General features: G+C 40.7%; 3 protein-coding genes and 1 long non-coding RNA gene across 5 annotated transcripts in view; 2 read left to right on the top strand and 2 right to left on the bottom strand.

Annotated features, from left to right (window-relative positions):
- Positions 1-14766, bottom strand: part of PKD1L2 (polycystin 1 like 2) — an 87349-nt gene extending 72583 nt beyond the window's left edge. The window contains exons 1-5 of the mRNA XM_006909849.2: positions 13152-14766; positions 10865-11029; positions 6700-6885; positions 4916-5026; positions 2296-2443 (exon numbers count right to left, since the gene is read on the bottom strand). Of these exons, the coding sequence (XP_006909911.1) occupies positions 2296-2443; positions 4916-5026; positions 6700-6885; positions 10865-11029; positions 13152-13452 (911 nt within the window). The 5' untranslated portion in view covers positions 13453-14766. The remainder of the gene's footprint in view (positions 1-2295; positions 2444-4915; positions 5027-6699; positions 6886-10864; positions 11030-13151) is intronic.
- Positions 14767-28932: 14166 nt separating this feature from the next.
- BCO1 (beta-carotene oxygenase 1) lies at positions 28933-60816 on the top strand. The gene is made up of 12 exons (XM_006909848.1): positions 28933-28996; positions 31821-31949; positions 37577-37706; positions 39181-39328; positions 40900-41047; positions 42218-42244; positions 44541-44737; positions 47520-47777; positions 54403-54508; positions 57348-57442; positions 58471-58582; positions 60578-60816. The coding sequence occupies exons 1-12, from the start codon at positions 28933-28935 to the stop codon at positions 60814-60816; spliced, it is 1653 nt and encodes a 550-aa protein (XP_006909910.1).
- A 41-nt stretch (positions 60817-60857) lies between these two features.
- LOC112478158 lies at positions 60858-80700 on the bottom strand. Of its 2 annotated transcripts, none has more exons than XR_003045724.1 (3): positions 79807-80700; positions 63030-63308; positions 60858-60930 (listed from the first exon to the last, which is right to left on the bottom strand). It is a non-coding gene; the product is annotated as an uncharacterized LOC112478158 (long non-coding RNA). The 2 variants fall into 2 exon arrangements; XR_003045723.1 differs by lacking the exon at positions 60858-60930 and adding an exon at positions 62074-62488.
- Positions 80701-80898: 198 nt separating this feature from the next.
- Positions 80899-137700, top strand: GAN (gigaxonin). The gene is made up of 11 exons (XM_015587768.2): positions 80899-81213; positions 105563-105677; positions 108036-108386; positions 110014-110231; positions 110440-110561; positions 113644-113756; positions 114701-114850; positions 115757-115893; positions 116145-116273; positions 124723-124832; positions 124920-137700. The coding sequence occupies exons 1-11, from the start codon at positions 81047-81049 to the stop codon at positions 125099-125101; spliced, it is 1794 nt and encodes a 597-aa protein (XP_015443254.1). The 5' UTR covers positions 80899-81046; the 3' UTR covers positions 125102-137700.
- Positions 137701-144179: the final 6479 nt, after the last annotated feature.

Below are 144179 nucleotides of genomic sequence, written 5' to 3'. Positions count from 1 at the left end.
TAGGTGGGTAGTTTAAAGGTCTAACAAGTCTTTAAAGGGGAGGAAATTGAATTATTCGAGTGGGGTGATTGTGGAGGGTGTCACCACCTCTTTTGAAAGAGAAAAAAGTGCCAGTTGCTTTCATTTAGAGCTAATGCCCAAGGGATTGAAAATGTAATGCATTGCTTATTGTTGTTTCTCTCGGATTATGAAAAAAATTAATCACAAAGAATTTCAGAGAGTAATAGGACAAACACCCTTGGACTCACCATCCAGAGTTGACAAGTAATTTGCATTTTGTCCTATTTGCTCCAGTTTTTAACTACAGTTTGTTTATTACTGGAAAGTCTTTGTGTAACTGAAAGTCTTAGCAGGGCTACATACAATTTTGACTTATGCCAAATTAAAGCTCTATAAAATTTGAGGGTTAAATATTGTGTAATTTAGCATTTGTTGTTTTATTGATGAAATGGTCGCAAATGAGAAGAAACCTGCAGAACAATGCCATAGGTATTTGTATTACTTAAACATTTTTGCCAAAAGCATCTTCACATGTCATTTTTCATTTTACTCCAATCAAGGTAGCCATCAATGTAAATGTGACAAGGAAGGAAACAGAAACTCAAGACCAGGGTTTGTCTCAGAGTCCCATGTCATGTTCGCAGCAGCTGGGATTAACACCCCAGCCTCTGGATATCATTCTGTTTGGCACAAAGCCCAAAACCTCAGAGGACTGCTTAATTTCAGAACTGCACTCACTAGGGCAGATTTGGGCTGTGGACAGGGCTGGTCCCTGTTTGCCTCACCACATCCAGGGTTTTTGGGAATGCTGGGCACCCACGGGGCTAGATTCAGAACCTCTAACTCCTACAGGGTAAAACCAGAGATGTTTTGGAGTTAGGAGAGGGGCTTATGGGCCTCTGTGATTTCCCTGGGGATCCATATTGAACAGGAACCCCTGAACCTAAAGGATTATCTGAAACAGTCTGGGCACCCCTGCTGCTGGGGCACCCAGCAGGGCAGAATGCAGCTTACCCAAGGCCCAGGTAGGACTTTGAAATGTTATGGATTGGATTCAGCTGCTATCAGGTTGGGACGGTAACTGTTCCCTCAGGCCCTGATGCTGTGTGCTATATAATCCACTAGGGGCCTAACACCCTGAGCTTTGTTCAATGCCAGACAGTCCTGGCTTGCATCACTGCGCTGCCACTCACTAGCTATGTGGCTTGGGCAACACTACCTGTACTTTTGTAAAAACAAGATAATTATCTAGCCCAGCACCATCCAATAGAAAAAGTATGTGCCACATGTATAATTTTAAATTTTCTAATAGCCCCATTGAAAAAATAAACATGAAATTAATTTTAATAATTTATTTAACCCAATATATCCAAAATACTATTATTTCAATGTGAAATATAAGAAAATATTAGTAAGGTATTTTACATTCTTTTTTGGGGGGTGGGGGACTAAGTCTTCAAAATGTATTTTACATGTACAGCATATCTCAGTCGAGCACAGCCACATTTCAAGTGGTCAGTAGCTCATGTGATGAGAGGCTATTAGACAGCACAGCTCTGGCTCATAGGGTCGTTGTGAGGATTAAGTGAGATATGTGAAAGCTGCTTGGCTGGACTATTATTAATATTGCTACTATTATTTTTATTATTCTTACCAACAAAAAAATTGTTCCCACACCCAGTCGAGCAGCTTCTTCACTCCATTTTCGACTCCTCGGACAATGACCCAGAAGAAATTCTACACAGAGCCAAGTTGAAAGGACCCAGGTCTCCATGACTGTTCATGTGGCCTCCATAATGGGAAATCCGTGAGTACCAACTCCTCCCATTCCTGTATTTTGCCTCTTTGTACTGTGGCTCTGCCATTCCTTCTATCAATAGGTAGAGTCTATTTCTCCACCTGTTGAATATAGGCTAGGGCCATGAAACTTGCTTTGTCCAAATTAGAAATTGTGACATAAATACAGATTTGAAGTATGCTTGCATGTTGGGCCTTGCTCTCACTCCCTGCTAGCAACCCTTCTGCCACCACACAAGTAAGTTGAGATTAGCCTGTTGGGTGATGAGCAGCACGTGCTCCTAGCTAACATTCTGCTGACCACAGGACATGTGAGTAAGGCTTTCCTAGACCATCCAGCCCTAACTGAGCCAGCCAGGATATGAAAAGCCACCTAGCTGATCCAAAGAACCATAGAAATAATAAATATTATTGTAAGCCACAAAGTTTTGAGATGCTTTGTTATTCAACAAAAATTTACTGATACAGCCTGACTCAAGACTCAGAGATTCCTCTTACCTCAGAGGGTAGTAGGGATCGAAAGTGTGGCCATCTCCCGTACTAATTATACAGGACAGGTTTCCAATATAGGGAGAGAGGAGCCACGTCAGGGAGATGGTGACATTGTCAAAGGTGAAACTCTCATTGGAGACTGTCAGCTGCAGGCCTGCAGATGAAAACACAAAAGGCTGTGTGCCACTGCAAAGCAAAATTGAATGTTTCTGTTTAAAAACGACTACTGTGCACCTGTCCTTCATCTTTAGATGGGGCTTTTAAAGTTTTTTTTAAATTAAATTTTTACTTTTTAAAGGTTTTTTGAATTTTATTTTATTTTTTGTTCATACATAATACATAACCAGGATACAGAATTTGAAGTCTTGAAAAGGGTATACAGTGAAAAGAAAGCTCCCCTCACCACTGCCACACCTCAGCTCCCTAGAGGCAACCACTGTTATTGGTATCCCGGGTCAATTTCCCGAGATATCTACACATTCACAAGCACATACGTACTTTGTTATTTATACAAGTAGTGCATACTATATTCATTATTTGGTACCTTCCGCTTTTTTCACTCAGTGTATCTTGGAGATTGTTCTATACAAATTTACTTAGAGCTGCCTTGCTCTTTTTAATAGCTGCACAGTGTACCATAATTTATATAACCAAGATTCTATTGATTGTCCAAATGTATTTTATATTTAAAAAGACAAAAGGCACCTTTAAGAAAATATACTTGGCTAAGGTGGCCGATGAACCATTGTAAGTCATTTAGTGCACATTAAATTTTATAAAACCTTGAGCTTCAAAAGTTGACATGGGGCGAGGGGTAGAATTTGCTGGGCCTTCACAAAGCCCTGGGGTAATTTCTGCAGCATAATCTTTCAGTTTCTGAGCACAAATGAGAAGAGAAAAGGTATAAGAAGCTGAATGAAAACGAAAAGGACTTTCTCCAGCTAGTCAGAAAGCCATTGAGGTCCTGATTCACAGCTATCTAAGAAGAGTCAGGATGAAGCTATGCACTTCTGGGTACAGTGGTGGGGGGTAGGGGAAGGCTGCTAGATAAAGTCCCTCCTTTCACGAATCAGAAACTGGTTGTGATCAGTACACGGTGATTCACAAGGGGACAGGATATTTGAAATCAAAGAAATATTTGGTCTATGTGATTGCCAGACCCAACTTACCTCCTGCCCTAAGCTACACATTTGTACAGTGACAGCAATACTGGGACTGGCAGATCTCCAAAGGGCACTGTTTGTCCATTAGCAAAATCAGCAAATGAGAACCGCTGCCAAAACATGTGGCCTCTTCCCAGAAAATAGAATTGAGACACCTTACTCACTCTTTTTACACCCAAACATGTCCAGCAAACTAATGTCACTGGTAAAACTTGTCTTCTCTGCCACCCTCCCCTTCTGTACTCTTTCTTCTGTGTGGTCCTCCCTTCTCCTACACCCACAGACCCTGCTCTGCTGGACGGCCCCTGGGCACCCCAACATTCCCTGACTCATCTTTTCCCTTCAGAACTTCTTGCACCATTTTGCACGCTCTCAGTAGAAGTTGCTGTTCTGACCGATTAATTTGTTAGACAACGGCATAATGTAGTTTCACAGTCGTTGGGGAAATTGGTGCTCTCATACACTGTTAGTAGCAATATAAATCAAAACAGCAACTTATGGAGGGTAATTTGGCAATATCTATTAATATTTAAAATGCACATACCCTGTGATCCAGCATTTCCACTACTAAGGATCTCTTTTCTAAAAAGGATCCCAGGCACATGTCGAGAAACAGATATGAGAATGCACAACAGAGCATAGCAGAGTGATATGTAACAACAAAAAATGGGAAGCAACCTAAATGTCCATCAGTAGAGGAACTGGCAATACATTTTGGTATTACTTATGATATGATATGTGTAATCATTAAAAGAATAAGATAGTGACTTGGAGAGACATTCGGAATATATTATCAAGTGAAAAAAAATTAGTTGTAGGCCAATGTATTTTACAGGATGATTTTTTTATAAAAATATACATATATAAATTCATACACAGCTATGTTTATGAAAACATTTTTAAAAGCAGGGAAGAATTTATTCTAAATGGTTGATAGCGGTTTTCTGTAGGACTCTAATTGTAGAATTGAAGGGGGAGATTTTTCCTTCTTGATTTATAAAACTTTTATAAATTGTGGTAATATGGGTTATTTTTATGGCTTTCAAGATTTGTATTTTTAAAAAGTCCCTGTGTGTTCTAAAATGGCACCCTATGTGAAGCATGGTGGGTGAGTGGGTAAAGGCATGTGGGAGAGATCTTTTGACTCCTTTCAATCAAGTAACCTTGGTTTTGTCTATTGCGTTTATTGAGTCACCCCACAAAATTTAGTTTGAAAGGTCTTGGAAGTAAAAAGAAATTTTTTTTTAACTCTGGCTTGACAGCTTGTTTCTACAACAAGACCCTCAAACACTTTACTTCCAGGCTAAGCCAGGTGGGGAAGTCACGCCACAGGACAGCAGTTTTGGGTAGGGAATTCGCACATAGCGGATCAGCCTCCATGGTGGCTGCTTCCTCTGCTCCAGGTAAGGCTGGACCTGGCGTGGAAACAAAAAGGGAATTCCCACACTTGGGTGGAGACTCACCTTCCCGACACTGGTACTGCACCCACAGGTAGCTGCCCTGGGTAGGGCACAGGTCTCCAAAGAAGGTTGCATTTGCTGCCACCTGGCATGCCTGCAGCCCCTGACACTGGCCTGGGAAGCACCCGCATCCCAGCAGAAAGCAAGAATGGTGCAAAGGACATAAAGAGAAGTTAGACAGAGATGAATGATTTTGCATTCATTCATTCACCCACCATACCCCCAAACAATATCTGTTGGTGTCTACTGAAGACCAGGCACTGTGCTACGTACAGCGAGAGAAGATTTCTGCCCTCAAGTAGCTCGGGGTTCAGCACAGAGGTTCTCAAATTTTAGAATACACCAGAATTTTCTGAAGGGTTTGTGAAGACACATATTTCCAGACCTCATTCACTGAGATTCTGATTCAGTGAATGTGGAGGGAAGTTTTAGAATTTGCTTTTCTAATAAGCTCCCAATGATGTCGATGCTGCTGGTCCAGGGACTTCATTCTGAGAACCACTGGCCCAGTGGCATCTATTTAAATGGCCTAAAGTTGAAACCTACACCCTACGAACTGGCAAAGAGAGGACAAGATTAGGAAGCTTGTAGCTACAGGGATACCAGGTGCCCACAGGACAGAGAGGCCAGGCAAGAAACTTCAGGGTCACCCCAATACCTCTCTCTCCTGCTTATGTATGTGAATTAAATGCCTACAGAGAAGCCTAGGAGAAGGATAGGCAGGAGGATAGGCTTGTAGCAGACCACCTGCTTTCACGGGGCCCTGCAGGCCCAATAGCAGTCATGGCAGCAGAGAGGAGAGGGCTCCCTGTGTCCTGGACAACAGAGGTTTCTGAGGCTTTTGTGCCCTCAAGAGGGTTCAGAGAGCCCCTGTAATCCCTTAAATTGAATCATTGCCATGGAGCAAATGGAACTCAGAGGCAGATTTAATCTGATTTAGAAAAACAAGGTCCTAGAGTAACTCTCCCATGGGAACGACAGATGCCACCAGGAATGTTTATCCAGCATTACTCACAGTAGCAAGGATTAAGACACAACTCATACAGCTCTCAACAGAGGAAGAGACATATTGTAGCATAGTCATACAATAGATGAAACAGATAAACTAGCACATGTATCAAGATGGATAGTATGCCTCAGAAACATAATGTTGAGGGGGAGAAAAAAAGATGAAGGAAAAGAGAAAAAAATGTACATTGTGGAATGACATATACAAGATGATATATGCAATGCAATACTATGTAATGCTTGGGTTGCACACATAGTAGGCAGGCGCCAATAAGAAGCCACACATGTGATTAATAAACACTGAATTCACAACAGGAGCAGACCAGGAAGGGCTTGACAGGAATGTTGGCTGTGTATCTAGTATTGTATTTGTCTCTTTAATGAGGGAATCTTAAGCAAATATGGCATAGTGTTAAGATTTAACAAAGTTGAGTAGTGGGTCTATGAGAGTTCACTGAAATATTTTTTATTCTTGTCTACATGTTTCAAGTATTTCAAAATTTTTTAAAAATTAAAAAAAGAGAAAGTGATGTTTCTTGTACCCAGGTTGTGTGAAGAGCAAAATGCCCACCGTCAGGGTTGATCTACTGAAGGGGTGAGCTACAGCTCCCTCGCTTCCCTGCTTGGTGCTGTGGGCAGGGACCGGCCAGTTTTCCCATTGTTGGAGGTTCAAGGTCAGATATGAATATTGTTCGAACCTTTCAGACCCCTTTGCTGGGCACAGGACATCAGGTACTGCCTGAGCTCACAGCAAGAGCTGTGGAGCCCTTGAGTCCTACCTGCCACTTCATCCTTGACGCTGACCCAGCTGCATTCCTCTTCCAGGTCTGAGGGGTGCCCAGCATCCTGGATGCAATAATGGGGAGTCTGGCGCCCATAGAAGGCATCCTGGATCTGGATGACCTCCCCAGAGCCACAGTGCATGATGGCATTGAGGCCCTCGCAGGCCAAACTCTGGCCGACACCTGTGCAAAGGTAAGGTAACAATTTAGGAGGGCTGACGATCATAGATAGGCAAGTGCTTGGTTGATGGGAAGTAGGAAAGGTCTCAGGGGCCAGGACTATGAGATACAAGGACACATTGGGAGCTGACTCAGCAGGGGTGAAAGTATTGCTCTGGAGCCAGACTGCCTGGGGTCAGATCCGGCCTAGCTACATGCTGGTTGTGTGACCCTCTGCAAATTACTTAGCTTCTCTGTGCCTCCTCTGTATAGGAGGAATTTAATACCACACCCCATAGGGTCACTAGGAAGATTAAATGAGTTGGTACATGCAGAATAAGGGCTATGTAAGTGGCAACTATTATTCCACCGATTTTGAGTCCCTTCCTTGAGCCTTATCTGAAAACAATGCCTGACATACAACAGATGTTAAACTAGCATTTGTTGAATGAATGAGTGATTTTGATGAGTCTTCATATTAGTCCTATGAGTTGAGCAGTTCTCCCCATTAGGAACATCAGGCTCGGCGGATCACCGTGCTGAGACCCCACTGTAGCCTGGTTCCTAGCATGTGGTCCACACTCAGTAAACATTTGTTGAAAAAGAATGACCTGGTTAAGGTGTGCACAGCCAGAAAGTGCTGATTTCAAACTGCATGGTGGGAATGATGCAAAGTAGGGGTTGGGACCAAAATCTGTGTTCATTTCCTATGGCTGCTATAACAAATTACTACAAACTTAGTGGCTTAAAACAGTACAAATTTATCATATTGTAGTTATGAAGGTTAGAAGTCCAAAAATGGGTCTTACTGAGCTAATATCAAGGTGTGGGTAGGGCTAGCTCTTTCTGGAGCCTCTGGTGGAGAATCTGTCCCCTAGCCTTTTCCAGCTTCTAGAGGCTGCCCACATCCCTTGGATTGTGGCCCCTTCTTCCAACTTCAAAGCCAACAGCATAGCATCTTCTAGTCTCTCTCTTTCTGACCATAGGCAGACTAGGTCCAAGTCCCATCTCTGTCACTTCCCAGCTGTGTGGCCTTGGGCAAGGAACTTACCCTTTCTGAGCCTTACTTTTCTTGATAGTGGGCCTACAATAGAATAGTAGAGTGACTTTTATTATGTTGAATAAATGTACTTGGAGTGCCAAGCTCAGTGCTGGAATTCCTGCTTGATACGTTAGCTGTTCATAGTGTGACCCTGGTGTGGCTCTAAGACCCAGGGGGCTGACAGAGTCTGAGAGACAGACTTGAAGTTGGGATGCAGGAAGGAGCAGAGACTTAAGGGGGCTGTGACAAAAAGAGAGAGATGTTACATAACACACAGATCCCCACAGCTTCCATGTTTTCAGAAACAGCCACATAGGGGAAGTTAAGCCTATGTGCGCCTATTTAAAGCTGAGTAGTGGGTGGATAGAGCAGGGGCCCCTCTAAGTGTCCAAACCCAGAATGGGGCCTGGGAGCCAGGAGCTTAGAGCCAGGAAGGGGGCTGGGCCCAGGAAGCCCAGAAGCTTCTGTCAAGCCTGGCTTGAGGGTCAAGGGACCATGGGGAGGCCCAGATCTAAGATTAGGCCCCAGTGCCAGTCCCCACATGGCAGGCAGGACCTGGTGTGGGACCATGGACCACTCCTGCAGGGACTTTTACACAATCCCTAGGGAGTGGTGCCCAGGGCCTACACAGGAGGTCAGGCATGGGCAGCAGCTGGAAAGGGCACAAGAGCAAAGCGGTGAGATTTGGAGGTGGAGTGTAGGGGTGGGGTGCTCAGATCCAGGCTGGCTGGGGAACAGAAGTCAAAGGTGAGGGAGAGCAGCCTGCTGGGACAGCATCTCCCTTCATGGGAGGGCTGGAAGAGGAGTATAAATAGGGCTGAGCATTTCCCCGTAGATCCAGGTATGTGAGGAGGAAAGACCAAGAGAGACCAGCAAAACTAGTAAGTGAACAGGGAGAGCAAGGATGTGTGCTGGAGAGACAGAGTGAGACACAGAGAGACATAGTGTCACATAGACAGAGACGGGTGAGCATTTAGAGAGAAAGAGAGAGACAGATATAGAGATAGAGACAGAAACACAGAGAGACAGAAAGAGAAACAGAGCATCACTCAGAGACAGATAGGCATTTAGAGGGACAGAGAGACACACACAGAGAGAAACAGAGAGACACTGAAATAGAAGCAAAGAGACACAGGGATAGACAGAGAGACATGGAGACAAAGAAACAAGGACAGAGAGACAGAGAGAAAGAGACAGGTCAAAGGAAGTAGACCCCACAACAGAGGCCGAGGCCCCACTGTAGCCTGGTTCCTAGCATGTGGTCCACACTCAGTAAACATTTGTTGAAAAAGAATGACCTGGTTAAGGTGTGCACAGCCAGAAAGTGCTGATTTCAAACTGCATGGTGGGAATGATGCAAAGTAGGGGTTGGGACCAAAATCTGTGTTCATTTCCTATGGCTGCTATAACAAATTACTACAAACTTAGTGGCTTAAAACAGTACAAATTTATCATATTGTAGTTATGAAGGTTAGAAGTCCAAAAATGGGTCTTACTGAGCTAATATCAAGGTGTGGGTAGGGCTAGCTCTTTCTGGAGCCTCTGGTGGAGAATCTGTCCCCTAGCCTTTTCCAGCTTCTAGAGGCTACCCACATCCCTTGGATTGTGGCCCCTTCTTCCAACTTCAAAGCCAACAGCATAGCATCTTCTAGTCTCTCTCTTTCTGACCATAGGCAGATTAGGTCCAAGTCCCATCTCTGTCACTTCCCAGCTGTGTGGCCTTGGGCAAGGAACTTACCCTTTCTGAGCCTTACTTTTCTTGATAGTGGGCCTACAATAGAATAGTAGAGTGACTTTTATTATGTTGAATAAATGTACTTGGAGTGCCAAGCTCAGTGCTGGAATTCCTGCTTGATACGTTAGCTGTTCATAGTGTGACCCTGGTGTGGCTCTAAGACCCAGGGGGCTGACAGAGTCTGAGAGACAGACTTGAAGTTGGGATGGAGGAAGGAGCAGGGACTTAAGGGGGCTGTGACAAAAAGAGAGAGATGTTACATAACACACAGATTCCCCACAGCTTCCATGTTTTCAGAAACAGCCACATAGGGGAAGTTAAGCCTATGTGCGCCTATTTAAAGCTGAGTAGGGGGTGGATAGAGCAGGGGCCCCTCTAAGTGTCCAAACCCAGAATGGGGCCTGGGAGCCAGGAGCTTAGAGCCAGGAAGGGGGCTGGGCCCAGGAAGCCCAGAAGCTTCTGTCAAGCCTGGCTTGAGGGTCAAGGGACCAGGGGGAGGCCCAGATCTAAGATTAGGCCCCAGTGCCAGTCCCCACATGGCAGGCAGGACCTGGTGTGGGACCACGGACCACTCCTGCAGGGACTTTTACACAATCCCTAGGGAGTGGTGCCCAGGGCCTACGCAGGAGGTCAGGCATGGGCAGCAGCTGGAAAGGGCACAAGAGCAAAGCGGTGAGATTTGGAGGTGGAGTGTAGGGGTGGGGTGCTCAGATCCAGGCTGGCTGGGGAACAGAAGTCAAAGGTGAGGGAGAGCAGCCTGCTGGGACAGCATCTCCCTTCATGTGAGGGCTGGAAGAGGAGTATAAATAGGGCTGAGCATTTCCCCGTAGATCCAGGTATGTGAGGAGGAAAGACCAAGAGAGACCAGCAAAACTAGTAAGTGGACAGGGAGAGCAAGGATGTGTGCTGGAGAGACAGAGTGAGACACAGAGAGACATAGCATCACATAGACAGAGACGGGTGAGCATTTAGAGAGAAAGAGACAGATATAGAGATAGAGACAGAAACACAGAGAGACAGAAAGAGAAACAGAGCATCACTCAGAGACAGATAGGCATTTAGAGGGACAGAGAGACACACACAGAGAGAAACAGAGAGACACTGAAATAGAAGCAAAGAGACACAGGGATAGACAGAGAGACATGGAGACAAAGAAACAAGGACAGAGAGACAGAGAGAAAGAGACAGGTCAAAGGAAGTAGACCCCACAACAGAGGCCAGCTCACCAAACTCGCAGATGAAGGCAAATGGCTGCGTGCAGTTGTCCGAGGCAGCCCACCTGGAGGAAGGGTCCCTTCCAATGTAACCGCAGGTGTTGGGAGCAGGAGCGGCCTGCCCTCCATGCCAGTGACTGTAGTTCACATTCGAGGTGTCCAGCCAGATCCCCAGCCCTGGGATGGGAACACAGCCACCAGGACTTGGAAATATTCTTTTGATCCCTTTTTACATACAGGGCTTGCCTAGCTCAGCTCCTTGTGTGAAGTAAACACTCAATCAATGCTGACAGACTGAATGCCTCAATTTCCCACGCCAGCAACGGGCATTTCCTGGCTGTTATCTTCTAACACTTAAACAGGAGAATTCAGCCCAAACACCAGATGCCGAATTGAAGAGCCCACAAGGTGGTTGGATTAAATAAATGACACTTCAGCTCTATCTAACTATGATCTAAAAAACAGCACAAAAGTGTGCCACGGGTTGTTAAAAGGCATTCCACACGTAGGAGGGCCCTTGTCAAGTATATCTGGGCAGTTCTGAGTTAAATGGAAGCAGTTTTTGTTATTTCAGGACCCTTCAGAGCTTTCAATACACTGATGTGACTCTTGAAGAAGTGTTATGTGTGTGTGGGTATGTGTACACTACAGAGCATTTCAAGGACACTGGCGATCTAGAAAACACTAGATATAAAATATTTATTGTGAAGACTCAAAAATGTGTTCATTAAAAAACACCTATAGAAAAGAATCCATACAAATGGTTAAAAAAATTCAGAGTAAAAAAGGTATAAAATGAAAACATCTTCCCTCTCCCAACCAACCTATGGACTACTCCCACTATTGTTGTTTCTTGTGAGTTATTCCGGGCTGAGTTTTATTCATCTATCAGCATCCGCGAGTGCCTGAAGTATATTTACACAAATGCTATTGTATTGCACACAGCATTCTATCTTTTGCTTCCTAAATAACATTACATATTGGAGGTTGTTACACATAAGGCTACTTAAATCGTTTTCTGTAACATTCATGCAGTATCCCTTGAAGATTTTATTTTTTATTTTTTAATTTATTCTATTTTTCAATTACAGTTGACATTCAATGAAGATTTTAAATAGATACAACTCCTTTAACTACACATGAATGAACAGTCAATATACAAATACCCACCGCAATTGCTGCATCTAGAAAGCAAGAAACCATTCAAGAGTTATTGCCTGAAGATGTATAGTAGAATTTACATCCCTTGGCTGTGAGTTTCCCAAAATGAGCTCCCCTGACTGCTTCTTTATTTAGGCATTTCCATCCACTCTGGTATATTTCTCTAGATACTTAGCTCAAACCACGTTACTCGTTTCTAAAACTCAGTAGTTTCTACAGGGCAATATGACTTGGCAGGACACTGGCTTGAGACCTCACTGCCCTTCACTAGCAGTGTCATCATGAGCAGAGTGTTTCCTCTTTCTAGACTTCATTTTCTTCACCCGTAAAATAAGAGTAGCAATGCCTACCTCATGGGGCCGGTGTCAGGATTAAATACCAATGTTTATTTGTCCAGTTTTTGATATGTATGGGCACTGAGACAACAAAAATGGCCAGAATATGATTCCTTTCCTTGAAGAGCTCATTGTCTAGGGGTGGGGGAAGATATCTAAATTACTAAAGCCATGTCAAATGGGCACTTGGAGAGGTGAGGACAAGGTCCTACACGTGTACAGAGAAGGACTCGCCCGGCTGTGCCAGGGGTAGGGGAAGGAGTCCTCACAGAGTAAAGGTTAAGTGAGAGTTTCCAGGAGGACCATTAAAATCAGATGATATGATGTGGATGGAGTCACAATATAAGCACTTATCTGCTTCAGTTTCATAACAAGGTGGTGGGGGGAAGACATGTGAAATTGCTTTGAAAATAACTTAGTAATTATTCCTTGAAACTCAGTTCTCTCACCTGTAAAATAGGGACAATAATAATTAACTCATTAGTTATCATAGGATTCAATGTGATAATGGACATGAAGCACTCAGGATAGTGCTGGGCACTATTCTACCATGAACCAAAGATGTCATAGCTAGTATTATTATTAGGCCCATGCAAAGAAATGCACATTTCTAGAGCATCAGTTATGTTCCGGATTTTGTGCAAAGTACTGCACATAAATTATTTTATTTGATGCACAAAGAGGAGAGTATCTTACCACGAGTATTGGGATATATTAATATGTTCTCTGGAGCTCTGGGTAAGAAGCAATGGTCAGAATTGCAGCCACAAACTCCTGTAAAACATAGTTATCACAGCACCTACCTTCTGTGGTTCCATTCTGAGCAGAGTTCCCTGTGAGTCCAATCCACCATTCCCTGTCCTGGGAGATGTGTTTCTGTAGAAACCACTGGGTGCCTTCATCATGAATAAAGACCAAATGGCCACCTCGCCTCTCACACCAGTTCTGGGCACCATAGAAGGAGCGGCCAAGAGGCACAAATTCATAGCAAGAGTCTCTGAAAGCCACTTGGCTCTTAGAGCAAAAGCTGCCCTCCTCTGGCCTAGCAGTAGTGGCCATAAACCTCAGAGAGAGTCCCAGGAGTACCAAGCTTGCTGCATTCATCCTTGAACTACTAGTGGAGAGTCTGGATGGAGCTAGCTCTCACTCCTTAATATTGCCTTGACAACCAGCTGCCATCCATCTTTCCTTCTCTCTTTGCATCAAATAATAGTGACTACCTCTTGTTTAAGAAACAAAGGCTCAGGATGAATGTGTCTGCAGTTTTGCTTCCCCCAGCTCTTTGTTTAATGCCAGTTCCAAATCCAATTAATTTGCAAAATGGTCTTCTAGAGAAAGATAAAGCTGCTATATCATCTGTCTGCTTGTCATTAGGTCAACTGTTAGCTTCCGATAAAAATACCTTGCTGTTGGTTTTGTCATTACCCTTGAAGGCCAAATGCTTCATTAGAAGCTATCAGCATGTGGGAAGTATGTGATAAAAGAAAAATGGCAGGGAAGTTAGAGTTATGGGATTGTAAAAAACAAGGTTGCACTCATATCCAATCTTATTGTCTAGAATGGCCACTGTGCCCAAATGATAATCACATTCTCCCCAGCATGGCTTAAATCTTAATGGAGATTTTTTTCCCTTCTCTGATTCATCACATTACCACTCATGCTTGTTAGAGAATAAAGGTTTCCTGTAAAATTTATTTGATGTCATCATGAAAATAAGCTCTTAGAACTTTAAACCTTCCCATCCTCGTCTGATGTCTAAACCCTCCAACGGCTGTCCATGGTCTATGGATCAAGTTTAAACTTCTTAGCTTTATAAACAAGGCTGTATATGAACTGATCCCTGACAATTATTTCCAAACACACCTCCCAAAATGTGGGAAACCAGGCTTTCTCACCCATTGCCAATGGAAGTGTAAATTTGTACAACCTCTATTGTGGGCAATGTGACAATATTAAAATTTTAAAAGCACAAGTGCTGTAATGTAGCAATTCCATTTCTAGGAATTTCACCTATGGATAAATTCATACATATGTGAAATGTCATAGTAATGTCATATTCGTTGTAGAATTTCTTAAGAAGGAAAAATTGGAAACAACCTAAATGTCCATTGATGGGAAACTGGTTAACAAAATGTAGTACATCCGATATACACACTAAAAAACGAACCAATTCTTTGTATTTAGAAGGATCTCTAAGAGTTTTGCTAATATGAAAAGAAAATTATGAGACATTGTTGATAGTCTAATGCCATTTACATAAATACATATGACTCTTTATTTGTATGTATATAATATATCTCATAAAGGACATACAAGAGACTTGCAATAGTGATTGCCTGGGTGGAGGGACTAGGTGAGTGGGAGACTGAAGAGGGAGCAGACTTTTGTTTCATTGACCACTTTTTTTTAACTTTCTATTTTGTGCCATGTGAATGTATTATCTGTTCAAAAAATAAATAAATTCTTTTAAAAAAACCTTATGGGCCCGTCATCTCTCCCACAAGCTCTAAGTCACAGCTCTTCCTAACTATCATAATTAATTGCTGGTGACTTTTCTTCACAGCTCTGTGTGCTCCTGTGTTGTCCCTTCTTCCAGGAACTGCTTTCTCCCTAGTCCTTCCCTGACCACCTTCAAGATTCAGCTCAAATCTCATTTCCTTTGTGAACTTTGTAGAACTTGCCTCATATATACTTCTCTTCTCTGAATTTTATTTCATTTTTAAATAAATCTTTACTAAGATATAATTCACATGCCATACAATTCACTCATTTAAAATATACAAATTAATGTATTACAAGTATCTTCACAGTATTGTACGACCATTATGACAATCAATTTTAGAACATTTTCATCATTAGCATTCACATCTCATTTTCTCCTCCCCCCAGCTCCTGACAACCACTAATCTGCTTTCTGTCTCTATAGATTTGTCTATTCTGGATATTTCATGTAAATAGAATCATGCATATGATGATGGCTTTATTGTGACTGGCTTCTTTCACTTTAGCATAGTGTCTTCAAGATTAATCCATCTTGTAGCATGTATCAGTGATTCATTCCTTTTCATTTGAGGGGGCGCTCAATGCAAGTTTATAGAGTAAAAGTCGAATAAATGGTTTTCCAGAACTAATGAATCTCTACCTTTGTTTGCCTTTCTGAATAATGTTTGTTGTTCATGGTTATTTCCAAAATTAATTAAATTTGCCAAAATTACTATGTTATTTTAGTGATGGAAAAAATTGTTTTAACTATGAGTACCAAAGTTCTTCTTGGAAACCTTTTCTTTAGGAAAATACCTGCATAGGCCATTCAGATTGGGACAGAGGAGACACCATGGGCATGGTTTATACTATTACAACAAAAACAGTGCTTGATAAAATGGTCTGCGTAAGAAGTTAGTAATTCAAGGTTGAAGAAGGGAGCCATGCAATGTGATGGGACCCAGGAGTCTTCAAAAGAGGTGTCAGGTAAACAGTTTCTCCTGGCAGGGTGGCCACAGAGCTTAGAGAACACAGTTATCTAATATTTGATTTTAAGTTGTTACCTTGCTCTGACATGTCTTTTTTTTGTTCCCTGCCCCTTTCACCTTCTAGCCTCTGGCAAACACTACCCTTTATCTCTATGGATTTACCTGTTCCAGACATTTCATATAAATGGAATCATACAATATGTGATCTTTGTACCTAGCTTCTTTCACTCAGCATAATATTTTCAAGATTCATCCATGTTGGAACGTATATCAGTCCTTCATTCCTTTTTATGGCTGGATACTATCCCATTATACAGCTAGACCACATTTTGTTCATGCATTCATCCACTGATGGACATTTGGGTTGTTTTATTCTGTGAATTTCTTGCAAGGAAGGAATAATGTCTCTTAAAATCTCTGTTTATCCCATGGCTGGCACTTGATAGGACTCAATGAACATTTGCCAGCCTGACCCCATTGCCTAGGTCCCTGGGGCTGATCGTTATACCCTCTCCCTTTCCCAGAAGTCCTTCCAAGTCCTTGGGAGTAGCCCTGCCAGACAGAGCCCAGGGCAGGATTCGATGTCATCACTGAGTCACAGGCTGGGCAGAACTGGTCTCTTATCTCTGGGAGCCAAGCTTCTAATTACTTCCATTAGAAAACTATGTGGAAGGCCTCACACAGAGATAATGTATCTCCTGGGTAAAGGCTCAATTTATGTCACTGATGGAACATGCTGGGAGACATTTGATAAGTAATGCAAGTCTGCAGGCTAAATTCCATTTTCACATTCTTTACATTCTGATAAACTGCAGACTCCTGGGCATGGAAGCAGTCTTGATGATGTCAGCTCCTAGTGTGCCTTAACCTCTGTGTACATGAAGAAAGGAAGCAGGATATGGCTGAATGCATGTGAGCGTGTTTCCAATGATCTGATGCAGCTGTCTGAGCCACCTAATCCTGATTTTTAGGATGAGCAAATGAAAACAGAAAGAGAGGAAAAGAACCGAGGAAAGAACCATAAGAACAAAATCCTGTGGCCTAAACATCCCAGTCCTGGGAATGGACCCATTTTAGTTTGGGTTCCCCCAGAAGCCAGCTGAGACAAGAATTCAAGTGCCAGCAGTTTATTTGTGAGGGGAATGCAGGAAACAGTGGCAAGGGAGGGGGTAGTCCATTGCTCTATACAAACTGGTGTTTTAATTGGTCATAAGGAATCTCTGTCTTCCATTCGCTCAAAAACACAACATAGCAAAAGAATTTCCATGATCCCATTACTCTAAAATATTTTCATTTCTTTGTGGTTCTTTGGAGTGCTTCTTGCCTTGAAGATGGATGTTTATCCAGAAAAACCATAGTGTACATATAATTAATTTGTATTGCATCTTGCATTTCCCACTTATCATTTGATGATAAGCCCTTTTCATGTTACTCAAGGGCTTTGAAATTGGCATGATGGTGGCTGTGCCTTCTTTCTCTGAATAGACATTACTAAACAATTCTCATGTCACTAGATATTTTGTGTGGTGTTAGTCATCTGTTTGTCATATGTTCAGTCTTGCTATTCTAGTCAACACTGCTGTGAACATCTTGTACTTACCTGTTAGCCTGGGCTGAATTAGCTCCTGAAGGTTGTAGCAGATACTGTCAATATCCCACCTTAACCGATCACACTTACCATGTAAGGCTTCTAAATGTAAGCACCTGTGGCTCTTTGCCTCCCTTTGCATGGGAGGGGCAGGATAGAAGCACCTGGAAGTTAGCACCTCTTAGGAGAAGCTCTCACTTTGATTGACCACAGTTGGTGGACCAATCCCCCAGCTCCCTCAAAGTAACTCTGAGACATGTTCACACCATCTCTGGAGTCAGAGTGAGTTTTGGTTGCCTGCAGTGGTAATGGCCTTGATAATTCACCTAATGTTTCCTTCCCTGTTTCACTTCCCCACTCTGCTGGCTGGCCTTTCCTGAGTTCACCCCCATATAAACCACTTGTGCTTAAATCTTTGTCTTAGGGTCTGCTTCTGCAAGAGCCCAAATTTAGACAGGTCTGTTTCCAAGACTGTGATGCTGGCCCACAGGGTATGAGCATCTTTATGATTCTTTGCAATGGACTCGATGCCTATTTAAACTAAGTTAATTATCTTTCTGTTGTTCATGTTGCCGATCCCACATGAAAACTCAGACTGCCAGATCAAATCCTGGGAAACATGTTCACACAGCTAAGCTGTGTCCCCTATACTTTCTTGATGGTTTCAGTTCTATACTTGGGTACTGTCTCTGAGCAACTGATAACCTCAGTCATTGGATGGTGAGCAGTATTCTCTAGCTCTTTTAGACATGTATGTAGGTGAGCCCTTCGTGTTTGCTCACTTATGCTAAGATGTTTGCTTCTTTAGGGTGTCTGGTAACCTGGATCTTGAAGGACTAGCCAGGAAGAAAAGGGTGGGGTGGGGGTAGGGTAGGGAAGAGCTGGTAGAAAGGGCGTCTCAGAGAGAGGCCCAGAATGCCAAATCCTTATTTCTTGTTAGTGTCCCAGAATCAACATAAACTACAACACCCTACATTATCCTACATTATCTTCCGTGGGTGGTCTGCTATGGCCCATCACACCTCCATGCTTTTGCACATGATATCTCTCTACTGAGAATGTCTTCTCTTATATGCTTGCTTGTATACTTATTCCTTTTTCAAACATAGTTTAAGTATAAACCTCTTCTCAAACCTTCCCAGGCTCTACAGGAGTTAATTACTACATCTTTCATGTTCTCAGAGCAGCTTAACCTACTTCTATCTTAGCGCTGTTTAAAAGTTTTTAGCCTTAAAAATGAGAGCAGAGAGAAACTATGAGAACTCAGCTGAAAAAAAAAACAAATCCTCTTACAGCCTTTTTAATTTCTACTTTTAAATACTTCTTTTGCTTAATAACTATTGTAGGTTCAATTGTATCCTACAAAAAGATACGTTGAAGACCTAACCCTTTGTACCTGTGAATATGACCTTATCTGGAAATAGGGCCTTTGCAGATGTGATTAAGATGAGGTCATGTTGGATTTTGGTGGGCCCTAATTCAATGACTGGTATCCTTATAAGAAAAGAGAAACCTGGACACAGAGGCACACAGACAAAAAGGGAAGAACAGCCATGTGATGACAGAAGCAGAAGTTGAAGTGATGTAGCTGCACGTCAGGAAACATCAAGAATTTCTAAGCAACCACCAGAAGTTGGAAGAGGCAAGGAGGGCTTCTTCTCTGGAGACTTCAGAAGGATCATAGTTCTGCCAACACCTTGATTTTGGACTTCTGGCCTCCAGAACTGTGAGAGAATAAAGTTCTATTTTTTTAGCCATTGAGTTTGTGGTACTTTATTGTGGTAGCCCTAACAGACTAATGCAATGACAATGTAGCACAATGAGGCCATGTGACATTCATCCGTTCAATAAATAAATATTTGTTGTATACCTACTGTTTACCAGGCACTATGCTAAACTCTGGATTTTAAATAGGAGGGTGACATGATCAGGTTTGAATATTAGCTGGAACACCCGGTAGCATTAGGGAAGACAGATTGGAGGGGGTGGCACTGGAGGCAAGGAGACCACATGAGGAGGCTGCTCCCAAGAGGTCAACGATAGTGAGGACAGTGACTAGGAGGCTGGAGGAGAGAATAATCTGAAAAATTATTTAGGAGGTAGAAATGTCAGGACTACAGTTTAGGCTATATAGTTATTATTTAAAATGAATTTTTGTCCAGCCTCACTGATTGGGCCCTGCGTACATGGTGGAAAATTGAAGTGTTCCAGCTCATTCACTAGAAAGCATTTCCTTTTCTACCAGTAATGCCCATAGTATTTCGATCTCATCAATTCTACTTCCCAAGTGTTGCATATTATTATTATTAATAGTAATTATTATTGTTGTTATTATTATTTGCATTCCTTTCTTTCTCGTTAGTCTCTGAGCTCACTGAGGTTAGGAGCTATAATTTCTCATTTTTCTATCTCTAATACCCAATATGACATTAGTTTCTGCTGTCCAGTAGGATTTTGCGGAATTAATGAAAGCTCTTAAATGTTAATTGCCCGTGTGGTCTTTCCTTTAGTGATGAAATGTTCACTCCAGCCATCCTAGGGCGGCTCTCGCACCACTCCCTGCACCCTGCTCCCCACACAGGCCTGTGGAGAGTGCAGGTTCTCACCACTACGCTTCTCCCTCAGGGGAGGCAGCTGCCACTTTTGCTGGGACTTTGCCTGTCACCTTGAACCCTGCAACTTCGAGATTTCCACATTATCTACTCAGCTTATCACCCTGGATAATTAAAGGTACTGTTTAGAAGGTAACTTAATTGGAAAATTGTAAAGTAATTTAGATATGACAACATTATCTCCAAAAGGGAAATATTAACTCATTTGAGGCAATAACTTTGTAATAGAAGATACAGAATTGTAAAATAAGGCTTTTTTTTTTATAGCACAAAAATTTTTTTTTTTAATTCAGTTTTTACTTCCTTACCTCATGACTATTTTATGGGTGCAGCATATTTTGTGGAATAAGTGGCCTCAAGGAAGGGTAGCCTCCTCTTCTTGAATCCTTTCCCAAAATTACAAAGTAAGAGGATCCCACAGTTCAAATCTTCCACCTCTGCCACATGTCGTGTGATCTCTGGCCCAGCGGCACAAACTCCATTTGCTTCCTCGATAAAAAAGAGATGATAATAGTGCCTGCCAGGTCTGTGCCAGGATTAGAAGACATGATATGCACAGATCCAGAGTAGGGGCCACCCATCTGTGAATGCCTTTTCTTCTCCTTCCCAAAGGGAGAAAGCAAAGCCTTCCTGCTTGCTCTGAGAGCATCTCGGACCTCTGAAGGGCAGACCAGAACTCTGTGTAAGATGAGGTACTCCCTTTCACGTTCTCATTGCCTTGTTCTCTTATGCACTGGCCAGTTTTCATCCCATTTTAAGGCACTGAATGCATTATAGAAGTTGTTTGTGGAACATCATTTTTGTTTGCATATCTCCCCTGTTTCCAACAAACCCCGTGACATAGATATTGCCATCCTGTTTTGCAGAGTAAAGTGAAGTTCAGAGGGATCATGTGACAATGGTCACAGAGTTTTTAAATTGCAGGGCTGAGATCCCAACCCTGGTCTTCTGATCTCTAAGACTTGAATTCTTTTGTCTGCACCAGAACTGCTTTCCTTGGTGGTGTGATTTTTTTTCCTGACCCCTCAGCGTATGCCAGACATTCTCATTTAATACTTACAAGAACGCTGCTTTCACAACCTAGAAATAAATAACCCTGACACGGATACACATGTTTAGACTAGATAGCAGAATAAATTGGCAAGCTATTATAAGACTTAATGGAAAATGTAGGTCAAAGGGAAGAGCCTTCTGAGAGAATGGGGAAGAAAGGGAAGTAACAATGATTGATAACTGTTTGGGACTAGAGGCTAGACACTTGATCTACAATAACCTTGAGATTTTGATATCATTATGCCCCTATTTTACAGTTAAGGAAATGGAGGCTCAGAGAGGGTAAGTAATATAGCCCAGATACACAGAAAAAGGAGGAATGCGAATCTAGTATCAATACAAATGTGTAGTATGTTCCACTGGACCCGGGCTTCTCAGTGTCTGCTACACATAAGAATGAGGGCTGGGTTCCATCCTCAAGGACTCGGAATTAGTGGGTCTGCAGTGTGGCCCAACCAGATGACTGGAATGTACAGCCAAGGTGGAAGCACAGCCAGACCAGGATGCTCTCAGCCTGCGCCCTAGAAGACTGTCTCGGCCCAGACCTGACAATCATTACACTAAGCTGCAGCTCCTCCCCGTTTCCTTACTCTACCTAGAGAGGAATGGCTGGTACTTTCTTTAAGCAGCTTGAGTTAAGATGAGTTTATGAACTCATCACCCAATATTCATAACAACTTGAATATGGATATTACATTGAGGTGCACAAATACAGGGAAACCCTAAAATCAAATTCATGCATTGTTTCTCCCTCTTGATAGACCAGGAAGTTGAGCCGAAGTTTGTTTTTAGTATTTCTTATAGTGCTTTCTTTTTTTAAATAGTCTACTAATTATTTTTTTTATTAATTATTGGGGTGACATTGCTTAATAAAATCACATAGATTTCAAGTGTACAATTCAATAATATGTCATATATATATTACGTTGTGTGTTCATTATCCCAAGTTAAATTATCTTCTATCACCATATATTTGACCCTCTCTACCTCTGTGTACCTCTCCCCATCTCTGGTAACCACCAAACTATTGTCCATGTCCATGAATCTCTGCTTGTTTGTCATGTTCATTTGTTGCTTTCAGTTTTATATCCCACATATTAGTGAAATCGTATGGTTATCAAGTTTTTCTGTCTGATTTATTTCGCTTAGCATGATAATCTCAGGATCCATCCATGTTTTGCAAATGGAAATATTTTATCCTTTCTTATGACTGAGTAATATTCCATTGTATATATGTACCACATCTTTATCCAATCATCTAGTGAAAGACACTCGGTTGTTTCCATGTCTTGGCCACTGTGAATAATGCTATGAACATCAGGGTGCATATGTCTTTACGAATAAATGTTTTCAAATTTAGGGGGTAAATAGCCCCAAAGAGGGATTGCTGAGTCATACAGTAATTCTATTTTTAATTTTTGAGGAAATTCCATACTGTTTTCCGTAGCAGCTATACCAATTTACATTCCCACTAGCAGTGTATGAGGGTTCCTTTTCCCTCCCACAACCTCTCCAGTATTTATTATTATTTGTCTTGTTGATGATAGCCATTCTAATAAGTATGAGGTGGTAATTTCTTTGTGGTTTTGATTTGTGTTTCTCTAATGGCTAGTGAGGTTGAGCATCTTTTCATATGTCTGTTGGCCATTTGTATGTCTCCTTGGGAGAAATGGCTGTTCGGGTCTTCTACCCACTTTTTAATTGAGTTATTTGTCTTTTTTAATGTTGAGTTGTATGAATTCTTTGTATATTTTGGATATTAGGCCCTTATCAGAAGTGTTGTTTACAAATATTTTCTCCCATTCAGATGGTTGTCTCTTTGTCTTGTTGATTGTTTCTTTTGCTATACAGAAGCATTTTAGTTTGATATAGGCCCATTCATTTATTTTTGCTTTTACTTCCCTTGCTTTTGAGGTCAAATTCGTAAAATCCTCTCTAAATCCAAGGTCCATGAGTTTGGTACCTATGTTTTCTTCTATGCTATTTATTGTTTCAGGTCTTTTATTCAGGTCTTTGATACATTTTGAGTTAATTTTGGTATATGGTGACAGACAGCAGTCTAGTTTCTTTCTTTCGCTTGTGGCTTTCCAATTTTCCCAAAACCATTTATTAAAGAGGTTTTCCTTTCTCCACTGTGTGTTTTTGGCTCCTTTATTGAAAATTTTTTGCCTATATATACAAGGGTTTATTTCTGGACTCTCAATTTCAATTCATTGGTCTTTGTGTTTATTTTTCTGCTGATACCATGCTGTTCTGATTATTGTTGCTTTGTAGTATAATTTGAAGTCAGGCAGAGTGATACCTCCAGCTTGTTCTTTTTTCTCAGGATTCCTTTGGCTACTTAGGGTCTTTTGCGCTTCCATACAAATCTGTTGATTTTTTTGTTCTACTTCTATAAAAAATGCCGCTGGGATTTTGATGGAATTGCATTAAATCTGTATATTGCTTTGGTTAATAAAGTCATTTTAACTATATTGATTCTCCCAATCCATGAACATGAGATATCTTTTCATTTCTTTGTGTCTTCTTCAGTTTCTTTTAATAAGGTCTTGTAGTTTTCAATGTATAAGTTCTTCACATGCTTAGTTAGGTTTACTCCTAGGTATTTTATTCTTTCTGTTGCAATTGCAAAATGAATTGGTTTTTTTATTTCTTTTTCTGAGAATTCATTGTTAGTGTATAGGAACACTATGGATTTTTGTATATTGATTTTTGTATCCTGAAACTTTACTGTATTTGTTTATTGTTTCTAATAGTTTTTTGGTGGAGTCTTTAGGGTTCTCTCTATAGGAAATCATGTCATCTGCAAAAAGTGACAATTTGACTTCTTCATTCCCAGTTTGGATGCCTTTTATTTTTTCTCTTGCCTGGTTGCTCTAGCTAGGACTTCCAACACTATATTGAATAAGAGTGGTGATAGGAGACAGCCTTGTCTTATTCCTGATCTTAGAGGGAAGGTTTTAGTTTTCACCATTAAGTATGGCGTTAGCTGAGAGTTTGTCATATATGGCCTTTATTATGTTGAAGTATTTTCCTTTTATACTCATTTTATTAAGTGTTTTAATCATAAATTGATGCTATATCTTGTCAAGTGCTTTTTCTGCATCCATTGATATGATCATATGGTTTTTATCCTTTATTTATGTGGTGTATCACATCAATTGATTTGCTTATGTTAAACCATCCCTGTGCCCCTGGAATGAAACCCACTTGATCATAATGTATTATCTTTTTAATGTATTGTCATATTCGATTTGCTAGTATTTTGTTTAGGATTTTTACATTTATATTTATCAGAGATATTGGTCTGTAGTTTTCCTTTTTTGTGTTATCTTTGCCATGTTTTGGTAGCAGGGTAATGTTGGCCTTATAAAATGAGTTAGGAAGTATTGCTTCTTCAATTTTTTTTGGAGAAGTTTGAGAAAAACAGGTATTAAATCATCTTTGAATATTTGATAGAATTTACTAGTGAAGCCATCTGGTCCTGGACTTTTACTTTTTGCGAGGTTTTTGATGGTTCTTTCAATTTCTTTTTTTATTTTACAGCAGAAAAGAAAAGTTTTATTAGAAGGGAAAGTACACTTCTAGACATGGAAGCAGGCCCGAGCAAGAGAAGCATGGCTCAAAGGGCTCAAGGGCTCAAAAGGCCCTTTCGATTTCTTTACTGTTGATTGGTCTATTTAAAATTTTCAGTTCTTCGTGATTCAGTCTATAAAAGTTGTATATTTCTAAGAATTTGTCCATTTCTTCTAGGTTATTGAATTTGGTGGCATATAATTTTTCATAGCATTCTTTTAAGATGCTTCGTGTTTTGGTGGTATCTGTCATAACTCTTCCTCTTTCTTTTCTGATTTATTTGTGTCCTTTCTCTTTTTTCCTTAGTGAGTCTAACCAAGGGTTTGTCAACTTTATTAATCTTTTCAAAGAACTAGCTCTTTGTTGCATTAATGTTTTCTATTGTCTTTTTGTTCTCAATTTCATTTAATTCTGCTCTAATTTTTATTATTTCCTTCCTTCTGCTGACTTTGACCTTCATTTGTTCTTCCTCTAGTTTTTTAAGATATAATATTAGGTTATTTGGGATTTTTCTTATTTCTTGAGATAGGCCTGTAATGGTATGAACTTTCCTCTTATTCCGGCTTCCTCTGTATCCCCAAAATTTTGATATGTTGTATTTTCATTCTCGTTTGTTTCTATGTATCTCTTGATCTCGCCTTTTATTTCTTCTATGACCCAGTCATTCTTTAGTAGCATGTTTTTTAATCTCCATGTATTTCTGGTGCATCCCACTTTCTTTTGCAGTTGATCTCCAATTTCAAAGTGTTATGGTCAGAGAAAACGCTTGGTATGATTTCAGTCTTCAATCTTTCAATCTTTGTTGAGGCTAGTTTAGTGTCCCAACATGTGGTCTATCCTTGAGAATGTTCCATGTGTACTAGAGAAGAATGTGTAATCTAGTGTTTGGGGATGAAAGGCCCTGTGAATATCAATTATGCCCAATTGGTTTAATGTGTCATTTAAGGTTGATTTTTTTTAAATTGATTTTCTGTTGGGATGATCTATACATAGCTGACAGTGAGGTATTTAGGTATCCTATTATAATTGTGTTTTTATCAGTTTCGCCCTTTAGTTCTGTTAGTAGTAGCTTTATATATTTTGGTGCTCCCTGGTTGGGAGCATATCTTTGGTAAGGATTATGTCTTCTTGATATATTGTCCCCTTTATCATTATGAAGTGTCCATTTTTGTCTCCTGTTACCTTTATCTTGAAGTCTGATTCATTAGATATAAGTACAGCTACACCTATTTTTCTCTGGATGCCATTTGTTTAGAGTATTGTTTTCTACCCTTTCACTTTGAGTCTATATTTTGTCTTTGCAATTAAGATGAGTATCTTTAAGGTAGTGTATGGTTGGGTTTTGTTTTTTGATCCAATCTGCTACTCTGTACCATTTTATTGATGGGTTCAGTCCATTTACATTTAGGGCGATTATTGAAATATGAGGTTTTCCTATAGCCATTTTATCTTTTGTTTTCTTGTAGCGCGATGTCTCCATTGTTTCTTTGTCCTTGTGATTCTGTCTGTTATTCTGTCTGTTATTATGGTGGTGTTGTATGGTTTTTCCTTCTCTTCCCTCTTGTTTTGCTTTATGCTATGTGTCTCAGTTCTGGATTTTTTTTTTTTTTTTGGTGTGGTTACTATTAAGTTTATGTAAAGGATATTTTCATGTATACAGTAGTTCTTTTTCTTCTGCTTTCATCATCTCCAATCCCCTTGGCAGATTTACACCTTTACTTCTTCCCCTTTTCTGTTTTTGTTGCCTCAAATTATCCCTATTTATGCTGTGAGTTCATTTCTAGGTTGCAGTAATTAATGTCCTCTTCTCTTTTTGAAGTGTTTTTTGACCTTTAACCATTGTGTATATTTAAGTATATAATACCTTGTTCTTAATAAGAGTTGCAGTTTCCCGTTTCTATCTGCTAATCATCCTACTCATTGTTTTGTGTTTCTTTTTTTTTTTTGTCTTTTTGTTTCAGGTAGAATGACCTTTAGTGTTTCTTATGCAGGCTTTATGGTGGAAAATTCTCTCAGCTTCTATATGTCTGAAAAAGTCTTTATTTCTCCTTCATATCTCAAGGGGAACCTTGCTGGATATATTATTCTTGGCTGGTAATTTTTCTCTTTCAATAGTTTGAATATTTTGTTCTATTTCTTCCTAGCTTGTAAAGTCTCTGCTGAAAAGTCTGATGATAATCTAATGGGTTTTCCTTTATAGGTTATTGTCTCCTTTTTCCTGGCTGCCTTGAGAATTCTTTCTTTGTCATTAATTTTTGACAGTTTTAGTATAATGTGTCTTGGAAAAGGCCTTTTTGGATTGAGATGATTAGGTGTTATGTTTGCTTCTTGGATTCGAGAATTCAGTTCTTTCCGTAGGTTTGGGAAATTCTCATCAACAACTTGTTTGAAAATGCTTTCTGTTCCCTTCTCCCTCTCTTCTCCTTCTGGTATATGCATTACTCTTATATTGCCTTTTCTGGTGGTGTCAGATGGTTCTTGTAGAGTTCTTTCTTTTTTTTTTTTTTTTTTCACTCTTAAGTCTCTCTTCTTTCATCTGTGTCATTTCCAGATTTGTCTTCAATATCACTAATTCTTTCCTCCATCTGATCAGCTCTATTTCCTAAGCTTGCTGTTTCATTCTTCAGCTCTTTTATTGAGTTCTCCATCTCCATATGGCTTATTTGGTTCTTTTCTTCCTAAATTCATTCAACTGTTGATCAGAATTTTCTTGCATTATCATTGAGCTTTTTCAGAAGTGCAATGTTGAATTCTCTGTCATCTAAATCACATATTTATATAACTTTAAGCTTATTTTCTGGAGATTTTTCATTTTCTTCCTAAGCTTCCTTATCACCTTGGTTGTTCATGATGTTTGATGGACTATTTCTTCACCTAGGTGTTAATGGGAATATGTCCTGCTTATTTTTTCTTTTTTTTCTTAAAGAAACTTGATTATATAGCGATCTCTCTTTAGCAGGTAGGTAAGAGTTTTCTTTCGTTGTTGTTGTTGTTTTATTTCCAGTAGGTGGCACCCAAGTCTGGCGGAGGGGGGAAGGGGCGGCCTCCAAGATGGTTAGAGAGGTGGCCAGGCTCTGTGACTGAGCCTTCTGCTTGGCAATGGCAGTTGCTAAGACACAGCTGTCATCCCTCCGTTTTCAGTGTCTGCCCTGCTCTCTTCCCTAATCACCGGGCTCTGCAACAAGGAATATGCTGATCACTCAGGCAAGAGTGTTCCAGTCTTCAAAGAATGAGAATCGCCACCTAACCCCCACTGCCTGCTTCTTGCCAGGAGCTCGGGGCTGCATATGCAGCACTGGTCTCTCCCACAGTCCCTGCTTCTCTCCCTTTCCTCCTCTCTTTATCACCAGATTCGCCCACCTTCAGATGCTCTGATGTGTAGATCTCTCATATGTGTCTATGTACAAGGCTGAGTGTTATCTGTTGTCTGTTGGATTGAGGTTGTTCAGCTTGCTGTAATTTCAAGGGGAGAGATCAGGGGAGATCCCTCATGCCACCATGCTTCTGATGTCACTGGAATTATCACCTATTCCTCATAGTTATTAAATAGATTTTTTTGGTTTCCTATGTTTATTGTTTAAATGGGTACATGAAGTATTTTATGTTTACTTCTCCAAAAGAGAAATATAATGAATTGAATTGCTCTTTATATATGATTTTGGGGTTGGGGGTAGGAGGCTCAGGGACCTTTAATAAAACAAAACAAAACAAAACAAAACAAAAAAAACCTTTCCCATCTCTACAGAAGTTTCCATACTGTGCAGCAGGAACTCATTTGATTGATGACACTCTAGGCTCCGCTAATTCCAGGAATCTTTGATGGTCCTGACAGTTTCTCTGATTATAAACCACCCCTACCTCCTAGGTTGCATTATTTCTGACAGCATACCAAAGCAGAATGTACGGCTAAATTATCCTGCCAATCTAAACTCAGCAAGAAACTAGCTTTTCTTGATTATACCAAAAGTGGAACTGGAAAGAAAGATTTGGGAACACAATAAGAGGATTAAAGATTAACTAGGACACATGGCTGGGGAATTGATCTTTGATCAAACATAAATAACCGTGCAGCTTCCCCACTGGCATACAAAGAAATAGCAGGCCCTTGGAGAGAGAAAGGCAAAGGGAGAAACAAGTGGCACCAGGAGGGAGGGAGATATTTGTAAAGGAAGGAAGCTGCAGGAGAGCATGAAGGAAAGGAAAGGAGGAGCCAAGGAGCAGTTGCCTTGAACACGGAGGAGCGTCTGTTCACTGTCAATATCACTCTTGCTCGGCGCCCTGTGCGATGGATGTACTATTTAGCAGAGATAAGAAAGAACAACCGGAGCCTGTAAAGGCCAGAGTGACAGGTGAGCTTTTTGTATAAATGATTGGCTCTTCTTTTATATTTAGAGGTATGCGTTTTCTGCTTATAAAAGTAATACTTGTAAATTCATTGTGGAAAATCTGGAAAACAGCATATGGGAGAAAATGACCCATCATCCAGACACGTTCTCTGTGAAAATCGAGGTGCGCTTTTATACATTGTAACTCAGTTTCCAAGTAGAGAGAGTTGTTCTATTTCCAGGAGAAAAGTCCTGGAAATGCTGCACTTGGCAGATATACAGTGGGATTATTCTGCGAAATGTGGCCCGTTCCAACTGTGTGCTATATGTGTGCAAATGTGTGCGTCTTGAATTAATTTCAAGATGGAGAAGTAGGGATAAGCTCTCACTCCTGCACGTGATTTCCTCTCAGGTACCACGGGGGCGATTTTGGCATGGAGTACTGCAGAGCCAGTAAAAGAGACGACAGGGAACCACCGCAGAAACATTCCTTCAGCGGGCTTTGTGTCTCGTTCATTTATTTCTCTGGCTTTCTCCTTCTCTTCTGCAGTGTCACTTTCCTGGTGCCATCTTGTTTAGACTCTACAGGCAGTGACTGGGTCTGAACTCTTGGGTCCCCAGCGCGCAGCTTGCTCAGTATTCTAAGAACAAGTGGGTCAGCTCAGGCTCACGGGCAGGTTCATCTTCGGAAAGACGGACTGGACATTTTTCACAAGGAGAAGGCAACAGTGAGCGTTCTTTGTGAGGAAAGTCAGATTGGAGTTTTGCAACTGAAAAATCGCCTTGGAAATTGCAGAGTGCTCAATAAATGTTCTTTTTCTTATATCTATGGCATTAACTTATGCTCCAATTCACCTCTCCCCGCTCTGCCAACCTACTCCTCCTGCATCTTGGGTCTCTGTAAATAGGTTTCCCATTTATTACGTTTCCCAAGGTAAAAGACTTGGCTGGCATTTTTTTTAAGCATTCCCTTCCCCTTTACCCCATATTTAGTCAAACTCTAAGTCCTATCAGTTCTATGTCGTCAAAGTCTCTTTGATCCACAGTTTTTCTCTGTCCCCACTGCTGCCACCCTGGTCTTCTTTCTCGTCTTCCTGCCTCCCCTTGGCTCCTCCTCCTGTCCGCACTTCACACTCCATCTAGCCAGAGACAAATTTTGAAACCTCCAAATCTGAGCATATTTCATTGATACAAGATGTCCAGAAGAGGCAAGCTTTCGAGAAGAAAGTAGATTAGTGGTTGCTAGGGACTGGGGCTGGGGAAATGGAGAGTGACTGTTAATGGGTCGGTACAGAGCTTCTTTTGGGGGTGATGCAAATGTTCTGGAATTAGATAGTGGTGGTAGTTGTACAACATTGTATATACCAAAAAACCCTGAACCGTATACTTTAAAAAGGTGGATTTTATGTTATGTGAGTTTTCTCAATAAAAAAAATTTTTCAGGAAAAGATATCTGATTCTATTTTCCCTGTTATAACTGGCAAAGGTGTCCCATTTTTCTGAGCATCAAATCAAAATCCTTGAGATGTGCTCTTGTTAATCTTCGTCGCTTGGCCTCTGCTTAACTCTCCAGCCTCAATGCTTATGATGTCCTAGCTCGAAATTACAGTAGAGTCTTACTAAACAGCTAATACAACTCCTGGTCTTTGAACTGATCTTTGCTCTCTTGGTTTGGGTTCCTCCAGAGATAAGAATGCAGGTATAAGTAGTTTATTTGGGACTTGATCCCAAGAAACACTGGGAGGGAAGCTATTAAAAGGGTTATTGTCCAGACACTGACCACTGGGAGCCATCAGAGCTGAATCCTCTGGGAATAGTGTAAAAATTGCCCCACATTGTCCCAGCTCAGGGAAAGGAAGTGGTGGCATTTGACCTCCCCCCCGCCCCAATTCCCTACCCAACAATGTGTGAGAGCTAATTCCAGGGGCATTAATTTTCCAACACAGGCAAAGCCCTCATGCAGAGAGCTGCAGGTATTTGCAGAAAGCAGCCTTCAGGGAGAGGTGAATGGCAAGAGGAGGTGAGCAGGGCACCAACAGCGTCAGCTACAGCACCCTATCTTTAGAGTAGTGCTGTCCAATAGAAATATAATGTCTGCCGCATGTGTAATTTTAAATTTTCTAGTAGCCACATTCAAAAAAATAAGAATAAAAAGATGAAATTAATTTTAATAGTATATTTTATTTAGCACACCAAACATATCCAAAACATTATCAGTTTAACATGTAATCAATATTTTTAAAATTGCTAATGAAATATTTTACATTTTTTTTTCCACACTTAGTCTTTGAAATCTGGTGTGTATTTTACACTTACTTATAGCACATCTCAGTTTGGACTGGCCACATTTTAAGTGTTCAGTCACCATATGGGGCTGGTGACTACCATACCACAGAGCCAGCATAGCTCTAGAAAGTTCTTTCCTCATGCCTTTGTGAGGCAAATACCTACTTTCCCTCAAGACTCATCCAGGTCACATCCTCCAGGAAGCAGTCCTCACCCTCCTGTTCTTCCTCCATCCAACCTCAGGGTGAGGTCCTGTCCATGCGGCCTTTGGCTGAGTCTATTGCATTGGCTTTTCCACAGTGTATTTTGAGTGTCTGTTGATTCCTCTCTCTGTCTCTCATGGATGGTGAGCAATCTGAGGGCAGGGATGATGCCTATTCATCTTGGTATCCTCAGTGCTAGCACAACACCAGGTGTATTATACGCTTTCTGGAAATGACTGCTGAGTAAATGAATGGATGTGGTGAGTGATATTGGGGCTATGGCCTCAATTACTCTCCATGGCCATTTCTTCTAGCTTTTTGGTTTAGACATGAAAACTAATCATTCTTTCTCTTAACAGGCAAGATTCCAACATGGCTGCAGGGAATCCTTCTTCGCAATGGGCCTGGGATGCACACGGTGGGGAAGACTAGATACAACCATTGGTTTGATGGCCTAGCCTTGCTCCACAGCTTCACAATTAGAGATGGTAAGAGTGCTATATTAGTTTGCTGTTGCTGCTGTAATAATCACAAATTTAGTAACTTAAAACAGCACAAATTTATTCTTTTACAGGTCTGGAAGTTGGGAATCTGAAATGGGTTTCCCTGGGCCAAAATCGAGGTGTTGGCAGGGCTGCATTCCTTCTGGAGGTTCTAGGAGATAATCCATTTTCTGCCTTATCTAGTTTCTGGAAGCTGCCTGCATACCTTGGCTTGTGGCCCCATCTCCATCTTCAAAGCCAGCAATCAATCAATCGATCACTCTCTCTCTTTCTCTGTTTCCCTCTGTCTCTCTCTCTCTGCTTCTATCATGTATCTCTGATTCTAACCTTCCTGTTTCCCTCTTATAAGGACCTTTGTGATGACATTAGGCCCACCCAGATAATCCAAGATCATCTCCCTTCTCAAAATCCTTCATTTAATCCCATCTATAAAGTCTCTTCTGCCTTGTCAGGTACTATATTCACAGATTCCAGGGATTAAGACTTGGACATCTTGGGAAGGTGGTTATTCAGCCCACAATAAGCACAAACTTCCCTGGAAAGGTGACCAGGGTTCAACTTGCACAATAATATGCATTCTCAATAAGGCAAGCAAGGGCAGGTGAAAGACTGAAGGCTTTAGAATCAATCACACATTGAATCAAAATAGAGTACAGAGCTGAAAAGAACAAGGGCAAAGGAGAGCCATACTCAATCAGTATGTTCAGTGGCTCTCCTGAATGGACACCAATATAGAGAGAAAATAGAAGGTGCCACAAATAAGGTAAAATTTGGAGTTTAGGTGACTGGCTCAAGAATTGGATTATAAACTCTTTGCTGTTGGCCTTTGAGCTGGTTTACGTCACAACGGCTGAGCCGAGTTCTCAAAGAGGTCCAGGATGGATTGCATAAGGCTTTAGCAGGCTCAGGGTCACACGGTGGGCAAATTTGTGTCCAAGAACTTCAGCTTGGTGAAATTTTTCTTTAACCCCTGTGTTTTAGCATGAGCAAACTGTGGTCACGTCACCTCACTTGGTCTCAGTTTTCTCATCAGTAAAAAGAGCTTAATCATCCTTCCTGAAGGGCAGTCGTGATGATTAGAAGTATAGATATATAGCAAGGGCCTGACACCTGGTAAGTGCTCAGTAGATTAAAAAATACCATCATCATCACTGGGTTTGAATCCCAGCTCCACCATCCTAGTTAACATGTATCTAAGCTTTGTGACCTCGGCCAAGTTACTGACCCTTTCTGTGTCTCCGTCTCCCATCTGTAAAATGGAGATATCAGTAGCATATCTCATAGAATTGCTGTGGAATTTAAAGGAATTAATGTCTGTAAAGCTTTCTGTGTCTGAAAAATAATATGTGCTCAATAAACATTAGCTATTATTTTTACATAACTATTATTTCTTTCAGACTGGTCAGCAATTATTTTTTGAGTGTAGATTCTATGCCAGCAACTTGCTCAAACATTTAAGAATGGAGATACCATATGTGAAAACCATGAGCTCTGAGTTTGCAAAAACTTACAGATTTTACTGAGACTCAGCTACAGAGTGGGTAGTTTCATATTTCCTGACAGCCATAAGCCTTAACAATCCTCTCCTTTTCTAAATGGAAGTCACCAATGATTCCGTGGAAAATAAATGTTGTTCTGGATGAGGTGTATAAAAGGGGGCTTCCTTTCCATGAGGCTCTGCTTCACTTGAGTTGCCAGGTCCTTCATGGTCCATTTCTGGTGCTCGCATTAATGCTATATGGGAGGTATTCTTGTCCCCTCTTAGCAGATGCATAAATGGAAACATTAGTGATAATGAGTAACTTATCCAAGGTCACTGAGGTAGGGTTGGGATCTCAACTCATGTTGTCTGAACAGTGTGCAGCAGTCACCCTCTATCTTCACCACAACACACACACACACACACACACACACACACACACACACACACACACATTCACTCACTCACCAACTACCTGAGAAATGGTAGGTTGCTAAAGTGACCCCTCATGACTTAGCAAGCAGTGGCTCTGGCACCCTTCCATAGAGACCTCCAAGGACAAGGGAACCAGCAAGGGGATGACTGAGCCGTGGCTATCTTGCAGAAGTATGGCCACCAACCACCCAAATCCTTGAATGGGATAAATAGGCAAATGACCAAAGTTATCCTATGTTTTTTAGATTTTCTAAAGGCTTCTAGTAGGTTTTTGAACTAAAAATTCATTGTCAAAGGTAAATAGCTATTTTGTATCCTTTTATGAGATGGTCAGGTGGGTGTGACCACAAGAGGAGACACAGAGAGGCTCAGGAAAACAATGGCTATTATATTTACAGGTCCTAGGGACAGGAGGCACAGCACATCATGCAAGGCCACATGGGAGAACACCAAGGTGGTCAGGAGGCAAAAGACAGGAGCAGGGGAAGCACTTAGGCCACAGCCTTTATTGGGGTTTCGAGGGAAAGGCAAGACAGGGCAGGGTAAACGCCTTAGAACTGGCTCGTGTAAATAATTTCAGTGGGCTTTGAGCTATAGTGGTGGTCTCTAGTTGCCTGGCACCTAGCCCTCCGATGATTATGGCAGAGGATATTGCCTCCTGAGGTGTATGGACCAGAGAGAGAAGATCTGACTCTGGATTGGTTAGTTTGCATGTCAAAGACATGCTGAGTCCTTTGTTACTTCTAAGAATTGGCTAGTCCAGGGAGCAACAGTCTTTCCCCAGCTAGAAAGGTTTTTTACGATGTCAAAACATCATAATACACAGAAAAAACACACACACACACAGTACAGTAGCATGAAAGACTCAATTCTATTCATAATCTGAAGGTGGCTGGAAAATGGGAAGTATGGAGGCTACACCCAATTACTCACTCTTCCCCTGTCCTGCTCTTGAACCTGGGCATGTGTTGAGGGTGCATGCCTTACTCTGCTTTGCAATGATCAATTTGCCATTCTTCAGCATAGGGTGGGAGACCCCAGAGTGCAGGGTCTCTTTTCAAATTGTTGTATCTATCACCTAGTATGGGGCATTACCCAGAGGGGCACTTTGAAACTCTTTATGGAGCCAAAATGACACAAATGAGGTAAAGATTGTTTTGGTAGAAGGAAATGACACTTTCCCAACCCATCTCTTTAATACTCTCTACTGGAAGTACTTGCTGGCTACTGGCCTAAGTGCTTCATACCCATCCACACCTCAGCCCTCACTATAACTCCTGAGGTAGGTACTACTGTTACTATTTCAATTTTGCAGATGAGAATCTAAGGCCCAGAGAGGCCAAGGAACTTGTCCAAATGCACACAGTTAAGAAGTGGTGGTCAGATATAAACCCAACACTCTCTAAACCCAGAATCTCAAGTCCTAACCATTATGGAATTCTTCCCCCATTACCCCATCTTGCCAGCTACTGACTTTTTCTCGCCTCTCCAGCCCTATCCTCTCGAGGCTGCCAGATTGTTGGTGTTGGTGTAGCATATCCTGGCTTCATCTCTCTTCTCTTCTAGAACTCTCAAAGGCTGCCCATTGTCTAACAGTGGAGATATAAATTAAAAATGCTGAGTACTGCTATACATGATTCAAGAGGGCAAGCAGTGTTCTTGGATTTGAAGAGAACACAAAGCCCATATTTCTGAAAAGTTGATTTGTGGACCTCTTACACCAGATTCCGCAGGGATACATATTAAAGCTGCAAGTCCTGACACACACACACTTCAGCTTCTCATCCCCCAGGGCTTGAGTGAATCAAAATCCTGAAGATTAAGAACAGAGCATCTGTGTTTCTCACACATTTCCTAGATGACCCTGAGCATACCAAGGTTTGAAAAAAACCTCCACTGTGGACCTCCAGCCTGGCTGCCCAGTCCCACCCAAGACCAAACTCATCACGGTGCCGTGGGGGTGGGACTCAGGCTTCTGTAATTTTTTTAAAGCACCAGATGATTGTAGTGTACAGATAGCATGGAGAACCCAAGTTAGTGCCACACGAATAATACTTTGGAACAAGAAAGCAAAAAGACAGAAAAATGGCTTGTGACCTTCAGCAGAGGCCAGAGAAGTTAATGCTTTAAAAAACTAACACAGATTTGAATACAAGAGGCAGAGTGGAGAAGGGGAAGCTGGGCGAAGGGTGTACAGGAGTGCTCTATTCTATAAATTTAAAATGATTTTAAAATGAAATGTTTTTATAAAGCAGGCACAGAGATGTGTGAACCTAAGTTTCCCTTAGCAGTTTATTCGATGATTTTCTAATAAGAGGCAAAGTTGTTGTCCCATGAGGATTTGAACATGTAAATTCCAAGAGACAGATACAAAAGAGCTCTTGAGAATTTAGCCTTTCCAAAGCTGACTTTTTTAACTGTTAGAGCTCCAAAGTAGCCTTTTGGTCCACCCTTTATGATTGATGGTATTGTCACCACGGGACAGCTAATCTACACGTAATGAATATATATGTATACACACATATATACACACACATATACATATATGTATATATACATATGAAGGCATATATATTTGTTTACTTATATATAACATGTAATTTTTTACATACATATATACATAAGTATATGTGTGTATGTGTATCCCGCTTTCCGCTCACCCCCAACCAGACCCAATTCTAGAAGATTTAAAGCAGGAGTATGTTTACTTGTGTCCCTTTAGAAGGAATGTGGCTAATGGAACTCTCCCACAAGCAGAGCGGTAGGGAATGCATGGTGGCTTCTTCTTTAATCTCAACCTCAAAGTTGAGTGTCAGCCTTGAGTAATTCCAGAGACACATTTTCCTCTGGCCCCCAAGTGCTCCGGTGCTTTGGGGCTGGTCGTTTATAGGAAATGGCCGCCTGTCAACAACCAGCCTGGGCTGAGAGTTTACATTTCAAGTAAACAGAATTCATCATTTTAGGTAAAGCACTACAGGGCCCAAAGCACCTTAGCCAATGCCTGTGGGTGGTGATCCTCAGAGAGAGTGACCAGAAAAAGACAGGCCAGCTCAAGAGGAGGCCAGGGTAGCCCCAAAGCAGGTTATGTGTAGCATGTGGCTGAAGACCAGTGTGTGTGGCCTCACCAACTCCCAGGTGAGTATTCCTGCCTCTAAAATTTTATTGGACAATCCAGAATTTCAGCAGCCATCACTTATCAATGTATGGCAGTGGCCTAAACTCCTTGTATCTTCCTATTTCATTTAAAACTGCCAACCCTAGCTGAGGAAGACTGTATGATCCCCAACTTCCAGCTGAGGAAACTGAGGTTCAATGAGATGAAGAGACAGTCATAATCACAGGGCGTAGATTGGGACTAACCCCAGATCCAAAGCCCTGCCCTCTCTGCCCACTGTATCTCAATAGCGTATGCAGCTTTTATTGAGCACCTACCACATGCTAAGTACTTAACAGGCCTTAAACGATCCTCACATCACAGCAGAGGGAACTGAGGCTGCCTCTGACACAAGGTCAAGTGCATGGCCGGTAGACGATGGAGCAGGGATTATGTGGAGCTCTTGCAGAGATAGAGCTCTTGCCTGTCCCAGTCACCATTATATCCCCACTTCTATATTACCTTTCCCTAGTAAAACCTGAAATAGATATTAAAGCCCTGTAAAGGTGTCAGCCTGGGATGATTCTGCTTCTTCTCTTTCAGGTGAAGTCTATTACAGGAGCAAATACCTGAGAAGTGACACCTACAACGCCAATATCGAAGCAAACAGGATTGTGGTGTCAGAGTTTGGAACAATGGCCTATCCAGACCCTTGCAAAAACATATTTTCCAAGTAACTGTCCATTTTTAATCTGGTCATGCTTTTTGATATCCTTGATGGTCAAAACAACCAGTGTTTGCTCCTCTGTCAGTTGTCTTTATGGTAGATGAAAACTTCTCATGACTGGCCTTTGCCCATATAGGCTATGCAATTCTTGATCACTGAAAGCAAGCGAGGCAAAGAGTACCTGAGGGATTATTAGGTCTTCTCCCACATGGCTGGTGGGAGAGCAATTTTGAGTTATCTATCAGAATTACAAATGCACATTCCCTTCAGTCTAGAGATATACTTGTTTGTGTCCAAAATGACAAACATACAAGGTTATTTGTGGCTGCATTATTTGTTAGAATGAGGAACTGAAAATATCTCAAATGTTCAACAGAGGAGTGGGTAAATAAATAACAGTAAAACTATACAAGAAAATACCAGGCAAAAGTAAAAAGGAAAGGGAAAGCTTTCTATGTACTGAATGGAAAGATTTCCAAGATATATTGAGTGAAAAAAAGCAAAGTATATAAGAGCAAATAATATGCTATATTTTACATACAAAAGCAGAAAGAAATCTAGATTTATTTTTGCTTCTTTGTGCATGAAGAAACTCTCAAAGGATGCATAAGGAAGTGGGAAACCAACAAATGGGGGAAAGAATAGGGGAAGATTTTTAGCTGTATACATTTTAAATCATCTAGGCTATGATGCATGTGAATGTATTAAATATTTGGTAATCAAATTGTTGGCCACAGAATCAGGCCTGCTGTCAGTATCTCCTTCCTGATATTTTTTAGAAGTAGAAGAGTTATGAAATGTGTTAAGGGTAGACTGGCCCAGAGATGGAAGATTGCTTTTGCTTTTCCAGAACTGTTCTGAACTCACATTTGCAGATGGAGGAAGAGCCGGTGAGGAAATGTGGAGGGGGAGGGAATTAATTTAAAACCACTTGTGTGGCATCCTTGCTGTTACATTATTTGCCAGTAGGTGGAGCACTGACCAATACGTGGATCCAGGATTTTTCTTCCAGCTTTGTTTGCCTTCTGATCAAATTAGTTATGAGTTCTTAACTCAAAATTAGTTTGCTTTCCTTTTTTAAAAATCTCAGTTCCTGGGAAAATTTGAGGTAACCAGTGTGATCTCACATTCTTACCCAAAGCAGGGAAGAGCTTCTTAAAATATTTTAGAACAACCCACCAGCACTTTCTGCTCTGGTGTGGGAGACCTTTGGATTTTTGAGAGCCCAGGAGGGATCAGTTGGTGGCTGCGTTGTCCCAGCTGACTCATTCCTTAGCTGATTCAACATGGTGGTATCTTTGGGCAACTTGATATCTGAGTCCTCAAGATTCTTCAAGTGACCTATTGGGACCCAGTATTTTTTCTTCCTCAGTTGCAGGAGAACATTTAAAGTAGTTAGGAAAACTAAAACCATCTCAAGCAGAACTTTCTAGCTAGGTGGACATAGCCATTGACCCCGCTGATTTGCTTTCCTCTCCAGAGCTTTCTCCTACCTGTCCCACACCATCCCCGAATTCACAGACAACTGTCTGATTAACATCATGAAGTGCGGAGAAGACTTCTATGCAACCACAGAGACCAATTACTTCAGGAAAATCAACCCACAGACTCTGGAAACTCTGGAAAAGGTATCAGCAAACCTACAACCAGCATCACTTCCTGACTCAAGGCAGGGACCCCCTGGCCTGCAAGAACTCATGAGTGGAACCCCCTCCCCTAATGCCACTGGCTCTGGGGTTTCTCCAGCACAGCACTTACACTAGAGTCCAAGCTCCCTTAGGGCTGGGACTGTATTTTACATTTTGTGTCTGTATTCATTCCTAGGACTACCATAACAAATACTACAAACTAGGTGGCTTAAAACAATAAAAATTTACTCTCTCATGGTTCTGGGGGCTGGAAATCTGAAATCACAGTGTCAGTAAGGCCATGCTCCCTCTGAAGGCTCCAGGGAAGGATCATCTCTTGCCTCCTCCAGCTTTTCGTAGTTGCCAGCAATTCTTGGTGTTCCTTGGCCGGTAGATGTATGCATCACTCCAATCTCTTCTATGGATATAAATCACTGGATTAAGCCCCACCCTAATCCAGCATGACCTTATTTTAACTTGATACATCTGCAAAGTACTTGCTTCCAAATACACATACAAGGAGTTAGGATTTCAGCATATCTTTCTGGAAGACACAATTCAACCCATAACAGAGTCCATAGTCCTGCACTGAATGGGAGCTCAGTGGGAGTCTGAATGGATGACTGGAACACCCAGAACTCCCAGTAGCCCTACCTTGTATTGACCTGAAGAGGGAGGCATTAGGCAGAGAGCAAGGGTACAAAATAAATGCCCAAGCAGATACCTTTCTGGGCAGAATCAAGTCAACACTTTTGTAAAAATCAATAGACCCACTTTCAATTTTCTCCAGCTGGTTATTCAAAGCCTCAGTGTCTTTGTAATACATTTTAATGATCTGTTAAAAGGAGTGCTTTTCTTAGCTGTGAAATTATGTCCAGCTCCTTTTAAGCTAAGCGACATAGGTCCAACTGATGTATGCGTTCCACAAAGCTGCAAAGAGGAAATACTAGAAGAGAATTAAGCACTGCCTGACTTTTTGGCTGGAGGCTGAGCTATTCTGGGGGAGGAAGGGTGGACAGCTGGTTCCCCTGCCACAATTGTTCTAAGGTTGTGGCCTGTTCAGAGCAGGATCATTATTAACCTTGCTAGTTGAATTTTGCTTTGACCAAATGTTTTCCTAACCTCTTTGTTCCCAGAATAATCCTATGAAATAGGCCTGGAGACTTCTGCCTCTGTGGAATGCAAAAGGTGAGGGTTTAAATGACTTAAGCAGAATGGCCACAATTAACACTAAAGCTGCCTCTCTGCACAAGTCATTGCTCAGAGCTCTTTGCAGTGAGGCATCCTGTCTCCACTCTGAGGACCCCAGCAGGGCCAGGCAATAGGATCCAGAAAAACTGCCACAGAAACCACACAGCTCACTAAGCCCCCTGTAACAGATTTGCTGTAGGAGGCCCCCCAGGAAGTTATATCAGGGTGCAAGAGTAAACATCCTCTTTAAAGGTGAAGTCTGCCTTTAAAAGGAGATATGCAAAAGTAGCCATTATCTCTGAGAACCTGGAATCTGTCAGCTTTTCACAGGATTTTATCCTCTCCCCTTTTCAAAACCAATTGCCTATCATATTTTGCAGGTTGATTATCGCAAATATGTGGCTGTGAATCTGGCAACAGCACACCCCCATTATGATGCGGCTGGAAATGTTCTCAACATTGGCACAGCCATTGTGGACAAGGGAAAGACAAAATACGTGCTCTTTAAGATCCCTGCTACAGTACCAGGTAGGTCATTCTGGGGATATAATGAAGCACAGATTCCAAGGGTGGCTTCTTTGAAGAGTGCTGACTTTTGTTGATGATACAAGACTCAATCTGATGCTTTCCTTCCTACATGATTCAAATGATATGAACTCGCTTTTCTTCTTTAGGAGAAAAGAGGTATTACTTGCTTCCTTTTGGAAGAAGTGAATCCCCTTGCTATTCTAACCTCCCTTTCTTTAGCTTCCAGTTCATTAATTCATTAATTTATCCATCTATCATCCATCTATCCATCCATCATCCATCCATCCATCCATCATCCACCCATGTATTTTCCCCTCTTTCCATCTTTCCTTCCTTCCAGTTATTTTTTTCAGTCTTCTGACAAACCTTTGTATGTCAGGGCTCTGCCACCCACTTTCTTCCCAGCCCCCTGAAGCCAGGTTCTCAAGGTTGTTCAGGGAGCTCAGCACTGCTGGGATCTACTCCAGATCCCCACCCTGTTCTCTGGGCCTTCTGGACCTTCTACGCTTAGCACTGGGATTCTGGAGGGAAGCCCAGGCCAATTGTGATTGTATGTTCCTGACGGGGAGGAAGACAGGGCTCCTAGCCTTTACTTGTCCAGGACCTTCCTGGGAACCACACCAAGACCAGGCCTCCGTTTGTGGCTAGAGACAGGGTGAACTATTCAGGTGCCTGTCCTGACCATCTGGTTTAGGAAAACTGGTTTCTGTCCGTGATCCCTGCTGTTCCCTCTCCCCGCAGTCCTGTAGAACCTCCTAAGCAAGTTACCAGGCTCTGTTGGCAGATGCGAGTGAGTCCCTGAGGTCGGAAGGTACAATGAGTATTCTTGTTAAATGGAACTCCTATTAATTAAGCCAATAAAAGGATTTAAGGTCTAGCTTGGAAACCTAGAATGTCAGACCTGGGGATGGTCTAGGCATTTAGATTTGCCACCTCATATTACAGAGGAGGACTGTGAGGCCCAGGGGATCAGGTCACATACCCATGGTCACATAGCTTACAGGAGCCACCAACATCATGCTTCCCTGGGATCACACCCATCTCCTGCCTGCCAGGCCAGGGTGCTTTTCATTACAGTTTGCTTTGTGCTTCATTTGTTTTGTTGGGAAAAGAACTAACCCAAAACCCACAGTCTCCCTCCCACCAGCCAGCTGTTCACAGTGTGCACAGGTGGCCACAAGGAAGGTAGGGACGCTTACAGATAACTCATTAGAAAGCAGCCCCAGGCCTGGGTGGGGAGGCCTTTGGCCAGTGGGTGACTCATCCTTGCAGAGAAATGAGAAAATCAAACGTGTACTGAGCACCTTCTGTGTTTGGGCACAGGGTGAGGCCCTACTCCATGATTTCATTCTGTTCACTGCCTTCATGCTGTGAGTGTTATGACCCCTAACATAACAGGAAGTAGCTAAGGGGCTGTGCCTTCTTGGCTTAACCCTGTAACTTTGGCTATAATGATAGATCATTCCACTAAACCTCAGTTTCCCATCTATAAAATGGGAATCATACAGTCAGCCTTCCTGGTTATAATATATGGAAAAGCCCTTCATCACAACAGGTACTTAGTCTCATTCTCAGGTGTTTCAGAATGGGCAATGCCAAGAGAAATTCATGGAAACCCTGTGAAATACATGTCTGTCTTAGAAAAACTCCAGTGTTCCCTTCTCTGCTTCTCTCCCATGTGTCTCCTTCACTTTCACGCTACTACCAGACTCACGACACTTCTCACACTAGCTGGGGAGTGGTGTGGGGATTCCCCACACCGAGCAATTCTCTGCAACACCAGCTGGTGTCCTATAAATTAACTCAATACTAGGGCTATCTACTTGATAGTGTCAGACCCTGCAAGTTAAGGGCTCAGTCCCACAAGACTGACCCCACTTCAGGCGCTAATTGCAAGTAGTAGGCCCCCAGGTTACCACAACTTCTATCTGACTTGGCTACAAATTGGGGGTTCCCACAAGTTCTACCTTGGATTCGATTAATTCACTAGAGTGGCTCACAGAACTCAGAGAAACACTTAGTTGTATTTACCAGTTTATTAAAGGATATGATTAAGGACACAGATGAACAGCCAGATGAAAAGCTATATAGGGCGAGGTCTGTCCCATGGAGTTGGGGTGCATCACCCTCCCAGTGTGGTGGATGTGTTTGCCCACCTGTAAGCTCTCTGGACCTCATTCTATTGGGAATTTATGGAGGCTTTCTCACGTAGGCATGATCAATTATTAACTTCATTTCCAGTCCCTCTCCCTACTCTGGAGGATGGGGGGTATGGCTGAAAATTCCAATCTTGCAATCATGGCTTGGTCTTTCTGGTGATCAGCCCCCATCCAAGAACCCATCCAGAGTCACCTCATTAGAACGAAAGATGTTCCTAGTGCTCTTATCACTTAGGAATTTACAAAGGTCTTAGGAGCCCCATGTCAGGGACAAGGTCAAAGATCAAATATTAGAACCAGAGATGCTTCTAGTTGAATAGTTGCAACAGAAACCACATATCTGCAAAGCCTCAAATATTTACTCTTGGACCCTTTACTAAAAAACTTTGTCAGCTCCTGCTCTGGAGCAATGCTTCTCAAACTAACATGCATACGATCATCTGGGGATCTTGATGAAATGTGGCATTTGACTCAGTGTGTGGGCTGGGGTCTGAGGTTCTGCATTTCTAGCAAGTGCCCGGTTGATGGGCCACTTCGTAATTTCTTAAGTGATAAGAGCAAAAGTACAAGGGTTTGGGGAGCTCTGTTCCAGGAACTAGGGGCAGAGGCCAATGTATATTTTTTCTATTAACAATGTCAAATGATGGTCCTTAGCAAAACATCAAAGCATAACCCTGGGAAGCTGGCCCATCACCTGGGCTCTTGATAGAAATGCAGAACCTCAGGCCCCAGCCCCACAGACTGAGTCAAATTTCACATTTTATCATCATCCCCAGATGATCCGTATGCACATTTAAGTTCGAGGAGCATTACTCCAGAAGGGTCAATAAACTTTTTCTGTAAAGGGTCCAAACATAAATATTTGAGGCTTTGCAGACATGTGGACTTTGTCGCAACTTTTCAACAGTGCTGATGTAGCTTGAAAGAAAAACAGCTATGGACTCTGCATAAAGAAGGGATCATGGTTATATTCCAAATAAACCTTTAAGCAAAAGCTGGTGAAGGCTGGGTTAGCCTCTGGGCTGTGGTTGCGGACCCCTGACCCAGAGACCTGACTCTGTGATTCCGTGTTTTCAGATTATAGAACCAGGTCTCACAAAGAGGGTGGACCTGAGCAGAAGGACTCAGCTTCTGCCCCTGTGTCAGCCAGACAGCAGCCCCTTCATCTGGTTTACTTGTCTGCTCTTATTCAAAGTTTCTTATTAGTGACCGGATCAGTTTAAGAGGCTCAGCTGCAGGCAATGGTGGCATGGTCTGGGGGAGCCATGGTCTGGGGGAGGCCCTGCGCTGTGCCTGAGCCTTGCTTTTCTCAGGTCTATTTGGCTAATGATTAATGGAACTCACGGAGGTGCTCTGCTCCATTGCCTCCCGCTCTCTCCTCTCCCCAAGCTATTACCACAGCTTTGGGATCACCGAGAGCTACATCGTTTTTCTCGAGCAGCCTTTCAATATGGATATTCTCAAGATGGCGACTGCATATATCCGGGGAACGAGCTGGGCTTCCTGCCTGGCCTTCCACAAGGAGGAAAAGGTAAGACCTGGCTGGGACCACCAGCCCTACTGGGCCTGCAGAACCCCAGCATGAGGACAGCCAGAGCAAGGTGTCCCCAGAAGCAGAGATGGAGGTTAGCACGGAGGAGGTTTCTTAGGGAAGGGGGAAGTGAGCTACCATGCAGTCTCCCAGAGGCATCAGCCAACCTTCAGAGAGTTCTGAAGCTGGGATGGTCCTTCAGAGTGGTCCCAAGTTAAGGCAAGGGAGCCCTGGCCTTTATGCCCCACATCAATAAGTCATTAGAGTAGACCATTCCCAAAGGAAGTATGACCTTGGACAAGGTGCCCTCATCAGCCAAGGCAGTCTCCACTCACCCAGCAGCAAAGGGGCTGCTCCTCATCCTAAACAAAATTTGGACTCCTTCAGCCTCCACCATCCACTGACAAGGCCCTTTCAGCATCCCTGTAGCTACTGTGTAATGCCAGGGAGGGGATGCGATAGATTATTCAGACATCATAATGACAAGTGTTCCACCAGATGGTATAACAGAAACGTTTTCAAGGTAGGTACACCTGGGTGCTCAAAGTATGTATGTATGTGTGTGTGTCCCCATGTATATATAATGTCTATATGTATGTATATTCATGTGTGTATATGTATCAATATGTGTATGAATGTAAGTATGCAATGTATATGTGCATGTATGTATTTATTTGCTGTTTTACTTGTGAAAAATATCGAATAATTCTCTGTGTCATCTATTCAAATAATACACAAGTATAGAAAGCAACATATCAAGTCCCCTTCCCACCTCCCTGTCCCCTCTCTTACCCCTCCTATCCCACTGCCTGCTCCAGAGGGAACAATCACTATCCATTCGATACCCTTTTATTCCTCTTTTTATGCACCATATATATTTTTATGTACCTATACAAATATATGTCCCATTGGTGGCCACTCTTTAAGGCCTATCTTCTCAGGGAGGAAAGTGAGGTGTTTGAGGGAACAAAGGGGTTAGGTAAGGTCCCTCCTCTGCTCAGACCTTCTATTTATTTCCCTTCTTCCTTGGAATAAGATCCTCACTCATGGCCTGTAAATCCTCACATGCCCTCATCACAACCACCGGCTTCCTGCTCACTCCACCTCCTCCTATATCTCCTGTATCTCCAATCAGCCAAACATGTTCCTGCCTCAGGGCCTCTGCATTTTCTGTCCCCTAGAATGTTCTCCCCCCAGATGGCTTCCTCCTTTAATTAATCTAGGTATCAGCTAAGGTGCCCTGATCCCGAGGCCTTCAGACCCTGGCCCCAGGCTTTCTGCATCCCCTGCCCTGCTTCATTTTTCTCAGTAGCACTGATCAACCTTCACACATTACATATTTGATTATTGGCTGTTGGCCTCACACATTACATATTTGATTATTGACTGTTGGCGTCACACATTACATATTTGATTATTGGCTGTTGGCCTCACCCCCATTGGAATATAATCTCCAGGAGAGCAGGGGCTTGATTTTATTTGTCTCTCCAGTTCCTGAGAAAGTGTCTGATGTGTCATAGGCCCTCTATAAATATTTGTGGAATGAATGAGTGGGGCACAGGTGCAGCAGGGAAGCCAGCTGAAGTTAGGTTTGCTCCACAGCCAAGTCCCTGAACACACTGAAGGGCATCCCACTGGCAAGAGCTACAGAGACCACAAGGCCTCCAATCTGAGGCCCCTGGGGACTCTCTGGCCTTGGAGAGTCCCATGGGGAGAAGACAGAGCCCCCGATGGCAGGGCAGAGAGTCCTGGGAAGGGCTTCGGAATGCATTTCAAGAACGTTCTGAAAATTCCTGTGGCTGACCCAGGGATTGAGATCCTGGGGAAGAAAAGGGCCTAAAGTAATCACCCTGGTACTCAACTCCCTACACTGACCCCCACCACCACACTATCGAAGTCTTCCTCCTCTGTGCCCCTTTAACATTCAAAGCTTGATTTCAGGGGAAGGTAAGAAAGAAGCAAACAAGCAGGAAAGAGGTGATGAAAGAACAGCCTGGAGTAGTTTGTCCCGCCCTACCTTTCAGATGGAGGGTGGTTGGGCCAAAGCTGCCAAAAGATAGAAACACCCCCCTCCATTTGTATTAGGCAATTGGGGCTGCAGATATGGCTAATTACCACCCAGAGTGATACTGCCTGTGACGCCCAGAGTGTGTGCAGAGGCCTAATGAGCTGATACCCACGTGGGCTCCTTAACTGGAACCAGGTCACTCAGCCCTCCAGGGCAGGGGCGTTGCTGTGACAACTGTATCCGGGTAGTAGGCTCTGAAGTGGAGGTTGGAGAAGGGACCCAAAAGGATAAGTGTGGTTTTAGTGTTTTAGGGGATGGAGCCCAGGGAGGCCTGGCAGTCTGGCTGTGGATGGAGCCCAGGGAGGCCTGCAGTCTGGTACCTGGTCAGTTCTCCCCAGCTTGGCTATTTCCAGGAAACTGGTATGTTGCCACCCACCTGGAATCATAATCAAGTGAAGGAGGGAAACAAGTGCGCCCTCTGGAGCCTCTCCTAAACACTGTCCTCTTGGTGATGTAGAGCCCCTGGCCCCTCAATTTCCTTCCTCTCCATCAGAAAGAGGTGATCACGAAATGTAACAACTGACAGTCCCCATTTACTCAATGCCTCTGCATGGCTGGCACTCTGGAGGTGGAACACAGAGGGCTGGAAAGGGGAAGGGACACTCCAGGGTCATGAGCTAGTGCATGGCAGTGCTGGTACTTGTCCCATACCCGATGCCACAGTGCTGAGCCAGTGGAGGGAGAGCTGACCCCTGGATGTGCATCTTCTTTCAGACTTACATTCATATTATCGACCGAAGGACTGGAAAGCCCGTGCCCACCAAGTTTTACACAGACCCAATGGTGGTCTTTCATCATGTCAATGCCTACGAAGAGGACAGCTGCCTTCTGTTTGATGTCATTGCCTACGAGGACAGCAGCCTCTACGAGAGTTTCTACTTGGCCAACCTGAACCAAAACATTAAAGAGAACTTCAAGTTCACCTCCATCCCTACCCTCAGGAGGTTCGCTGTGCCCCTCTGCACAGATAAGGTAAAGGGTTAAAGGAAGGCCCATTTTATTCTTTGGGAGATGTGAGCCCAGGTAGGAAGTTACTTTGGCCCTGATTTGATTAATATTGAAATCCAAAATGAGCTGTTCTTAAAGAAAGAAAATGTTTTCATTATTTCCCCAGAAGTGGTGGATAGTCATAGTAGAAACTTTAGAAAGTATAGATTAAATAAAAGGGGAAAAAATCCCCCATAAACCCCATTGTGGATATATCCCCCCAGGTATCTCTCTCTCTATTAGATAGATAGGTAGAAAGATAGATAGATAGATAGATAGAAAGATATACATACATGTTGATATATATGTACATATATAAATGACACATGTATACAGTACATGTAGATAGTTTGGCATATATATATATATATATATATATAGTCATTTAAGTCTGACTTCTTTCACTCAGCATAAGGTTTTCAAGGTTCATCTGTGCTGTAGCATGACTTAGTACTTCATCCCTTTTCATGGCTGAATGTGTACATACTCTTTTGTGTACTGCTTTTTTCACCTATTTGTATATCTAAACGTCTCTCCATAACATTAAATGTTTGTCTACAACATCATTTTGATATTTCCTGACAGTGCCCATGGCAGGGATTCAACACCATTAGTTTACCCAGTGCCCTGCTGTTGAATAGTCCTGTTCTTGCATTAGAAATGACCACTGGGTCAGACATTATCTTCAATTAGGGTGATGCTGCCAGGGCACTGGGCTTGGTTTTGGAGGCTACAGAGACTTCTGGCTCCAAAACTCACTGACTTCATGACCTAATTAATTTAAATGAAACCAAATTCAATTCAATTCAATTTTGATGGCTCATATTTACTAAATGCACTCTACATGCCAGATACTTTGCTAAGCTTTTTATTTTCCTTACCTCACTTCATGATCCAAACAACCTATGGGAGAGGTCTTCATATTAGCCTCATTTTACAAATGAAGAAACCGAGCCTCAGAGAGGTTAAAGAATGTTCCCAATGTCACAAAGCCCAGAATGGCAGAATCAAGAGTGGCATCTGCACCAGCCTGTCTCTAAACCCATCCTTGTAGCTGGTAAGAGGTATAACTCTGCTGATCTCCCAGCAGGCCTAACTCCTAGAAGGAACCCCAGATGAGTCACACTGACCCTTCTTAGGGCTCTGCAGGCCTGGGGAATAGAGGACACCCCCACAGTGCCCAGGAGACCTTCTCCAATTCTCACAGCTGGGCTTCTCAATGCCGGGGTTCAGGCATCTCCCAACCAGTGACTGGGGCCCGCATTTAAACACCAGGTTTGTTTGTTCCTGTCTCTCCAGCACGTCCCCATCTTCATCTGTGTGTCTCTGTCATAATCTTTACTATATTTCCTATCATTTACAAAGTCACATTTTTGTTTAAATCAACTCACTCATGAAAGGAAACATATCACTATACAATAGAAAGCCAGCCTTGCTTGCTGCAAGTAGAAGGCAAGCATAAGAATAAAAAATGCAAATAAAGCAAAGGTCTTAAGCTCTAGCCAGATACTCCTGCTTGCCAAGACTTAATCTCTTTGTTAATAAGAAAATTATAAAAGTATTAGTTGTTAAAGACACATTGGCACCGAACTGAGACTCTCTCCTTGACCCAGTCAGAAAGATTGGAAGAGAAAAAGAAATTAACTTTCTCTCCAGGTGATTCAGGGCTATTGAATAAGTGGCTATGCCCCACATGAGCATCACATGAGCCACCAGCCTTTGCAGCCCTTGCTTCGGGCAGTACCTTAGTGCAGGGCCTTTGACCTCATGTTCTGGTTTCAGGAAGCAGTGGGGGTCACAAAACACACAGGTGGCAAATCCTTAGGCTCAGTCCCCGCCTCATGCCGACCTCAGCCAGGGGATGATACACAGAAAGGAAACGTGCCCTCCCGCTGCCCACACATTATAGGATTTTACAACCTTTTAACATGCTCAGAAATGGTTTGCTTCCTTGGAACCAAGCTAAGAAGTTTAGCATGTACATTTTAAAAAGGCTCTGTATGAGCCATCTGAGGCTTTGAAAATAGCAAAGAAGAGTGAGCCCTGGGAAAGGTAGCTCTGGCCACGCTTTTTAATTGCTATTTATTGTCCCTTAAAATTGTCTTCTTGCTTCACTTTCAAGTCGCCCCGCCTGCATATTGAAGTCAGAAAATCAAGCAGGCGGACATGGCCTATATGCCCAGATCCGGCAGCTCTAATTTCATCCTATCCAAAGGCTTATAAGGGAAGAACTGCTGGAGATGCCACCCTTTCTAAAATCATTTTTAGCCTGGGGCCTTTGCACATCCCAGTCCCTTGGCCTGCAACCTTGTTCTCTTCCCATCAGACCTCTACTTCAGTCCTGGCTGCAGGAAGATTTACCTGGGGGCTCTGAGACCATGTCAGTGCTTGCCGGGCCTCATCCCAGACCAGTGAAGGCAGAACCTTGGGGTGAGACCCAGTGTGGACATGGTCTCAGAGCCCCCAGCAAATTCTAATTCACATCCAGGGAGCAAATTTCTGCTCATCCTTCAGGTCTCAACATTACTACTCCCCTCAGATGAGTTCGTATACTCTAATGGCACCTGCAGCTCTTTGCCCATCATTTATCTCAAGTATAAGGAACTTCTTCAGTCACCTCTTCCTATTGAAGCTCTGAGAGGGAGGGCCAGAACTCTTTGTCTTGTCAGCATTTTATCCCCTGCACTCATCATAGTGTCTGGTACTCAGAGACTCCTCATTAAGCTCTTAAATACTTTCAGCGAATGAATGAATGATGAATAAATGAAAACATGAAACAGTCTCCAAAAAGATACAAGGTCTTCCTTTAGCATTGGAATATTTCCTCAATGGAAAGTGTTTTCCATGTAGAATGAGCAAAAATGAAATATATTCAAAAGTCTGGGACCTCGCAGCTGCCCCAGATTCTCTTGTGTTCTGGCCAGCTGGGGTCAAAGGAAGGAGGGGCCTCTTGGCACCCTCAGCCTGTTTATGTAGGGTGGCGCGGGGGTTGTCAAAGGTAGGGCTGGGCTGGGCTGGGAGGGATGTGGGCGTGTGCAGACAGTCCTGCCAGTGCCCTGCCCTTGTCCTGCAAGTGGGTTCATAAGCACTGCCTCCCCTCATGACAGCCATTTACACATAGGAGGCCATCATGGGAGGGGAGTGTGAGGCGATATGCACGTTGGACCTAGAAAGGGTAGCTTCAACTCCCAGCTCAGTAGATTTGGTTTTTATCTTGTCTCCAAATGCAAAAATGTCCCAGTATGATAAAAGCAGCCACCATGAGAGTTCATATGTGTCAGGCCCTGTGTTATCTGACCTTTTCTGCTCTTAGACCCTGGCAGTATGGGCCCTTGCTCTGGTCTTGGCACTTTGGGGACCCTGATCTGGCCTTTCTCCAACAGTGTACCTTCTCCACAGAGTGAGGAGTCCCTTCTTCACAGGGTGATGGGGTCATGCCCACCCAGAGGGGCACCCTCCCCAACCCCAGCCATGAACCAGCTACCTGGGATGACTGAATTCCCTGCCCAAATAGCCCCAAGCCTGCTTGCAGTGCCTGCCCCTGTCCTCTTCAGGGCCCATGAGGTAGCCAGGGCTGGCTGTTGGCTTGGTTGTGTTGACTGAGGTATGGTATCCATGTAGTGGGAAGAAAAGGGGCAGGGACAGGGAGCCCAGACCCAGAGGCTGGCCCTTGTTCTGCCCCGCTATTCCAGCCAAGGGGTCCTAGAATTCTAAATTCACACTCTTCCTTCCAGACCAGCAATGTGCAAGAGAACCTGCTGCGATGATGAAACATCCTCTCTCTGTCTGTCCAGCATAGAAGCCACTAGCCACAAGTGCTATTGCAATATGGCTAGTGAGACTGAGGACCTGAATTTTAAATTTTACTTAATTTAAATTTAAATTTAAATTTGTATCAGACAGTGTAGTTCCACAGCTTTATGAAGGTCTGTACGTCAGGGTAGAGGAGAGGAAGGTATTTTACTTAACAGTTTACTATATTTAGACCTAGGTTTGGTGGGTCTCCACTCTTATCCAGGGTCCTGCAAATTTTTAGGAACAGTTAAATACTTCACATGCTTCTCACCTAGTCCACATGACGGCCCTCTGAGTGATTTATTATTTCTGTGACTACAGATGAGAAAGTCACTTGCCCAATATTGTAGAATTATCAGGATTTGAATGCATGTCTACCTGGCTCCAACTTACTAATTACAATGGGTCTGGCCCTAAACCGGGTGTTTTCATAACCATTAATAAGTTTAATCCTAACCATAATCCTCAGATGCAGGTTGAAGCAACCTCACTTATACTCACCATCCATCCAAAAGTTATGAACTGCCTCCGTTTTACAAACAAGGAACTAGGCTCAGGGAGGCCGAACAAGTTCACAGAGAAAGCTATAGAGTCAGATTTCACGCCCAGGGCTGCTAACTCCAAAACCAGGTTTTAGGGGGATTACTAAGATTATTGCTTCTCATGAAAGTTCCCTCGAGTTTAGGGATTTCAAAGCAAGCCTGCAAGACTTTGTTAAATTCTGGCTGGAAAGCAATTTCTTCCCAAAGCCAGCGAGCATGGTGGCCACTGAAAGCAGCCGAGTCATGTTCATAACTGCTGTGTCTATGGAAAAATTCAGTTTATCCTTCAACCAGTCTGACCAGTTTCAGGCTGGAGTTATAAGACATCTCTGCAGATCTACTCCCTAAGAATCAAGCCCGGGACATGCACAAGAAGCCTGTTGCCATCACGTGACTAGCAAGGCACCAGGAGGGGCCTCACACCAATCTGTGGTGCTGGGCACGTGGAGGCAGTCAGAGTTTCTGGTTATAAGACACCGCAGAGATGCCAGGCACTGGGTGACTTTTCCATGCACCTCGTCTCCTTTAATTCATACAACCACCCCGCAGAACATGTTTTGCTCCTTAACAGTTAAAAGCTTGCTGAGTCATGCATTCGCTCATTTATTCAGCAATTACTTTGTGGGAGCTATGTGCCATGCACTGAACAAAAAACTGGACCCTGTCCTTATAGGGGAAGACAAGCATAAAAGAAGGAAGCCTTCCATTACAGGAGATAATTACAGCTTGGGACAAATACCTTGGAGACCCTGCAGACTGAGTTGTTAAGGAAGGAGATGTTTGAGTTGAGACCTGCAGGATAGGAATGGGCCACCTCAGGGCCTTTGTACCTGCTTTGTCCTCCACTTGCAATGCTCTTGCTTCCGAGCAGGAAAATCGCCACGTGAGGGTCTGGGCCCAGGCCCCGCTTCTCTCTGTGTGACCTTGGACAAGCCACTCTCCTTCTTTGTGCATCAGTTTCCACTTCTGTAAACTGAGGGTTTGAACTAAAATCTCGAAGGGCCTCTACAGTTCAACAGCTAAAATGCAGTAAATTTTCTCCCCTTCCCAGCAAAAAGCAGCTATTGTTCAAATAGTCTTGTTTTAATTATTAAAGCCCATTTTGGAAAATTTGGAAAGTAGACAAAAGTTTAAATGAGAAGTCAGCCATAACAATAATTCTCCCCCATAAACTCCATGAAGGCGGAGACTTGTGGTCTTGTTTCTCATTCTCTGATCAGTGCCTAATTTCAACTCATCCCCAGAAGTAGTGGCAGTAATGTTGTAGTAGTAGTAGTAGTAGCAGCAGCAGCAGTAATACAACAATGATATATCATCAACAGCAAGTAACATTTGTCTAGCACTTCCTTTTTTGTAAGTCATTTGCATGGATTATTTTATTTAATCTGCACAATAATTCAGAGACATACAATACATATAATATACCTCATTATACAGGTAAGGACACTGAACCTCAGAGATGCTAAGTAACTTGCTCAAGGTCTTATAGATAGTATGTGAGGAAACAGGGAGTAATAGTAGATGCTCAGGAAATATTTAATAAATTGTGTGAAATCCCTCTCCTAGGTTATAATGATGGCAGTAAGATACTGAACAGAGCAAAGTCTGATTGTAATTTGAGACCAAGGAATGTTCTTGATAGATATCTTTCTCCCAAGTATATTTTATTGAATATTTGTTTTCTTTTTAGCAGTGATGCATTTTCTTAGGAAAATACTGAAGATACAGATAAGCATGGAAAAAGAAATTAAAGTCCCCATAATGCTCCCACCCACTATACTGTTAGTATTTGGTATATTTCTTCCAGGTTCTTTTTAATGTAAATTTTTTAACTTGGTTCAGCTCTGACTGCATATGCAATTTACTCTACTGCTTTTTTCTCTCGGTATTCTAACATGAGCATTCATGTTATTATGAACTCTTTATAAACATCCTTTTAATGACTGATGCAACTTTTTACAGGTGAATCATCCAGTATTTAAAAAGTGAGAACTTATAAGTATGTTAATTTCACCTGTGAGAGATAAGGCAGCCCAGAGTAGGAAAAAAGAGCCATGGTTTTAGGGGCCCCAATCCTACCATCTCCCAGCTATGCAACCTTGGGGATGTCACTTCAAATCGCCAATCCTCACTTTTAACCTGGAAGCCCAATAGTATAATAGCTGCTTTCTGTGAGTAATGTGAGGCCAGAGCATTTTTTTTAATGTACACAGTAAAACAGATGTTTGTTCTGCATAACAAGTTTTCTTTTTTTGGAAAACTGATTCTTTCAGAATGCAGAAGTGGGTTCAAATTTAATCAAACTAGCATCTACAACAGCAAGAGCCCTGAAGGAAAATGATGACCAAGTCTACTGCCAGCCAGAGATGCTTTATGAAGGTAAATGCATCCTCTCACCCTGTGTTTAGGGAAGGGCAGGATTTCATGAAGATCCCCGGGCCTCTATGTAATACCTCCTTCCAATGCAGAGGAGCTACACTTGGATAAGATACAAAGAGGAAGGCTCTTGGGACACCCCAATGAAAAGCATTTGGGGACAGTTGTCTTTCACATACTTCAAACAGCTCAAAGGAAGGCACTGGTGGTCATTGGGCCTGATGACTTTCACGGCTGTCCTCTACAAATGCTGCAATGTATTGAACGCTGACTTACTGAACAAGCACAGCATGTTCATATTTGTACCTCTATACACTCACAATATCCTGCAGAATAGGTGCTATCAGTCCATTTTACAGAGGAGAAAACCAGGCCTCCAAAAGATTCAGTTACACATACGGTGTAAACTCCCTCGAATAGAAGTCACATCCACTGGAGCAAAGCTTCTCAACGTGCCACTGCTGATACCTAGGCCGCTCATTCTTTGGGGTGGGGCCATCCTGTGCGTTGCAGGATGTTGAGCAGCATCCCTGGCCTTGACCTACCTACCAGATGCCAGTAGCACCCCCACCCTGAATTGGAACAGCTAAAAACGCATCCAGACATTGCCATGGGGGGCACCATCTCCCTGATTGAGAACCACTGCTCTGGAATATAATAAGCCCAAGGGGCGGGGACCATGTTTCTGTGCTCAGTTTGTTTCAGTCTGGCTTAGCCAGGTCTGAGCTCAACACTTAAGTGTGAAATGAACAGGCTTGCCCAGGACACTCAAAGAGAGGCAGGGCGTGGCTCTGAAACTCAGAGTTTTGCTCTTCACGTTGGTTGCCCCACGTTAGGTTTAGGCATCTGGAACGGTATAGTCCTGGGGACTCTCCTAGGATGGCCTCAGATTTGCCCACTAAGAACCATTTCTGTAAACAGCATCCTATGGTTTCTGTAACAAGTTCTGTGTGGCATCACAGCCTCTTGGAATCTTTAGAAGTGAAAATATAGATCTTGTTCCTGATTAAGGCATCAACTTCCATTTCCTCTCACTCGCCACATGTGGGCAGAGGGAGGCTTAAAACATTATAGTCTTTTTGTTTCTGAGAATACCTGTTTATTGTAGCAGTCTTGGGCAATATTGAAGAGTATGACCATAGACAAATCCCTCCACCCATAACAACCCTTGGAAATACTCATCCAGTCTTTTCTATTGTGTAGGGATTGCTTAGCATATGCCAGGCCCTCTTCTAGGGGCCGCTCAGACACGCTCTCCTTCCACCCTGGCAGTGTCATCCTGTTATCATTCACATTAGATGAGTTCATATACATAAAGGGCTTAGCTTAGGGCCTGGCCCGTAGTGAGAGTCCAGCAAAATTTAGCCGTTATTAGAACAACTCTAACAGACAGGTACTGGCACGTATTATTCTTGTTTTAGAACCGAGGACAGCAAAGCTGAGAATTCAGTAACTTGCCCAAAGATAGGCAGCAAAGCCAGAATCTGAATCCAGGTGTCTCTAACTTGAAAACCTTCAACCTCTGCATTTATACTTTTACCAAATGTGTACCATACCATCTATAATGTTCTGAAATGGCCTTTTCCACTTAATGAATATAGCATGAGAATTTTCCCACATCCTGAAGATTCTTCAAGAATGTGGCTTTAATAGCCATGCTGGCATGAATCTTACTTTACATAACCAAACGCCTATGGATGGCCATTTGCAGGATAAGAGAAAGGGTTGGGGGTCTCAGAACAGGTTTGAGAGGCCCAGGAACGTCATGGAAAGTCTCAGGTCTACTTTGGGACCAACTGTGGGTATTCATTTCAGATTTAAGTATGTGGGTGGGCCCTCCTCATGTTCATCTTGATCTGTCTCTTGGAAGTTTCATGATTACTCACCTGTTAAATTAGATATCTTCCCATCTCAATAATCTATTCCCTTTCACTCCTCACTGAGCCTGATTATCATTTATGCCTTGGGTTCTTCTCATGAGGCCTTTATGTGGCAGGTGTGTCCATCCCTGCTTCCTCTTTTCTTGGACATTATATTTTCATCGGCAGTTGGCTCCAACTACCTGGCATATTTCATAGGAGGGGGACTTTCAATTTGGTATTTAGACTTAGAAATTTAATTTGACACAACAGGCATATATAAATATATATGCATTTACATGAACAAAATTTTAAGGTTTTTGGATTATAAAAGGAATAAATATAATGAAAATTTCACACAATGAGAAACTTAGAATGTACAATATAAACTATAAACTATAAGGAAGTTACCACCCTAGAATGCTTCTAAACTTTTTCATTTTTAACATAGTGGAGGTAATTTTATAATCAGCCTTTTACATTTAATCTTATGATATGGACACTTTTCCATGTTATTAAAATTCTTTGTAAATATTTTTACATAATGCTATTATATGAATTCACAGATTTAACTATTTCCTATTGACACTCCTTTCCATGGATTCAGAAGTTTCTTTTCACACCCACACACTCATGTGTGTACACATGAGTACTTTTCTTTAAGAGCTTTAAAAAATTGCAGTAGCCTCTGATTTTAATCATGCAATTATATTTGATTTCTATCTTGGATAATTAAAGATGTTTATATACTTAAAAACCAGGTCTGTCTTACCTTGCTCCTGAATCTTCTAATGGAGCTGGGGTAATTATCAGAGATTCCCTCCCCTTGCCCTATGACCACCCTGATCTAATCCAGGGCCTAAATCAAGTTCAGGGATCCTGACCTGGAAGCTGTTTTTGTGGACAGGATGCCCAGCCTGGCATGAAGGGCAGATGCTTGAGCCCTCAGTGATGGGGACTTCATCAGCTGTCATTCTTTCTAGGCGTAGAGCTGCCTCGGATCAATTATGCTCACAACGGGAAGCGATATCGATATGTCTTTGCTGCTAAAGTTGAATGGAGTCCCATCCCAACCAAGGTATTGATCCCTGTGGGATCACAGCCTACAATAATCGTGTCTGTCTGCAAAGCTGAATTCTCAGATTCCCAGAGTGGGTGACAAGAGGGAGGGCAGGAAGGAGTTCCCCTGGGGCACAGGAGATAGGTCAGAGAGTGAGGTCAGTTTGGGACAAAATACATCTGAAACAATGATGAGCCATGCAAAAGAGGGAGCCGTACCCAGTGGACTGAAGCTCAAGAAGAGAAATCATGGCTGGAGTTTATCCATTGATTTATTTCATACATGGTTATTGAGCACCAACTATGTGCTGCATAGTTGGATAAGGATAAGGAAGTGAAAAGGGGGATCCTATTCCCTGCCCTTAAGGAACTCGCCCTTTCAAGCCACGAACATACAGCCGAAACTTGGGGGATTCATTTTTTTAAAACTATTACCTGTGGAATGCTTGCTGTATCCCACGGACTATGCTAAGCTATACAGACATCACTTTTCCTTAAAAGCTTCATTTTTTTAACAATAAAATGGAAAATCTTTTTTGAAATGTAAACTACAGAAATGCACAAAGTAAGAAAATTAAGTTTCTAACACACACATTCACACACCCCAAGTCACTCCCCACTAATCTCACACCCTAAGGGGAAACAGGATCCTTGGAGATTCAGAAAAGTCCAGGGACCTGTACTTTTAAAGCAACAAAGGAATTGTATTGTACTTTAAATGTTTGCATTGAATACATTAGTTTATTTAATACACATAAAAATTGCAGTGTAATGCCAAATACCACATAGATTCAGGATTTTTATTTTGAAAAGAATTCAATATGTGGTATCAGCTATATGGTGTCAGGAGGACCTTCGCTTAAAGTTGGAAGAGGAAGCTCACTGCTTTCTTTTCTGTTGTTATGCTGACCAGAGGTAGATGTTATTTTGGAGTCTACATTGGAGGGGCTTAATCTCCTCTCTCTGTGGGCCTCGATGCCTTCGTATTCACAGAGAATAAGCGTGCTTTTCAAGTCATCCCCATATTTCTCCTCTTTGGATGTACAGATACTAAAATATGACATTCTCACAAAATCGTCCTTACAATGGGAAGAAGATGACTGCTGGCTGGCAGAACCCCTGTTTGTGCCCACGCCAGGTGCTGAAGACGAGGATGATGGTAAGACTCTGGGAAGGGGAGCCTGCCCACTGCACTCTGTGATTACCCCTCAAACAGAGATCATTGGGAGCAGTGACCCTGCCCACATTACACAGCTGGTGGAGCCATGCTTTGAAACCTAGGTCTGTCTGAGTCCAAAGCTGCAGAGTTAGGGAGTTCTCAAGACTACTCTTACTTCTGACATCAACTGCAAGTTCAGTGGTCCCCAAGACCACCCTCGGTTTCGATAGGACTCACAGAACACACTGAAAACTGTTATACTCCTGGTTGCAGTTTATCACAGTGAAAGGATGCAGATTGAAAGATGTGCATGAGACAACATCCAGGAGAGTTCCATGAGTGAGCTGCCAGTTATCCTCATCCAGGGGAGTCGTGGACCACACCACCTTCTCCCAAACCAACCAGGGAAACTACCCAAGTTGCTGACACCTGAGCCCTGATGTCAGAGCCTGTTTGGGGGCTTAGTCATGTAGCCATGGTTGACCTTTAGTCTTCAACCTCTCTAGAGGTCAAGCTGACTCACTATGATCCAGAGACCCCATCTGAATCACTTTGTGAGGGGACAGGTTATCTAGCTGGCCCCAGGTAAACAAAGACACTCTTATCAGGCATTCCCAGGGCTTAGGGGTCACTTGCTAGCAGCAAAGGACAGATCTCCCTTCAAGGAGATTAAGTTGTTTACTACACAGAAGCCTACTTCCTTCCAACTGATAACACCCCTCTCTACCAGAGTATATCTTAGTTTTAAAATTCATTTTCATGGCTGGGTCAGAGTTCTCCACTATCTAAGCGTGTAACTTATTTGTGTAGCACCTGGAAATGTGTACTTGTGGCTCACCTCTCTTTTCTGGGTTTCCACATGACCAAATGGTCCTTTTCCTTCTTGATTCTGCCTTTGACCCAGAAATGCCCTGCCCATATCCTTGGGGGTGCTAAGGAGGGTAACAAGAACCATGGGTGGGGCTCCCCCGCCCCCCACAAGCCTGCCAGCTGTTTCCCTCAGGTGAGAAGGAAATGGCTTTTTACCTACTGATCATGCATGGCACAGCACCAGGTGGGGAACCCAGTGACATTGTCATCTCCAAAGTGGGGGATTGTTGGTGCTACCTCCTTCTGAGGTCCGCCTTCCACTGGACTGCACGTGTATCTCGTACATTCCCCTGGGCAGTGAGTAGCGTTTTCAACATTTCATCAAAGGAGAGCCTCAGAGAATGAAGTAACTTGCCCAGGGTCACACGCCCACTGCCTAGAGAGGTAGGATTTGAATCCAAGCCGATCTGACTTCAATTATGCTCAGCCACTCTGATACCTGGGAGGCCTTGGGAAAAAGCACAGATGTTTGCTGGAAATTTATGTGCATTATTTCATTTAACCTTCTATTTCTTGAGAGTGAGTGTGAAGAACGTTTCCATTTTACAGAGGACAAAGCTGAGGCTGCTGCGTGCTGCACATGCATAAGGTGAACTGGGCTCATTCAGATGCCATTTGAGTCTTTGGCCATACCACCCTAACGTGCCCAATCTCGTCTGCAAATGCCATTTGAGCACAACTAGTCTGACTTTAGCTGAGTGACATATATTAGCTTAATTGCAGCATCGAAACTGATTATATAATTAGAGTCTCCAAATAGAAGGAAAATAGCCATTCTTCAGTGCTTGCAATAATTTACAAAGTACTTTTATAACTCGCCATGCAAGATATTGGCCCAGCAACCCTATGAAGGTAGGGAACATTATCTCCACTCTACAGATGAAGAGACTGAGGTTCACAGAGGTAAAGGGACTGGCCCAGCCAGGGCTGGAAGCAGGTCTGCTGATTTCTAGTTCCCTGGCCTTTCCCTTCTGCTCACAGAGAATATCAAATTCACTTCCCTTCTGTTTGATTAGGTACTTACGTTCAAAGAGGACAGAGAGACAGCTGAGGAACTTATCCTTCCAGCTGGAGTAGGTTCAAAGCTGAACTTTTACAAAGTGTCTCTTTTTTGTTTCCCCAAAGGAATTATCTTATCAGTCGTTATCTCTTCGGATCCCCAAAAGCCACCGTTTCTGCTTATTCTGGATGCCAAAAGTTTTACAGAACAGGCTCGCGCATATGTTGATGTGGAGGTACACCTGGATCTCCATGGGATGTTCATCCCAGATACAGACTTCGACTCAGGGAAGCAGGCCCCTTCCCAGGAAGTCCAGGACAGTGCTTCAGACTGCCATGTGGTCTCAGAGACAAGACGGGCTTGAGGCCCTGGGAAGAACAGCCCCACTGGCAGGCTCCCACAGGACCCAAGGTTCGATCCCTCCCTGGGTGGAGGGGAGGTTCTTTATTTCTTTTTGTGCTTATTCTTTCAGTGTTTGCTTTGAGACAAAGATATGGAGAGAGTTTATCAGTATCTTTTCTTTCATTTGATTTTGGCTATAAAAACCTTATTTGAAAGTCAATCAAGTACTTATTGATCAGCTCTAGCACTTCTAAGAAAGCCCCTTTCCTATAAAGACCATATCCATGAATCAGAAATTGTTCTTAGAATGAGCAACCATTGACATATTAAAGAGACAGATAAATATTTATCATTGCTCCTTCCTCCCACCCCTCCTCTCCCTTCCCTCTCTTCCTTCTTTCCAGTGGACTAGATTGTATGTCTTGGAATTCTAGCTTTCTCAACCATGCCCTATTAATAAATTATGTGGCCAGGAAGGCATGTCGCTTTGTGGTCATTACATGCAAAGCATGGCATAATACAAAATAATAAAAACTTTAAAGTCTGTTCAGACTTTATTTTTACATGGCTTCTTTCCTCTGAAGTTCTTCTAAGGCAATAAAATAGAGTGGCCCAGCTAGATGGTTGGTAGCTAGCTAGATGGCTCATTGGACAACTAAAGGTTCAATAGATTGGTGCAGGAATCTTCCTTTGCAGGAGCAGTTAAGGGACTGGACACTGACTTGACTGGCCATAGTTGTGGGGCTAGAATCCAGGATTGAGTCCCAGGCCAGGGCTGGCAAGAGGAGTTCTTGCCTTATGCTGAGAACCAGGACAGCAAGCCACATCTGTGTCTGTACAGGAAAGAAAGTTCTCCATGATGATTGTGCTGCCAAGATAGACCAGGCATTTGGGGCAGAGGTGGAAGGAGCTTGGTGGTGGGGATGGAAGACGCTGGAAGCAAGCTAAGTAGGGTCCCATGTGAGTATTCAGAGCCCCGTGAACATCTGAGTGTTGCCTTTATATCTAGTGGGCACCTGGTGCCTGGACAATTTAGGCAGGCTGGACAATTCCCAGGTATCCATGTTATGGGGTTGGGAGGAGGGGCTGGGATTCTACCTTTATTGGACCTGCCTCCTCTGGAGTCTAGAGTCTAGATTTTATTCAGTCACTAGTGGTGATTCAATGTCATGCTTCGGGGACAGGAAGAAATCTCTAGTGACAGCACATGAAATACTCCAGAAGGAGCAGATGGTCTTGGCTTTTGCCCTGCAGCCACCCTGAAGCCATTCCATTAAAATGTAAGTTCCATCAGGTCAGGAGGTTTTTTCTTTTTTAATTTAAAATTTTGGTAAAATTGTAGATTCAAGTGCAGTTCTAAGAAGTAATACAAGAGATCCTACATGGACTTTACACAGTTTCCCCCAATGGTAATATTTTAGTACAATATCATAAACAGGATGTTGACATTGATTCAATCCACAAACTATTTAGATTTCCCTGGCTCTTTTCATATAGCAGAATTCCTTGAAGATTCATCCAAGTTGTTCCATGTTCGGTATGTTTTATTCATTACTTTATCCTGAGCACCTAAAATACTGCCTGGTGGGTGCAGGCTTTCAATAAATATTTGTTGAATGAATGAATTCCCTCAACAAAGAGATTCAACTGGATAATGTACCAACAAGAAATGGATATTTTCTACTGAAGATCTCCTGGAAAGATGAGGAAGACAGTTCACATAGAACCCAATGACAGCACACAGAATTTCCACAAAGGTTCCTCTCTCCTGTCATCCCTGGTCTCTCCTCTCTCTCTTCTCCTGTTGGTCCCTCGAAACCTCTACCATCTAGCAATAGCATTTCCATTTCACCTTGGCTTATAGATCCCCTTGAACAAAACTTGAACCTGGAGATGGCAGAATGAAGCCTATCTACTCTTTCTCAGAATCTCCTTCAGGGATCCCAGCACCTCCAGCCTTGACAAGAGGCATCAGGAAGAAATCTCAACTATGGTGGTCTAAGAAAAGTGTGATTGAGGTCAGCATTCAGGTGGCCAGAATGGAAAAGAGTTGTGACAAATGTGACAGTCACTCGCTCATTATTCTACTTTAAATATTTGAGAAGAGCTATGGAATTAAAAAATGCTTCCCCACCTCCATTCTACTCAATTCCAATTGCCAAATAGTACCTAGACCTAATCATGAAAAAGGGTGCAGTTCTGCATGGAAGAAAAATAGGTCTGTGGTTTGTTTACCTTATTTAAAATGAGAGGTGAAATACCAGACTGATGAGGAAACTTGGCACACCAAATCTTTTTTTCTCAGTTTCAGAAACAGCAAAGGTCGATGCCAGGATATCCGATTTATCTTGGTCCTTAATTCCATCACATTTCACACACAGCCCAGGGTAATGAGCTCAAAATGCCACGGGAGCTAAGACGCGAGCGCCTCTTAAGGCATCACAAGGCAATCCATCTTATCCTCAAGCCTTCCTTGTTATGCTTCATGTGGGTGGAATACATGACCAGGAAGTTCTGCAGGAAAAATCAGTCCAGATTTGTTTATTGCTTTGATAAAGCCACAACATTTCACAAGTATTCTAAGATGCAAGCATCAGGTACACGGTAAGCCCTCAAATGTTCGCTGATACACTAACTTTTTCCTTCAAGGGTTATTCTAAGTCGATTATAATTCTGAAATAGGCTGGATATATATACATGGACAAATCAACTCACACAAAAAAGTCTAAATGCATTTGAACTACATTAGCATTGTAATGGCTCATGCTCACTTCCTCCCAACCAAAGTTACTGCTGTCTGGCTGACTCCATTAAGAAGGTTGCTGGTCCAGGTTAAATACAAACACCTTTGATCATCTCCTAAGTTGTTTTAAGACTGTTTGGGTGGTTTTTAAATGAGAAGTCTTTCCCATGCAAATCAGGACATGCAGACAGACAAAAGTCATCACCACCTTCTTTGTCATCCAACAGTGGTGAGAGACCTGAGGCCTCAACACCAACTTCCTTCTAGGAGTCGAGACTCAGCAGCCAGGTGAACACAGGCCTGACTGTACCAGTTGCTGGGCTGCATCAGGAAACAGTCCCTTTAGGTCAAGCACCAGCCAAGAAGCTGGGGATTTTCTTGGACAACGCAAGCAAAGAGAGAAGTGGGAGCACTGTGGGGATGAGCCAGCCTTTTCCAGCCTTTTCTGGTGATCTGGAAAGGCTTTCTGGAGGGGTGCACCTCCAGGGGCTGCCTTGTGGCCAGAAGGAGCACCTGGCAAGGTACTGGTCCTTGTAAGCTGAGGGCACAACTCAGGATGAGGATTGGAAGTGGATGTGGGTTGACTGGACAAAGCAGGTGTACAATGAATTCCCTGAGAGCAGTGGAAAGGGAATTGGGGGATTTTTTTCCTCTCTAGTTATAAAAGTCATATATGTATATGTATGTGTGTGTGTGTGTGTGTGTGTGTGTGTGTGTGTGTGTGTGTATATATATATATTCATTGTAGAACACCTGGATACATTAAAAAAAATGAGAAAGACACTTATAATCTCACCACAAAAAGTAATTCTGGTGCATTTTTTTCTGGGCACAGTTTACATATTAGCCATCACTTTAAAACCTACTCACCAGTTTATAACCTGCTTTTTTCACTTAACATATGAAACACACATATTCTCAGGTCACTAAATTCTTCTAATGGGTGCATTTTAGTTCATCTTTGGGACAAGGCATGATGTGTACTACTCTACTGTTGAACATTTGTTTGAAGTTTTTGACTATCACAAATAATGCCAGATCAGTAACTGTACATGCATTTCTAGAGCTCACTCTGTATTCAGGTACCTGCATTTGTTAGTTTCTTTGGCTAGATTCCCAACTTGGGATTTCTGAGCCAAAGAGTAGAAAAGCAAGGTTTTGGGTGTTCTTTGAAAGGCCAAATGTTTTGGTTTGATTCACAGGAAACTAAGAAGTCATTCGAGAATCGGAGGCTCAAATGGTCAACATGGCTGTAGGGCTGAGAAATCCATATTTCTCGGGAAATGGAAAAAAATGGGTACATGGTAAATAACTTTAGTCCGAATCTTCCTCTTTTTTTCGCTATCCTTTCTATCCTCCATATCTTTCCACTCCATATATATATACTTGTTATTTCTCAGGCATATATTCATTCATTCATTCATTCAATGATAACCAAGACTATGTTGGCATGTAATGGTGAACAAAACCAGTATCTCAGGGAGCGAACAGCATAGTGCAGTATACAGCACCAAAGAAACAAACCAACACAATTCAATAGAATGGCGGTAAGAAAACGCTGTCTTGGGAGCCAGGGATGGCCAACATGTGAAGGATGGTAGCAGGAAACTAGGTGATCTCAATAAAGAAAAGGGCAGTGCTTGGGCCTGGAATCAGAAGACAACTTGGTAAACTTGGAAAAACTGAACTGTGCGGTAAAAGGTGGGCCACAGAAAAGACTAGTTTCAACCAGACCCCCAATTTATCTGTACTCAGGTAAGAAATGAAATTGGCATTAACTAAAGAGAAGTCTCCAATGGCTTCTTCAAGGACTAACAGTCATTTTTTCCAAAATAATGCATTTTTTGAGATCTAATTCACATACCATAAAATCCTCTCATTTAAAGTATACAATTCGATGGTTTTTAGTATATTCAAAACTGTATACCTATTACCACTATCTAATTTTGGAACATTTTCATCATCCCCCAAAAGGAACCCCATAACCCTTAGCAGCCATCCCTTACTCTGTATCCCTTCCCCCAATTCTAGCCAACCACAAATCTACTTTCTATCTCTATGGATTTACCTCTTCTGGACATTTCATATAAATTGAATCACACAATATATGGTTTTTCTGTGACTGGCTTCTTTCAGTTAGCATAATGTTTTCAAGTTTCATCTATGTCATTGCATGAATCAGCACATCATTCCTTTTGTGGCTAAGTAACATTCCATTGTATTAATAAACCATATTTGTTTAACCATTCATCAGTGAATTGACACTTGGGCTGTTTCCTCTATGGGGCTATCATGAATGATGCCGCTGTGAACATTCATGTGCAAATTTTTATGTGGATATAAGTTTTCATTTCTCTTGAGTATATTCCTAGGAGTAAATTTGCTGTCACATGATTAACTCTATATTTAACATTTTGAGAAACTCCCAAACTGTTTTTCAAAGTGGCTGCACTATTTTACAATTCCACCAGCAATGTATGAGAGTTTCAATATGTCCACATCCTCCCTAATTTGTTATTGTCTGTCCTTTTTATTTTAGTCATCCTGGATACAATGAAATGTCTTGGATACAATCTCATTGTGGTTTTGATTTTCATTTCCCTAATAATAATGTTGAACATCTTTCTCATGTGCTTATCGGCCATTTGTATATCTTCTTTAGGGAAATACCTACTCAAATCCTTTGCCATTTTTAAACTGGAGTATTTGTCTTTTTACTGTTGAGTTGTAAAATTTCTTTATCCATTGTGGATTTAAGCCCCTTATCAAATATGTGATTTGCAATATTTCAACTTATTCTGTGTGTAGTCTTGACTTTTTTTTTTTTTAATTAATTTATTTTTTTGGTACTTTGTATATTTTGGATATTAGGCCCTTATCGGAGGTGTTGCTTGCAAATATATTTTCCCATTTGGATGGTTGTCTCTTTATGTTGTTGATGGTTTCTTCTGCTGTGCAGAAGCTTTTTAGTTTGATGTACTCTCATTCACTTATTTTTGCCTTTGAGGTCAAATTCATAAAATCCTCTTTAAGTCCAAGGTCTATGAGTTTAGTTCCTATGTTTCCTTCTCTGCACTTTATTGTTTCAGGTCTTATATTCAAATCCTTGATCCATTTTGAGTTAATTTTGGTGTGTGATGAAAGACAACAATCTAGTTTCATTCTTTTGCAGGTGGCTTTCCAGTTTTCCCAGCACCATTTATTGAAGAGGCTTTCCTTTATCCACTGTATGTTTTTGGCTTTTTTGTCAAAAATTATTTGCCCATATAAACATGGGTTTACTCCAGGCAACTCGATTCTGTAGTATAATTTGAATATTTCTCCAGCCTCATTCTTTTTTCTCAGTATGGCTTTGGCAGTTCGGGGTCTTTTGTGCTTCCATACAAATCTGATGCTTTTTGTTCTATTTCTCTAAAAAATGCTGATGAGATTTTGATGGGGATTGCATGAAATCTGTATAATGCTTTAGGTAATAAGGTCATTTTAACTATGTTGATTCTTCCAATCCAAGAACATGGAATATCTTTCCATTTCTTTGTATCTTCTTCCATTTAATAGGGTCTTATAGTTTTCATTATATAGGTCCTTCACATGTTTTGTTAGATTTATTCCTAGGTATTTTTAGTCTTGACTTTCTTGATGGTACTCTCTGAAACACAAACATTTTTAAATTTTGATGAAGTCTAATTTATCTATCTTTTCTTTTATCTCTTCCACTTTTGATGTCAAATCTAAGAAACCACTGCTTAACCTACAGTCTCAAAGATTTACTCCTATGTTTTCTTCTATGAATTTTATAGTTTTAGCACTTACATTTAGGTTTATGATCCATTTTGAGTTAATTTTTGCATACAGTATGAGGTAGGGGTCCTACTTCTTTCTTTTGCATATGGATATCTAGTTGTCCCAGCATAAAAGTTACCTTTTAAGATGAATAAATCTTCCAGCCAGAAAAAAAATAGCTGTTTTCTCCATAATTCCTTAGAAGATATTTCCTTCAACTAGCAAGAAGAAACTGTGAGGCAGCTCTCTATGGATCCCAGAAGGCCTTGGTTCAGAGGCCAGAAAACCAAGATGGAGTCCTCAGTTATTGGTGGCTCCCATGGCTCCTTCTGCAATGAAGATTTCAAAATCTTCCTCCATCACTGGGACCTGGTGAATTCCAGGTAAGTCGCACACGCGAGTGCTCAATTCAGACTCATATACCCTGGTAGGACTTTCCAATATATATATATTTTTCGGTATTTTCTTTCTTTAAGTACATCTACTGTATTCCAGGAGAGCTAAGAGTGACTGATGTTCCTGGATATCCTACCCTATTCCAGAAGATAGGTGAGCTGGTGGGTGTTTTGGGGACAGGTGAAAGGCATGGATGGGTTCCTTGATTTTCCCTTCAGCTTGCCATTTGGGTTGGGCAAACAAGAAGCCTTACCCTAGTTCAGGGTTCTTTAAATTACCACTGGAATTAATGCCTACATCATTTGTGCATTCTTCTCTATTTAAGTCCAGGGACTGAGCTTTCTTATTATAACAATAACAGAAAAATGGCTGACAAGTATTAACTCATGCTATGTCAGACACTGTGCCTAAGCACTTCACATGCTCGTTCTCATGTAATCCTTACAGCAACCCTGAGGTGCGTCCTGGTATTGTTTCCATTAACTGAATATCAGACAGTTAATAACTCTTCCAAGATCACAGAGATGGTTCCTGAGACCCTAAAGTCCAATTTCTGAACTACTACTTTTATCGCCTTAATCTTACTCACTTCCTCATCCTAGGGGCTTAGTACAGTGCCTGTGACAAAGTGGGTACTTAATAAAAGGACAGCACAATAGGTGATCTCAGGGACTCTACGCTCACTGCCTGGTTTTTGATCCTCTTTGTACCCCAGTTTCATAATCCATAAAAGAGATAGTACTTGTTCCTCATTCAGAGCGTTGTTATGAAGCTTAACTGAAGACTGCCTGACACAAAGGAGTTGCTCAGCAAATTTTAATAATTTATTAATGAGCCTTAAAAGCAGTTAAAAGTTTGTATCTTGGTTCCCAACTCTTACTAGTCATATGACCTTTGAAAAGTTATTTCGCCTCCCTGTGCTTGTTTTCCTCATCTGTGAAATGAGGATAATACTAGAACCCATCTCATAGGACTACGATGAGGATCCAATAAATTAATGTTTTTAAAACCCTTAGAAGTGCCTGCCACTTAGTCACATCACCATATCCAAGTTAGCTAAGAATGTGTGGGCAGTTCATACAGAGGATGCTACTCATATACCCTTGAATGTGGGAGGGTCCTCCTCTCTTTGGAAGAGCCTTACTCCTGGTGTGAGGAGAGAGGAAGGGGTCAGCTTCCCAAGCACCCAGTGTAGTCCACTCCACCCATATGACCAATGGCATCAGAGATAACATAAGCAGATTACTAGCACACCCAAAATAGTCCTTGCACAACAAACCCAGTCTAATTGGGCATGACCAGAAGCCCCTCAGGTGGTTAAAGAACGGAGTCTCTGAGTTTCATGGTCTCAGGTAACCACCACCTCCTAGGACTTATGTGACAAAGGCATATCAAGGGTTCAGGCCAATGCCTGGCACAGAACGAATGGTCAAGGATAGGATATCCACATGGCAAGGATTTTTATCACTTTTGTTCATTACTATATCGTCATCTACAATAGCGCTGGATTCGTTACCTATTGCTGCTATAACAAACTACAACAAACTTGGAGGTGTAAAACAGCACAGATTTATCCTTACAGTTCTGGAGGTCAGAAGTCAAAATTGAGTCTCATGGGAATGAAATCAAGGTGTCAGAAGGGTAGCTTCCTTCTGGAGGCTCTAGGGGAAAGTCTTGTTTCCTTGCCTTTTCCAGCTTCCTCATTCCTTGGCGCGTGGCCCGGCGCCACATCATCCTTTCTCCCTCTGCTTCCATCGTCACATCGCTTCCTTCTCTTCTATAGTTAAACCTCCCTCTGCCTCACTCTTAAAAGGACCCTTATGGTTACATTTAGGGGCCGCTGAATAATCCAAGATAATCTTCCTATCTTAAAATCCTTAACTTTATGATATCTGCAAAGTCCCTTTTGCCATACAGGTGACATGCACAGCTTCCAGGCATGAGGACCTGGGGGTATCTTTGGGGGTCATTTTTCAGCCTACCACAAGCACCTAGCTCTTAAAGCACTCAATAAATACTCGTTAGGTGAATGCATGAATGTTAGCCATTTAGTATTGTGATTGGCATCACCTTGGCTCGTCCCTTTCAGAAATTACCACAGCAACATGTGTGGTCTCCTCACCTTCAATCTTGCTCAGATCTCACCCAACTCTTACCTTCAATTCCGATTTCCTGACCCTATTTTAACATTGCACCTTGCTTCCTCCATCACACACACTCTTAATCCTCTTATCCTGCTTAACTTCCTTTCTCTCCCCCTCACACCTCTCCAGGACCTTTTTGTCTTTTGGAATACAAAATTTACTTATTATATTCACTCATATTTGTCCATCTTCCTCACTACAATGTAAGCTCAAGGATTACATTTGGGACAGGGATTTTTTTTTCAGTCTCAGTTGTATCCTAGGGGTCTAGAATACTTCTGGTACATAGCTGCCCAATGCACAGGTATTGAAATGAATGTATAAGTGCCCTTATCAAGTTTCCTTTCAGCTGTGAGTCTGGTTCTTTAACTTTCATGTCCAATTTTGCTTTTATGACAACAAAGTCATTGCCTGTGGTGAAGCCAGTTGATTCTAGGTAACCTATGTATTATCCTGTTCACAAGTCTCCACCCCATTCCATTAACACTGGTAATTTTGATCTCTAAAACACAGATGACCTCAATTCTCATCTCCACCAAAACTTGCGAAAGATTAGGAGGGAAATAGATGGCTTGGCTTTGCATATTTATTGAAAGATAAACTTTTCAGAATTCGGATGACTGCGGAGTTGGGAGGGTAAGCTGTCCCTGGCTGAAGTTGCTGGGGTTTGTTATGCTGGGTTGGACTGTTTCTACTAGTCTGGCTGGAGGTAATGAGTTTTTGGTTTCTGCAGTTGGTCAGGCTCAGGGTGTTCACTGTAAAGGGGTCTTGAGCACCTCAGCGGGCATGGTGGAGGGGCTTCAGGGTGCCCACAGGCTTCCTGAAACTGCAGGTCAATTTTTGTGTATGCAAATTCTTAAAGAGAGCAGAGTCCATAGCTTATATCAGCTTCTCAATAGGGAAAGTGAAGAACTTCTACCTGGACTTAGCTGTGTGGGTTCTGTGATTCTGTAACTCAGGATGTATAACTCAAATTTACAAGCTGTACACAGCTCAAAACGGAAAGGCAATAATTTGAAAGGCATGTCCCCTTTTCCCCATCCCTACCCCGTAACAAGTCTCCAAGTTATTGTGTTAAAGATGCTGAACCAGGTGCTGTTTCAAATCTCAAGTTGACCCAATCTCAGTTTTTGCATTCTGGGCGTTACTTGAGGCCTCAATTTTTCTCATAAGTAGAACTGGGATGGCTCTACTTTCTTTGATTTTTGTGAGAATATGAAAGTGCTTCAAGGGTACAAAATGCTATGGAATTGCAAAGTATTAATGGCAAAGGGAATATGTGCCTTTTTTGCTATGTGGCAACACACTGGCTTGTTCCCTATTCCTTCCTTCCATCCATCCATCCATGTATCCATCCTCCCATGAACATTCATGTCCTCACAACACGCATATAAGCTAACATGTCTATGACAAAAGCTGTATGTAAAACAACAATCCTCATAAAAATCATGAATAAACTGAGGTTCAGAGAGCTCAGGCCACTTGATCAGCCACACAGCTGGAAAGGGATGGAGCAGAGCCTGATTAAAATCCTAATTCTGTCTGATGCCAATAGAAGTGCTCATCATCATCGCCCACCAAACACTCCTAAAGACAGCGGGGCTAACTAGCCTAGGAAGAAGGCGGGGGAGAGGCTATCAAATATAGCACCTTAGAATCTGTTTTACCTTAAAATGCATGCATATGTTACACTGTACTCCATGTTATGCCCATGCTTGTTTTAATATCAAAGAATTTCCCAGCAATCTTTAAGTACAAGTGATGCTTTGGGAAGGTGTACTCCAGTGCAGCTTTCTGCTACAATCTCCACTACACATTCGGTTTCCCATATTAGATGTTTGTTGTTCATGTTTGAGTCTTGTCTCCTGGGTTGGACCAGAAGCTCCTGGAAGGGAAGATCTGAATCTGATTCCTCCTTTCTCCCTCCCAAAGCCTAGCCCAGTACCCAGCATGAAACAAGTATAAAGATAATGAATTTGGCAAATACTTATTGAATTCCTGCCTAACCAAGTCAGGTGCCATGGGAGAGACAGATGGATACGATGTGGTCCCAGCTCTCAAGACATTTATAATAGAGCTGGAGAGTTCAAGCTTCCAGAATCTGCTTGAAAACGATCTTCTTAAGACCCTTGGCACAGCATTTTAAAAGCCTGAAACTGTAATGTAGCAATAGAGGCAATGGTAGGTAATTGGAAAACAAAAAAAGCTTCATTAAATAGGGCAAATTTTGTGAAAAGTGATAACCTGTTCCTCTGGAAAGGTAGCATGGTATCAATTAAAGAGCACACCTTAAAGTCGCAAAGTATAAATTATCGATGTTGAAACTGTCCTTTCACAAGAGGGAAACATTGAAAGCACCCGCTGTAGATGCTATCTGTTTTGCCAGAAGGGTCTTGGTCTCTGATTGCTTGGCCTTTGAGAGTCACATTCAGAACTTAAGCAGCGCAGGTAAACCCATGTTCCTTTCTACCCAACTTGTACAGGTTCTGTGTTTATTAGAGTCAAATTTATTCATCAAATATTTATCGAGCTTACTGTATAGGTACCAGGTAAGGATATGTGATCAATGGCTGACAAACTTTGCAATAAAGCGGGAAGTCAAAATCCTGGCTTCTCCATGAATCAGCTGAGGGACATGGGATAGGATTTCATCTCTCTGAGCCTTGTTTTTTTTAAACCATAGCATGGAGATCCTAATGTTTGTAGGTTGCTGTAAAGCTTCATTGGGTAATGGACATAAAACTCCCTGCACAAGGAATTGCACTGAGTTAAGAACTCCACAAATAGGTACTAGTAGCAGTAGCAATTGCAGAAAAATTAGGGAAGTGATCTCTGATTTCAAGAAACACCCAGTCTAGTGAAAAGACTGAGAGGTTAACAGATAAATGTCATTAGAATGATGCTTATGACTATTTAACTATTTTTAAGTGAACAATTACTGAGCCCTTACTATGTGGCAGACACTGTGCTAAACAATTGTACCTGGATACTCTCACTTATTCTGCACAAAACCACAGATAGCAGGAACCACAGTTATTCCCAGTGAGGAACTTGAGACAGGCAGTTTAAGTAACATGCTCAGGGTCACAGAGCTGGAAAATGACAGAAGTGGGGTTTGAACCCAGCAGTCTAGCTCCAGAGATAGATTTTTAAGGCTCAAACAATGAGATAGAAAGAAAGAAAGCAAGGCTTCACCGAGGTAATGCTGGAGCAGCGAGCAGATTTTCAACCATCAAAGTCATGGGAGAAGGTGTCTAGGTAGAGGGAAAAACAGATACAAAGAGCCGGCAGGATGAATAGCTCTTTTTGTTCAGGAATTCAAGTGGCTCCATGCAGAGGGTGTGAGATCCAAGATGGTGGGGGTCTAGGAGATGAGGGTGGGGAGGAAGGAAGAGGCCAGCTGGTGGGACACCCCACAAGCCAGGCACAAGGACTTGGACTTTTACCTGGAGGAAATGGGGGAACAATGAAGGATGAGAAAGACAGGATCACTGGCGTGCAAGGAATGTAATCTATCTGCCTATGTTCAAAGAGGAAATGACTCTGGACCATATATTTGAATAATTAGGCCATATCATATTTTCCAACTAAATTACTACTTTCTATATATTGTTTATGTGCAAGTCTCACCCTTTCCCCTACTAGCCTATAAATTCCTTAAATGTTGACTCTAATTTCTTTTGTTCTCCTACAAGTGCCTGACATATAATAGGTATTTAAAAACTCTGTTAAATGAATGAGTGATTAAAAGCATGAGTGAATGAATGAGTCTTAGAAGAACTGAATTTTTTTGAGCTGGATTTTTTTTAAAGTATGTGAAAGAGAAACAAACAAGCTTCTAGAAGAAAGCATAGGAGAGTATCATCATGATTGCAAATATTTCCAAACAGAATATGTAAAGCATTAGCCATAAAAGAGAAGATTGATAAATTGAACTTTATTAAAATTAAGAACATCTGTTCACCAAAGACACCATGTAAAGAGTGAAAAGGTAAGCCACGGACTGGAAGAAATTTGTGTTTCCATGAATATAATAAAGAACTCTTAAAAATCAATTTGAAATCCAATTTTTAAAAATGATGCAAAACTTGAACAAGCACTTAAAAAAAAAAGCTATTCGAGTGGTCAAAAAGCATATAAAAAAGGTGCTCAATATCAATATTCATTAAGGAAATTAAAATTAAAACAAGATACCACTACACACCCACCAGAATGGGTAATTAAAAAACTGACACCACCAATTACTGGAGGAGGAGGAAGAGCAACTGGAACTCTCATACCTGACTGATGGGAGTATAATTTGGTATAACCACTTTGGAAAACTGTTTGGCAGTATTTGCTAAAGCTGAACATATGATCACCCTAAGACCCAGCAACTGATCATGGGCACATCCACAAGAGAAAAAAGTGCATATATCCATCCAATGACTTATTTAAGAATGTTTATACCAGCTTTATTATAATAGACCCAACTGGAAACAAAGCAAATATCCATCAACAGAAAAATGCATAATATTCACACAATGGTATGATCACAGTAATAAAGAACCAGCTATTGGTACAAGCAACGAAATGGAAGGATTTCAAAGACATCATATTGAGTGAAAAAGCTAAACACAAAAGTTCAAGAACAGGAAAATCCAATCAATAGCAATAGAAGTCAGAACGATGGTTTCCTTTGGGAGGTATTGACTGGAAATGGGTCTGAGGGAACCTTCTCAGTTACTGGAAATGTTCTTTATTTTGATCTGTGAATCACCTGGTGATTTCACAGGTGTATCCATATGGAACAATTCATTGAGCTGCATACTTTACTGTATGTTATACTTCAATAAAGATGTTTTTAAAAAGATGATAAATATATGAAAGTGTTAATTAGTTTCAAAACTTGCTGTCTAAAGAGGTTTAACATATTTTAGAAAATATCAGATGAATTTAAATGTTAAAAAATAAAATTAAAGGCGGGAACATGAAAGAAAAGGAATAGAATGGGATGTTTAAAGAGCTGGAGTAGGAAATTAAAATGTCAGATGGAGTTAGAAAGTAGATTAAGTTCACCTAAAGCCCAGCATTATTGTCAGAGAGAAACGAGAAGTGAGGTAATCAACCAGACCTGGAGAGGATATAGCTGGTGGGTCCCTGATTGATTGTAGACATGAAGAGACTAGATTTTTGACTTGAAAGTCAGCTAGAAGCTAATAATTCCTAACTGGGCAAGGGATACCATTGAAAACCAGGATGATGATGGTGGTGATGATAGCAGTAATAAACATTAACAGTTACCATTTATTGAGCACCTACTATATGCCAGACCCTCTTGTTAGTGCTTCACTAGTACCATCTTATTTAATCCTCACAACCACTCTCTAAAAGTGACTATGATTATCCCAGTTTTGCGGAGGGAGAAACTCAAGAAGTGGAGTATCTTAACCAGTCTCTGAGGATAGAGGAAAGAGAGCCAGGAGGCACTGAGGCAACCCAGTGAATTAAAGAAATTCGCATGACTCCACAATCATTTAAACAGGTCTAAGGAGCAGGCAAATTACTTGCACAATATAATTTCTGCAGAATAAACCAGCTCACCGTACACCCATCAGTGTACTGGCTAGAATTCTAGGGGGAGGACGAAAATTCAGTATCTTATGTGCTTTCAGGTATATAAACGACATACAATACTCAAACTAAATTTACAGGCTACAAGTGCAAAGTGGTGTACCGCGAAAAGAAGGAAAATAAAGGTTCTTGCACTGGACTTGGTTTGAAAGAAGTTGTTAGGGCAACCTATGCCCAGGGTTGTTATTCTAAGGTGGTTGTTCTAAGGTTTGGAAGTTTCATTTCAGGTATTTGAATCACTCTTGATAATGCATCTTCCTCCAAGTTGACAATGTCAAGTTAGACAGCAAGGAATGAAAAGATCCAGGAAGATTTGTTTTTTCTTTTTCTTCCCCTTCCTTCTTTCCTTCCTCCTTCCCTCCTTTCCTTTCTTCTTTCCTTTTGGTAAGTATACATTTATTGAGCTCATAATATATTCCATTAATTGTTTTAGAAGCTGGGGATACAGTGATAAATAAAACAGAAAGTTCCTGCCAGACCTCCTGAAACCTGTATTACAGTCAGAGGAGACACACGATACACAAATAAACACGTATAATTTTAGGTAGTGATTAAATGCAGTGAAGAAAAATGAAGCAAGTTAAAAGGCCATATTAATACAGGAGGATAAAGGCCTTACTGAGGAGTTGACATTTGAGCTCTGGTCTAAGTAGAAGGAAAAGAGCAAGCTATGAGAATATAAGGAAAGAGATTTCCAGGCTGAGAAATCAGCCAGTGCAAAGGCCCTGAGGTGGGCAAATGGGAGGCCTGTTCAAAGAAGAGCAAAAAAGCCGGTTTGGTTAGTGTACACTGGAGGAGAGGAGTGTGCTAGGAAATGAGGTCACAGAAGTATAAGCCTCGATCACACAGGACTTTGGATTTTCTTTTCCCTAAGTTTGATGGGAAGCCATTGGAGGGTTTTGCACTGGGAAGCGACTTGAACTGATTAACTTACGGGGAGAAAGAACTCAGAGGCAAGAGGAAAAGCAGAGAGAGCAACTAGGAGGCTATTACAGGAGTCCAGGTGGAGTTAATTGGTGGCTGGACTAGGGGGGTACTGAGGAAGGTTATGAGATGAGGCTGGATTCAGGAGACAGTCTGCAGGAAAAGCTGCAGCGTTTGCTGGTGAATTGGATGAAGGGTGTGAAACAGAGGTCAAGAAAGTCTCTTCTGTCCTTCGGTAAATGAAGATGTTGCCATTTATTTGGGGATTTATTAGGCTTAAGGGGTAAACAGAAGTTTATTTCTGATATGTTAAGTTGTAGGTACCTATTAGATATTCAACTGAAGATGTCAAGTAGACTGTTGGCTATACCAGCTCAGAGTTCACTGGGGAATTATGAAAACTAACACCTGAAGTGATCCCTTGTAGACGGAAAAATCTCAGTTCTCTCTATCCATTAAGGTTTATTCATTCAGGAAATACCTATTGTGAACCTACTGTGTCAGGCACTGGATGCTAGGGAGTACAGCATGGATTTGGACAGAAACAGTCACTACCTTCATTACAATTTAGTTTACTGGTTTGAGATACTTCTCTGAATTTTGTATAAAAATATAGAAGCAACTCTCAAGAGTTATAAATACTGAGATGTTCTCTGACTCAGCAATTTGGAAGAGCTTAGATTTTCAGAAAGGAGCTATATATAGATTTGGACAAATGACAGATTTACCCAATAAAATCTTTGAAGACTGCCTTAAAATGAATCAGAAGAGACTGTCTCCACCAAATTAATGTTTATGAAGAGTCAACTTGGTGTAATGGAAAAGCTCACAGGGCTGGAAGGCAGAAATTCTAGGCCTGTCTGTTCTGCTTGACGAGGTCACATGTATGACCTTGATCAAGCCATTTGGCCATCTTCGGTTTTCTCTTCAACAAATTAACCCATTGGATTCCATGATTTCTAAAGAGCTTTCAAACTATTAATTTTTTTCTTTGTATTAGTTCTTTTACTGGACTCTCATTCCACCTTCTGACATTTACTAAAAAATAAAACCCCAAACCTCAAGGTGATTCTGTTTTAAGCGATCATTTTTTCAGAGCAAAGTAAAGCTGTTTTTTTTCCTTTTTGCAAGTAGATTGCTTTTTTCCTGACTGATGAATGTATTACTGTTAATATATGTTCTTGTGAACATCCTTTTTAGTCTTCAGACCAAAAAAACCCAAACAAACAAAAAACACATTAAACAAAGCAAAACAAAAAAAACCAATTCCTCGCTCTGGGGATTGTTTAGCCTCTAAACTAGAAGGGGACAGTTACAGTCACCAAAGACTGAAATTGCTGGGACAATATCGGATCTCTTAATTATATGTTTCACAACAGCTGATGTCTTACATCTATGGAATGCAGGGAGACAATAACACCAAATACACCGTTCTGATGGCCATAAACAACATCAAAGGTGGCTCTGTTTGAGCAATATCAAGAAAGGCTGCAAAACAGTCCATAGCCCAACCAGGAGTGGTTACCATAGAAGATGGAAGGGTATGTCCTTCCCCCTACACTTGGACCTTCTTCCTTCTGTCTGGCACCAGGATGAGTTTTCTTGGGGCACCTGCGTTCAATTCAACAATTTTTATTGAGAGCCCAGCATCCTTTTGGTTCGTAACTGTCTCAGTAAACCAAGATGGGTTTCTGATTACATCTGGAAATGGATTAAAGTCAGATCCTATCCACAGACATATGCAGCATCTTTATTTCCCGAATTGAATTAGTGGCTAATGTTGAAAAACTAGGACATTAAACATATGAATTTTCAGATCTCTTGAAAATTCATTGGATTTGGCACCAATGGGTTCTTATCGTATGAAGCAATCAGTGAGCCATCGAGGAGTAGCCTCCCACTTGAGAAAGGGTGCGTGTCTTTCAGCACTTTGTAATCCCACCCAACTCTATTGTGTTACATCCTGCCTCCTCTGCTCAATTACCCAACTTGCCACCTCTAACTAATTATGTGAAAGCATCAGGGGGCACCTACTAAGTACCCTCACAAATCAACTTATAAACCAGTTAATTACAGTGCAGCACGGAAAATAAGGTCATGGCATAGCACGGGGACTCTGCCCTGAGAAACTGGTTAGAGGTTCCCAAAAGGTCATGTTTAAGCTGGGTTTTGAAGGCTGAATACGAGTTACTCAGGCAGTTGGGTTGGTGGGGAATACTGCAAACAGTGAGATGGTATTGAAAGCATATAAAGGTCTTCTGCTGCTGATTAGCTGCCTGTTGCATATGTGAACTACCTTTCCCATGAGGGATGCAGGTCTGTCTACAACCCTCTGCTCAGGTCCTCCCATTCCTCCCTTCTGTCAAAACACCAAGGAAGTTTCACCTCTACCAGGAAGAGCCTGCCTGACTAATCCCCACTTACCTCCTGTTACTTCAACTAAGGCAACACTCCAATTTTGAGATAACTAGTTACCTGAGGGTGATTCTGTTATATAAGTTCTTTGTTTTGTTTTGGAACCTCTGACATTTGAAGAACAGACCAGCATTCCAAGCAACTACTGAGTATCAAATACCTACATTGTGTAGAGAACTCTGTCATATATATCATACTTGACCCTAACGACAACCCAGCTGAGAAAGAAGACAAATACAAATAAACTGAAAACAGAGAATACAATCAGAAACATTTATTAAGTGCCTGGTGTTCACAATTTTTTAAATCTCTCTATCCATCCAACACTCACTGAGCACTAAACTAGGGCCAGGCACTGTGCTTGGCACTTGGAAACAGAGACACACTAAAATATATAGGCTAGCAGGTGACATGGATAAATAAACCCATTACAATAAGTTTCCTACCACAGCAATGTTCAAAGTACAGCAACAACTTAGAGAAAGGAGTGTCGACTGCTCCCAGGGATACTGGGCAGGTATGGAGAGAAGCTCGAGCTGCTTATCTTGTTTTTTACTTCTTACAACATTTTACAACAGACACAAAAATAGAGAGATTAGTACAACAAATCACCATGTACCCATAATCTGGCTTTAACAATTAGTAACTCAGAGTCACTTTTGATTCATTTATACCCCCACCTGCTTCCCTCCATCCCGTTGTTTTGTTTTGAAGCCAATCTTAGACATCTTTATCATTTCACCCATAAATACTGAGCTGCATTTGAAGAAGGAACTGGAAATGTCTGAACCTTCCACTAGTAACATCCTTCTCCCCATCTATTCTTCTGCCAGCGACTCTACCAGAGTTAAATGCTGATTCCTGCCAGTGACTCCAAAGCGTTAGGTGGTTCAGGACAAAGACCCAAGACTTTATTGGAGTCTTTGAGTTGGCTAAAGTAAAAGACTGAGCTAACCCAATGAAAAACCCATCCTGTCTTATCCGGAATGCTTACCACATTCTTCTGGTCCTTGGTCATTAAACTGCTGATTCATTAGAAGCTTATTGAGCACGTGTACAAAATGGTGGCTACATTCTACATTCTCATGTGCCCTCAGCAACCTCTGGGAAAACTTCATACAGGCCATCTGATCCAGAGGTGCTTCCTGGCAAAACTGTACGTCTGGCGCTATAGCTTCCACCCATTCAGCGTTTCCTATCACTCTCTGAAAGGTACCAACATTCACGCAGTTACTCAATAGAGAACATTATCCCCCTCCCTCAGAATTGTTCTTTTAAAGCCATCCACTATTGTCCACCTCCAACATCACCCTTCCAACCAGACCACCATTCCCTTCCCTCGAGTACGACAATATTTAAGCATCATTCTACCTTTAGCAACAACCCTCCCTCTCCCCTCGCCCCCAAATTCTCCACGCAGCAGCTGAGTGATCCTTATAAAACCCCCTGCTCAAAGCCCTTTCATGGTTCTTAACACCTACAGGAATCAAGACCAACCTCCCCACGAGGCCCTGCAAAATTTAAGACCTGCAGTTTACTTCAGCTTTATCTGCTACATGTCTCCGCTCGGCCACAACCAAAATGCTCTTTCAGTGCCTGTTTTCTAGGGTCTCTGTGCTCTTACCTGGGAAGCGGTTTTTCTCTCATAAATAATGAAAGCTATACCTACTGCGCCCTTGCTTACATGCGTTATCTCATGAGTCCACAACACTAAGAAGTCATCATCTTCAGTTTGCAGATGGAGAAATTGAGGATGGGGACCTTACCCATGGTAACACAGCTAGCGAGCAGAAAAGCCAAGAATCGGGGCTCCAGAAGCCACCGGCTTAAACACAGAGCCCTTGCCTACCCGCACAACCCTCCATCGTTGTAGCACTCTCTTAGGGATGGACAGACCCTGGCTACGTAGGGGCGGGGATGGGGGGGCGGTCGACGAAGCAACGAGGCTTCTGATTGGCCGCCTCTGGGTACGGCAGTAGAGAGGGCGCGGGAGCGTCGCGGAGAGATGACGCAATGACGCGGCTCCTTAAAGATACCGACCCCTCGCGCTCCGGATGGCGCAGGCGCGTTTTAGGAGCTCGCGCTTGTTCACAGAACGCTCCGAGCCGGGCCGAGCGGGCGCGCGCGCGCGCGCGGACTGTGCAGACGGGGCGCGCGCCGGACGTGGACCGCTCCAAGGGTCCCGCGGGGCAGCGTCTGGAGCCGGTTGAACTAGCTGACTAGCCAGCACCACGATGGCCGAGGGCAGTGCCGTGTCCGACCCTCAGCATGCCGCGCGCCTGCTGCGAGCGCTCAGCTCTTTCCGCGAGGAGTCCCGCTTCTGCGACGCACATCTGGTCCTCGACGGGGAGGAGATCCCGGTGCAGAAGAACATCCTGGCAGCGGCCAGTCCGTACATCAGGTGAGGAGGGGGCCGGGCGGGGCCGCGTTGCCCGAAGCCTGGGGGCGGGGCGGGCCGGGCGGGGCACTGGAGTCCCTGTCCCCACCCCTCAGCCGCCGGGGTCCCCCTGGTCACCGTTCAGCGCGGAGTCCCTCCCGTCAGACATTCCTGCGGGCCCCCATGACAGCTCCTGTGGCTTCGCCCACCTCCAGACCAGGCCCCCCACAGGTCCCCCACTCCTCGTGGAGTTGACCCCGGACCCGGGCCGCAGTCCTCCACCCTCTCTCCGATTCTCACAGCCCGGCGCTCGCCGCGGCCTCCGAGCCCCGGAGGCCCCCAGATTCCCCCAGGCGCAGTCCTGGGCGGGCCGGGGGGACCTGCACCCGCGAGCAGGGCGGGGCCGCAGCTGGGAAGAGCCGCCCCCTCGGCTGGGCCCAGTCCGCGGATTCCGGCTGAAGTTTGCCTGCTGTTCGCCTCCAAACCGACGCATAGTCGCCCCGACTAGGGGCAGGAAGCGCCCCTCCTGCGGAGAAGCCAAACAAACAACCTGCACCCGAGTGTAGGCAGAGGGAAAACCTTATTGGATCTGCATCTTAGAATAGGCGATCTGACCCCCCAAGGCCAAAGTTCTTGTCTTACGAGTCTTTTCCACTCCCTGTGGGAACTCCTTTTGAAAGGACTGTGCGTTATAGACACACGTTGAAGTAAGCTGTAGTGAATTTTAAAAGACAGTGTAATTCTCAGGATGCGGTTACAACTAAAGAACCAGGAGGTTTTAGCGACTCAGGGCATTTTAAAACTTCAGTAAAACATAGCTTAACCTGATTTTCCATATCAACTAATCAGGTTAATTAAAGGTTGATAAGATAGTGCTTAACCAAGTGTATCAGATCTTGCAGAGGGCGGTTAACTTATAGCAACTTTCTTGCAAACTGGGTTGCTCTTTTAATAAAAGAAAAAAATGCTAAAAGCTGGAAAAACAGCACAGTAAGCTGGTTAAGTATAGACTAATAGTAGAGAATGTCACTAAAATTGACAGGTTAGAAAGAGCAAAATGATGTGTACTGCATCCTTAGTGTTCTGTCCTAGCAGAACTCAGCACACAAACTACGTTTTAATCTTTGCATTGGGAGACATTTGTGCTAACTCAAGCAGTTCAAGTGCTCTTGTAACTTCTCCTGGCTCTCTCTTTCGTAAATCCATTTGCACTTTGTGGATTTAAAGGTGTTGTGGGGGCCTGGGGGTGGGGGAGTCTTCCTTACTAGGGGATTTGATTGCCAATATGACAGCTCATAGCTGGCAGTTCAGAGGTTTGAGCAATCAGTCTCAAATTGGAATCAGCAGGCCACAGACTTCCCGGTATCCAGTGTTCTCTGTTTGGGGAAATGCTTAGGAAAACTACTCAAATGCATTATTGTTGTAATTCTTTAAGTGGCATCCAGCCGACTTAAAAGAAAATTTTAAATCCCAAACACATGCTCTCTATCCCCTTTTCATGCTTTATTTTTCTCCACAGCATTTACCAGTATAATGCACCCTATATTTTACTTATTTACTTTGTTGATCTTCCCCAACCACAATGTAAGCTCAGTGAGACCAGGGATTTTTCTTTTGTTCATTATTGTGTCCCTGGCAGCCAGAAAAAATAGAGCCTGGTGGTTTAGCAAATGTGTTGAATGAGTGACTGCCTGTCTTTCTACCACCACAGATTGGGCATTAGAGGATTGGCTCTGTTACATTTCCATTTCAGATACTCAGTTATCCCTAATTGAGAAGAGCATGGGACCTGCTTTTTCCTTCAATCTTTTATACTTACAGCTGTGAGTTCTGGTAGGTGACTTGATCTTGGCTTCAACACACTATAAATGAGAGATAAAATGTATCTTCTTCTCATTTAATCTTTGACCCACCCTGTGAAGGAATATTTAATAGTGCTTTGAACATTTCACAGGTCTGCACATAGATCTGTAAAGGTGGTAGTATTCACTGCTATATCTGCTGAATTAAGAAAGGTGGGGTATCCACTTGTGACATGGTGGCACATAATGCGAATATTTAGTAATGTGAAATATTACTTATTTATAACAGTAATTTAGGTGTGAAATATTGCTAATCAAAATAAGAGAGCCAAAGGGACTTATGATCTCCTCTAGTCCAATTCTATTACTTTCCAAATAAGATAATGGGCTCAGTGGACATTAGTGACTTACCATGAGGTTACTTATACTTAATGGTTGAACTAAGATTAGATGCCACAGTAATGAAACTTGTCTCCTACTCATTTACCATACAAAGTTATAGCATTACTCGTATACAAAGTTACAGCATTACTCGTATTTAACTATTCTTTGTGTAAACTTTACTAGTTACTTACAAGGTTATGATACTAATTTTTTAAAGTACTTTGACATACTGTCTCATTTTGATTTAAATTTTCAACCATCTTGTGCAGTAGGTAGGGCAGATATTTTTGACATTTTACGAATCAGTCAATTTGTGTTTCTTTTTTCAGTAACTAATTGCTTTAAGATTTTTTTGGCTATTGAATTGGTAGAACGTTCTTGGGTAGTCTTTTAAAATTATCGATCTCAAGGCCACTTACAAGTAATTTGACTAATCCATATTACTAGTGAGAAACAATCTAGTAATTTTTGATACTAATGATAACTGGACTTTTTTATAATATATGATTTGTTTGAACAGAACTTTAATTATATTGAAACAGTGAATTTGTATGTTCTGTAATTTGATGTTTCTTACTTTCCTTTTTGAAGCTTAAGCATTGAGGTCTGTGATATCGTTAATATATGAATTGGATGTTCAAAAGTTTGATAGTCTGAAGTTTTATAAAAATCTATTTAATGTCTTTAGTTAGCCCAGTTTTATTAACTGTCATAAGCCTCTTAAGTGTGATTTGGAAACAATGTTATATATTGCTCAACAAAGGGAACCAATCCAACTTTGTCAAACAGAATTAAAGCAACTCATTTGGCATAATTTCTACTTAATATAGAAAAGTTTTTTATCTTATTGATTTAATCTTTTCCTGTGCTTTATCTTTGATTTAGCATTTGTTTTTCCTTCTGATTGTCTTAGCTATCATACCACACCAAAGGTATAGTATAAAAGGAAAAAGCCAGAAAACTCAACTTAAGTAACAAATCTCTAATGATAACCTGAAGAAAGGTTGTGTAGAGTATGTGTCATGCAGCCTTAGGATACAGATGTTACAGAAAGGCAGGCAGGCAGGCGGCACCTTCCGTAGTCCATCATTCAATTCAGTACGCCCTCTTCCGGATTTTTCCTCATTTTGATCCCTGAATGACACTTTTTCCTTTGTTTTGTTGGTAAAACTAAATCTTAATGCAGCTGACAACCTTTAAGAATGCTGAAATTGAATTCATGGCTGTAAGGACCCACAGAATCTTTCCTTTCTCAGCAACCCTGGACCTTCTGGGAAAGGTTCCCTGAGGCTTACAGGAAATTTCCCTTTCTTCTGAATATTGCAAAGTTTGCTTTGCTTCATGTCTGAGGCTCTTCTGATTCTGGCACAATCCCAATAGTCTGATGTGGAGTTCAGACTCCTTTCTCTCATGAGCTATGGATCTTGTGGAGTAATGTATGTGAAAAGGATTTGAAAATGAATTGCTGTGTGATTTTGCAGTAACATTATAGTGGCTCTGTACATGTCCTCGTTCTGTATTCATTTTTGAGAATTTTAGTTTTTTGGGGGGATCTGTTGGAATATTAGTTTGGAGAGAAAGAGTCCCAAGATTTTTGGATTCTTTGATGAACCAGTCAACAATAAGAATGGCAGTTTTCCCCTCCTCGTTTTTTGAGAAAAAGCTTCTTTAGTGAGGGTTGAGTGAAGACATTGGGCCTAGAATCCAGCCTAGGTCACATTGGACACCTTTTCTGGGACTTAGTTTCCTCATATGTAAAGAAAGGTTGATTGGGCTACATGAACAGCAAAGCCCCTGTAAGTCTAAATTATGTCGCTCTATGCTATTTTTGTTTTGCTTTGTGTGTGTATGTTGTGAGGAGGGGTCTGTTTCTGTTCTTAACAGCTTTATTGTATTATTTAAGTTTTGTTTTACATTGACATTAAAGCAATCCTTTGCCTTGTTATACAGGACTTGGTTGGGTACTCTCCTATGTAAACTCATCCTTATAGAGTTGTTTTGTAACAAGTACATATTTTATGCTGTTAATCCAGATGTATTCCAAGGCCTAATTATTGATGAGCCTGGTTTTCCATTTAAATATAAAATTTGACTCGTGGATGATGCTGATGAAACTACTTAAGGAGACTAATATGATCTCTGTAGGAGTCCAGTTTTCATAGTAACATAGAAACTATCATCCTCTCTTTGGGTACCTGAAATTCGCCCTATAGTTTATGGGCACCAAAATCCATTAGTATTGTCTGCTGTGTGAAGGGCATGCTCTTAGTCTCCAAGTCCCTTTTCTTCCTCTTGTGCTGTGAGTTTATAGTCATCTGTGTATATAGCAGCTCCTGAATGATTATTATAAAGATTTTGAATGGCAATTTTAGCCTGTGACGTTTTTTAGTGCTCAAAGGTTCAAGTTCAGGTAGAAGCTCCAGGTTCTGAGACTCTTCCTGAAAACCTGAGCATTTTTAAAATCAAATTGACTACACATGTCTCCTGCTGTGCTCTTATAGTGATGGGAAGGAAATAAGTTGAGCCTGGGAAGGAAATAAGTTAGGCATGAATGTTTTTTAATGGTTCTAGGCCTTGTTTGTTTTTATCCATCTGCTGTAAGGCATCCTAACAACTGCTTAAAAGATGAAATAGATCCTGAAGGGCTTGTAGTCACATGGTTGAAAATGATTTTTTCTCTTCCTTCCTCTCTTCCCCCTCTATGTTTTCCTTCTCTTCCTTTTCAGTATTTCCAATCATGTTTGATTAAACCCTGTTCTTATGTGAGTTTTTCAAAAGTGATATTAAAATATGTTCAGTTTCAGAAGATCAAAGAAGTATTTTCTCTAGGCTTCTAAGGAAACTAAGCACTTATAAGTTGGAGCTCTAAATTTAACAGATGACTCATGTCAGCTTAAATTTATTTGTTTATTTACACAAGACAGCAATTGCCACTGTTAGTAGCAGTGAATGCTCTAATTCTGGAGTTTTTTGGAAGGTTTCAAATGATGAAACAAATCAATAAAATTCTTGTTAGACTAGTGAATGTAACAAAGTAAAGTATTGAATGTTTGGATTTATTGTAGAATTTTACAGAGGATTATTTTGTGTAATAGTAATGTGATAGAAATAAAACCTACTTTAACGAATACTAATTGATAAATCCGCACTCTTCTATCTTTGCCCTTAGATTTCTGCCTCTTTTTACAATTTGTATTTTCCCTTATAAGTCCTCTTCAATGTTCTTAGAGTAATTTTTATTATATAATTTAGAGAGTCAAACAAAGCGCTTTTCCTCATAGAAACACTGTTCTTTGGATTTAGATTTGAATAATATAGACTAAACATCTAGATTACAAAACCACCTTAATCTGTTGTTTAAAACTGTTTATTAATTTGTCTCATGATATCAAAGTGAGGCTTAAAATCTATTTATAATCCATAAAGAAAACATAATTAGGACAAATAAGGAGTCATTTGCCTTATGAGTAAGGGGAGCTCTTTTGGGGTGCTGTATCATCCTTCTGAAGGATACAGGTCTGTCATTTAGTGTACTGAAACTGTTATAGAAGTGAATGATTTGTGAGTTAGAATTCTAGGTTAAGGGTGGAGAAGCAGGGGTGTGGGTGCGATAAGTGGCAGGGTATGGTTGCAACTTTGCATTTGAGTGCTTCCCATGAGTTCTTTGCCTCCTAAGACATGATGAGTCCAAAATGGGAGGGAAATCAAAGACTCATGTAAAGGTGACAGCTGTAGCTCTATGGAGGGTCCAGGTCGTTTGTCCATCTAAATGCCCTCCAATGCTCAGCCAGGGCCCTTGACCCCTGTGCTCAGAAGAGCAGAGTGAAGTCCTCGTCCTAAGTATTGCCAAAGAGCAACTTAGCCATAAAATGATGATCTAACGCTTGCTGCTTCTATTTCTCTGTGGGAATAAATTATATTTTTCCTCTTCAGAAATATTAGAAAAATAGAGTACTTAGGGAAAATAAGATCTTGGTGAAATATTTTGTTAGATAAAAGAGAGGTTGCCTTCAAGCAATAAAGCTTTGAGAAGCAGTGTATATCATAAATGGAAGATGGAAGGACTGGTTTTTAAAAATAGACTGTTGAATAATGGAATATAGAGCAGTAAAGTGTCCTATGTTTTCCTTTTTAGAGTTAATATGCTATTGGCTATAGAACCTTAAATGTATATTTTTGCTTATAGGTATTTTGTGATTCTCTCGGCTACTGAGTAGTTCTGTATCTTTTTAGGAACAATTCTAAAGACCATTTGATGCTCGTGATTTTTATGTTAATGTGGTAAATGAGTAGAAATATTGTAAAACATAGTTTTATATCAATCTGTCCCTGAACTGGAGGAAACCTCACCTTTAGGATGTGAAGTTGGTATAAGTCCCTTCTAACTTGTAGAGCACAGTCATTCACTGGAAAGTAGGATTGTAAAGAGCAGTAAGAATCCTTAGAAAGAAAGGTCATTGATAATTGTTTCCTGTTCTCTCCCTGCCATAGCCCACCTCTACTTCAGGGATGGAATTGGAGGCCAGCTGAACCCCTCATCTTATAACCTCCCATTTGGTTAGTAAAAGGAAGAACTTTTCACAGACATTCAGCTTGTCTCTCTACACTAAAGCTAGCATGAGAAGTGTAGACTTACCCTAGCAGACTAGAGGCTTCTCTTTGGGTGTGATTTGTTTGCTTGCTCGCTCGCTTGTTTATTTATTTTCTTGCCTGGCTTCTTAACAGTACTGACTTGTGTGAGTAGAGCTCTGCCTGAAAATGATAATCCCCAGTGTTGGCAAGGAGGGAGTGAAATTCTCATTGTCATCACCTCCTGCAGCGGGGCAGGGACAGAGTAGTTGCTATCCTTCTTTTGTTTACCATCTTCTTTCCTATTGATAGAAAAAGGGTTTATGAAAATATTCCCCACAATCACAGCTGTTGCCACATTCTTTAGGAATGTCATCACTGCCTTAACCCATGTGCTGGTGGGATTGTGCTTACCATTAATAAATTACAGTTCAGAAATTAGCATCATCTAAAAGTATTGAAATATACTGTGTATTAATTCATCATAGATGCAGTTCCCAATAAAGGGACCTTATGTAATTAGCATTAACTATTTAGGGGCTTGATTACAGGTTTTCATTCACTCAGCAAATACACAGTACATAACTCAGTATCAGCAGCAGGAGCTGCTGGGGAGACAGTGGTGACGAGAGATAGACAAGGAGCTTACATTTCAGTAGTTTACAGAACACTATGCCTTCCAAGGCTCTGCTTTCTTTCTTGTGTGCTGGCTGCCATTGGAGTGTGTATTCAGTCATCTTCCACAAACAGTGTCAAAACTGAAACTGAGTATGTGGAGACCTAAGTCACTCAACTTGTCTTTTCTATCTCTATGAGGCTAGTAAAGGAAATAAACATAAAACTAACAATTTTTAAATTATTTTTGATGTTCACTTAATTTTTCAATACTGTATATCCTAGTATTGTGTGGTGGTATCTGAATTTTAAGAATGGGGAAAGAATAGATTTGCTTTGTTTTTGGAGTAGACACTTCTGAAAGTCTGCTCTAAAATATATTTCAATGACTCATCTGATCATTCACTACTATATTAGTAACCCCAATTAACATTTACAGAAACAACTTTTTAGAAGTAGAGAACATAGATTCTTGGTCAAGGTTTCTTAATATGCTTGTTCATTCACTAAACTTTTTTGAGCATTTATGTGCTGCACTGCCGTGCACTGGCCAGACAGGGCTCCAGCATCCATAGAGTCCAGCTGGGGAGGCAGACAGTGGAGAAGTCTGATTACAGAGATGTAAGGGGTAGACACGGTTGCTGCTGTAGATGAGTGAAGGGAACACACTGTGAGGAAGTGTCATTTAAACTGAGATCTGGAGGAGGGGGAGGATTCAAGGAGAGCAGAGCTGGGGTGGGGGAGCCACAGGGAACAGAAGTGCTATGGTCTGGAGACAGGAACAGATTGGCACACTTGGGAGCAGAAGAGCACCAGCATGATGAGACGATGACCAGTGGGTAGAGTGGCATGACAGAGGATTAGAGGGGTGAATTTAGGTTGGCACTGAGTTTGGGTTGGCACTTAAACTGCTCCCCAATGAGATTAAACTTTCCCTGTAACATTTCTCTGAGTTGCTGAATGTGTATTGGGAGTTGGCTGGGGACGTGGCAGGGTATGGGAAAGAGACCCATAAAAATCTTACAACTTAACGTTTGTCTGGAGAGAGTTTAGGTTTTATTTTAAGGGTTATGGATAGACATTGCTAGGATGTAAGAAAGAAAAGGTGTAGAAAGAAAAGGATGCCTTGAACAAGGGTTTGTCTGTGGAGTCGGAGTGAAGTGGCTGGATTAGAGATGTTAGCAATAGGACTTGCCCGTGAGAAAGAGGAAAGACCAAGGAGAGAGCAGTTTCACTTCCTCGTTATTTCCAGCAAACACTGCTTAGCATCACTTACTGGGAATATTAAATTCAGGACAGTTTGAAAGGTTCTGTAAAGTACAGATTTTTATTCACTTACTAAAGAATAGTACTAATAACATGAATGGAACTCTACTTTAAGGTAACTTAGTTGTATGTTTAAGGACTGGAAGGGGACGAGACTGGAACTGCTGACTGATTCAGATTAGCACAGCATGATGATGTCCACTGGCTGATTTCAAGGATTAGGGAGGAAAGCAACTGGCTGCTCTTTGAATATGAGAACTAAGGATGAAGAAGAAGGAATAGATAATTGGTTTTGAACCTGGCTGCTTAAGCAAAATAGGGAAGATAATCTGTCTTTGATGTATTGAATTTGAGGTAATGTTGCTGTATAAACACCTTAATTATACTCTTCTATTTCTTGAACATTCTAAGGAGTACTTGATGTGTCTATGAATATGTGTGTTTCTTGTCTTTGCCTTTCTTGACCTCCTGCTCTTTTCTCACAGATTAATTCATAGTCATCCTTCAGGACTAGGCTCCAATATCCCTTTGTAACATTTTTCCCATTCTGCCAAGCAATTACTCCCTCCCACAGGCTTCTTTAGTGTATTGCGTGTACCTTCAGTGTGGCCCATACCAGTCTTCTGTTCAGTAGGGAGAAATAGAACAGACAGGCTGGTGCTTTTAAAGCCCTCATCTTTTATCTCTAGGGCCAGAGGCACTACATCCATTAGTGGAAAATCTGTACGGAAGGGAGTTGAGTTGACTGCAATCTGCAAGTACCAATGAAGAACTAGATCAGAATTCAGGATACTGTATACATACTGCTTCCAAATAGGATTAATGTTTTTGCTATAACATTTTACTGTGTAGCTGAATATGTATTGGGAGCTGGGGGAGAGGGACAAAATACAACCACCTTACAACAGAGTTTAACCAACAAGAGAGTCTGCACTTTGTACTGTTTCAGATGGCACAGTCAGCTCCAACGAGTCTATTTCTGGTGCCAAGAAACCTGGGGGAAGAAAGGACCAAATTCTTTATTCAGAAGTAGCAGCTCCAGTGAGGGAGCTTTTGTTACAACATGACTAAAGAATTCATTGAGAAGTATTCATTCCCTTGACAACATTTTAGAAGGCATTTTTCAGCTTCAAGTTGTTTGGAGAAGTTTATAATAGTAGATTGATTATAAATTAAGAAGGTGCCAGAAGTAAAAAGGTGGTTTTAAGATTGAGTTTAAAGATGCTCAAATGAAGCTTACGCAGGAGCTGCCTCTCATTTATTAAAAGGAACTGAAAGGGGGTGTGTTTCAGCTGTAGCTGTTATTTTGTATGTTCTTTTGTTTTTCCCTACTCTCACTATCTGCTTTTCTAAAAAAAAAAAAAAGAAACAGTTTCTTAACCTTCACTTAAAACCTTGATTTGAATTGCTTTGAAAGTGCCCCCAAATCAAAGGGGCTTTCTCTTCACATGACCATTTGTATGGGGTCTTATGGTTATAGAAGGAGCCTCTTTTAAATAGCATGCGAAAAATCGCACCTTAGCAGAAAATCTGGAACTGTTTGACAGGTTGAGGCATGAATGTCTTTCTTTTATGTATATTTCCAAAAGGTCAGGGTGTGACCAGAACAAGGAATCATACTTGTTTCATTCTAGAAGAATTTTTTGCTTCACAAGTTGCTGCATCATGATTTTGTGTTTGAACTCATTTTAAAAGTTTTTAACATGTGTTTTCAAACCTTGTCTTTTAAGACAGAAATTTTATTGACTGCTTTACTTTCAAAATTACAAGAACTAGATTTAAGTTTTAAGAATCTATTTTTTACACACAAAAATATGGAAAATCACAGGAGAGTTTAATTATTTATGTCACCCTAAATTAATTTCTGGTTCTGAACAGCATACTTACTATATCATTATAGTTGTAATCTATATGCGCGTAGTATTTATGGTTCATCTTTTCACTTGAAGTCATTTCATATCTCTTTTATATCTCAATATAATGCTGATAATTATTTTTAGTGGTTGTTTGTTATTACATCATATCTGTTCCATATAATTTGCTTCATCATTCCCATATTTGACATTTTAATTTCCAGTTTTTTTTTCTTCTAAAATGAATTGGAAAAAAACTTTGGTTTTTTTTTTTCCTTTATATTTTTTTGTGGGTGCCAGTAAACCCACTTTAGGGACTGTGTCCAGGTTTATCTGTTTCTGAAGATAGGAACAGATTTGTGCTATTATGTAAAACCAGATTATTGTCCAGGAAGATGCATTATCATCTCAAGGTTATAGAATAATAAATAGCATCTGAAAAATCATACCTGAATAGAAAAATATGGAACTGACAGTTTGTATCTGATGTTTTTTCTCAGATTTATCACCATTACCCTGACACTTTTGCAAGTGCTTTCTCAAAGTTATTATTTTGCCTCTCCATTGGACTGGATTTTAAAAAGTTGTATGTTGGCTATTGTAAAAACATTTAGAGCAGGATTTAGCAAACTTGTTCGGTAAAGGGTCAGACATATTTTAGACTCTCCGGGCCACATGTGGTCTCTGTTACACATTCTTCTTTGTTTTTATTTTAACAACCTTTTACAAATATAAAAACCATTTTTAGCTCAAAAGTCATACAGAAACAGGCTGTGGTTGTTTGCTGACTGTTGATCTAGAGTATTACATTTTTTTAAAATTTGGACATAAAAATTTTGACGATCATCTTTAATGCTGTTTAAATGTCATGTAATGATGATTTGCACACCATTCTTTTATAGAGCAGGAATTGGTAGTCGAGGCTAATTCTCCCTGGCCCTCCCTCCCCAGCTGTCCCACCCATATTCTCCTTTTTCTTAGTCTAGGATGTTGCTCTGTTGTATACCTTTGTCCTTCTCCTGTACTTTTATTTTTTCCCTTCTCTTCTGGCTCCTTTCCCGTAGCATAAAAGTATGCTTTTCTGGTGCCTGGCATGTAGGAAATGTGCAACCGTTGGGTGAATGCATCTGTTAAAAGCAAACAAACTCTCTCTTCTTCTAACAAGTGCATGATTAATTTCCTTTACTTTGCAAGCAGAATTCCTGAAAGAAGCGTGTTTATCTTGTCCACGGTCTCACCTCCTGCCTTTTTCTTCACTCTGCACTTAGACTTCTATCTTATCGCTCCGTTAAAACTGTTCTGTAAAATTTTGCTAAATATAATCACCAAATCAAGTGAAAACTTTTAAGCGTTTACCTTACTTGACCTGTCTGCTGTATTTATCACCCTTGGTCACTTTCTTGACACTCAATTTCTCCAGGCTTCCCTGACACCTTTTGTCCCTGTCTGCTCTTCAGACTCTCCTGTCTCTCTGTCCCTATTCACAATGTGGCACAAGATTCTGTCCTCCCCCTCTACTTTCTTCACAACAATCTCATCTAATGCAAAGATGCCTCTGCCTCATCCTCCTTCCACAGCCCCAGGACTATGTATATGACAACCTACTACATGGCCGCCCTACACCCAGGCAGAACCAGGTAGGTTGTCTTTCATTTCCTGTGCTGGGTATTATGCTGCCAGACTCCCCAGGAAAACCTGGGAGTCCTCAGGGGTGCCATCTCCTCCTACACTCCTCAGTATTCAGTTGATGCCAAGAACTGTCATTTCGACCTCTCAACTCTCTGGAATCTGTCTCCTCTTCACCTTGCTGATGATATTCATGTTCTAGCTTTTATTAGTTCTGAACTGTGACAGGATCTCCTATTGGTCTGTCTGCCTCGATGCTCTGTTCCCATCAGTCTTCCACACTGCTGCTGCCACAGTGATGTTTCAGGACTGTAATCAGATCATGTTAAAAACTAATGTCTTTGCAGACATGGTTGACTCAGGCTCTGGGGCAGGAAAAATACACCATGAGCCTTTTGTGCCTGAAAGTAAGAAGGTGCTCAAAAGAAGATAGAGGCTTTTTGAAAGAACATTGGAACCAACCTGAAAGAACTCCCAATGACCAAAGCTGCAATAATTTGAGCAAGAAAATGAATAACAATAACATCACACTATAATCCATAGAATAAAGTAAATATCCGTATGTCTAACAATGACTAAATGAATAGATGAGTAAAGAAATAAATGGGGTGGAAGAGATAGCTCTTTCTTACAGAAGAATTTCAGTTAATAAAAGTAGAAGGCATATGAGAATAGAAAATCATCATTTGAACAGCATAGTAATAATTGTTGCAGGCAATATCCATCAATGGATAATTAGTGGGCTAAAGTCTGAGGCAAAAGATATTTGTATAATCTCAAATTATCTACTCCAGTATATTTATAACAAAGGGAAAATAGTTATTTTAATAACTTTGTCATGGAGGAACCCAGTAGACATCACCGTAGCCAGGTGGCCAAGATTAACATCACCAGCAATGATACATACCCACATCACATTCTCCCTGATACAGTGCAGAGAATTGCATGTAATCTCTCCTGTAGTGTTCCTGCCAGCGATGCGTAACTTCAGTCTGATCATAAGAAATTAAACAAACCCTCCTCGTTAACACCATATCAGGGTGTTATTTTGTCCAAACACTGGTAATGTTAGTTTGACCACATGGTTAAAGATGGTGTCCACCAGGTTAATCCACTCTTCGTAATTAAATAAATTATGGGGTGGGGCGATACTTTGAGATTATGTAAATATAGGCATACCTCAGAGATATTGAGGGTTCGCTTCCAGATCACCACAATAGACTGAATAAAGCGAGTCACATGGATTATCTGGTTTTCCAGTGCATATAAAAGTTATGTTTGCACTACACTTTATTAAGTGTGCAATAACATTATGTCTAAAAGTACATACCTTAATTAAAAAATACTTTACTGCTAAAAAATGCTAACCATCATGAGTCTTCAGCAAGTCGTAATCTTTTTGCTGTGGAAGGTCTTACCTTCAATTTGTAAGAGAGTAAAGCATGCCTGTATTCCATTCTTCGTCAACTTTCACTCATTAGGTTTAGCGTCCACTTACACTTTGTAACTCCTTCTGTCATTTGTTAACATTCATTCCTTCTGTTATTTGTTAATTGGACTCCTAAATTTTAGGCTTAAGCACCTGGGTAGAAAATAGTGCCATTTTCTAAGATAGGCACTACTGGGGGGAGGAGCAGGCTTTCAGGAGGCCAGAAAGAAAGGAGTTATTGTGGAACATAACGGACACGAGAGAGCAGAAATAATGCTAGAGGCTTCAGATGAATGGGTTGAAACCCAAACTCCTAGAAATGACTGCAGCATTTCATTTGACTGACGTGAAGCCAATGGCTAGAAGTAATGGTTTGTCAGTTCCTCAGAGGTGGGGTCTACCAGCTAGTTGAGATCTAATTTCTGAGTTCATCCCTAGTACTCAATACTGTGTGTGGAACAGTGAAAGGGACTAGCTGCACAGAACAGAGTCATTTTTCCAACACTATGGTTTTTGTTGATTTGGTCACACTTCATATTTTTCCCTCCAGGGATTACTGTGTTTCTGTCAGGTATAATTAATGTCACTTGTAGTTGTACATATCTATAGTTTCTGTGATATTCTGTGTGTCCTGCCTCCCCTCCCTCCCTGCTCTCCAAACACACACACATACCCAGCAGAAGTTTTCTTGAGCTGTTCCCTTTCTTAAGATGTAATTCGTACTTTCCATGTTCTCTTTTCAGAAAACGTTGTCTTCCCTCTGATAAATTTTCCCTTTGTTCAAATCACATGACTCTTGAAGGCATATGCTTTCTGTTCTTATATTCCAGATATTGATGTATTTGGGCATGGTTACTCAGAGCAGATCAAAATATGAAGTACTATATTTTATCTTCAGAGTGGATGATGTGATATCAAGGGGTAAATGGAAGACTTTTTGTGAATCCTCTTGCGTTGCATGCTCAGAGGGCAGAGAGTTTGTCAAGGAAGGCTAGGGCTGTGGCATCTTTGGAGTTGTTTCTGTATCATCTGCTTCAGCTTCATTACCACTGTTGGTTGGTGGGATGACACCTGAAAGGTAAACCCTTGATTTTCCAGAAACCTTAACTAATCTTTGTATTTTTCTACCACTTTATCACTCCTAATTTTCCCATGCATTGCACTGCTAAGGTGAGTGGAAGGCAGTGAAAGAGAATGAAATGGTGCACTGGATAATTGGGCTCATTCACAGACTACAAACCTCCTTACCAGCCAGCCGTAGAGTCCAGTTTACAGTTGGCCTTAGCACAAAGGTGGATCAGTGCATCATGGATTAGGTAACTTTGCAGTGTAGACCATTTGACAGTCAGTTCTTGAATTGCTGACTGTACAGCACACTCTGGATTGGGGGCCAGGGTGACATATCACCTCAGTGTGGACAAACCAGTAGGATGCAGTGCAAGAAAGCTCACAACTGTTCCTCTGGTTAATAATGCCATTTCTAAACAGTTGTGCTCATTTTATTTCTGGGCCACTTTGTTCAGAAACTGACACTGCAGCATTAAAACCCCCTGGCCATGTGCTGTCATCAAGTTCATACATATTTATCAAGTGCCTGTTCAGTAAACAGAACAAAAGTCCCTGTTTTCATGGATGTTGACATTAAACAAATGCAGTTTATTAGATGGTGATAAATTCTAGGAAGAAAAATAAAGCAAGGAAGGGATGAGGGTGTTATTTTAGATAGTGTGGTACCTGGGCCGATCTTTAGAGGGGTTATTGGAGCAGAGACCTGAAGTCAGCAAAGGGTTAAGCCAGGTGATTACGGGAGTGGGAGACAGAACATTCCAGGAGGGAATGTATTAGAATCAACTGGGGAACTTTTTAAATATTCGCAGTCTTGGACCTAACCTAGTGGGTCTGGTATGGGACCCAGGGATCCGCTTTTCTATAAAAGCTCTCCAGAGGATTCGGGGAAGCCAGGTTGGGGAGCCACTGTTAAAACCCATTCAACTTATGAGTCATTCCAGGATCTAAGTGAGGAAAAAGTTTTGACAGTAAGTGAAAATTATAATCTCTCTAGATAAAAAGAATTGGAAGCAGAGAGAAATGAAGAGGGAAATCAAAGGAAATAATGATGGAAAAGAAATAGTATTGAACCTCTATTAGAATGCCACTCTTGAAATAAAGATCAACTCTTAGAATCGTAATAGGAAGAATGTGATCCCAGTTCTACTTTTTCTTTACCACCTCCTGCTCTAAGTGTACCAGTATTAGGCCGGCGACCGTCCCAGATGAGTCATGCAGCATCAGACTGTTCTTTTTGTGGTGTCTTCTCACTACCCCCCAACTTTGCTTGTCCCTAGAGAAGAAGCACCTCAGTGATTAGTTAGCCTATGTAGGTCCTGGGGCATGGGAGGGGAGCTTACCTAGAGTCTGTGGCTCCTGGTTCGCATTCCACCGTGTGCCTAGGGGTTTCCTCGGGCCTCCCTATGGGGGCCCCTGGTCATGTCCCAGACATCTGTGTAAATGCTCTTCCATGAAGCTGGGATTCTCGGGTAGCAGGAACAGTGAGATAGGCAGGTTCTTGATTTCCTACTCACAAAAAAGTGGGCCATAAAATGCCTTGTCATGAGAGAATACCATCTGTTGAGGGAAATATTACCTGCAAATTTATACTTCCATTAAGTTAAAGGGGACTTGAAAAATACATTTTTAAAAGTAGACTTTATATTTTAAAGCAGTTTAAGGTTCACAGCAAAATTGAAAGGAAGGCACAGAGATTTCCCCTGTACTCCCTGCCCCCACACATGCATAACCTCCACATTACCAGTGGACCCCACCAGAGGGCACCTTTGTTACAGCCGATGGGTCTACACTGACACATCGCTGTCACTCAAAGCTCATAGTTTACATTAGCATTCACTCTTGGTGGCTTTGGATAAATGTATAATGACATGTATCCACCATTTTGGTATCATGGTAACAGTAGTTTCACTGTCCTAAAAACCTTCTGCCCTAAAAATTCATTTTTGATAAGGTTTTTAGGAGATCATGAAGACAAGTGGGGCCAGCATCTGTAATACAGACTTTCCACAAGAACTTAAATTATTAGTTTGGCCTGAGAGGGCAAATGGAGTTGTGAGCCTAAGCCCCTCTGCACTTCGCTACCGCTCTGGTAGCTACATGGTTTGAGGTGATAGGAATCATTTGAAACCATACAAGTAATGCCATGAATCACTCCAGAATTTCTGTAAATCATGACTTCTTGAACATTTCATTCTCTTGCTTTATATTTGGGTATGTTTTCTTGCTTTTCTTGGAGACTAGCTTTTGCATTAGAGGGGAAGAAAAGTCACCTAGACTTATTCTGTCACTGTTAAATCAAAACCTATTCAGTAATGTCTGTTATGATTCTTGTAAGAGGAGGACCTGATTATCTGAGTTGTTTGTTATAGCATTTAGACACATCGAACTTTTTCAGCAACTGGAAGCCAGTAAGAAGAGGACTGTGTATATAACCAACATAGTACTTTGGCTCTGTCATACTTATTTAAAAGTTGTAGACTTCTTTCTTTCGTGGATATAAAACTGAATAAAGTTCTTTATTAGCTAGCAGCCAACAACTTTTTTCTTCTAAAATCTCTTTCTAGTGTTGTCAGGGAAAAGAAAAATTGATTTTGTTTCACTTGTGTTCAAAGTTAATAGAACAGAAAATAAATGCTTGCCCAGAAGATAAGTGATTGGAGGAAAAATAAACTTACACTGCATGGCCCACAGAAGGCATATTATAAATCCTAGATAACTGGTTGAGTTAGCTGGATTCATCTTTTAGGACTCAACAGGATGTGTTTCCAAAGCCATCTCTGCAGTAAGCCTGTTTTAGCAGGTTAGTCCAGAAATGTTCAGGGATGGGAGAGTTCTCAAATCACCTCATTTAACCTCGACTTTTTACAAATGAGAAAACGGGCAGAGAGGGTGAAAGTCTTGCCCTAGAAACAGAAATTGGGGAAGAATGTGACAGGCATGGATATTTATATCTGAATACTTGAGGCCCAATTTTATCGTACTCCCAATTATTTCTAGTTTTTTCAAAGAGTGTTAGGAAATTCTCAAAGTGACATTTTAAGACTGCTGTATTTTTTAGGAGAGAGTTTGTAAATCGACATCACGTAATGAAAAATAAAGATACTGTGACTTCCAATAAATTTACATATAATCTTGTTGCTTCCTGGAACAGAACTGGAAAACATAGAAAAGAATACTTGATTTACTTCCTGTTACATATGGACTAATTTTAGAAACAAAACCATTAGTTATTGACCCTTTTGCTTAGCTTATATAAATTTATTAATTCATTCAGTTCAGTTCATTGAATTCTCAGTAATATGTGGTAGAGGAGATAGGAATGATGTGCAAGGTGAGAAAATTCTAAATAAAAAAGGGAAAGTTGTGGATAAAATGCGTTGGACTAGAGGAGTAATAAATGTTAATTGGTAGATATTGGAAAAATTATGGTATAAATGTTAGGGTATTTACTGAAGGAAAGCAATGTAAAGCAGAATGGAACAAAAACTAAAGGGATACAGAGATTTAGTTGGGGAGCTGGGGAAAAAATGAAGAAAAAAGGCAGGACAAAACAAGTTTATGAGGTTATTAAATGAGAAAGGGATGGTGACTAAGAAATGAAAGAAGGAAGTAACAATGGCAATAGGTATGAAACAAGATTGTTTCACAATAGATTTGAGTGACTCTTACTATCTAAGATTGGAAAGGACTAGAGAAGGATCAACTTTCACTATTTTCTTGACAGATAGATGGTCATCCAGCCTACTGAGATGTCCTCTGTAGACTGGTCATGGTCTGTGAATTGTTACCTGTCCACAATAATATATCAAGAATAAGAGTTTAGAAACTCTTGTAGCAATTTGACAGTAATTTTATGTTCATTGACTCTAATGACAAAATAATCGGAGCCTGTATTTCATATGTCTTTTTAATTTAATTTTTCTAAAAATTCATTTTTTATTGCGGTATTATTGACATATAACATTATATTAGTTTTACGTGTACACCATAATGATTCAATATTTATATATATTGCAAAATGATCACCACAATAAGTCTAGTTAACATCTATCACCATACATAGTTACCAATTTTTTTTTTTCTTGCAGTGAGAACTTTTAAGATCTATTCTCAGCAACTTTCAAAATATTCATCTTGGATGGATTAGAAATATAAAAACACACTATAGATAATCAGAGAAGAAGCATTGATTAACCCCTTGCTACTCAGAGTGGTCTGTAGACCAGCAGTATCTGCATCACCTAAGAGCTCACAGACACTCAGACCCCAGCCACAGACCTTTGGAACCTGCATTTGACAAGGTCCCCAGATGACTCATGTGAACATTAAAATTTGATGTTGAGAGGCCCCAACTCCTTCAGTCCTTTCAGTGTTGATCAGATGAAGTTAGAAAGCTTTTCCTCATACTGATTCACTGATACACTGCTGCACTGTTCCCAAGGTCATACAGAAAAAAAAGTATATAACAGCACTTCAGATTTAAACACCACTATCAATTCAAAAACTCTTTTTTTACACATAATTGTTGAACTGCTATTCTTTGTAAACTTCCAGGCTAAATTGTAGGGTTACAGTGATAAAGAGGACTCAAGGAACTTAAAGTTTAGTAACAGAGATATGAAAGAGGGTATTTATGTAAATACCACAATAAAAAATGATGAACCTATAATGTCAAGTGCTGGGGAAATTTATAGCAGGAGAAGTTACTTTTTGTCTGCTTGGAGGTAAGGGTGGCGGTGCATCTTGCGGCAAGGTGGAGTGATAAAACCCTTTTGTGGAATTGGTATTTGAATTACAGTTGACCCTTAAACCACACAGTTTGAACTGCACAGTCCACTTACATGTGGATTAACTTCAGTAAATATATAGTATTATAGCTGTATTTTCTTTTCCTTGTGATTTCTTTAATCGCTTCATTGTAAGAATACAGTTTATGATACATATACAAAATATGTATTAATTGACTGTGTTATCGGTAAGGCTTCTGGTTAGCTGTTAGTAGTTAAGTTTTGGGAGAGTCAAAAGTTATCTTCAGATTTTCAACTGTGTGTGGGGAATGGGTACCCCCAACTCCTCTGTGTTGTTCAAGGGTCAACTATAGTCTTTAGAAGATGAGTAGGAATTAGATGTGCACAAATGGTATTGGGGGGAGGTCAAAAGCAGGATATGAAAATTGGAAGGTTTGAGGACAGGTGTAAGAGTCTAAATTTAAACCTTATTTAAAATTTATCATTTACTTTCAGATGTTTAGAGACTTCGTACAGTGATTTATTTTTCATGGGCTTTGAAAGGATCTGGTTTTATAGAATGTCTGAAATACTCAGTGCTCATATTAAATCTTTTTTCTGTCCTCTTAGCCATTGTCTTATACTCTGCCACCAGCTGAGAGAAAACTTAAAAAAAAAAAAAAACTAATCTAGTCATATGGTTCAAAAATAAAAAGGAGCAATAATGAACAGTCGGGCTCCTTGTAACTACTTTCCCAACAGCCCAGTGCCCGCTCCCACCACCGTCCACATCCCACACACAGGCATAGATAGCCCCTCTTGTTGAACATGCAATTACTTTAAAAATAAGAACGACTCGAATTTTAGGTTGAGCCTCCTCTATCTGAACACATTTTGGAGCTACTGTCTTTAAAGGGTTAGCAACTTTCTCAGTCTAGGTCCAGTCAGAAAGAAACCAAAGTAACTTGAACACAGAAAGTTTGATTAAAAGAGTTATTAACTATGACAAGAGATTGCAGAAATGAGGGATTGCCTAATAAGAAGTAAAGAAAACTAAAAAAAGAAAAAAGAAAAGAAAGTAAAAAAAAAAACTGAAATAGCTGAAAGTAGCCACTACACCCAGGGCTGAGATCCAGACTTTATTGGACAGGGCAGAGCTATGGCTCACTGCATAGCAGAGAAGCCATACTGGTGGGAATGTTTGAAAACAGCCATCTGGAGTTTGCCAGAAATCTGTCCTCTAAGGTACTTGGGAAGGCTGTTCATGGGGAAGTGTCTCACCAGAAACACTGTACTACAAAACTTCATAAAAGAGGTTTGGGGGTGGGGGGAATGGTGGCAGGGTCCTTCTGGCAACTGTGCACTGCAGAGTCTGATTCTGAAAAGCAGGCTGCATTGTAGGAGCCTACCAAGCTGCTATACCAGAAGCAGAAAACAAAACTCTTTCCTCCTGCAATGTCTTTCCAGCACCCTCTACTGAAAAGTTTAGCATCTTGCTAGCTGACAAAAGAAAATTATTGAAAGGCTCAGATTCATTTTTACAGAGGCTGCAGAAAGGGGTGAATTTGGATCTGAGAATTAATACACTGATAATTAAGGCAGCAACTAAATAGTACAGACATCCTAAGTGAAGCTTTACTAGAAGACATGTCTGCTGCCAAAATAGTATATGATGCATTTCAGAGCCAAATATTGATGTTTTAGGTATTAATCTTACCACTTAACTGTTTTTCTCTCTTGGTTGAGAATTGACTGAAAAGTTTTTCTTCAATTTTAATAAAAATGTCGAGCATATAGATGAAACTAGGTACAGCAAGAAAAATGAAATACCTTTTCAGTAAAACTACTAGTTCAATAAAAACTATAGAGGCAGGAATAGCAGATATGAAATATAGAGAGGAAACAAAGTTGTCTGAATATCCCCTTTATACCTCCAGGTCATTATATATTCCATCAGTTTCATCTTAGAGGTCTACCAAGGCCTTCTGCTGGCACCAGAATGGATTGGCTTCCTTCTTCTGGTATTATCCTAAGACCATCCTTCACTATCCCCTGCATTCACTTCACTTCTTTCCTGTGTTGGATCACATCTTTTTAGTATCCAGGATCATTCTCTTTGTTGATGTACTGTCTTGTTTGTTGGAGCACATTTTCCAACATCATTCTGAGATGGTTGCATGGGAGATAAATTGTTTTGAGACCATGTATAGCTAAAAATGTATATTTTATCCTGACATTTGGTCGATAGTTTGGTTATAAAAATCCAAGTTGGAAATACTTTCCTTCAGAATTTTGAAGTCATTCCCTATCGTTATTTAATTCCCATTTAAATGTATGAATACATTCTGATTCCTATTCTTTTCTGTGTAAACTTTTTTCATTCTGGAAGCTTATAAGAATTTTTTGTTTCCAGTCTTCTGAAGTATTATGAGGATATGCCTTGGAAAGCACTTGAGCACTTACTTGATAATCTCTTTTTTTGTGGGGATATCCCTAATTTATCAAATGCTCAACCTTCTGGACCAATTTCCCAGTTTTCTACCTTTGCCTTTTTGCTCTCTTTTCTGGGAGATTTCTACAACTTTTTATTTTGACATTACATTAAAAAATTTTTTTATAGCCCTTAAATTTTTGTTGTTGTTGTTGTATTTTTTATAGCATCCTATTCTTGTTTCATGAGCACAATATCTTCTTTTCTTTCTGGGAATATTAATAAAAGATTTTCTTTTTTTCTTGACTTTTCATCTTGTATAATCTTTGCTACCTCCAAATTGCCTTTTTTCTGTTGGTTTGGATTCTGTCATTCTTTCTCAGACATCTGTTGAGTCCTGTTTGCTCAATTTTAAGAGTAGGGCTCTGAAGCAGAGTTTCTTAACCAATGTGCCAAAAAGATAATATGTAGCAAGTATGTGAAAATAATGGTGGTGTCAGCCTTCAGAGTGGCTGAGCAGCATCTGGGAAGGCTGAGGCCCCCTATTTGCCCCTGGCCCTACACAGTCTCATCTGTTTACCCCAGAAAATAACACATTTTCTACATGTGTCGTAACATGAAGTTTCAGAAGTGCTGCTCCAAAATGTATTATAAGCTCAGATCCTACAGGTTAAGATTATTGACTGTGGGTTTCACTGATAAAGCTGGGTCATTTTCTTGGGGCATATCTATCTTCATATCTTTAGGGGTTTTTTCATTTGATTGTTTGTTTGTTTTTGGTGAGTGGCTAATCAAATCCTCCAGAAGAATCTTCCAAGTTTCTTTTCTGGAGGATATAAATCTGCCTTTGGCCTTTTAGGAGCAGAATCTAAGGGGAAAAAAATCTGGTGGTCTCAGCATTCAGACTATACTCTCGTAACTCTCTCAGTTTTTGGTACAGTACACCTACCCTCAAATGTGCCTGATCTCCCTGTCTAGAGACCCACCCTCAGTTTTATAGTCTTCAGGATATAAATCACTTACCTTCCACTGGAGCTGAGAAGAACCTTAATAAACTGTGCAAGAAAGTTGTGTACATATGTGGAGGAAGGTTCTGGGAATTCAGCTGCTTCTTAAGATTTTGTCAATCCGTTCTTCTATTTTTGGTTCATCTTTTACCCTTCCTTCCACAGCTTCCTCCATACTTCTGATTCCTATCCTGAATGCAAGTTAGGGTGTGCCTTGGCTTTCCTCACTGCTAAATTAGGAATGTCTTTTAAAATTTGGGTAAGATGTTAGTTCTTAAACAAGAACAGAAAGCATTGACCATGAAAAAGTATTCTTCAGATTGTTCATCACCTTAAAAAAAGTGTCAAGTCTGCCAAGGATTAACATGAAGAATATAATAGAGTCCTCAACCTGAATATGAGGAGGATAACGAACTCAGTAAAAAATGAACAGGAGACTTGAACTAAACTTGTGTGTTTCATAGAAGAGGAAACACGTGTGGCTATAAACATATGAAGAGATGTTCACCTGGATCATGAGGGAAATGCAGATTACAACACAAGGAGAGACCATATTTCACTCAGCCGAAGTGGAAGAACTTAGAAAGTGTGACTGATTCAAACGTTAGATTTTGTGGATCCACAAATTCTCCTACACACACCAGCTGAGACTGTAAACTGCTCCAACTATTTTGCAGAGTAATTTAGTGTCATCTTATACTTTGGAGAATAATCTAGTGTAATTCTACTCCCAGGGCCACAACCAAGGGAAATTTATTTTACATAATACAAAAGGAGACATACACAAGACTAATCATAGCAATACTGTTCACAATACCAAAAACCTGGAAATGGCCCAGAAGCCTATCAACAAGAAAGTGGAATATTGTACAGCAAAAAGAACAAAAGAACCAGTGTGATATGCAGCAATATGAATGACTCTTAGCAATATATTGGATGAAAAAAGCCCCAAAAGATTGCAGACATTATGAAACTTTATGAAATAAAAACAACTTAAAATTATGTACAGATGCACACATTTATTTATATATTATATATGTTTCATGGATGTTGTACATCATGGATATAAAAATAAAGTTTTATATATTACATATTTAATGAATATAATAATATTGTGTTATATATGTTTCATGGATACAATAAAAAAGAAAGCAAGGGAAAAGTGAACATAGGATTTAGGATGATAGTTGCTCCAGGTGGGAGAAGCAATGGAATGGATTAGTGAGGAGGACCACTGGTTAGAAGCTGGTTATTGTCAAAGTCTTAGCTTTTGTTTTGGATGGTAGGTTTGTGGGGTCCTTGTTACATTAGTGAAAATAATTTGATAATTACCTGAAAAAAGCCTAAAGGACTGGAGTTTTCAAGGTGAAGTAGAGATCACATGAATCTTACTTCTTTGGTTGTCTGTTTATTTTTTAAGAAGTAGCATTCTGAATCCTAGAATAAATGTTTAGTAGTTTAAAATTATAAAAAATAATTTTCTAGGTGGGGTTCATATACTGATAAGTATCATACTTGATAGAGTATTTATTGCATAAATATTTATAGCTATTTCTGTTCTTTCACAGAAATTTTACATTTTTTTCCCTTTCTTAGGACAAAGTTAAACTATAATCCTCCAAAAGATGATGGATCAACCTATAAGATTGAACTTGAAGGGATATCGGTAATGGTTATGAGAGAGATCCTGGATTACATCTTCAGTGGGCAGGTATGATGAGACACAAAGGAAGGAAGACTAAGTAGAGGCTTCTCAAGCTCAGGGTGAGGGTCTCCTTTCATCCATTCTATGACCACATAACACTTCATCTTCATCTTCTGTCATTGTGTCCTTGCTAGTATCTCCTACTGCTAGGCATCAGGTGTGTTCTTCTGATGCTCTGCTCTTTCCAAAAAGGCAGACTAAGTAACTTCTCACTCCATCCCAGTTTTTAATTTTACCATCCTGAACTCCACCTTTCAGCATGGGATATGAAGAATGTGGGATGCTTCCTTCACTGCTGTCTTTTTGTTTTTAAATCTTAAGTCCAGTCTTGTTTTGTACTCACACTATTGGGGAACTCATTTGCCATGGAAATGAGAGTTTCTTTGGGCAGTGGGGATTATTTTGTAGAAATTAAATGTTCCAGACTCACACAAATGACAGGTCCCTGCATCATATTCATGACGCTTTGGTCCTGTTGCCTCAGCAGGACCAACATTCCTATACCACCCCTGTTTCTTTCTTTCTCGCTTCCCTTTACTCTGTCTACCCATGTACATTTCTGGAGATTTAATTAAAGCCAAGTAAGAAAGTGATCATTGATTAGGTTTCTTTCCTTTTCTTTGCCCTACTCCAATCTCCTACCCCATATTATGTGATTTAAAGTATAGTGTGAGGACTTGTAAGAAAAATCTTAGGTGTGAACCAGGGCCTGTTTTTTCAACAGGAAGAAGTGTATCTCACGTTTGGTTATGAGAGAATGCGTTTTATCTCTACTGTTGTTGAGAGCTTGTTTCCTATTCTCTCCATTATTTCTTTTCAACTTATTTTACTTTTTATTTTTGTGAGGGATGTGTCTTTTACATGTTTCTTAAGTATTCTGATTGTACTGCTTACTTTCTCTAAATATATTCATTCTCTCCAGCATCTTACCATTTGGCAAAAGATTGTCATCTTTTTTGAAATTTTGGTTTAATTTTATGTTATCTCCTTCTCTTTTCTCTAAATGCTGCATAGTGGGTGTGCGGATGTAAGGTTTTGTGTACATGTGTATAATTGTTAAAAATAAATGAACTTAAATTAATTTTAGGACAGCCCTTAAAATACTGGAGATAGTCTATGGCATCACAAAACCAGACTTAGGACCGGCCTCTTAGTTTACTTGTAAAATCAATTCAGTGGCAGTTATAACAAGTTATAAGCCAATAAAATCATGTTCATGTTAAGGCTTAGATTTGCAACTTGAAATCTTATTTACAGATTTTTGTTCCCAATTTAAATTAATTATGGTTTTAAAATCATAGCTGCAACATAAGTTATAACAAACTCCTAATTTGGCAGTTTAATTTTATTGAGATGAAATTTAGTGTTTTTTCACATGCCTGGATTTGAATAGTCTACAGCTATCCACTTTCTTGTGGCTAAATTTAACATGTTATATAAATGGGAAAGTTCTCTGTATTTGTAGCTTACTCTATACACTTCTTTACAGTTTTGTTGCTCAGTTTCTAAGGCAATTGAAAGTTGTACATTTTGTTTGTACTTGTGGTACACAGTGTGTAAAATGTAGTAAAATGTTTCTTGCTGTACTCTGAAATCTCTTCACATTTTCAAATAGAGTATGGGTACCCATTCTTTGGGAGAGTCTGGACCGCTTGTGATTTTGTCAATATTTTTTCTTTACATTGTCTTATTGTTGTATGAAAAAACTGTCAAGTACATGGAAGAAGAAGTATCAATCAGGAAACTGAAGAAAATTAAGGAAAAGTAAATGTTCATAATGATTTTTTTTTTAATCTTATAGTAGGAATTTATTCCAGAAAGTAGCTTTGAGACCAAATCGTATCTATTGCACTGAGTGCGATGTTTGGCCCACGAGGCTCCTGAGGCAGTGTAGAGCCCCCTTATTTCAAGGGGCTTGCATTCAGTTATACCATTTGGCAAAAGAATGAACTTAATGTACTTGGAGGCAAGATTTTCAATAGTTTTGGTGATAGTTTTCAAAGAAATCACCTTCAGTTTACCATAGAATACAGAACTTTCCATTTCCTAAGCATTTCAGTCATTTAAGGTTTTTCTCTAAATTAAGTGGAGAGGTGAGCAACAGGACAATTATTGGCAGTTAACATTGGTAAAGCAAGGGATGCACTGGGAGCCAGCCACACACTGCTCATGTTGTTTGAAGGTTCCTTGGGGCCCTCAAACTCTTCCTGGAAAAAAGTACTGTGATGAACTGTATAAAATTGCCAATATTCAGTCATCTTTGACTTATAGAAATGGAGTTTTCTTTGGGTCAGAATAATAGATTAGTGGTTAGGGTTTTAACTATTTTTATTCAAATATAAAATATTTATGATATTCTTACAGATCCGGCTAAATGAAGATACCATCCAAGATGTTGTACAGGCAGCGGACCTGCTCCTGCTGACAGATCTTAAAACTCTGTGCTGTGAGTTTTTAGAAGGCTGCATTGCTGCTGAGAACTGCATCGGCATCCGTGACTTTGCACTTCATTACTGCCTGCACCACGTCCATTACCTTGCCACAGAATACCTAGAGACTCACTTCCGAGATGTCAGCAGCACAGAAGAATTCCTAGAACTGAGTCCTCAGAAGCTTAAGGAAGTGATCTCTCTTGAGAAGTTAAACGTTGGCAATGAAAGATATGTATTTGAGGCAGTAATTCGATGGATAGCACATGATACAGAAATAAGAAAGGTATCTAAAGTTTATAATGTGGTCTAACTTTGCCTTTGACTTATTTCATTTATTAGTTATTTTTCATCAAAATTGTAGATGTTTTATTTTTCTCCTCCAACATGAATTTCTTGCAAAGTTGTGTTCTAAAATGTATTTGTAAAATATCTTCCCATAAGGTCGTTAAAGCAGTTGGTTTTTCAGACCAGTCTACAAAAGCGCATGTAACACAATATAGGAATGAAAATATGAATACTTTTAAGTTTACGTTATATCCTTTGTATGTTGTTTTTCATGGGAAAGTGCATTTTAAGCTTAAACTGAGGATTATAGAAATGTAGCATCCCCGCCCTCCCTTTCAGCATCCTTCCCCTCTACTTCACTGGGCTAACCCCTACAGCAACTCTCATGCAAACAGCAAGGCAAGGGGGGGCACTCGGAGCTCTGGCAGAGGGGTGAGGGTCTTGGGCTCTCCCTGAAGTGATTGATACCACCTGGGAGAAAGCAGGTGAACATTTTGGAGTTTTCATGATAGTGCAGTTCCAAATAGGAAGGCTCTTGGAGTGACAGCCGGGTAAGAAAAGGTCGTAGAGAATATCAGGCTTTAGGTCTAAATTTTTAATACCATTGGGGGAGGGAGCAGAATTACAGGGCTAAGTCCAATATTTCTAAATTAGAGACTAGCTTCAATTACTTTATTCAAGATAAGTATATTAGGTTTTAGAGTAGTTTTCAAAATGTACAATCGCATTGTTAATTGTTCTTGATAACTATTGACTTATGTTTTAATGATTTTCTTATAATTTTTCAAATTCTGTAGGCCTATGAATATGTCGATTTAGAAACTATGACTATAGTCACAGCATAGTTAGTACAGTTAATGTTCCATTTTCTACATTAGTTGGGTAAATTAGGAAAGGAAATAGAACAGTTTCCAGCTTGCTCCCATTCACTGAGACCACTGTTAATAGCTTCTCCCTGACCGTCTTGCCTTAAGGAGATGACAATGTCAACTGAATGCAGGGGAAACGAGGCAATTCTTCATCCTTTAGTTAACCTGAACTTGATGCTGTAAAGACTGTTGGCTTTTAATGCTCAGGGTATAGAAGAATATACCTTAAAACGACTATTTCAAAACCAAGAAAAACTAGTAATTGAAGAGTTTCACCTTATATATGTAGAATGCTATAGTCAAATTTAATGATTATCAAAAGTATGTAATTCATATCATACATGTTAGATATTTTTAACGATTACTGAAGAAATGAGTAGTAAGTACTCAGATGATTTTTTTTTAACTTTTCTATATTTTTCTTGTAATATTAATGTTGATACATTTTCATTATCTGGTTTACCATATTTTATCAAGGTATACTATATAGAATGTTTCTATCAATGTGATTTAACTCACAGCACATCCAAGTATGTGAAATAAAAACTATAGCAGAGTTCTGAGTTTTCCTGTTGCTATGGAAACCCTTTAGGGTGTAAAGAAAGTTGCTTGAAACTTTGCAGTGATACATCAACTATAAATCTGAATTGATGATTTTTTTAATTAAACTTTTATTCTGCTATGGGAAGTAGAAAGGAAAGGGGCCAGTATGCATTCTCCATTTTTTCTCTCCATCCTTTCTGCCCTCTTCTGCAGGTCCACATGAAAGATGTTATGTCAGCACTATGGGTTTCAGGGTTAGACTCCAGCTACTTACGGGAACAGATGCTGAATGAACCATTAGTACGAGAAATTGTCAAAGAGTGCAGCAACATACCACTGAGCCAGCCACAGCAAGGAGAGGCAATGCTAGCAAACTTCAAACCCCGGGGCTACTCTGAATGCATTGTGACTGTTGGTGGAGAAGAAAGAGTGGAAGTATGGGTGTGCATTTTTTGAAAAGTAGTGTAAGAGAAGAGAGATGTTCATGTACACAAGAGTTCATAATATTTTTCAGTATCTAAAGCATAATAGCGATAGATTTTTTTAATGGTTTAAACATTCTTAGAGCAGTAAAACTAGTCATAGTTATTATAAGTAGAACTACATAAAACTTAACTGATAATCTATTTATTTTTTTAGTTCACGGAAACCAACAGCAGCAATGCGATGTATGTGCCCTCTCTATGACCCTAATAGGCAGCTTTGGATTGAACTGGCTCCTTTAAGCATGCCAAGAATTAACCACGGAGTTCTCTCAGCAGGTATTGTTATGTGATCAATTTTAGTTAAATACGAGATCAGTGTGTAATTTCAGAATTGAACAGAATGACTCAAAGCCTTTTAAAGATATAATTTTATTATTTCTCTGTGACGACATTTTCCGTGTAGCTGAAGCTTTCAAGACTATGCCAGGAAGAAGGGTATCTTCTGTCAGTCCTTATTGTTCCCAAATCTTTAATACGTAGCTATTTTTAAGACTTTAGTAGAGAAGCATTTTACTTGATGTCTTAACTGAAAGAAACGCAAAATTCAGTGACTTACTACCAATTATCTGTGTGACCATACCTAGAACACAGAATTTATTTGAACTGTGGTAGTTTCATCATCTTTGAAATTCATGAAATTTAGAATTACATTACGTAACTATATCTAAAATAAATATGTATGGAAAAGCGGACATTTCATATGAGACTTTGGAAAATATTACTGACATTAGCAATGACTTCAATTATTTTTCTACAGAAAGTATGTTTTAGTTGACCTTTACAAGTTCGAAAATAGCTCCGCATTATTCAAAGCTCTCACTCAAGGAGCTGATAGAAAACATTGTCCTTGCTGCCTCATCACTGTTTGCTACTTTTCTCTTCTGCTTGGATCTACCTTTTTGGGTTCACTGCATAAGGACCATTTCCTTTAATTCTAATTATTGTCAGCAGTCCTCCTCAAATCCTTATTTTATGGTCTCTGCTTTCCCATTAACATTATCTGAAAAAATTTTAAAACTGTACCACACTAAACCATATTATAGAAATAGCTAAAGCTATACTGTAGTATAGAAATGGAATCATTTTCTGAGAACCATTTTCAAGATTATTGAAGTTATTGTGAGTAATAAACAGCTGGATAGAGTGGTATAGCCAACAAGATGTGGATCTGATTTCCTCGTTCTGTCTTTTTAGAATTAGCTTCCTTAAGCTTTCCTCCCATATGTACACCTTCATAATTTTCATACATACTCACCTACCACAAAGGTTCCTAAATCACTGATTTCTAAAGATTTCCTAGAGGAGTCAGCATTTCAGGAACTTAAGCAATGAGGAGAGGAATCGTGTCCAATAGTCTTGACCGAAGTGGGAAATGATTGAGTAGTTCCTATTTATACGCCCTATTCTATGTTCCTTCTTTTCTTGCCTTTATAAAAAAAATCGATTGACTGACTTTTTGTTCATTCAGTTGTTTCTCTCGCTACTAGTTTAGAGGTTACATTCTCTGTTTATGTTCTTTCGAAGGATTCCTTAGAAACCATAGCCTGTGTTCTTAAGTGATCAAAGACTGAAATTATTCAATACATTTATACTCTATTTTTCATGTTCTACAGTCTAACAGTCTTAAAATACATGATTATTTATGAATAAAATATTTATATATACATGTTTTATTAATATGTTTTACATATATATCTATAGGTAGATAGTGTTTGTTTAGATTTACCCACGTATTTACCACTCTCTTTGTTTTTCCTTCCTTCTTACTCCTCACACCTTCCATTTGGGATCATTTTCTTCTCTCTGAAGTTCACCCCTTTCAATTTCCTTCATTGTGGGTCTACTGGTAGACTGTTCAGATTTGTTTGTCTGAAAATGTCATTATTTTGTCTTCATTCTTAAAGGATCTTTGTTGAGTATAGAATTTTAGGTTGGTATCTATTATTTTTTAGCATATTAGAGATGCCTTTCTACTGATTTCTGGCTTCCGTTGTTGTTAAGTCAGTTGGCAGTCTAAAAATCTGTCCTTTTCTCTGGGCTGTATTTAATATATATATAGTCTTTGTTTTCTGCCATTTCACTACAATGTGTTTAATTAAGTGCACATTTTATTTGAAATTTTACCATATTTGAGGATTATTGGGGATCTTGACTCTGTGTTGGCCTTTCATCAAATCTGGAAAATTTTTATCGTGTCTTCAGATAGTGCCTCTGCTCTAATCTCTCTCCCTCTGCTTTTAGAAGTTAGATTAAACATGGTTAGACTTTTCTACTCCATCCTATGTCTCCTGCCTTCTCTTTGTTTTATTTTCCATCTTTTGCTTCGCCGTATTGCTTTCTTTGTGATTTCTTTTGATTTATCTTCCATTTAATAAATTTTTTCTTTAACTATGATGATCAGCCATTCAATCCATCCATTGGATTTTTAATTTTATCCTTTTTTTTTTATTCCTAGAAATTCTCTTTAAATCTTTTTCAAATCTACAAGTTATTTCTGTAGCCCCTTTGGCAAAAGTTATCTTCAAATTTGTCTTTTATTTTTTAAATATAGTTCGCATTGTTGTTTATATCTTTCTGATTAGTCCAATATTTGAAATTTGAAATCTTTGCAAGACTGCTTCTTGTTATTTGCTTCTGCTGGTTCTTCTTCATAGGGTCTAGTTTCTTTGTATACCTGAGTACTTTTGGCTAGGTGCCGATCATTTTATTAAAAATTATTTGTAGGAATAATTTGATGCTTTCAAATCTTAGAATGTTAGAATCTAAAAGCATAGATTACGGTACTTTCTAAAATAGAACTTTTACATTAGTTTCTGCTAGTTGCCTGAAAACACCACTAATTTGGAATTACTATAAATCAACTTCAAATTTTGAGATTTCCTAGGCAAGCAAGGAGATTTAAATCTGGTTTCTAGTACTGGTTGGCCTTCATCCAGATGGTTAGAGCTTTGGAGAGTCTCTCCTGCAAGAAGCCACACTTTCTATGGGCCTTGGGTTTAGATTTCTCTCTTTTTCATCCCCTCAGAGCCATTAAAAGAAAGGTAGAATATTTTTTCAAAATAGATGAACTGAGATAACCCAGAACTGCTTGGTGACTGAGTGGGTGGTGTCCGTCTTCTTTTTATGCTATAGAGAGAATCCACTCAGACATACTGAGTGAAGTAAAATGGTAAAAGTGACTCACAAACTTGGCTCTGTCACCATGGATCAAATGAAATGTGATAAAGATCTCAAATCCATTGTTGTCAGAATTTTCTCCACATATTGTCTCTACAGCTATGGCATTTATATTCAACAGGAGATAGGTGTTCAAGACTTAAGTTTCAACTCTCTCATGTGTCTCCTTTGATTTTTGCAGAAGGATTTTTGTTTGTATTTGGAGGCCAAGATGAAAATAAGCAGACCCTGAGCTCAGGAGAAAAGTATGACCCAGATGCAAATTCATGGACTGCATTGCCACCAATGAATGAGGTAAAACATTGCTTTTTTAATTTAATGTTATTTTTTTCCTTTAGCACTTTGTTTTGTATTTGAGTATAAGAAATAGCAACCCTGCAACCCCTTCCCCACCGCCTAATAGACTGCTGCCTGCCCTCCGAGCTCTCCTCTCTATACTTTCCCCTTACTCAGTCTGACCTCCTCAGTCTCTCAAACCTTCTAGAAATACTCCTGCTTCAGGACCTTTGCCAAATACCCATATGCCGTGCTCCTTGATTCCTTCATTGTTTGTCTGTATAGCTCCTTGTCAGGGCAACCTTCCCTCTAGCCCCTCAGCCCTACTGTCTCTCCTACCCTGCTTTCTCTTCATACCATGTAACACCTTCTCACATACTCTGGAGTTTTAAAGTGTTCATGCAGACTTTTTGATGGCAGGGTTTTGTTCCGAGCTCTATCTTCACCCCCGTAATAGTGCTAGGCACATACGGACACTAAGGAAATATTCGTTGACCGAATGAGTTGTGAAATGCCTCAGGCTTCTGTCATTGCCTGTTCTCCTCACTGCCTTTCCAGCCCCAGGCTATCCTGTTGCTGTGGTTCTTGTCTTTCAAACATCAATCTGGAAAACAATTATAGTCCATTGCTAAACACAGATAATTTTATTGAACAGAAGGTAACAGTCCTTTTTCTTGTCATAAGCTATGGTGAGTAAAAAGTAATGATTCTGAACATGAATTACATGCAGGTAATTCTCTAGTTTTGAGAAATTCTTGGACTTGTATTCTCTGTCAATTGTGATAGAAAAGTGAGCTCCTAGAGAAGTCAGAAATATTTGAACAAGATGGTTTTGAGCATGGCAGTTCTTTGCTGGAACTCTGGAATATAATGATTTCTATAATTTTTGTTAAATATGTAACTATCAGCTTTCGATAGGTTAGCTGGCCTTTCGTATACAAAGATCTTTGATGTCTTTTCAGGCAAGACATAACTTTGGAATCGTGGAAATAGATGGAATGCTGTACATTTTAGGAGGAGAGGATGGTGAAAAAGAGCTAATTTCCATGGAGCGTTACGACATTTATTCTAAAACCTGGACAAAGCAACCTGATCTAACCATGGTTAGAAAGGTGAGAACTATATCTTATGATTACAAACTGGATTGTAAAGATTAATGTTTCTTCATTTTCTACACATGCCTTTTAATATGATTGATAATGTTAAAAGAATTAACGTTATAAAATTCTGCCTCTATTGGTAGTTTGCTTTCATTATTATCAGCCATACACCAAGATAGGAAACAGAGTGTGTGTTTACCGTGACAGTGGGCTCTGTGCAGCACTGCTATGTCCAAGGCCTACTTGATAAATGCTTTGTGAGTGCACTCACCTAGGAAGCAACCAGATCTCCCAAATCGATTTGCTTTATTATCATATAGTACTGGGGAGAAACATTAATCTACAGGTAAACAATTACCATTGCTTACTGTACAGAGTGAAAACAAATGGCTCCTGTTAGCTGTTTAGAGCATTGTCTGCATTTATAATCCTTGGTGTAGGCAGGGAGTTCATCATCAAGCCAAAGCTCTGTCCAGTGCCGCAGCTATTTTACTTCTTTAGGTACTGGGATGTACTCGTAATATGTCCTCTCACTGTCTGTGCCCTTTCAACTAAATTATTTTGGGCAGGAGTGAAGTGGCATCTTGCTCCATGGAATCTACATCTTGGAATCTTCAAATAGTGGTGAAAGGATGGAGAGACTGGAAAGCTCCTTTAAAAATGAAGGTTATTTACTTAACTCACTTGGTGAAATAGTACTAGATGAAGCGAATCCTTTTCTGAGGATTAACATGTGTATTACCTCACTTTACTCACTTTTAAAATCCTGTGTTTTAATATTGGGAAGCACCATAGTTTTACTATTAGAAATCAAATCCTTTTCCAAATATCTTACAGTGTTCTCTAGACAAGTTAATATTTATTCATCTAACTTCAGTAATAAATGTTGCCTTTCCCACTGTTGCTTTCTTGTTTCAGATTGGCTGCTATGCAGCTATGAAAAAGAAAATCTACGCCATGGGTGGAGGATCATATGGAAAACTGTTTGAATCTGTGGAATGTTATGACCCGAGGACCCAGCAATGGACTGCTATATGTCCACTAAAAGAGAGAAGGTGAAGAACCTGATATGGACTTATAGGTTTCCCTGAACCTGGCTTTTACTCCTCCTTTCACACAAACCTTTTATTTGATTGGGCATTTGATTTACCTAAAATTAAATGAATAATCCACTGCCTGAAAAAGAAAGACCCACATGTTCACCAAACACCGAATGTTGCAGAGTTAAAACAAGCATAAGAAGAATTAGGAAATCGGGTCATGAGTTGTAAATCCAATAGCTAATATGCTCTGTGTGGCCTTTCAGATTTGGAGCGGTGGCTTGCGGAGTTGCCATGGAGCTGTATGTATTTGGAGGAGTTAGAAGTCGTGAGGACATCCAGGGTAATGAGATGGTAACTTGCAAGTCTGAATTCTACCATGATGAGTTTAAAAGGTAATTATGAATGGTTTCACAACTGCTTTTGCAACTTTTTGTTTGTTTGCTTTCAAAGTCATGTTTTAGCTTTATTTACTTTTGTTTTCAAGTTACTTTATTTTAGGAGCTAGGTCTCCTATTTAGGAGATATGTCTAATGCATGTTAGATATTTAATTCAGTGACTTCAGAAGTATTAGTAACTTAAAGGAAAACCATAGAAAAGTGTTTCTAAAATGTAGATCAGACCTGGACACTTAGTTGCTTAAAATCATTCATTGGCTCCCTGTAGCTTTTAGGAAAAAGTTTAAACTCTTTCACTTACCATATATAGCTATTTGTGATATGGCCTTTGTCTACTCCTTCCGCTACTATTCAGTGTAGATGCTTCACTTGACTCGCACTCAGCAACATTTTTCTCCCAAACATGTCCTGGTTATCTCAGCACTATGCCTTTGTACTATTCCTTTTGACTAAAATTTCCCTTTTCATATTTGTCCAGTCAGTTTGGCCTCTTCCAAAACTCTGCTTAGTTATCACTCCCTAGAGGTCTGATTTCAGTTTCTCGATCTGTGATTTCATAGCACTCTGTACATATTACCGCTCTTGGATTGTAGTTGTCAACCATAAGCTCCGTCAGGGCAAGGTCCAACTCTGCCAACTTTGGACCCTAGCTTTAGCGTTGTAACTGGCCTATATTAGACATTCAGTAAAATGCTGATTAAATGGGTGAAGAGTGGTGTCGGAGACTTAAAACTTCTGACAGGCTGCCATATATGACTAGTAGAGTGGATAACATTCTTCCCAACCTCCCCTCTCTTTCCTCCTCTCACGGGTTTTATTATTGTAACCACTAAACAATGTTCTTATTGCAGTAATATTTTCAAATCCTACAGGGAAACTGCCATGCTAAAATTAATCTTGTGATAGTTTCAGTCATGTTACCAGAAGGGGGTGCCATCATATAATGTTTAATTTTACATTATTTTAGATTAGGACAAATAATGAGCAGTTATCAAGGTTTTGAACGATGTATAAATGTTACCTAACTTTTAATGTATTATAAATTTAGGGAATTTGCATGCTCCCTCCCCCCTTTAATTACAGGGGTAGACTATTTTAGGAAAATTTATTAAACAAAGCGTGAAAACAGTTTAGAGCAGCGGTCCTCAACCTTTTTGACACCAGGGACCAGTGCTCCTATGAGAATCCAATGCCTGATGATTTGAGGTGGAGCTGAGGCGGCGATGCTTCGGCAATGCTAGTGCTGGGAAGCGGCTGCAAATACAGATGAAGCTTCACTCACCTGCCTGCCACTCCCCTCCTGCTGTGCGGCCTGGTTCCTAACAGGCCGCTGGACTGGTATCCACCAGTCTGCTGCGGGGGTTAGGGACCCCTGATTTAGAGGATGTTTGCTAGGGTGGGGTTGGAAGCAGAATTTCAAAGACTTTACTACATTACTCTTCCTTGATATAACACGATGAGGGCTGACAGTCCAAGGTATGAAATAGTATGTTAATTTCCTTCCCAAACGAATCTCGAGACCATCTGCCCAACTTCATTAACAAGTAATGGTCAGTATGTTTGGTTTCTGATAAAATATTGATATGAGCCTCTTTCATAATGGCTGAATTACCGTTTAGACGGTACAAGCTGTAGTGCTATAACTCACTGGAATAATCAAGGTTGCTTATGATTTTACCATTTTCTGCCCTTATTTTGATGTATAAGACTTAAAACTGGCTATAAAATTTCTCAGTCTGCCCTTGATATGCTACAAATTATAGGAACCTTTATATTTCTATCAGATTGTTTCATATTTATAGTTGATAAGCTTTCAATATAAGTATATTTATTACTTGCTTTCAGTTCATAATTGTTAAACCATGAGTATTGTTCCTTCTTTGCTATTTAAAAGCACCTCTAAATAAAATTCTCATGTTTAGTTTCCTTATTTCTAAGCTCTCTAATGTTGGTTTATAAATAGAATGAAGAAAGTTTAGTTTTTCTTGTCAATATAATATACATTTGACCTTTGATTTGAGCTATATATGTTCATTTATATGTGGATTTTTTCCAATAAATAACATACAGTACTGTAAATATATATTCTCTTATGATTTTCTTAATAACATTTTCTTTAGCTTTATTGTTAGAATGCAACATACATAGAACATGCAAAATATGTGTTAATTGATCGTTTATATTATCGGTTAGTCTTCTGGTCAACAGTAAGCGCTTAGTAAAGTTTTGGGGGAGTCAGAAGTTATGCATGGATTTTTGACTGTGCAGAGGGGTCAGCGCCTTTAACCTCCCCACCTCCCAGGTTATTTAAGGGTGAACTATATAGGATTCTTACTTGCTTAGATAACACTAATCACATTTGTAACATAAATGCCGTGTATTAACTCAACTCATTTAATCTGCACAACAGCCCTGTGAGATATAAGTACTCTTTTTATTCTTATTTTACTTATGAGGAAACTGAAACAGGTTAAGTAATGTGCCCAAAGACACACAGGGTAGCAAGTGGCAGAGCTTGAATTTGAACTCGGGAATTCTGGCCCCAGCGTCTACCTTTCCCATAAATATCTATAGAAAGAAAATAGCATATTTTTATTTCTTAAAAGATCGGATGTTTCCAAGTATGTTATATTTGCATTACCTGGAAACTGTTGCCAGATGAGCAATCTGTATTAGATTGGAGACCATTTATTGTTTTAAGTAATCTCTTGTCTTTCCTGCCTTTGTTCCCTATTTTTAGGGTAAAACTTTCCTGGAAAACTGCCATATCTTATTATTTTCTATGTTTCTGACTAAAAACAAACTGAAGGAAAGCAAAGTAATTGCCATAAGTTATACCAAGTCATAGAAACAACTTACTGTATCTGAATGACAGTATCTCTATTCTGTTCCTTGTGCCCCGCTTCTTTTACTAATATTACCATCCACTTAGTTGTCCATACTCAAAAAACATCATTGATTCTCTCTTGTTCTTCACATCTCATCAGTTGTCATGCCTTATTTTCTTTTTAAAAATTTTTTTTTAAGTTTTTATTTTTCAATTAGAGTTGACATTCAGTATCATTTTATATGAGTTTCAGGTGTTTTGCGTCTTTTTAAAAACTTTTTTAAAGGTTTTTATTTTTCAATTAGTGTTGACATTCAGTATTGTTTTATATTAGTTTCAGGTGTTTTGCGTAGTGGTTAGACATTTATATAACTTACAAAGTGATTACCCGGATTACTCTAATACCCACATGGCATTATTTATAAATAATTACAATGTTATTGACTATGTTCTCTAAGCTGTACTTCACATCCCCATGACAATTTTTTATCTACCAATTTGTAATTCTTTTTTTAACTTGAATATTTTTCACATTCACCCACCTTATGTCTGTGCTCCTTTCCCAGTGCATTCACTCTTTTCTTATGTGCAGTATCATTAGCCTTCTAACCAGTTTTCATTCATACATTCACCTACCTGTGCATTTGAAAAATTAATGTGACTTTGATCATTTCATTCTCCTGATGCAGATTCTTCATATTTCCCCATTACTTGCCAAATAAAGCTAATAGTATTTAGCAAAGGGACAGGCCTTGTAGTTCCTCCAGCACCCTCTATTGACAAAGCTTACCACTGCAGTTTTCTTTCCACTAAGAACCAGCTGTTGATGATAATTTTCTCCGTCGTGTGTTTTCCATTTCTGCTCTTGTGTTATTTTTTTTTTCTTTTTACTTAGAGTTTATTCTGCTCTTCCTTTCCTAGCTACTTCAGGTAGAATTTTGAATTTTTTTCTTTTCTCTGCTGAAATCTTCTACCTTTTCATCATAAACACCTTTCCTTCCTCTTACTGAGCATAGTTGTGGTAGCTGCGTTCAAGTCCCTGCCTGATAGAAAATCCCAGCATCTGAGTCATCTCAGAGTTGGCATTTGTTGATTGTTTATTCCCTTGAGAATGGGTTCTCATTTTTCTGGCTCTTCTTTCGTTGAGTAATTCTGGATTGCATCCTAGACATTGTTGAGGCCCTGAGGTCTCGTATTGCTTCAGAGTATTGCTCTGAGAGTTTTAGCAGGCAGTGGATTTGATTAGACTCAGATTGCAGGCTGTCACACCTGCAGCGGGCAGCCGCTCACGTCTCAATTCAGTTCTTCAAACCTTAGTTATAAGCGTTTGTGGTTCTGGGGTCAAAGACTTGAGAAAAGTGGATGCACATATAGGGGTTCTTCTCTACTTCTCCTCTTTATGAGATTCCTCTGCATACCTCGGTGATCCTGGTTGCCCCAAGATGCTCTATTTACCCTGATTCCAGTGACCAAAAAGACAGCAGAGTTTTTTTTCAGGGTTTCAGCCATTACCCTCAGCCTGCCCTTGGATAAAGCTACCAAAGAACAGAAACACTCCGCATGGAAGACTTGTTCATCTTTCAGCTTCCCCATATCGGCCTGCTTTTACTCAGACTCCTGAGTCCTCAGGCAGTTGTTTGTTTTATTTTGTCCAGAGTATGTAGATGTTACTTGCAGGAAGATCAGCTTTTTAAGAGCTCCTTCCTCCCTAAAAGCAGAAACCTCTCTAAAGCCCCCTCTTTCTTCTCTCTCCTGAGTTGATTGCCCCTCTCTTCTTCTCTTCTCTTCTTGCCTGCCTTTCTCGTCCTGCTCTGCTTTCCCTGAAGCTTGCTGCTTTGATCCCTGCTATATTTTAGTGTCATTCTCGGGGGCATTCTTAATTCTGAGTTATTAGAAGATACTTCATTGTAGCTTCCCAGTCCTCATAAGCCCAAGTTTGAAAATCTTGTAACTAAAGGCATAATATTGCCTCATTCATTACAAAAAATCACCACTACTTAATGATGCCTCCCATCATAGACACTGTGCAAAGTGCTTTACATTAGCAATTTCATTTCATCCTCACAATGGTCATTTGAAGTTGGTGATGATGTCTGGTATCTCCACTTTACAGAGACTGGGTTAGCTAAACTATTCAAGGTCAATGAAGTGATAAATGGTAAAGAAATGCAAAACTTCTTGCCTTTTCTACCTGTTTTATTAGTAACAGCTAAATACATGATCCAATTAAGCATTCATGTTAGTTTTATTTAATTTGAAGCCTCAGCACCTTAGAAAATCACCTAGGATGATTTTGCTGACTACCAGGAACTCCGAATCATTGATATGCTTTGGACCAATTTGGTAGACCATCCATATGGACCAGTTTCTTCAGCTTTGTTTAATTTCTGAGGGAGAGATTATGTTAAATTCTCAACTCTACAAAGTGTTCCAAAATAGCATTGTATTCTGATGTCCATTTCAGTAGATAATCTAGTCAGGTATGTCCTAATTTAGAAGTGCCAATTACCTCCATGAGCACACACATAGCCCTGTTAATGGGTTTCTCAGAGGAGTTGTTGCATTTCCACTGGAATTGGTCCTGCGGATGCAGTGCAGCTGCAGACAAGGCATAGGGATTCTCATCAGCTTGTTTGATCCAGAGCTTGGAATTTAAATGTTGGAGGTTTAGTTATTTATATTTAGCTCTGAAGACATAAAATGTGAATAAGTCAGTTATTACAGTTATTACAGTTATTACAGTTTGACGTTTTCAAACTTTTTCTTTCAAAGACCTGTTCAGGTCCCCATTCTCACTTTTCAGTGAAAGCTTTGATTTTTCACTTTTCCTGTTAATTCGAGGCATATTGGAGGCAGAGGCCAAACCAGTCAACATTCGGATGTTAAGTGAATCAATGTTAGATAAAAGTATTTAGAAATATGGCAGCTTACATTAGTTTTGCTTCTGTGTTACAGGATCTTGGAAAAATCATTTTGCTTCTGTTTCTTGGAATTCAAAATATGGAAGCTATGACTTTATAACAATCTGGGAAGAATGTTCATTGAAGTAAAAGTGCTATTCTTAGTGAAATAGTTTTACGTTTGTGTTTAGCATCGAGATGCTCTAGACCTACACCACTGGCTTTAGGACACTTCGTAGCATCAATTTTGAGATACCAGCAGCGATGTCTGTACTCCCATATGTTCCAGCAAAGAGTGTCGGCCTGGACTTCGGTAGCTCTCAAGGGTTTAGATACATTCCCAGGTCTGGTGAGGTCCCCTATGACCTGTTTGTGCATTTAGAGCTATTCAAATTGGTCAAATTACCTTGAGTGAACACATTACACAGCAGAGTCTAGTGTTGTTGTTGTTTTAGCAAGAAAAAAAAAAGTTTAGTTTGGAATCATTTTAGGCTTGTAGAAAAGTTGCAAAAATAGAGTTCCCATAAGCCATTCACCCAGCTTCTCCTAATGTTAACATCTTATGTAACCATAGTACAGATGTCAAGCCAGGGTATTTACACTGGTACAATTTTATTAAGTAAACTACAGACTTTATTTGAATTTCACCAGCTTGTCTACCAGTATTTTTTCTCTCTGTGCTCCAAGATCTAATCCAGGATCTGACATTGCTCTCGGTTATATTTCATTAGCCTCCTTTCATCTATGATGGTTCCTCAGTCTTTCATGATACTCCCGAAGATTATTGGTCAGCTTTTTTATAGGATGTCTCTTAATTTGGGTTTGTCTAATGATTTCTTGTGATTAGGCTGTGGTTGGGTATTTTGGGCAGGAATACCACAAAAGTGTGCTATGTCCCTCTCTGCACCACAGCAGGGAGAATGTAATGTCGCTACGTCTTATTACTGGTGATGCTAACCTTGATTACCTGGTTAAAGTGGTGTCTGTTGGGTGTGTCCACTGTAAAGCTGCAGGTTTTTTCCCCCTCATAATTAACAAATATCTTGGAAGAGAGAATTTGAGAATATACACGCATGTTTTTTCTCCTCAAACTTTCACCATAATTTGGCACCTATCAGTAGACCACCCTGCAGTGGTTATTACTATGGTGTTTGCCTAATGGTGATTTTTCTATTTCTCTCATTCCTTCTACATTTGTTAATTGTAATTCTGAAAAGAAGACCTGTCTCTTCTCCCTATTTTTTTTTAATGGATGCAGTTATTGATATCAGCATAGACTCATAGATGTTTATTCTGTGAGTTATAAATCTAATAGCAGCATTATTTTGTTGTTCAATTTGTTCCAGCTCTGGCCACTGGGAGCTACTTCATATCGGCTTCTGTGTCCGTTTGATATACCCCATCCTTTTTCAAGCACTTTCTCTCTGGCAGGCAGTACAAGGTGCTCTAGGCTCATTTTGTATTTTCTGTCTCAGCTGTGGAATCACCCACTTCTTCATGGAGCCTTGGCTCCTTTTCGTGGTTATTAAATTGATTTTCAACAGAAGTGCCAAGGCAATTTAGTAGGGGAAGAAGTCTTTTCAGCAAATGATTCTGGAACAACTGGATATCTGTATGTGAAGAAAAGGAGTTTGACTCTTACCTCACACCATACTCAAAAATTAACTTGAACTATATCATAAGACCTAAACGTGAAAACTGAAACCACAAAATTTCCAGAAAAGAGCATAGGAAGAAAATCTTTGCAACCTTGGAGTAGGCAGAGATTTCTTAGAAGAACACAGAAAGCATGAACTATAAAAGAATAAAAGGATAAATTGGAATTCATCAAAATGAAAAACTTCTGTTCTTCAAAAGCTTCGATTAAGAAAATGAAAAAAAATCTACATTTTGAAAAATTTATTTACAATACATGTATCTAACAAAAGACTTTTATCCACAAATATAAAGAATCTTACAATTCAATAGTAAGACAGAAAACCCAATTTTAAAAATGAGCAAATCTTTAAACAGACATTTCCCCGAGGAAGATATATAAAATGGCCAATAAGCACATATAGAGATGTTCAACATCGTTAGTCTTCAGAGCAATGCATACCACTAATATGGATAAGATGAGCTGGCCCTGATGCCAGGTAGTTGGGGTTCTCATACGTCGTTAACTGGAATGCAGAATGACACAACACTTTGGGAAAGACATTTTTTTCTCATCGAGTAAGATGTACCTTTAACCATATAACCAAGCAAGTCAGTAGCATAAGTTCACAAAAAAAGATTTGCACTCTAATGCCTAAACCAGCTTTATTACAATAAGCCAAAACTGGATGCTGCCCAAATGAGCATGAAGAGATGAATGGGTACACCAACCCTGGTGTATCCATATGATAGACTACCACTTAGAAATAAGAAACAAATTATTGATGCAGGCAACAACATGGATGAATCTCAGAAACATTGTACTGAGGAAAAGGAACAGATTGAAAAGCGCATATTCTTTATGATTCAATATATAGGACATTCTAGGACAGGTAAAACTAATACTTGTAGTGACAGGAAGCAGATCAGTGGCTACCCAGAAGTAGACTGCAAGGTTGAGATTTACTGGCTCAATGCCTAGTACTGTTGGAGGCTCACCAAGTTTCGCTGTCCCCATTAGTCTTCCCAGATGTTGTGATCATCCTTTGATTTTCTTAATTTTGTCCTTCTGTTTGTTTTCAGGTGGATCTATCTTAATGACCAGAATTTATGCATCCCTGCCAGTTCCTCTTTTGTTTATGGAGCTGTACCGATAGGAGCCAGTATTTATGTTATCGGAGATCTTGATACAGGTAAGAATGTTATGGCGACTTTGTTGGAACAGTTTCCTAGTGATTCCAAGGCATGTTGTCTCACCTTTGCTTATTCTCATGGTTTAGGTACCAATTACGACTATGTGCGTGAATTTAAAAGAAGCACAGGCACCTGGCACCACACTAAACCACTCCTTCCATCTGACCTTCGCCGCACCGGGTGTGCAGCCTTACGTATTGCAAATTGCAAGCTTTTCCGCCTGCAGCTTCAGCAAGGCTTATTCCGTATCCGTGTTCATTCACCTTGAAGAGGAAGCAGAGCAGAAGCAGAGCTTCTGACCATGTGCACCATAACATGGCTTTATGTGAGGGGAACAGAGATGGCAGCCGAAACTTGCTCCGTGTGCCGGGCTTTGTATGGTAACTCTAGTAGTTTTATAATGCTTAGAAGCTTGAGCTTCAGCTCTTGTTTGGGAGAACATGTAACTGTTGAAAAACTACCTGGGAGGAATCAGTCCTCCAGTTAGATATGTCTATAGACAAATGGAGGCTAGTAAATGTCAAAAGGAAGAGAGACGTGGGAATTGGTATAATGTAAAATATTGAAGTTAAAATACTAAGGTGCATTTTCCCTGAAGGGAACTCATTTCTGACTGCTAACATGCACCTGGCTTTGGTAAACAAACAAAAATTCGTATATGCAAATCAACATATCCAAACATACCAAGACTGCTTTTCTACTGCACTTGGAAGGAAATATGCCTAACCATGCCCAACAAATTAAGGTTTGTGCCTAAAATATTAGATTGGACTGTATGCCAGCTAGTCTCCATTTACTACTAGTACTCTGTGCTGATAATCTTTTTAAAACTATATTACGATTAATTGAAACTAAGATAAAATTTCTATTTGATGACATTCTATCTTAGTATGTAAAAACTCAATGAATAAATGAGTCAGGTTGCAGCCCTCATGTGAATTCAAGGGAAGTTGCTAACTTCTGTGTTAATGTAGATTAAGGTACGTCTTGCCATCATTTCTGGGGTAGTACTCTTGGAGTTGTGAAGGATCTCATGCAGCGCCACTCTTCCTTTTCAGTCAGAACCATTTTATAAATATGAGGATATTAGCGAGTAGGAGATTTTATAAAAGAAAGACCTGAGTCAGACAAATAAAGGTCTGTTGTGACTAAAAACAAAACAAAAACAAACTGTCCAGACAAAATATAAAGGGATCAAAAACTTTTAAAAATAATCTGTCTGAAAGCACACAAAGTCTTGTTTACTACTGTTTAGGATTTGAAAACTTGTCTTAGAATGCGAACGTGTTAAGAATCTAGTCTTTGTAGTAGAATTTTCTCAGTGCTGTTCACTAGTAAGAGTTTTAGACAAATTACAAGTAAAGTTTGGCCGGTAGAATAAACTACCTCAACTTAATTTCATTCTTTTCATAGTAGAGCAAATTAATCTTTTCCTCCTTTCCTGCCTTTCACTCCCATGCCAACCCAATCTACTCCACTTCCTATTGGGGGAAAATAAGTCTGTCATTAGTAGCATTTATCTTGTGAGATATTTTCCATTTGAAGTATACCACCTTAGTGTGAAATCAGGGACTTCAAAGTGCTTGATTACTTCATAATTTGAATTTTATGCAATATCAGATTTCTAATCAATTTAGTATAGAATTCTTCATTTTTAATTGTTTTCTACAGCTTTCTTTCTCTTAGAATATGGCTCTGAGAAGCAACGTTTTGTCGTAATGATTAATGTATAAGTGTATCCTTTGGTTGTAAATTTTGAAAACAGGAATTTCTTCTAGAAACTTCTTCTATGGAATGTTTGCATGCTGTTAACATGCATATGAAATGTCACTTCTGTTTTCCCACCATGAACAGAAAAGGGGGTGAGCAGTTTTTTTGTTTGTTCGTTTGTTTACACCCAGTAGAAGTCAACACAGTGCTAGAAAAGTTGCTGAAAGGAGCCTTGCCATGGGGGTTCTAAAGAATGTTGTCTGTGGCATGTTCACTCGCTATTCTGGCAGAAGATTTTGGTAAAAGAAGGTATGAGGTTTTTATCTTCTCTATCAGAGGCACTAGGCCAGATTTGCCCCACATTCATGTAACACAATCAACTTTGATCTGTAAATCAAAGCGGGCCTTTTTTCTTTGTATCTTGTACCAGTCAGCTGTTGTCTGCACACTTTCCCAAAGATACTTTGGATATCTTTTAATCAAAGCAAGCTATGTGGCCACCTCAAAGAAAGAAACTTTGGTTTTTGTGGGTTTTTGTTGTTGTTTTTTTTTTTACAATTAGATATTAGTTTTAGAGAAAGCAAGTTGTTGAAAAAGTAAATTTTCTTTAGTAAAATATCTTGTGCAGACATAGCCTTGGTATTCAGAAGCTGCAGTTGGGGTACATTAAAGTAGCAACTAATTTCTTATTAAAGCTATGACAATCATCTATTCTCCTTTTTTTTTTTAATTTCTGAAGTTGAAAATTCTTCCCAGTCTACACCAGGCCTTTTCAAGGAGACAGTTCATTGTTTAGGAATGAATGGGTCCCTACTGCAATATTATCAGTGCCTGCAGTACTTGGTCAATTCATTTTATAAAGTAGTGTTTTGTTTTTTTTTTAATTCAGTTTATTGACACTGTAGCTGCAGAAATTAGGAAATTTTTTTTAAATAAATTTGCCACATAATATGGGATGCAATAACCAACAAAAGCTGCTAAGTGCCAAACTTATGTTACTATATATAAATTATAAAAATATTATGTTGAAGTATAGGGATGTATTTAATGTTATTGTGTCCCAAAATTAATTGTGACTTTTTTTGTAAATTAGTTATTTCAGTACTTTGAAATAAATTTTAACTCATTTCATGCAGGTTTGTGTTTTAACATTCCACTAATGCCTTGAAACATCTTTTCTTGATAAATTTTTGATACTTCTTTTTCCATAAGGCACTTTTACCAGGTGTATGTTGGAATTGGTGGCTGAGGATAGATCTTAACATTTTTAATATAACATCTTTGGGGGAAGTGCAATTTATTTTCATTATTCCACCACAGGAAGGAAAGTTGTCTCAGGTTAGAGTAAGTGAATAGTTAAAGGATCTCTCCTATGCTACAGTCTAAAGTCGGTTTGTTTGCTTGTTTTTGTTTAACACATCCAAATGTAGATTTTTCAAAGATTTAAGTATTTAAAATGAAGTTTTTTATTTTTTTGTGATAATGTTAAAGTGAGGGAAAAGTGTGATTGAAATGTGTGTGTGTGTGTGTGTGTGTGTGTGTGTTTGCGCGTGTGCGATGTGACTTGGTAAGTCTGTATATGTTTACTTTTTGAATTGTAGTTCCAAACTACATATATTACTGTCTCCTGGTGCTTCAGATAAATTCTTGAGCCTGTGGCCCTTCAGTTTATACTACTGTGTTAAACTCATGTTGAGTTTAAATATTTAATATATTTGTAGTTTGTAGTTAAGTTTTACTTGGTGTTTGCATTTCTTTGCTTTAGTGGGATTATTACCAACCAGTGGTTGGTATGCTATAAAGATTTGGCCTGAGAAATTTCTAAACTTATTGTTTATTTCATTAATTCATTATTTTGCTGTGAGGAGTTGATAACTAACAGTAGGCTTTTTTCGAACTGTAACAACCAAAAAAGAACATTTGGGGGATGTTGGACAGCACGTAGTTTGTTATATTGCACTACCACTTTAATGCTGGCACTTTCTTCAGTGGTGCTTTAGAAGTGCCTTTTTTTTATCATTTGTAAGTAGAGGAGAGGTTCCCTAGGCAGTGTACAGGAAATAACATTCTTTATATTGACATGGTAAAGATAAGGCTGTCTTTGCTATGGCACCTCAGTTACTCATGGCAGTACGTGAGGTTTTTAGAGAAATATGTTAGCTGCCTTGGTCCATTGGGGTTTGATTTGGTGCGTTCCTACTTCAGCGTACCAAACCAGGGATCCCAAAAAGTTTTCCAAGGAGTGCTAGAAACACTGCAGTATTAGAATGTTAGCTTTCTTCATTCAAGAGGAGGCCTCCTGTAGTCAGATGAAGAAAACATTTGATTATCTGGGGGAAAGAATGAGGTGGCACTTTCATTGCATCGAGTTAAAAAGTTCTGGGACCCCCTCAAAAAGCACCAGTGGAAGGGAAGGGGGAGGCTGCTCTCATTCAGTGGCTGCCCCTTGAGCCTGTGAGCCTTGGGGAGCCGGTGCAAGGAGACTCTGGTACAGAAAAGCCTGCCCTGGGTTTAATCAACAAACGTTTATTGAGTGCCTACTAAGAATTCTGCTTAGATCTCTGGGGAGCTTAACAGTGAGGCAGATGTAATACTGTCCTCCTTCTAGATTGTAAACTCCTTGTGGGCAGAGTTCCTACCTTAGTCATCTGCTAATCCCAGTGTCTAGCACACAGTAGACAGTCAGTAAATGTTTGATGAGTGAATATGGTATGCTTGTGATCAAAGTGATGTTCTTCACAGCACTGAAAAGTACTCTCTGAGAGTGACTTATCTTGCTGGATTTTGAAGAGAAACTTTGTACACAGATGAGCTGGCCTCATAATAAAGAGTGGGAAACTAGCACAGAATTTAAAATGCAAAGTGCCTGACATATGTGACATAGAACTCTGTGGTCTCCATATGTTCTATAGGATTTTTAAGACCCTGTGCTCAGCACATCTACTAACATTTATCACATTTACTTTTGGGTTTTATTTATTGCTTTTTATATGGGGCTCAAAATCTTTTCCAGAATGTTCTCTTTGATGCTCACATCTCTGTGATGGTGCAGTGCTCTCCACTGGACAGAGAGCAGTCTGTGAGGCCCAGTAGATGCAGCTTCCTTCCCCACTGCAGATGTGAGTAGAAACCAAAAGCAGAATCCAGGCCTTTGGATTATCGTTTTAACCATTCAGCCTATTAGACTATCATTTAATTTTCTAGGCATACAAGGATTTTTGTAATAATACAATCATCATTTGTGGTACAACTTAAACCCCTAAATATATTTTTTGCAAGTTGCACAGATATAAGCTGAAAGATCTTTGGTTTTCTTTGTCGATTAAGTATAGAAATTTTAGAATTAAAAAAAAATCATAAGAATAAAAGTAATAAGTGTTTGTATGAAAGAGAAACTGTTGTTATGTTAAAGAGCTAAAGCTTCATTTATACTTCCCTTTCTTGCCACATGTAATCAGTGAGGGGCAAGAAATTGTCTTACAATGTTGAAGAAAGTGTTTTGCTAGCTTTTTAGTAATCCCTGCAGTTTTCGTTAGAGCTGATTCAGAAATCATAGAAATTTGTGGTGTAAAGAAGAGGAGTGACCCCTTGCTCATAGCTGAGGAGAACATGAACTCAGGTTGAGTTTGTCCTGCCTACTGGCAGTGAAATCTCAGTAGTATTCAACTATAGACATTTTTTTTTTTTTTTTTTTTTTTGGCAAGCCAGCTGGTAACTTTTTAAATGTTTTGCATTTTTTAGAAGTAAGTCTGTTATTATTTTAATTTTAAACATATCAACTCTGTCTCATTGAAAAGTTTCATTTTTGTTAAATCTGAGGAGCTCAGTTATGACTGTATTCTTGGTCTGATACGTACCGTTTAGGGAAGTTTGATGTTTTTTAATTCAATCATTGAAGTTCTCTAAGTGCTTGGATTTTTAAACTTCTTCCTTTTCGAACATCTAATAACAAACTCTTAATCAAATATCTAAAACAGCATTGCATAATTATCCAGCGACAAATGTCTGTTGCCTTCTCTTTTTTATTTTGGGGCAAAAACTAATCTTTTTAAATTGCTTCTCCCCTGAAATTTGGGCTAATTATAATTTTTGACATTAATGTCCTTGCAGCTTAACAAAGTTGTTGTAAATTCTTAAATCACTGTGATGTGAATTAGAGAAGTTCTGAGTAGGAGGAGGACAGCCCACAGAGTCTGCTACACACTGCATAAGACGAGCTGGAGGAACACGAGCTGATTAATAGGACCTGAATAAATGGCCACTTCAGATAATTCAGACCCCAAGTTGATGTAGGTTTATCTTGCTTTCTGGTTGGTGAATTATATTTATTAGAACTTCACTTTTAGCATTTCATTTCAAATCATAGGTTTTTAAGTACTTTATTCTATTGCTCTTATTCATCAATTACAAAAAAAGTATATCTTAGAACTTTGAGTTATATTTTTTTCAAGCTAAACTAGTGAACTTGGTTCAAATATGACTATATGTAGCTTGCTTTATAATATTTCCTGTTTAATTGGATGAGAATTACATGCACTTATTCCCTTGTTCTTTGTGTTTATAGGAAAAACTCTGTTCTCGACTACCTCATTATGTAGTGTTGTGCTTGATCCCCTGCCAATTTAGAAGAATTCAACACATTCTGTCCTTTAACAAAAGCCTGGAAGCAAGCAGTAAGCGGCCTTGAGGAATACAATTCTCTAAGGCGTATTTTCAAATTTTTTTTAATAGGCACTTTTAATCAGGGGAACAATAATTCTCCTAGAGCTGCTGCAAAATGATTACTTGAAACTCAACTTGAACTTTAAAGAGTCTTTAAAAGACTATGTTTTCATAACGTAGAAAAGTAGTATATTTAGACCCCACTGCTATGTAAAACAGAGAGCTTAATTTCCATCCTTGTTAGGATCAGACAGGAAATTTTGCTATGGGCAGTTTGACCCAGTGTTTGTAATTTAGACGCTTGGGGCTACTATTTTCATTTTCTATAAGGTGCTATCGTGAGCAGTTTAAGGATCTATTTAAGTGTATTTTCATGAATTTATTTCCCAAGAATCTTTTGTTTTGATGAAAATATTTGATGAATCTAGGCTCATTACTAGAGTCTACTTCCCTTTTAGTTCTGATAATCTGAGATTTTCAAATGAAACTCTGAAAGGGTTTCCTAAGTGCATGGTTGAGGTGGGAACAGCATAGAAGTGCATTATACTTAAAATCGCAAGTAATCAGATTTGTTCTGTGTCAGTGGAATGTCCCCACCTTTCTCCTGTATGTGCCTTCTCCATGTGGCACATGTGGGCTCTGCCTCCCTAGCATCTGTCAACTTACCTGGTCGGTAAGTTCAGGGGAGCTGTGAGGCCCATCGAGTAGACAGACCATCCCTTCCAGGTGTGATTTCTTATAGGAATTACCCACTATCCCTAGCATCCAGAAGAGTTATGCTCATTCCTGAGAACAGCATACTAGGAATAATTTATGTACCAGGTAACACCTAAAAACTTAACCATCCTTATGTGTTAATAAGATGTCGTTTTTATCCTTGTGCTTTTTAGAGGGCTTTTTAAAGGGTTCGCTCCTGGCAGTAGAATGACAGAGATTCTCCTCAGATGACAGCAGGACAGTACCATGTGGATCTGGCAGCAGGCAGTGAGACATTTCCTTAAGTGGTTCCCAAGAGAACCAAGGCTTATTGCTTAAAGCCCCAACCCGTATTTTAATTATTATGAGGAAAACATCTGTAAACATTTGATGTACTTTCCCGAGCAAACCTAGTGGTTATAAGCATGTGTGGGCTTGTGGTACCAGGTGCATGTGGGTTTTAAAAGACTTCCACCGCTGTCGGCTTTGTGACCTTCAGAAGCCCTTTAACCACGAAGCTCAGTTTCCTACTTGTGGAAGCTGGATAATGGATATTTGTTTACCTCTTAGGGAGGCCGTAAGGATTCAGTGAAGTGATGGTGAGAACTTGGGCTAGCTGGTGCCTTGCACACAAATAGTGGTGGTGGTTATAGCCTTAGAGGGCTGTTAATTGCCACTCGTCTCAGCCTCTAGTCATTGATTATGGCAGCTACTGTCGGGTAGAGGCTGCTCTGCGGTCAATATCCCTGGCCTTCATGCTTTCTTCAGTCTTGTGTCTGCTGCCACACGATATACAAGTAAATGTACATTTGTGTCAATAACATTATTTACTTTCTGGACCTATGCCACCACTCTCCTTCTACTTCTCTAAAATTTAAATTTAAGGTGATTCGGATGGCTGAAACATCCCAAAACATGTGTTTAGAATAGTTATAAATAACCCTCAATTCAGAGTTTGGCTAATGAAGCCCTCTAATAGTACTTAACACTGTTTACCAAAGTTGGAATTTTTTCCCCTAAAATATCAAAAGTAGTAAGTAGACTGTACTGGTCAAATAAACTGGATATTTTCTAGATCTCTGTTTGAGATCAGTAGATCTAAACTCTGCTTTCTTAACTTGGATGCAATGCGATGTAAAACTTAAAAACAAGCAAACAAACGAAATTTGTTACTAGTGCTCGTGTGTGTGCACACGCACGCAAAACTTTTGCACCTTCAAATAAAGAAGGGTTATTTAACAAAGTGATACAAAAATGAACTACTTGATGCTTCTATAATATCACTTCCTTTCCGGTTTAGATTATGAGACTGGTAGATTGATTACTCTGTGATATGCCCTGTTTATCTTTATTTCAATAAGACATTTGATAGTCATTCTTGTTATCTTTGTAAACTAGAAAAGGAAGTAGAAAGAGGGTTGAAAGGGCTGAGAAATAGATTGAAGAGCCACACCCAAGAATAGATCCTTGTCAACATGGACTGAGGTATTCTAACAGTTTTCGAGCTTAACATTTTTATTAGTCACTTGTATAAAAAAAATCAAAGGCAGAGAAAAGTGCTGGGAGGGATTAAGTGTTGGGTGTTAGGGTCTGCAGTGCTCTTTACAGTCAATTAAGATGACTGAACATAAAGTCTTCTGTTTAGGTCCAGAAAAGATGGTTCCTAATTGAAGAAGAAGAAAAGCGGGAGGGGGATCATTGATAATTTGAACATAAACCAACTGTTTTAAAAAAGTCATAGCACATGTGTGAGAAGAGGTGTGCTAGCTAGAAAAGTCTGTTCTGCTACTTCCATCCATGCATGTGCTGCATTGCTAGGCCTCTGGACCACTGCATTTAGTTGCCAGTTCCAGGCACCACAGTTTGAGAGACCAGAGTAAGTCTGGAGGCTACCCAAAGGATGACAGCTTGAGTGGCAGGCCTGCTAGAAGCTGTAGCAGGAACCTCTGAAGGCCTGAGGCTCTGGCCTGTGGAGAAGCCTTTAGAATGAGCAGATGAGTGAGCTCCAGAGTGCCTGGCTCAGGCCAACAGGCAGAAACTATAGAGACAGAATTTTTTGGACAGTTATAGCACTTTCAAATAGAATTACCCTGTGATAAAATGAATGCCTTCTGTGGTCCTGAGCGCTCGTCTCTGAAAGCACTCTCACGGGCGACTCCCTACAGCTGTGACTAGGTCAGTGAGAGCATTCATGCATTGTGGCAGGCTATTCATTATGATCTCCAGAGCTCCTTGTAGACAAGAGGTTTGTGAACATTTTAATAAAAAAGAAAAAATAATAATGTTTGTACTTTAACTTTTACATTATTTTTGAGGAGGAGAGTCTTTTCCTTTATCCTATACTCTCTCCCATTCTTTCCTCCCCTCCTTTCCTCTCTCCTGGCCACTAGTTCACGGTCTCTTGATTGCGGCCATGGCCAACAGCGACAACCACCTTCAGCAGAACTTTCGGAACTCTATTTCTAGAGATTCCCTAAAACCGCATTGTCACTAGAACAGTGATTCTTGCTTTTTATATACTTATTGTTTTAAATCTCTTAGTACCTCTGTAGATTTAAGGAAGCTTATAAGTAAAAATCGTATCCTATCCTTTGAGAAGAACTTCTCAAGGACTTGATTCCTCTCATGGTTTGTCTGTCCCTCCTCTGTGAAGGCCCACTGGAGCCTACTCCCAGGTAAGGAGGGAGAGGAAGGGCACCGCCACTGCATGTCTCTTCCTGACCCCACCTGCTTTACGAAAGATGTGCCCTAAACAGGCAACAAGCGTAAGCTGGGATGGGCACCCCAGTCCTCAGGAGGGAGCCGTCTGTGTTTCTCTTACTTTTGTGTATGTGTTTTCTCCCTGTTTCCTAGTCGTCTTTACTTATTAATAATCTTTTGTTTGAACCAGCGTTGTTTTTCCTCCCCGTGTCCTATCGTGGCCACTCAAAGATACCGCTACTAGGTGGACTCTGAGAAAACGGGCCCTTCCCACAGCTGGCACTGCTTCCTGTGCCAGTTTAGGGACTTTAGTCAAGGTGGAAGAGGTTATTTCGGTAATGTTTTTAAGAGTACTCTTTTTACACACTTTTCTTGGCAGTCGCATTCCCACCTTGCCCTCTGTTCCTCATCCCATACCTCTCCCAGCTTGGTTTTATAACTGCTTGAATTATGTATTCAAAAAAAAAAAATTAAAAAAAAAAAGCTTAGTTTCCCAAACCCTTAGCCTAACAATATGTGTCGGAAAGGCATTCTTCTGAGAGTCCCTGACCTGGGCTTCGTGACTAGCACTTTCCACAGCCAGCACGCCCTGGCTGCAAGAGAGCCAGACTCGTGACCCAGGCCCGGGGTAGCTTCCCAGAGTCTGCACTGCTCTGCTCCTCTTAGGTGAGAACCCGGGAGGCCTAGAGCCTCTCCCCATCTGAGGTATCGCCAACGACATATCTGTGGCTCCTTAAGCGACTGTAGACTAGAAGAGCTTCCTTGGGGCCCAGGTCGGCCTCACCTTCCGCCTACCCCGGAAGCCCTCAGGGCTCCAGATGCTACACGTACTACCTCAGCGCCAGCCAGCAGGCACTGTGCAGGCAAGTCCTCCGAGTGAGGTGCCCGGAAACTGGCATAAACAAGCTGTCCTGTGGCCGCTTGCCGGCCTGTGCGGGTGTCCTCATGTGGGGTCTGTGCTGCACCGTGCTAGCTGGCATTTGGTAGAGCAGAGTAGGCCGTTGTTTCCTTTTCTGTTCTTTAGCTCTGATTGAAAAGCACTCCAAACCGTGTATAGAATAAGAAATTAAAATTGCTTGTTTACAGTAAAAGAGAGACCTTTTCATATTTTTTTCTAAAGGATTTTTGCTTCAGAAGAAATTCCAGAAAATAAATTTGTTATTATTAATCTAACATATGCGCATCGAATTTAACTCTTTTGCTTTGTAAAAAATGATGGAGGCTCTAGTAAATGGGACAAAGGGGTATGGTCAGCTTAAGAACAAACCTTCAGTTTCTGTGGGTTTATAGCATTGTCTGCCTATGTGAGACCTCAAAATGCAAGTTCTACATGAAAACAGCGATCACCCAAAATCCATGGGGTAGATAATTTTATGGCGAGAAATGTGTCCAAGTGGTCTCAAGTTGAGAGAAGCACAGGCTATTTAGCAAAACTTGCTTAGTAACTAGTTGGTGGATTTTTCTGCCGATGGGACCATTTCATTTTGACTCATTTGTAACACAGCTTTTGTTCAGTTCCTCACCCTGTACCCTTCCAAGTCACCAGTGACATAGTGATACTCATTTTGTTTTTAATCTTACCATTCATGAATTGCGACAATCAAAAAAATAAGTGTGGCTTCGGTAGAAATTTCGAACAACCATTGCAGCCAGTTCTGCAGTATATATTAATAGAACTCTGCATGATCAGCTGATTTAACAAAAGTACCTCCCTTCTCTACCCATTCGCTCCCATCCTCATCAGAAGCTGTATTGCAGAAGCACCTCACGCAGGCTCTGGCGGACTAAATTTTTATCACTGTGTTCCTGGTGACAAAGATGTTTGTATCCATCTGTAAATGAGATCCATCTATAACTCATAAACATGTAGATCCGTTTGTTTTCTACCACTGATGTAGGTCTTCTGCTACGAGAGGAAATGTCAAGGGAATTCCTTAAAACAGGGTTGAGAATTCATTCTGACTCCCGCACTCAGGGCCGGTCTTCACCGTAGGCCCTGGTGCAGTAGAATGGCCAGTGTCGCTCCTATTGGCTGATGCCTGTGTGGTACCAGGTGCCAGATAAGTGACAGTCACTCTTTTCAAGAACCAGTTTTTAGCACACTCTTGATTTGTCATTTTGTTGCTTTTAATACCATAAGGAAAATTTTATAAATATCATATAAATGCCAAATTGCCAAAATACCATGTCAAAATTTATCATGTTAAACACAAATCTTTGTTTAATGAGCCTATCTATATTTTCTGACATGGTACATACAAAATAGTTTTTAATTTAAATCCTGCAGCTTTTATCATCTAGTAAGAGTCCAAGTTGAGAAGTCTACTTAAGCATGTATTCAGATTAGGTTGTATTGTGTGTGATAAAGTATCCTGATCTTTAAAGAAATATCTACTACTGAAAAACAGGGATTTGCAATGAAAAATGCAAGACATTATGAAAGACATTATACAGAGAGTTCAAAATATTTGAAGTACCAGGAAGTTGCAACTTACAAAATTGTACTCCCCAAATTCAGTAGTGTAGTAGAGAAATTGTGTTAATGTGATTACATTGAAATGTCATGTCTCAAATGTCCTGTGGTCCAAATGTATTTGTTCTGTGGAGCAATTTTCTGTTTCTTTGCCGGTATGAAATTTAGCAAAGTCAAAGTAATTTTGAATTAGTAACCTTTCTTACAGAGTTGCTTTATGGTTTACAAGTAATACTGACACAAAAGGATATGTTAACTTTCTTAAATCAAGTAGCATGCACTTTGTTTACATGCTTCAGTTTATTGTGGGGTGACGGGGCGTCGATCCCCTTCCGTGAGCACAGGGCTTGTGCTTTGGGAACATATTGCAATTGTGCTGTTCTCTTGTACCAAGGATCAGTGAAAGTGTTTTTATCTTTTCTATGTAGTTTGTATTGACTGGATTTTATAATTGTAAGAAAACAGACAGAGAGTGTTGTATTTTGATCTGAAATTTGTGTACGGTAAAGTAATTTTGTGTTAGGTATTGGAAGTTCATTTAAAACTTGAAATATTTTCTAGAAGGGTACTGAACAAAATGAATTGTCTTAAAGCTGTTTAACCTAATAAAACAATTTGATGAGGAAGGCATTCTGATTGGTTCTAATTTTTACAGTGGTTCCTGCTAAATTAGCATTATCATTACGGCTTGACTTGATTTATGAATGGAATATTGTCTCTTTTACGCCACCGCTTAAGTGGTTTGGGTGTCAGCAACCCGGATCCTGGCTCCTGATATGCTAGGATAAACTCCTTGGCAGCCATACTGGGCAGTCACTGCCTCAGTGTCTTCCAGCCCTATCAGAGTAAGTCTCCACGCTCTCTTCCTCCCAAAATGGTTTTGAATTTCCTTTCCTCAGAAGAGAAAAAGAAATTAGACTTAAGAGCAATAGAGGACCTTAATGTGAAGGGTGTAGTTATATATTGAAGAATTCTATCTGTGCAAAATAGAATTTTGTATCATTTCCTCTTGCTACCATAGTGAAAAACGATAAACCTGCAAAGACAGTAGTGCTAAAAAAATAATGTCAAAGGCAGAGCCCCACTGAAGGTAAGGGGCAAAGAGCTTAGAGACTCTACTAGTAATGTGATACTTTACATAAGCAAAGTCTGCTGGAATCACTCCTGAAATCACATGAAGAGAGGAAGAAATGGGATATTCATCTTCAGTCATATAGCAGGGCATGATGGAGGTTTGGAAGTCGGTTTTAATTTTTTTCTACCTTCCATGGCAAGAAGGTTATAAGGTCTGCAAGCCTTTTTATTTTGGGGGAGCGAGAAGGTTGCTGTGGAACACTTTCTTTTAACAAAGTCTTAGTGAGAAACCCGTGCCCAAGACGGCTGGAAGCAGAAGGCCATGGTTGGAGCTGTCAGAGCCTGAAGCTCCGCCCAGTGACGCCCAGGCCTCCCACCAGCAGCCCCGAGGAGGCCTGGCTGTGCCCACCCACCCGCCGGGAAACCGTGGCAGCCCGCCCCCCCCAGTGCCTGCGTTTCTTGTCTCTGGATTCCTTGTCTGGAGGGCGAAGGCAGTAATTCCTCATTATGTGAAACCAGTGCTTTCACACTAGGATGGCTACAGCAATATGATAGTACAAGAATATAATATAACAACAACAATAATAATAGAACAACAGAAAATAAATGTTGCCGAGGATGTGGAGTAATTGGAACCCCCATACATTGCTGTTGGGAATGTAAAATGGTGCAGCCACTGTGGAAATCCATTCGGTGGCTCCTCAAGTTAAACATAGTCACCACGTGACCCAGCGATTCCAGTCCTAGGTGTACATACAAAAGAAAAATGAAAATAGACTCAAATAGTGGTACACGAACATTCATAGCAGTACTGTTCACATTGGCCAAAATGTGGAAACAACCCTGTAAATAAATACCTGCCGATGGATAAATGGACACACAAAACACGGTCTGTTCACACAAATGAATATCATTCATTCACAAAAAGGAAGGAAGTGCTGACACGTGCTACAACATGGATGAACCCTGAAAACATGCTGAGTGAAAGAAGCCAAACACAAAGGGTCACATATTGTAGGAATCCATCTATATGAAATGTCCAGAACAGGCAACAGAAAGTATGTGAGTAATCGCCAGGGCCCGAGCGGGGGGAGGGATGGGGAGTGGCTGCTGACGAGCCCAGGGTCTCCTTTGGGGTGATGAAATGATGCTTGCACAACATTGTGAATGTAGTAAATGCCACCAAATTGTACACCTATGAATGGTTTGTGTTATGGAGTGTTGTTTATCTCAACAATAAAAAGAGGGATAGAACGTAGGGAGCAAATAGAAAAGATCAACACTCCAGATGCTTTGTGGTTTGGGAGGATTGAGGAAATGGGGAATCCTTTTTCATATCCCAAGTGTGTGTACCATAGATGGCATGGCCTGGGAGAGGGCCACATGTCTGGTAAGTGCCAGGAGGTGGCTGTCGGCATCGGCTGCCTGTGTGTATGTCAGCCAGTGTTTGGGGGTCTGGAGGTCTCCTCCATACTATCAGGAAATTGAAGGAGCCTTTTGAACTACTTTTCTAAATTAGATTCTAGAGGACCCAGCCTACCAGGCCCACGCCAGACCACTGGGTTCAAATCCAGTCTCTACCACCAACTTGTCCTTTGTCTAGTTCCGTGGCCACAGGTTAGTGGTGACAACTAAATGAGCTGCCATGAGGTACCAAGAACCGTGGCCGGCACACCTTAAGACCTTGTGCTGATTATTAAGCTTTTGTCTCTTAGCTCCATCAGTGCCTCTAGTTATAAACAGGGCTGAAGGGAGCCACGTTTTGCATGTCGTCGCCACTGTCCAGCTCCCTGCTGCTTCTCCAGTGGCAGTCACAGCCTCCTCCTCTCCATCCCAGAGCTGGCGGAGCAGCAAGATCCCTTGCCCGTTTGCACTGCTCAAGAACCATAGCCACTCCTAAATTGTTTGTAGGACAAGGCTCCTCCAAGCTGGAGTCAGGTGCTGAGAGAATTCCCAGCCTGGAAATCTTACCGTAAGGGTGGGTGTATTTTTATCCAGCAGGATATACTTATCAGCTGTGGCCAGGAAAGGGGAAACTGACTAACAATTCCAGGCTGGCCAGATTCTCCAGCTGCCGTAGTTGCTGTTTGCCCAATGCAACTGTAAGGCAGGGAGCAAGGGAGGAGGAAGAGGGGGTGTCATCTGCCTGGGGTGTTGGCTTCCTTTAGCTGTCTTTCCTGCTGTCCTGTCTAACGCTTCACATCCTAGGCCCCACGGTGGGTCCTTTGCTGCTAGTTGTCGTCGTCATCACAACATTCCTACGAGATCATTTTGACCCTCACTTAACAGATAAGAAAAGCACAAGCCATTAAGTCACTTGCTCTAAGTCACTTGGCTAGTCTAAGGCAGAGCTGGGAATTTGACCCAAGTCTGTCTGATACCTGGGCCTGCGTTGTTTCTACAACTGTTTTTTCACTTTTATGCCATCTCTTTGTGTCATTAGACACAATGTGGTGGGACCAGCACTAACAGAGTTTCCTCTGCTCTGATGGGTCCCAACAGCACCCAGCCCTGGAGGCATGGCCAGAGGAGCCACCTGTGCTTGGGGACCTCCCTTTAAGCATTCTCTGCAGGAAAAAAAAAAATCTTCAGATGCTTTAACCCCTTAAAAGATGGACTGATTCCCCCTTCTATCCCTCCCCCCCGCCATACAGTGAATCTGTGATATAGCATGGCGAAAGACAACTGCAGATGTAATTAAGGATCTTGAGATGGGAAGATTATCCTGGATCATCCGGGCAGACCCAGCGTCATCACAAGGATCTTTATAAGGGAGGCAGAAAGATTAAAGAAAAGATGTGACAACAGAAGCAGAGGTTAAGGTGATACAGGGCACAGGTCAAGGAATATGAGTTGGCCTCTAGAAGTTGGAAGAGGCAAGGAAACGGATCCTCCCTTGGAGCCTCCAAAAGGAAGACAGCCCAGCCGACTGACACCGTGGTTTTAGCCCAGCGTAACCCATGTTGGCCTTCTGACCTCCAGAACTATAAGATAATAAATTTGTGTTATTTTAAGCCACTCAGTTTATGGTAATGTGTTACAGCAGTCATAGGAAACTCATACAACCCTACCCTGTAACATATAACAATATATGTTATTTTTATATGCAGCAGTTTGAATTCAATTAGTCTTCGAGAGCCCAGGAATAGGACCCAGGTGGCCCTGATGTGCATCCAGAGCTGAGAATCATCCATAGTTCAGACATCTTGCTTCCAGGGTTGGCCAGACACTGCCAGGGCTTTCATTGGCCAGAACTCACTGGTGCTACTTCTCACTAGATCTGAGCCACTCAAACTTTATACCCTACGGAGGCTACAGCAGAAGTCCCTGGGCCGCCTGAGTTCCCACAGGCCTCTCTTTGCCCAGGCTTCCTTCAGACAGCAGAGAGGGAAGGAATCTCGGTGGACAGACCCTCCTGTCTTCACTCTCTGCCAGTTTCCGCCCAACTTCCTAAAAACCCATCCGCCCAAACCCGGCTCCTCCCTTCACAGACTGCTTTCTCAGTGTTTGGGAATCCCACCATGTTAACCCTTTGCTGCTGTTCCATTGCCTTAAGAATGAAACCCAGTCTGTGCGCTGTGGCCTCTGAGCCTCTGCAAAGTGTTTTGTACCCAGCGCTCCAGCTCCATTTTGTGCCCCTTGACACCACACCTTCCAGCCGCAAGGGTTCTCTGTGATCTGTGACTACTGGACACTGGCACCTCCTGTGCCTCTTCACCTCATGCTCGTCCTGGCCAGCAGCTTTTCACCCTTCAGGGCACAGCATCGGTGGCGCCTCTTTATAGGGGACTTCTCGGTTCCTCTCCCCCAACTCTGTATCAGCAGGGTTGGAAATGCTGAAAAGGCTTATGAGGTTCCAAAAAGAAGCAGAGGTGTAAAGAATCAACTGCTGATTCTCTAGAAATAAAAATGACATGAGCAATATAAATAAGCAAACATGGGCTCCGCTCAGCTCGTCTTTCATTTTGCCTCTTCCGAGGGAGCCCGGGTAGGAGACGTGTCTCGCTTTCCTCTTAGTGCTGCTGTCAGAACAGCAGAACCGGAGGGGTCCTGAATGGCAACAGATGCTCAGCCTCAGGCTTATCAGGAATCAACAGGGAGAGGCAAGAACGATGACAAACCAGAGGCCGTTGCCCCGTCTGGTGGAGAAAGCCAGCCCAGCAACTACTCTGCTGTCCTGTGGAAATGTGGGCCCAGTGTGGCCGGTTCCGATTTTTCCAGAGATGCTGGAATGTTTTGAGTTTTACATGAAATGCTCTGGTTTCTGCATTTAAAGTTAATTATGTTATTTTATTTTATTTTTTGGAAAAAGTATAACACTGTTCAGACCGAGCCCAAATATCTGTGAGCCTGATTTCTGACTTCTGCCCTATTCATCACCTTGTTTATGACTTTCTTAGCCTGGGGTAGGTTGAAAACCGTGGCCATATGGGAGTTCATTTTCCCATCTCCTGAATTAGAGCCGGTCTCATGACCTGCTTTGCCAAAAGAATGTGGCAGAAGTGGCATTGTGCTAGTTCCAAAGCTGGGCCCCAAGTGGCCTTTGCTATTTGGCCTCTTGAAACCCTCCATCTCTAGTCGAGCTGCCCAGTGACAGCTGAGGCTATGAATGACCTCAGACAAGACCAGCGAAAGAACCGCCCAGCTGAGTCCAACCCAAATTGCAGAATCGTGAGGAAATACGTGATGGTTCTCTTAAGCCATATGTTTCGGGGCGTTTCAGTAATAGATAACTGATACATAGCCCTTATTACAATCTTTCATCATCTTTGTTTATTTGTTTACTTTTTTGTCTTCCCTGTTCACCCCACTCCCCGCACACTCCCTGGAATGTTGGCTCCATTAGCCCAATGGACCTTATCCGTCTTATTTCCTGTTGGGTTCCCAGTGCCTCATAAAATGCCCAGTGGGTGCTCAGTAAATATTTGATGAAAAAAATGAATAAATGAGTGTTGAAGTCGACAAACATTTGTAATGCCAACCACTTATCACAGACACCAGACTGGAGATGAGAGTGATCCAGTTACTCCATGAGGGAACTCGCAGCTTCCTAGACTTACGGCTCATCTTCCATCATGTTGTTTTGAACATCATATAGGGAGATCCCTTCACCCCTTGGCTGGTATGTCACTCACATTGCTTTGTAGCGATGGAGTAAAACAGGTTTGGGGCAGCTCTTGGGCCAGTGTGGGTGAGGGCTTTGGAGCCCTTAACGCCTCCGAGCCGCAGCTGTCTTTAAATGGAAGCGGAGGCTGGCACCTACTGGAACAGTTGCTGGGAGGCTCAGCACGATGCACCTCGTGCCTGTGTACACATCGTGCTCCACGCCGGGCCCCTGGAGGAACTCAGGAAGCGCTGGTCCCTTACGTCTTCAGGGAAAATGCTTGCATTTTAGAGAGCAGAGTGCTGCGCTGACTCTGGTGCCGACTTTCTCTGTCTGCTCTCTCTCAGCCTCTAACACCTCCTTTCAGAGCCAGGCTCAGGCCTCGAGCTCCTGCAGCCCTCCCCCAGCCCAGCGCTGCCAGCTGCTCCTCATCAGTGACATGGCAGCGGCCCACCGTCCAGGAAGGTGCTTCTGGTTACCTGCAGGGCTACCCAGTCACAACCACCAGAGAGACTATCGTATTGTAGCTACCACTTAATTCAGCCCTACTCTGTCTTCATCATTTGAATGCTCACAAAAACTTGTGAGGTATTTTTAGATGAGAAATAGAGACCCACAGAGCTGAAGTCATTTGTAAAATGGAACAGAGGGCCCACATGTGTCATCTTTTGTGGGCGGGAGATTTGAGTGACTTGGAAAGGGCGAGCCCAGACCAGAGCCACAGGCCCCCACATCCTTGCTGGACCTGAATTTCTCCTGCACGTCCCAGGGAAGACAGGGGCCAGTGACATGTGACTTAGAAAGAAACGGGGTGGGTCCCTTCTCGGGAATTCTCAGGGACTATGTTCAGTCAGTCTCGGGCGGAACTTCCACAGCCCTTGGCAGAGGCAGGGCTGGGATGACTTCATGTTTGGATTAGAGGCTTTC

Source organism: Pteropus alecto, unplaced genomic scaffold (assembly GCF_000325575.1).
Source record: "Pteropus alecto unplaced genomic scaffold, ASM32557v1 scaffold42, whole genome shotgun sequence".
Classification (NCBI taxonomy): domain Eukaryota; kingdom Metazoa; phylum Chordata; class Mammalia; order Chiroptera; family Pteropodidae; genus Pteropus; species Pteropus alecto.
Note: the sequence above shows the minus strand (reverse complement) of the source record. Positions and strands in the feature narration are given on the sequence as shown.

Coding starts and splice junctions, on each gene's coding strand:
- BCO1 (XM_006909848.1), top strand. CDS start 28,933: ATGGATGTACTATTTAGCAGAGATAAGAAAGAACAACCGGAGCCTGTA. Junction 41,048..42,217: donor GATCCCTGCTACAGTACCAG/GTAGGTCATTCT, acceptor CAGTGTGCACAG/GTGGCCACAAGGAAGGTAGG. Junction 44,738..47,519: donor CCTTCCACAAGGAGGAAAAG/GTAAGACCTGGC, acceptor ATCTTCTTTCAG/ACTTACATTCATATTATCGA.
- GAN (XM_015587768.2), top strand. CDS start 81,047: ATGGCCGAGGGCAGTGCCGTGTCCGACCCTCAGCATGCCGCGCGCCTG. Junction 110,562..113,643: donor CCACGGAGTTCTCTCAGCAG/GTATTGTTATGT, acceptor TGATTTTTGCAG/AAGGATTTTTGTTTGTATTT. Junction 113,757..114,700: donor CATTGCCACCAATGAATGAG/GTAAAACATTGC, acceptor ATGTCTTTTCAG/GCAAGACATAACTTTGGAAT.